Source organism: Medicago truncatula, chromosome 7 (assembly GCF_003473485.1).
Source record: "Medicago truncatula cultivar Jemalong A17 chromosome 7, MtrunA17r5.0-ANR, whole genome shotgun sequence".
NCBI classification, from domain to species: domain Eukaryota; kingdom Viridiplantae; phylum Streptophyta; class Magnoliopsida; order Fabales; family Fabaceae; genus Medicago; species Medicago truncatula.
The window spans coordinates 41965198-42109376 of NC_053048.1; the positions used below are offsets into that span (position 1 = coordinate 41965198).

At 31.5% G+C, this 144179-nt stretch overlaps 13 protein-coding genes and 2 long non-coding RNA genes across 20 annotated transcripts; 4 read left to right on the forward strand and 11 right to left on the reverse strand.

The window, feature by feature from the left end:
* Positions 1 to 526: 526 nt before the first annotated feature.
* On the reverse strand, positions 527 to 7173 carry LOC11414025 (F-box/FBD/LRR-repeat protein At1g13570). 2 transcript variants are annotated; one of them, XM_003624927.4, is made up of 5 exons: positions 7017 to 7172; positions 6396 to 6464; positions 4171 to 5489; positions 3846 to 3995; positions 527 to 987 (listed from the first exon to the last, which is right to left on the reverse strand). In XM_003624927.4, exons 2-5 carry the CDS (start codon positions 6457 to 6459, stop codon positions 628 to 630), a joined length of 1893 nt encoding a protein of 630 aa, XP_003624975.3. In that variant the 5' UTR covers positions 6460 to 6464; positions 7017 to 7172; the 3' UTR covers positions 527 to 627. The 2 variants fall into 2 exon arrangements, with proteins under 2 accessions (XP_003624975.3, XP_024626496.1); XM_024770728.2 differs by having other exon boundaries at positions 657 to 799; positions 7017 to 7173.
* Positions 7174 to 17877: 10704 nt separating this feature from the next.
* On the reverse strand, positions 17878 to 21760 carry LOC11427803 (uncharacterized). The gene is made up of 3 exons (XM_003624928.4): positions 20433 to 21760; positions 19774 to 19923; positions 17878 to 18325 (listed from the first exon to the last, which is right to left on the reverse strand). The coding sequence occupies exons 1-3, from the start codon at positions 21756 to 21758 to the stop codon at positions 17966 to 17968; spliced, it is 1836 nt and encodes a 611-aa protein (XP_003624976.3). The 5' UTR covers positions 21759 to 21760; the 3' UTR covers positions 17878 to 17965.
* A 6407-nt stretch (positions 21761 to 28167) lies between these two features.
* On the reverse strand, positions 28168 to 30888 carry LOC11418107 (F-box protein At2g26850). The gene is made up of 5 exons (XM_003624930.4): positions 29890 to 30888; positions 29667 to 29746; positions 29211 to 29383; positions 28837 to 28911; positions 28168 to 28642 (listed from the first exon to the last, which is right to left on the reverse strand). Exons 1-5 carry the CDS (start codon positions 30556 to 30558, stop codon positions 28455 to 28457), a joined length of 1185 nt encoding a protein of 394 aa, XP_003624978.2. The 5' UTR covers positions 30559 to 30888; the 3' UTR covers positions 28168 to 28454.
* A 12465-nt stretch (positions 30889 to 43353) lies between these two features.
* LOC11413305 (F-box protein At2g32560) lies at positions 43354 to 45221 on the reverse strand. The gene is made up of 5 exons (XM_003624933.4): positions 44687 to 45221; positions 44233 to 44297; positions 43929 to 44098; positions 43712 to 43786; positions 43354 to 43627 (listed from the first exon to the last, which is right to left on the reverse strand). The coding sequence occupies exons 1-5, from the start codon at positions 45134 to 45136 to the stop codon at positions 43431 to 43433; spliced, it is 957 nt and encodes a 318-aa protein (XP_003624981.1). The 5' UTR covers positions 45137 to 45221; the 3' UTR covers positions 43354 to 43430.
* Positions 45222 to 50353: 5132 nt separating this feature from the next.
* Positions 50354 to 53247, reverse strand: LOC120576848 (F-box protein At2g26850). The gene is made up of 5 exons (XM_039827405.1): positions 52768 to 53247; positions 52580 to 52653; positions 52280 to 52455; positions 51847 to 51921; positions 50354 to 51741 (listed from the first exon to the last, which is right to left on the reverse strand). Exons 1-5 carry the CDS (start codon positions 53224 to 53226, stop codon positions 51551 to 51553), a joined length of 975 nt encoding a protein of 324 aa, XP_039683339.1. The 5' UTR covers positions 53227 to 53247; the 3' UTR covers positions 50354 to 51550.
* A 5297-nt stretch (positions 53248 to 58544) lies between these two features.
* Positions 58545 to 60564, reverse strand: LOC120576849 (F-box protein At2g26850). The gene is made up of 5 exons (XM_039827406.1): positions 60076 to 60564; positions 59888 to 59961; positions 59559 to 59734; positions 59255 to 59329; positions 58545 to 58956 (listed from the first exon to the last, which is right to left on the reverse strand). Exons 1-5 carry the CDS (start codon positions 60529 to 60531, stop codon positions 58766 to 58768), a joined length of 972 nt encoding a protein of 323 aa, XP_039683340.1. The 5' UTR covers positions 60532 to 60564; the 3' UTR covers positions 58545 to 58765.
* A 5930-nt stretch (positions 60565 to 66494) lies between these two features.
* On the reverse strand, positions 66495 to 68083 carry LOC11411502 (F-box protein At2g26850). The gene is made up of 5 exons (XM_039828004.1): positions 67527 to 68083; positions 67317 to 67378; positions 66949 to 67154; positions 66786 to 66860; positions 66495 to 66676 (listed from the first exon to the last, which is right to left on the reverse strand). Exons 1-5 carry the CDS (start codon positions 67977 to 67979, stop codon positions 66495 to 66497), a joined length of 978 nt encoding a protein of 325 aa, XP_039683938.1. The 5' UTR covers positions 67980 to 68083.
* Positions 68084 to 76049: 7966 nt separating this feature from the next.
* Positions 76050 to 76882, forward strand: LOC11422197 (calmodulin-like protein 3). Its single transcript, XM_003624941.3, has one exon. It carries the CDS (start codon positions 76268 to 76270, stop codon positions 76724 to 76726), a length of 459 nt encoding a protein of 152 aa, XP_003624989.1. The 5' UTR covers positions 76050 to 76267; the 3' UTR covers positions 76727 to 76882.
* Positions 76883 to 82943: 6061 nt separating this feature from the next.
* LOC11416123 (pentatricopeptide repeat-containing protein At1g80270, mitochondrial) lies at positions 82944 to 86288 on the forward strand. The gene is made up of 3 exons (XM_003624942.4): positions 82944 to 83088; positions 83258 to 83849; positions 84827 to 86288. Exons 1-3 carry the CDS (start codon positions 83054 to 83056, stop codon positions 86069 to 86071), a joined length of 1872 nt encoding a protein of 623 aa, XP_003624990.1. The 5' UTR covers positions 82944 to 83053; the 3' UTR covers positions 86072 to 86288.
* Positions 86289 to 88156: 1868 nt separating this feature from the next.
* LOC11422198 (sulfoquinovosidase) lies at positions 88157 to 93392 on the forward strand. The gene is made up of 8 exons (XM_003624943.3): positions 88157 to 89347; positions 89545 to 89677; positions 90103 to 90318; positions 90447 to 90602; positions 90810 to 91062; positions 91646 to 92046; positions 92345 to 92461; positions 92564 to 93392. Exons 1-8 carry the CDS (start codon positions 88347 to 88349, stop codon positions 92900 to 92902), a joined length of 2616 nt encoding a protein of 871 aa, XP_003624991.1. The 5' UTR covers positions 88157 to 88346; the 3' UTR covers positions 92903 to 93392.
* On the reverse strand, positions 91928 to 94418 carry LOC112416337 (uncharacterized). Its single transcript, XR_003006681.2, has 3 exons — positions 94061 to 94418; positions 92219 to 92334; positions 91928 to 92060 (listed from the first exon to the last, which is right to left on the reverse strand). It is a non-coding gene; the product is annotated as an uncharacterized lncRNA (long non-coding RNA).
* A 320-nt stretch (positions 94419 to 94738) lies between these two features.
* Positions 94739 to 105735, reverse strand: LOC11427804 (DNA gyrase subunit B, chloroplastic/mitochondrial). Its single transcript, XM_003624944.4, has 21 exons — positions 105494 to 105735; positions 105108 to 105252; positions 104516 to 104596; positions 104311 to 104424; positions 103786 to 103842; positions 103574 to 103675; positions 103153 to 103303; positions 102978 to 103054; positions 101227 to 101337; positions 99833 to 99903; positions 99403 to 99544; positions 98570 to 98668; positions 98319 to 98447; positions 98064 to 98178; positions 97891 to 97958; positions 96975 to 97088; positions 96276 to 96392; positions 96102 to 96155; positions 95911 to 96016; positions 95578 to 95708; positions 94739 to 95264 (listed from the first exon to the last, which is right to left on the reverse strand). The coding sequence occupies exons 1-21, from the start codon at positions 105619 to 105621 to the stop codon at positions 95196 to 95198; spliced, it is 2181 nt and encodes a 726-aa protein (XP_003624992.2). The 5' UTR covers positions 105622 to 105735; the 3' UTR covers positions 94739 to 95195.
* Positions 105736 to 107475: 1740 nt separating this feature from the next.
* On the reverse strand, positions 107476 to 112855 carry LOC11417630 (transcription factor TGA2.3). 5 transcript variants are annotated; one of them, XM_003624945.4, is made up of 12 exons: positions 112722 to 112855; positions 112136 to 112275; positions 111232 to 111335; positions 110839 to 110912; positions 110557 to 110745; positions 110385 to 110435; positions 110253 to 110312; positions 110073 to 110150; positions 109902 to 109953; positions 108925 to 109196; positions 108532 to 108780; positions 107476 to 108148 (listed from the first exon to the last, which is right to left on the reverse strand). In XM_003624945.4, the coding sequence occupies exons 2-12, from the start codon at positions 112216 to 112218 to the stop codon at positions 108002 to 108004; spliced, it is 1359 nt and encodes a 452-aa protein (XP_003624993.1). In that variant the 5' UTR covers positions 112219 to 112275; positions 112722 to 112855; the 3' UTR covers positions 107476 to 108001. The 5 variants fall into 5 exon arrangements, with proteins under 5 accessions (XP_003624993.1, XP_003624994.2, XP_024626253.1 ...); XM_003624946.4 differs by having other exon boundaries at positions 107494 to 108148; positions 112180 to 112275; positions 112722 to 112772; XM_024770485.2 differs by having other exon boundaries at positions 107494 to 108148; positions 112609 to 112762.
* An 11935-nt stretch (positions 112856 to 124790) lies between these two features.
* Positions 124791 to 127907, reverse strand: LOC112416500 (uncharacterized). The gene is made up of 2 exons (XR_003007027.2): positions 126898 to 127907; positions 124791 to 125379 (listed from the first exon to the last, which is right to left on the reverse strand). It is a non-coding gene; the product is annotated as an uncharacterized lncRNA (long non-coding RNA).
* Positions 127908 to 140661: 12754 nt separating this feature from the next.
* On the forward strand, positions 140662 to 141418 carry LOC11413308 (sigma factor binding protein 2, chloroplastic). The gene has a single exon (XM_003624952.3). The coding sequence runs from the start codon at positions 140828 to 140830 to the stop codon at positions 141323 to 141325; it is 498 nt and encodes a 165-aa protein (XP_003625000.1). The 5' UTR covers positions 140662 to 140827; the 3' UTR covers positions 141326 to 141418.
* Positions 141419 to 144179: the final 2761 nt, after the last annotated feature.

Consider the following 144179-nt stretch of genomic DNA (forward strand, 5'->3'; position numbering starts at 1 on the left):
TTCACGCCTCCTCATCATCACCACCGGTTCAATCGGTTCAATCAACACCTTCACTGGTTCAAACACCAACCGTGTCTCTACCAAAACACTTTCCTTTTCTGTCACCGTCACTGGCACCAACGCCAATTTATGTCCGCCACGCGCCAGCGAGATTTGTTAAACCGCAATTACACAGCATGCCACTCGATTTCACGAAGCCAAACGACGTCGTTTTGAGCTCAAACACGAAAAACTCCATGGTTCAGCTTCATCGTTTATGTCATCTGCTATTACCGTTGATGGAAGCTTTAACGGGAAACATGATCGAATAAGAAAACTGGAGCATATATGGACTGGATATCACAAGTACCACCTCTTCCATCGCAAGGAAAACTATAACCGAAACTATTTTATCAAGCATTAGCTTGGAACCGGGCGTAGCTTTCAATGTCTTTCCATAATAAAAAGAGAATGTATAGCCCAACAATAATTACATGTTTAATATTACAACGAATAAAAATAAAAATAACCGACTGGATAGTTAATATTGTAGTTCATAAATAAAGTAAATTTTATAAATAAATAAAGTAAATTTTACAAAGTTTTCATAAATAAATTTATTAACAAAAATAAATAGATAAAATAACACTACAAAATTATAAGCTGGCATTGTTCATTTACTTCATCTTTAAGCATCTCATGAATAACATTCTCTCCAAACCAACGACAACCCCCAACACCACAGAAAATAGTCCTTCTACGACGATCATTAGCGTCTCTGGTCCATCTACCAGCTCCAATATAGGCTTTGTCACGAGAACTGAAAATCATTTTATTAAGTGAAGTTGCACTCCTCAATAAGTCATTAGCTAACTCAATAACATTTATGGAGCCAACACAACCATGAAATTCCACATGTTTCAAATCGTTATGAGAAAACCCCGTATATTCTCTTTTTTGTCTCTTAAATTCAACTATATGTGAATGTTCCCGATGTAGATTTCTAATCTGAAAATTGAAAAATAACAATCATAGTATTACATATATGAAAATATGTTACAATTTTGCTATATTTCAAACGCAACAAACTCAACAAACTATATTTATCTTTTTCAACGACAACAATAATATAACAAATGTAACAAAAATTCTTATCTTTTTTAATTACAACAACAATATAACATTATTATAGAATTATTTGTTTAAGGGTATAACCGGTATAACAAAAAAGTCATTCCAAAATCTCCTATTTTTTTATATATATAGTATAGATTAATAATAAATTCTAAATATTTAAATATTAATTTAACTTTATTATGAATTAAGAATGTCCTTTCATTTTACATTTAACAAAACACTTGAATTAGCTTATCAGTTACAAGTCATGAACCACCGATATTTAGCTATAAGCTATTAGTCGTCAGCCATCATAAGTTAACTGCTAGCTTATCAGCTATCAACAATTTTTACCATTAGTCTTAATTTAGTTTTGGCTTAATTGCACTTTTCCCCCTATCTTTTGCTAATTGTGGGGTTTTGCACCCACTATTTTTTTTTTGCACCCCATCTTTTGACAATTGTGTTTGTTCAAAATCATCATTAAAAGAGGTGAAAAGGGGCAAAAGAATGAGTGCAAAATCGCTCAAAAAAAAAGAAGAGGGGATGCAAAATCGCACAATTAGCTTAAAGATAGGGGGCAAAAGCACAATTGAACACAAAGATGAGGTGCAAAATCAGAAAGGAGGCAAAAAGATGGGGTGCAAAATCGCACAATTAACAAAAGATAAGGGGAAAATAAGTTGTAATATTTTTTTGGCTAAACTACAGTTTTGACCCCCTAAGTTTGCCAATGTTGCGATTTTGGTCCCCTAATAAAAAAAATGAATATTTTGCCCCCTATGTTTTAGCCCCTTTGCAAAAGTGACCTTTTGATCAATTTTGACCGGGTCAACGCGGAGGTGGCACTTCATTAATAGTGCTGGCATGCCACATGTGTATTTAACCAATTTTTTTAAAATCAAAATGCCACCTGTGTATTTACTTGAATTAAAAAAAAAATAAAAAAATAGAGAAAGGATTGGCACGTGAGAATAGCAAGGTAAAAAACACCAATCTTAAAAACCCCCAAATCAAACATTCAACCATTCCTTTTCTTCAATCTTCATCCATTCTTTTCCATAACCAAACCTTTTTTTTAATCATCCTTCTTCATTCCTTTCTGAAATTGATTCTTCCTCCTTTCTTCTTGATCGATTTTTTTTTCTTGTTCCACTTGTGAGTTTCCAGATCGAAAAATGGCAGGTCAGTATTCATCTTCAACTGTTCCAGATCGATTTTTTTTTTTTATTGAAATTGTGTCTGATATTGATATAGCTGAATTGGATTTGTGTTGAATTTGTAAAAACTATGTTTATTTTGAAGTAATATGACGATTAGCTGTTCATGATGTTATGGTAGGTGAGAAGCATGTTCCGAAAGGTACAACTGCTATGGTGAATATGTGGGTTATAACACATGATGAGAAGGTTTGCAATGAGGCAAAAGAGTTTAAAAGCGAGAGAGGTTTATGAATGAGGAAGTGAGTATAATGGGATCTGATTTGACGTTAGCACATTTGGAGCTGGTAGGAGGGTTTGTCCTGGAAAAGCTATGGATTTGGCTTCTGTTCATCTTTGGCTTGCTCAGTTACTTCACAACTTCAAATGGGTTCCATGTGATGATTCACCTATTGATTTGGATTAATGTCTTATGCTTTCGCTTGTGTGCAAGGTTGTTGCTAGGACCTAGGGCTAATGTTAGTGTTTGAATTTGCTTGACTTTCGTAAGAAATTTGGTTATGAATCTTGTGGGGATTTTGTTTGGGATGTGGTTGAAGACTTGAAGTTGATTTTCTCGGTTTTTATTTTATGATTTTTTGAATTTTTTTTTTTTTGTTCTGAATATTAATGAATTATTTTTTTCATTTTTTCCATTTATTTAATTTCATAAATGATTATGTGGCAATTTCATTTAATTCTAATTCAATAAATATACACATGGCATGCCACATAGTGGTTGACCCAGTCAAAATTGACCAAAAGGTCACTTTTGCAAAGGGGCTAAAACATAGGGGGCAAAATATTCATTTTTTTTATTAGGGCGCCAAAATCGCAACATTGACAAACTTAGGGGGTCAAAACTGTAGTTTAGCCTATTTTTTTTCGAAAGAATAATTGTGTTGAAATTAATCATACAGATTTCAATAAGTTGTAATATATTCCCACCTATGTTACACAATACACATTCAAGACTTATTGAATTCACTTTACAACTCAAAAAGTGAAAATACAAATCTATCCTACTTCTTTGCAACTTCTTTGCAATTAACGCTACAGGAGTTACTAATTGAGTTAAATTTTATATTCCTGATTTAGTATAACACACTAAAAAATATATATATATATTGGTCAAGTAGCCTTATGACTAGATTATGCTTACCAAGATGTTACAATACATTGTCTCTTCAAACTGAATTATGCTTACCGAGATATACACGTATAAATTTAACAATTAACAATTAATTTAAGAAAGTAAATAAAAAGATTACAATAATCATTTATTAAGTTATCAATCAAGATCATTATAAATCATCTAATGTGAATCTATCCGCAAAATTGTCTATTTTCTAATATAAAATTGGTTTTGATTTAAAAAATTTCTTGATACATGCAAAATTGCAGAAAATAGAAAATAAGCTTCTAATTTATAAATTTCTTGATACATGCAGACAAACACACTGTAACTATTAAATTAAGAAAATAAACTTCTAGTTCCGTTCATGTTAAAAAAAAGTGAACAGCCAAAAAAATAGAGTTTGAATAACTTACTGTCAGAGAAAGTTTTTGGAGATGCTGAGAAGCCATTGCAATATCTAAAATCCAAAAATAGTCCCTACTAGGATCATATCCTCCCTCAATAAGTAACTCCAATTGTCTAAGATTTTGAAATCGAACCAAGACCTTCGTTAATTCCTCTATCTGTGTACAATAGTAATAATTAAAGTGAATTAAAAGCAAATACTGATCAAATTAATTAAAAGAAACATAGGCAGTGCTGCAATGGACTATTCCGTTGTCTCACATTTGGGACCAAACGCTATCCGAGATTGGCAACCTATATACAAACAATAAACACAGGTTTTGGGTGACTCACCTGTGAAGTGAGTATGATCATAGATAAATTCTCAATATGTGATAATCTTGCAATCGGATCAAGGAGGTGTGGTGTTTTCCTTCCCGGAGATGCATTCCAGAATACCTTCAATAACTTGGGAGCCGTAATAGAAATTATCCTCGGGATGTGAGCACTATATTCGAAGGATGAGAGATTGAATGCATCAATAGCTATCTCAGAAGGAGAGTAATCCGCCCAACCACAGTCAATTATTTTCAAATGACGCAACTTTGGACCGGTAATAATTTCTATTGAACTCATGTGCCGGAAGTTCTTAAAGGTGACGTCTTCAAGTTGGAGACATTCGGAAAACAAATAAGGCAAGATGTCCATGGATAGATTTTCAATTTCTCCATCCAACACAATTGTTGTTACGTTTTTCAATCCAGAAAACCCAACAGGTTTAAAAAATTCAATACCTCTAAAGCTAAACTTGGATAACATATGAGCTTGAATGTTGATTGGGTGTACTTGATAATCATCATTACAAGAATATTCGAAGGATGAGAGATTTGATGCAATGATGGTTAGACAACTTCGAATGTAAACCTTACAGTTAACAATGTTCAAACGAAGCAATGTTGAATGGTTTATTATCAGGTCAGAAGGGTATCGACAAGCATCAAGGGTCAAGTCTACAAGATGGGTCCAAATGGAGCACATACTCTGAACCAGTTTCGGCGTCACAGAAATTAGATCCAACACAAGAGTTGTCAAATTATTGAATCCAGTGCAGTAGTCAAGAGGTTCTGCAACGAGGCAGTCTTGCAGGTGCAGATATGTGAGAGAATGATTGCCAGATAAGAGAGTAAGGGGTAATATGTATGACGTAACAGAATAAGATGACAAGAGAAGTTCAATTCGTTTGACACCCTTAGCAATTCCTTTGGAGATCAATCTATTAATGGCATTACTAATGGCATCTCCGTGTAGAGGATTTACTAATGGAAATTTTACTCGGATTGAATGGATGATGGCACCTTTATAATGGAGCATAAATTGATCCAATCTTGTGGCAAATTCAGATTGAAAGTGTAATCTTTGATATAGTGGAAATGTGTTTGGTACTTGGATTGTGTTAGAGTCAAACATGGTATGAAGATCAAAGTTGAGGTCCGTCCTTAATCCCCATTCGTGAACCCATCGTTTGGACAATGCACTAGTTTTCACCAAATCCTTCAAAGCTAACTTGGAAAAGATATAAGATATAACACTATCAGGCAACTCACTCTCGAGCTTCGTACACCTCTTCATTGCAGGCAACTCACTCTTAAGCTTTTTACGCCTCTTCATTGCCACTGCAAGCAATAACGAACACAGTTGTTAAAATATACTCCCTCCGTCCCAATTTATAAGCAAAAAAACACAAATTCACACTTAATAAGAAAACTAAAACACAGTAATTTGAGTTATAGTTTTTTGTGTTCTTCTTGAAATAAGTTTCATAAAAAGATGTAAAAACAATTCTTATTGGATAATGATTATGGAGAAAATGAAAAGGAGAACAAATTCAATGCAATTTGCATTTAATTTTACTTTGGAAAGGATGATTTTTATGAAGAAACATAATAATTGACAACCATCAAGGGTCAAGTCTACAAGACGGGTGCAATTGGAGCACAGACTCTGAAGCAGTTTCGGCGTCACATTAATTAGATGCAACACAGGAGTTCTCAAATTATTGAATCCAGAGTAGTCCAGATGTTCTGCACTGAGGCAGTTTTGTAGGTGCAGATAAGTGAGAGAATCATTGCCAGATAAGAGAGTAGGGGGGAATATGTATGGGGGAAATATGTATGGCAAAACAAAATCAGATGACAAGAGAAGTTCAATTCGTTTGACACCCTTAGCAATTCCTTTGGAGATCAATCTATTAATGGCAACATTAATGGCATCCCCGTGTTCAGAATTTACTAATGGAAAATTGACTCGGATTGAACTGATGATGGGACCTTTATAATGGAGCATAAATTGATCCAATCTTGTGGTAAATTCAGATTGAAAGTGAAATATTTGAAAGAGTGGAAGGATGTTTGGTAAGTCTTGAATTGTGTTATAGTCAAACATGGTATGAAGATCAAAGTTGAGGTCCGCCCTTAATCCCCATTCGTGAACCCATCGTTTAGACAATGCACTAGTTTTCACCAAATCCTTCAAAGCTAACTTGGAAAAGATATAAGATATAATAGAATCAGGCAACTCACTCTTAAGCTTCGTACACCTCTTCATTGAAGGCAACTCACTCTTAAGCTTTTTACACCTCTTCATTGCCGCTGCAAGCAATAATGAACACAGTTAGTATAATATATAGTAAATACTCCATCCGGTTCTTATTATAAAATGGACTAGATACATCACTTACACACAATGAACTTAAAAACTCAATTGTTTCTTACAATAATAGAAGGAGAGTACAAGAGTGACAACATCTTTTTCAGAAGGAAAAAAAAAAAAGACAACCTCAAAAAGCACTAAAATCAACTCAACCCTCAAAACCAACTCCCCAGCAAGAGACCAAAGAGAGGGACGACATCATATGGGCGGCCGAGGGCTACTGGTACCAGAGTTTATACCCAGAACCACTTCCGATTCAAACTCAAAAAAATCCAAACCAGACGACACTTATAAACCCGCACTGAATTACCCCCATCTACATCATAAATCCCTAATTACAAATCGAAACCAAAACACTAAATTTTAAAAATAAAAAAAAAAAAAAAAAAAAAAACTAAAACTAAAACGATGAAAATCGCATGAATTTTACAATAATGCTACAACATGATTAAAGAGAGATAGAGATACTTGAGAAAAGCAGCTTATCGTACCTGTTTCTGTTTGTGATGATGAACGACAGCTTCGCTAGGTTTGGTTTGGATGAAAACAATACCGTGACTGTGATGATGGGGAGATATAGATTTATTTATAGTCTCCAGAATTTCTTGTTTATTCTAACTGGGCCTCCTTTTGTGTTTGCTTTTCACCACGCCTTTTGTGATATATATAGCTCTCCTATCCTATGTTTATCTTCATATTTTGCAATTGGAGTACTTTCTATTTAGGCTAAATTGCATTTTTGGTCCCTTAACTATTTAGGTAGTATCGCTTTGGTCCTTTAATTAAAATTCGATTTATTTTGGTCCCTTAACTTCTCTTTGTTACACATTTTGATCCTTTCAGTTAGTTTTAATTCAAAAATGTTAGGTTTTCTTCATCTTCTTCTCCTCTTTTTCATCTTCATATCATCTTCATATCACCTTCAACAACAAGAATCCCAAAAAAATTCTAGAAGAAAATGAAGAAAACTTAACGTTTTTGAATTAAAACTAACGGAAAGGTCCAAAATATGTAACAAAGAGAAGTTAAGGGACCACAATAAATCAAATTTTAGTTAAGGGACCAAAGCGATACTACCTAAATAGTTAAAGGACCAAAAATGCAATTTAGCCTTCTATTTATGACTAAACAATAATTATTCATCATAAACTATTCATTCCAATAACTAATATAAACTCAATAAGTTATTCGAGGCAAATACATCCATGTATTAGAGCAATTAATCCATCTACCAAACCTATATAGAAAATAATTTGTCATTAGTGTTGAATGTAATTTTCTTAAACAAATTCACATTAATATATGACTAGCCCAACTCTGAAGCAAACACAACTACTATTACCTGTAGGGGTGGGCATGGTTTGGTTAACCTAAAAAACCGAATTGAAATTTTGAAATGGTTCGGGAAAACTGAACCGAACCATTTCAGGTATGGAGTTAACCGAACTGAACCAAAGTTATGGTTCGGTTAACCGTTTTCTTACCTATGAACCGAACTGAACCAAAATCAATATTTTGAACCGAAATGTATTTTTTTTATCCTTTTGTGAATTTAATTGTGTTTTTTTATCCAAAAGGCAAAATAATTTTTTAATTACTTTTTTTTAAGAATATAATTTTTTTTATTAATATTATTATTACACAAACACAGTAAAATAATAAGTTTAATGCAAAATATCTTAAGAAATAAAAATTATAGTATGAAAATTATTATCGATTATTTTTTGAAAGATATGAAGTAATAATAATATAGATTAAATTAATGTAATACATAAGATTAAACACGGTAAAAAACTATGTATTAATATTTACTTTCGCGGTTAGTTTGCTTCGGATTTGAAACAATTTACTACGATCTCTTTTTAAAAATAGCTTACTCAAAACCACTTATTTTATGCAAAACACCTTATTTTAAAAAATAGCTTATTCAAAACAGCTTATTTTATGAAAATACCTTATTTAAAAAAAAAACAACTTATTTGATAAACAACTTATTTTCTGAAAAAACAACTTATTTTAAAAACAACTTATTCAAAACAGCTTATTTTATGCAAAACACCTTATTTTAAAAAATAACTTATTCAAACAGCTTATTTTATGTAAACAACTTATTTTAAAACAGCTTATTCAAAACAACTTATTTTATTTAAAACACCTTATTTTATTCAAAACATGTTTTGAATAAGTTGTTTTTTGATAATAAGCTGTTTTGAATAAGATGTTTTTAAAATAAGGTGTTTTTCAAAAATAAGTTGTTTTTTAAAATAAGTTGTTTTTCAAATAAACTATTTTGCATAAAAAAGCTTTTTAAAATAAGCTATTTTAAATAAGTTGTTTTTTTTTTTAAAGATCCAACAAAGAGTTCAAGTGGTTTCCTTAAAAAAAAGAAGGGACCACTTAGGTGAACGAAGGTAAATTTATGGGACCAAATTGAGACGGTTTAAAGTTAAAGGATCAAAATGAAATTCAAAAATAAGTTGAGGACCAAAGCATGTATTAAGCCTAATAAAACTAATTTTAATATCTATACCTATAATTTTAATCTAAATCAAAATGATTTCAATTAAAAACAAAATTTAACATTAATAATAATAATAACAATAATAATAATAATGAAATTAACATATAGAAAAGAAATATATTCCAAAATCTATATAACAAGAATCTAAATTTAATTATTGAGTAGAATAATTATTGATCAGACTTTCCTACCTATTAATCGAACTTCAAATTACCACCACTTCTTTCTCCCAAAATCGGATGGTATATTATACTATAACACTTTTTTTTTTTATAATGAGTCAAATGTAAAAAAAAATAAAAATTATTGGAAGGTATATTAACTTATTTTTGAATCTCATTTTGGTCCCTTAACTTTAAACCGTCTCAATTTGGTCCCATAATTTTACCTCCGTTTACCTAAGTGGTCTCTTCTGTTAGTTTTTTTAACAGAAGGGACCACTTAGGTAAACGGAGGTAAAGTTTTGGGACAAAATTGAGACAGTTTAAAGTTAAAAGACCAAAATAAAATTCAAAAATAAGTTAAGGGACCAAAACATGTATTAAGCCATCACTTTAATACAATTGCTTAGTTATTGACAAATGTTATCTATTATGACATGCATTGGTTATAAGAAATTAAAATTCAGGATTTCACTGAAAATAAATTTTGAAAACCAAGCAAACAAAGTAATGGATAGGGGCCAAACTCCTGCTCTCTCTATTCTCTTTGTGCTGATGTTATTATGATTTTCTGTCAAGATACTAAAAAGAATTTAGAAAATGTTATGTCTTTGTTCTAGCTCTATGGTGACACAGCTGGCCAACATGTTGATCCTCAAAAATGTATATTTTACTTGGCTTAAATATGATTTTCGTCATTATAATTTGGATCAGTTTTGATTTTCGTCCCTGTAAAAAAAAAAGTTTGAAAAACATCCTTGTAAAATTTTTTTTGTTTGAAACGGTCTCTGACCCCACTAAAACGTTGAAGTAACATAATTTTTGCCACGTGGCAGTTGCTGACTGTGCAACTTGTGCCACGTGGCATGCCGCATAATATTAAATTTTTAAAAATAATTTTAAAATTCTAAAAAATATATATATATATATATATAAAAAACATTTTAAAAAATCTGAAAAAAATTTAAAAATATTAAAATTATTTTTATCATATAAAATTATAAAATCTGAAAATAAATTTTCAAAAATAAATGAAATGATTTTTTTAATTTTTTTTAAAATATGAAGAAAAAAATATAATTTTCAAATTAAAAAAAATTAATAGTCGAAAATTTAATTTTAACAGTTTTTTTCGAATTTTTTTAATGATTTTTGAATTTATTTTCATATTTTTTTAATTTAAAAAAATAATTTTCAAAACTTTAAAAATAATTTTAATTTTTTAATTACGTGGACTGCCACGTGGCAAAACTCATGCCATATCATAAACAATGTGGGGCCAGAGACCTTTTTCAAACAAAAAAAAATTTAGAGGGATGAAAATTATATTTAAGTCATTTTACTTTGATACTTTTTCAGCAATTAAAAACAAGAAATCTCTGTCATTTTTCCTATCATCAAGGCAAGTCTGTTTTGAGATTTTAAAAGACTGTTTTGATAGAAAAAATCTTGAAGATTTTAAAAGACTTTGTTGGATTGTATTGATTTTGTGAGATTTTAAAAGACTTTTTTTGAAAGACTTTTTACAATCAAGATTCTTTGCAAGATTTTAATAGATTCATGATATAGATTTTAAAGGATTTTAATGAATTTTAAAGATTTTAAAAGGGTCAATAAATTTAAAGATACAGTACAGACCAAAAAATCTCAAAAATAAAAGTACAGTTATAAATCAACCGAAAAAAAAACATTGAATCAATGAGTGTAATTTTTCTTCAAAAAAAAGACTATTAGATAATATACTACTAGCAGATTGATTAATCTTAAAAATTATGGACATATGATATCAAAATAAATAGACCTAAAAATAAGTTATGTTAATTTATTGATTATAATAATTTGATTGAAAAATGCATGTTACAGGTAGAAAAATGCAAGTAGAAAAATTATTATAATACCGATGAACGTAAAGTTGTGATTTTTATAATAATTTGATATATAGGTAGATGGTAAATTAACCACAAGATTATACAATACATTCTTTTTTTTAATGAACGTAAAAGTTATGTTAAGAAAAATGCAAGTTAGAGGCATGATGATTTCGACAATAAGTTTGTCAAACAAAAAATATATAATATGTCGTTGTTACAGTAGAATATAAAAGAATTTGGAAAAAACGTAAAAAAAAAAAAAATGAATTTGGAAGAGTATTACAAAATCTCAAGGCTATGTGTGGGAGATAGAAAAGTCTCAAGGTTAGGTGTGAGATTGTTAGTAGGTACATTTTATACCAAACAATCTCACAAAATTCATTACTCACAACAATCCATTAAAATCCGTAGAGTTTTGAATACCAGTAGACAATTTTTAAGTTATGCAAAATCTCAATTGAATACCACTTGATTTCATTGGACTCATTAAAAAATCATGAAAATCCTAATTGAATACCACAAGAATGTTTTATATTCCTTAAAAATTTTGATTGAATACCACAAGACTTTTATAAAACAAAAAAGTCTTTTAAAATCTATTGAAATCAGGGGCGGTCGCCCGGGCTCGATCAATAATTTTTGCACATTAGACCCAACCCAAAAGCCAATTAACACACTTACAAAAAGAAAAATTTGGGTAATCTGAAAATTCTCACACGCAAATAGGTCTCGGAATTTTATTTAGCACACTATTGACGGATTCATCTCTCTTATTTTAACGGATTAATTGTTCAAATTGACCTTGTAATATAATCCTCTATTCCAACATAAATCTGATAAACATTGTGCCAAATTTTCATAATTATTCTTAATGTTCTTCACCTTAATTAATCTTATTTTTTGAATTAGCTTAAGTTACTTAACTAATTCAACAATTAAGAAGGGGAACAAATTAAAGATGACTTAAACAGTGGATGAATGTAAATCCCCTATGAGTAGGCTTGTGTGTTAGAGACTCTGGTTTAATGTATAAAAATAGAACAACGAAATTAACAAACAGTACATTAATCATTCAATAAAAAAAAAAACAGCCCAAACAAATAAACTATATTCAACTTGTGTGGGGTCTAAATTATTGTGGGTGTTACAAAACCAAAAAGTCTACAAAAGGTAGCAAGTCTTAGATCTCAACCATTCAAAAATTTTAATATTAAATGAATGGTTAAAAGGTCACTTTTCCTATGATGAGAAATGATTAACCTTTCCCATATGAAATGCTACCATTTTTTTCCTTTAACTTATTCGGTTTTTTATACGGTCTACTCCGTTCGGTGAGTTCCGTGGCCTCTTGACATTTTTTTTTTTTAATCTGTTCTTCATGCATTTTTTAGTTTAGTTTTATTATTTTGCATTTTAATTTATTCTTTTGTCGTTTGTTTTTATTGCATGGATTTTATAATGTATATTTAGCATTAATGTAAATTTATCATGCATATTTATTTTTTCGCAGATTTTAGAATGTATCATAGGCTTTAATGTAATAGTTGTAGGTGTGTGTGTATGCTTTACTTTTCATGCTTTGTAATTTAGGTCAAATGTTCTCGTGGTGGTCCAACGCCACCATAAAGTACCTACGCTTTACTATTATGCTCCGTTAGTTTATATTTTACTTCAATCATTTATAAAAAACAACAAAAACATGTAAATAGTTCAATAATCACAAAAATATTTTCATAAACAAACCTTGATCCTAGATCGTCTTTTTATTTTATTTATTTTCTTAAATCAAACATTAATCAATCTAATTTTATCATGAGTCTATTTTCTTTAATATTAAAAAACACAAACAAATACTCATTTGCCACTTTGGCTTCTTTCCTTTTAAAACTTTTTTCAAAACTAATAAAAAACACACAACCAATCAAACGTCAATTTTTAGCACAAAAAGTAAATGAAATCAAGAGGTTCCCGTAGAGTACTACGGACATAAATGGTGCTAATACATTCCCTTTATGTAACCAACCCCCGAACCCTAAATCTTTTCAAAATGGGGTAGCTTTGAACTTTTTTCCCCTTTTTCTTAAAATTAAATGTTCAGTCGTGAAATAATTAGTGAGTCAAAAGTTAATCAAATAGCCTTGATGCAATTTTAAACTTCTAGTTCCATTCATGTTAAATAAAAAAAGTGAACAACCAAAAAAATAGAGTTTGAATAACTTATTGTGAGAGAAAGTTTTTGGAGATGCTGAGAAGCCATTGCAATATCTAAAATTCAAAAATAGTCCTTACTAGAATCACATGTTCCCTCACTAAGTAACTCTAATTGTCTGAGATTTTAAAATGGAACCAATACCATGGTTAATTCCTGTATCTGTGTACAATAGTAATATTTAAAGTGAATTAAAAGCAACTAGTGATCAAATTAATTAAAAGAAACATAGGCAGTGCTGCAATGAATTATTCTGTTGTCTCACATTTGGGACCAAACACTATCCGAGATTGGCAACCTATATACAAACAATAAACACCAACTAGCAAACACGGGGTTTTGGGTGACTCACCTGTGAAGTGAGTATGATCATAGATAAATTCTCACACGTTTCAGGGTTGAATAAGTGCCACTGCATTAAGAGAATAACAATATAGGAAGAAGATTTGTGGGACATGTGGTTGAAGGAACAATGGAATGTTTTTAATTAATAACTGTTGATTTTTGTACATGTGTCACCAATCTAAAGAAAACTGGAGCATATATGGATGGGATCTAGGGATGGCAATTGAATCCAGATCCAATGGATACCTGCAAAAAATATCCACAATGGGTAGGGTAAAACCCCGCTTTTATGGGTCTGGGAAAGGGTACGGGTAATACCCACAAAATTAAATGGATATGGGCACGGGTAAGGGTACTATACTGCCCAGACCCGCAACCGCATATACATATTTATATAATATCATAAATTATTTATTTATTTTCTATATATAAATAATTAATTTATTTAACTATTTAAGCCTAAACCTAAACTTAAACCAAACAACTGCTTATTACAATAACAACTCCATCATGTCGATGTATAATTTTTTAGGGATATTTTGGATGTTTTTTATTTGACTAAATACCACGATTCATATTATTTTATGAGTTAATTTTAAAAAATTGGGATCGTAGTTTTATTTCATTTGTGATTTTTGTTTTTGTTTTTTCATAGTTAAAGTGCGGGTATGGACACTTAGGTACCCATATGATATGGGGAAGGGGACTAAAGTTGTTGTCTCTGAGAGTACGAGTATTTTTTATAAATGCGGGTATGGGGACGGGCACTGTAGTACCCTACCCATTAAGCACCCATTGCCATCCTTGTCGGGATCCAATAATATTTAACATTAACCAAAATCTATTCTATCAAGCATTAGCTTGGAACCGCGTGTAGCTTTCAGTGTCTTTCCATAATAAAAGAGAGAATGTATAGCCCAACAATAACTACATATTTAATACTGCAACGAATAAAAATAAAAATACCCAACTGGATAGTTAATATTGTAGTTCAAAAATAAAATAAATTTTATAAATAAATAAAGTAAATTTTACAAAGTTTTCATAACTGGATTTATTAACAAAAATAAATAGATAAAATAACACTACAAAATTATAAGCTGACATTGTTCATTTACTTCATCTATAAGCATCTCATGAATAACATTCTCTCCAAACCAACGACAACCACCACCACCACAGAAAATAGTCCTTCTACGACGATCATTAGGGTCTCTGGTCCATCTACCAGCTCCAATATAGGCTTTGTCACGAGAACTGAAAATCATTTTTTTAAGTGAAGTTGCAGTCATCAATAAGTCACTAGCTAACTCAATAACATTTATGGAGCCAACACAACCATGAAATTCCACATGTTTCAAATAGTTATGAGAAAACCCCTTATATTCTCTTTTTTGTCTCTTAAATCCAACTATATGTGAATGTTCCCAATGTAGATTTCTAATCTGAAAATTGAAAAATAACGATCATAGTATTACATATATGAAAATTTTACAATTTCATTACGCATTGTATAACAATGTTACTATTTTGCTATATATTTATGACTTTCAAATGTAACAAACTCAACAAATCATATTTATCTATTTCAACGACAACAATAATATAACAAATGTAACCAAAATTCTTATCTCATGATAAATATCATATCATTCAAGCATTTCATTCATACAACTTCACTTAGTTATATAAACATAGTCACCACAATTCTTAAGACAATTGGTTCAAGAAACGTTTTTGACCAAAAACCATATCAAGTGGCCACCGGCCAACATTGACAAACTCCAAGACAAAACGACATAGACAAGTTGAAAACCTTCAAACAATCTTAATCGACAATGTATTCGTGAAGTTAAGTCGCCTCCGGATCATTAACATTAACCCAAGCACAACTTAAGTTCATATGAAAATCCCATTTTCACAACCTTTCACATTCCCACCCGAAATATCACTTTTACATGATTAAGATGTTTGGCCACTCTTACAAGTACTACCTAAGTCTATATGAACTGTAGGTTCAACTTGGAAGCTTCATTATTTTAGAAAAGTTGTTTTCGACAAAGTTTGAAATTCCCAAAATTTCCCAAGTTAAGACTCAAATCAAGAATTTCAAGTATAGGAAAGCAATCATTGTTCTAGTAGATTTTAGGGGATTAATAGTAGTTAAACATGCTTAAAGAATCTTTTAAGAAAGCTTGGATTGGTCCCCAAAGACTCGGAACAAAAGATCAAAGTGGCTGAAACTGAACATGTTCGCTTAAGCGACCACCTGGTTCGCTTAAGCGAACGAGTTACAGTAGCAAAACACTTTGTTTGCTTTCTGGTCGCTCACCAGTTCGCTCAAGCGACCACATGTTCGCTTAAGCGAACGAGTTCCAGTAGCTACCAGAAAACTTCGCTTACTAGTTCGCTCAGGCGAACTGAACCCAGAAAAAGTATGAATGTTCGCTTACCAGGTCGCTTAAGCAAACCTCTAAGCGAGCCTTCACAGGTTTGCAGAAAATATTACGGGTTTAGACCCCCTTTCACCCCAAATCCCCAATTTTGATCCCTCATTGCCGAAATGTGTTTCCAAAACATGTTTATAGGTCAATATGACTAAAAAGACTCACAAGACTCAATCAAGCTCGAAAACACTTGACAATTGGACCAATTCATCATTTTCACCAAAACACCAACAACATCTCATTTCTCAACAACAAATCAAGAATTATGCAAACCCAAGCCATGATTTATCATCAACAACATGACTAAACAACAACAGCAACATTGATCATGAAACATTTAACAATTCATCAACAACAGTGCATAATTCACCAATTGAGCATATTTTCACACATACCCATTTTCATATACTTTGAACATGTAATTCAACTAACACAATTCAATCATTCATAACTTCATACATCTAAACATGTTATCACAATTAGAGCATGAATTTCATCACATATGAACAATTAATCAATTCATCCAATTAAGCACTTATCATACAAATAATTGAAAATTACAAAAGTGATTATGATGAATTCTAACCCCCTTACCTTAGTAGGTTAATCTCCTAAGCTTAAGCTTCAATTTTGCTCCTAGCTTAACCCCAATACTTGATTCTTCAAGTCCTCTTCTCTCTAACCCTTTTCTCCTCTTGCTCCCACTTTCTCTCTCTATTCACTTCAAAATATCTTAGTGTAATGATAGTGTGAGGAAATTTCTCATAAGAGTATGTTTATATAGTGTGTCTCACAATTGGGCCTAACCCTCAATTTAATGGACTTAACCCATTTCTATTCAAACCAAAAATGTTTCTAACCGGTAATTCACTAATAACGATCAAGTAACGGTAAAATGTCATTAACGGTCACTAAACGGTAAAATCTTAGTTTTACTCTAGCAACTTAGTAAAATTGCTATTCTCACTAATCACTAAAAGTAATTCCCTCCAAAAATTATAATTTTACCCGTTCACACAAAATGACCAAAATACCCCTAAGTCCAAAATGACTAAAATACCCTCCTAACAAGGAAATCCATGAAAATGCACCCAATGAAGAATAATCACACACAAACACATAAAACACATAATAAAAGTAATTAAAATAAATCTAGCTAAAAATCAGACTGTTACACAAAACATTATTATATTTGGTTAGCTAAAAATCATTTGTTTAATTTTGGATATCTCCACATGTTCCCTCAATTGGACAAGATATGGGCAAGATTTTATAATTTCATCGAGTTCAAACTTAAGACTTGAGAAAGGGGTACACTTCAAAATCTTAAATCAACATCAAAAGAACAATCCAAATAGCTTAGTATCTCTATAAGCATTGATTAAAAATATTTTTCCTTATTGCTTGCACCACCTTCGTGCATTATCATCTCACTACAAGGCGGTATGCAAAACAACTAGTGCATGCTAAATGCAAGCCACATTTTTTTATTTTTTTTTGACAAAAGCAAGCCACACTTTTAAAACATATCTTAGAAAAGGGATATAAAATCACTATTTTGATGTAGTATCTAATAGTATTTAACATCCAAAAGACTGCCAAATAAATTGTGTCCCAAGCCGAAATATCACAAGTACCACCTCATCCAAACTATCTCAAAGAAAACTATAACCAAAATCCATTTTATCAACCATTAGCTTGGAACTGCGTATCTTTCAATAACAAGAGAGAATATATAGCCCAACAATAACTACATGTCTAATACTATATTGAATAAAAATAAAATTACCCAAAATGATAGTTAATATTGTAATTCATAAATAAAGTAAATTATACAAAGATTTTATAAATGGATTTATTATCAAAAATAAATAAATAAAATAACACTACAAAATTATAAGCTGGCATTGTTCATTTACTTCATCTTTAAGCATCTCGTGAATAACATTCTCTTCAAACCAACGACAACCACCATCACCACAGAAACGAGTGTCTTTACGACGATCATTTGCGTCTCTGGTCCATCTACCAGCTCCAATATACGCTTTGTCACGAGAACTGAAAGTCATTTTCCTAAGTGAATTTGCACTCCTCAATAAGTGACTAGCTAACTCAATAACATTTATAGAGCCAACACAACCACGGAATTCAACATATTTCAAATCGTTATGAGAAAACCCCGTATATTCTCTTTTTTGCCTCTTAAATCCATCTATATGTGAATGTTCCGGATGCACATTTCTAATCTGAAAATTGAAAAATAACGATCATAATATTACATATATGAAAATTTTACAATTTCATTACGCATTGTATAACAATGTTACTATTTTGCTATATATTTATGACTTTCAAATGTAACAAACTCAACAAATCATATTTATCTATTTCAACGACAACAATAATATAACAAATGTAACCAAAATTCTTATCTTTTTTAATTACAACAATATAACATCATTATAGAAATATTTGTTTAAGGGTATAACTGGAATAACAAAAAAAGTCAACCCAAAATCCCCTATTTTCTTTATATATATATATATATATATATATATATATATATATATATATATATATATATATATATATAGTATAGATTAATAAATTCTAAATATTTAATTATTAAATTAACTTTATTATGAATTAAGAATGTCCTTTCATTTTACATTTAACAAAACACTTCAATTAGCTTATAAACTATAAGTCATCAACCACCAAATTTTAGCTATAAACTACTAGTCATCATCAGCCATCATAAATTAACCGCTAGCTTATTATCCACTATATTTTTACCATCAGAGTCTTAATTTAATTATTGTTTTGAAATTAATCATACAGATTTCAATAAGTTGTAATATATTCCCACCTATGTTACACAATCCACATTCAAAACTTGTACAATTCAAATACACATTCAAGAATTATACTTCACTTTATAACTCAAAAAGTGAAAGTACAAATCTATTTTACTTCTTTGCAATTAACGATACAGGAGTTACTAATTGAGTTAAATTTAGGTTAATGGTACTTTACCCCCTGTAATATAGGTCATTTTTGGTTTTCCCCCTGTAAAATTTTTTATTTACCCCCTATAAATTTTATTTTTTTTGGAAGCGAAATTTTTTTATGACCTATTAAGGGGGTATTCGAAAAAAAAAATATTTTACAGGGGGTAAATCAAAAAAAAATATTTTACAGGGGGAAACAAAAAATGACCTATATTACAGGGGTAAAACACCATTAACCCTAAATTTTATATTCCTATTTTAGTGTACACAAAAAGAAAAAAATTGGTCAAAGTAATGACTGAATTATGCTTACCAAAAAATTACAATACATTGTCTCTTCAAACTGAATTATGCTTACCACACTATAAATTAAACAATTAATTTAAGAAAGTAAATAAAAAGATTACAATATTCATTTATTAAGTTATCAATCAAGATCATTATAAATCATCTGATGTGAATCTATCTGCAAAATTGTCTATTATTTTCTAATATAATATTAGATTTTAGTTTAAAAATTTATTGATACAGGCAAAATTGCAGAGAAAATAAAATAAGGTTCTAATTTATAAATTTCTTGATACATGCAGACAAACACATTTTAAATTAAGAAAATAAACTTCTAGTTCCATTCATGTTAAAAAAAAGTGAACAAAAAAAAAAATAGAGTTTGAATAACTCACTGTCAGAGAAAGTTTTTGGAGATGCTGAGAAGCTATTGCAATATCTAAAATCCAAAAATAGTCCTTACTAGAATCACATGTTCCCTCAATAAGTAACTCCAATTGTCTGAGATTTTGAAATCGAACCAAGACCTTCGTTAATTCCTTTATCTGTGTACAATAGTAATATTTAAAGTGAATTAAAAGCAACTACCGATCAAATTAATTAAAAGAGCAATGATAATTGAACAACTATTTGGTACAACCTTTTTGACAATCTTCATTTTCTCTCTTCTCATTGGTAAAAAACAATGGAGAGAGAAAGAGAAAGAGAGAATAAGAATATAGAGTTGTGTTATTTGAATATCCATTTATATGACAACTTTTGAAACAACCAAAATTTTATATAGAAAATGAGACATTGACACAAAAATCAAAGCAATAGAAAGAGAAAGTAAAAATAGAATGTGAGTATGAAAGAGAAAGTTGTCACATAGTTGTCAAAAAATGGTTGTTCAAATATCATTTCCCAAGAATGAGAATAACGTGAGTATGAAAGAGAAAGTTGTTTAAAAGTTGTCAACAAATATCATTTCTCTTAGAAGAAACCTAGGGACCAAACGCTATCCGAGATTGGCAACCTATATACAAACAATAAACACTGGTTTTGGGTGACTCACCTGTGAAGTGAGTATGATCATAGATAAATTCTCAATATGTGATAATCTTGCAATCGGATCAAGGAGGTGTGGTGTTTTCCTTCCCTGAGCTGCATCCCAGAAAACCTTCAATAACTTATGAGCCGTAATAGAAATTATCCTCGTGGTGTGAGCACTATATTCAAAGGATGAGAGATTCAATGCATCAATAGCTATCTCAGAAGGAGAGTCATCCGCCCAACCACAGTCAATTATTTTCAAATGACGCAACTTTGGACTGGTAATTTCTATTGAACTCATGCGCCTGCAGTTCTTAAAGGTGACATCTTCAAGTTGGAGACATTCGGAAAACAAATAAGGCAGGATGTACATGGATAGATTTTCAATTAGTCCATCAAACACAATTGTTGTTACGTTTTTCAATCCAGAAAACCCAACACGTTCAAAAAATTCACTACCTCTAAAGCTAAACTTGGATAACATATGAGCTTGAATGTTGACTGGGTGTACTAGAAAACCATCATTACAAGAATATTCGAAGGATGAGAGATTTGATGCAATGATAGTTAGACAAATTGAAAGGTCAACCCTACAGTTAACAATGTTCAAAGAAAGCAATGTTGAACGGTTTATTATCAGGTCAGAAAGGAATCGACAACCATCAAGGGTCAAGTCTACAAGATGGGTGCAATTGGAGCAGAGACTCTGAAGCAGTTTCGGCGTCACATTAATTAGATGCAACACAAGAGTTCTCAAATTATTGAATCCAGAGTGGTCCAGATGTTCTGCACTGAGGCAGTTTTGTAGGTGCAGATAAGTGAGAGAATCATTGCCAGATAAGAGAGTAGGGGGAAATATGTATGGGGGAAATATGTATGGCAAAACAAAATCAGATGACAAGAGAAGTTCAATTCGTTTGACACCCTTAGCAATTCCTTTGGAGATCAATCTATTAATGGCACCATTAATGGCATCCCCGTGTTCAGAATTTACTAATGGAAATTTGACTCGGATTGAACTGATGATGGGACCTTTATAATGGAGCATAAATTGATCCAATCTTGTGGTAAATTCAGATTGAAAGTGAAATATTTGAAAGAGTGGAAGGATGTTTGGTAAGTCTTGAAGTGTGTTATAGTCAAACATGGTATGAAGATCAAAGTTGAGGTCCGTCCTTAATCCCCATTCGTGAACCCATCGTTCAGACAATGCACTAGTTTTCACCAAATCCTTCAAAGCTAACTTGGAAAAGATATAAGATATAATAGAATCAGGCAACTCACTCTTGAGCTTCGTACACCTCTTCATTGGAGGCAACTCACTCTCAAGCTTTTTACACCTCTTCATTGCCGCTGCAAGCAATAATGAACACAGTTAGTATAATATATAGTAAATACTCCATCCGGTCCTTATTATAAAATGGACTAGATCCATCACTTACACACAATGAACTTAAAAACTCAATTGTTTCTTATAATAATAGAAGGAGAGTACAAGAGTGACAACATCTTTATCAGAAGAAGAAGAAAAAAAAAAAAAAAAAAAGACAACCTCAGAAGCACTAAAATCAACTCTCAAAACCAACTCCCCAGCAAGAGACCAAAGAGAGGGACACCATCATATGGGCGGCCGAGGGCTACTGGTACCAGAGTTTATACCCAGAACCACTTCCGATTCAAACTCAAAAAAATCCAAACCAGACGACACTTATAAACCCGCATTGAATTACCCCCATCTACATCATAAATCCCTAATTACAAATCGAAACCAAAACCCTAAATTTTAAAAAAAATCGCATGAATTTTACAATAATGCTACAACATGATGATTAAGTATCGCTTGGAGAGTAGAAGAGAGATAAGAGATACTTGAGAAAAGCAGCTTATCGTACCTGTTTCTGTTTGATGATGAACGACGTCTTGACTTGGTTTGGATGAAAACAATACCGTGACTGTGATGATGGGGAGTTATAGATTTATTTATAGTCGCAACAATTATCTATTATTTTTTAAGTTAACTCGAAAGCAAATTTTTTTTCCCTAATTTAACCTAACAACCCTATTGAATTTATCAAAATGTTAATTGTTATAAAAATCAAAATAAATCAATGGCTCATAATTTTTCTGCTTAATTTTACTAAACAAATCCTCCTATTCTTATCCATAACAAAAAAAACAGCACATCACTCCTAATATTTTCTTTTATTAAAAAACAAAACAAAATCATTTTCAAAATAAATATCAAGAATCGCTCCTATTTTGAAAAAACAGATCGCTCCTATTAATCCAATCGTTGCTTAACAGATTATCCTATTTTCCTACCTCATATGATACGAATTTAAATAATATGAATTTAAATTCCTTTTTTTTCCTTTGATTCTTTACTAGCTACTTGGTTATGCTTTATATATCAACTTGAGCTACTCAATACCGTAAATTATATTCCCTATTCCCTTATATGTTTTCGTCCATCTAACTAATTCATTTCATACTTCTAATTCTATTTTAGAAAACATGGTCAGCAGAAACATTGAAACTCTTTTGTCGTATCACTGCCTAACTGATAAACATTTGAACACATATTCATTTAATGTAATTATTTTTTTGTTGCGGTTTATACATAACAGAAATTTAATTTCACTTTCATTCTTTGATAGGTCCTCTGGTGAAAAACCCAGTTTCAGAATATGACAAGGCAATCAACAACCTAAAAATGAAGTACAGAACATACATCGTCAAGTATGACTTCGAGTGGTTGATTGCTTTGGTGCAAAATCGCATACTCACTCTCTAACATTAATAAAAAAGAATGAACCCTAATTGTTTGTCAAAGGAATTTCAGAGATATCAATTCTATACTATATATTTTTTGCTATATTATATGTCAACAATATAAATGTTTAAAATAGTGTTGTTTTTTGCTTCAATCTATATATCAATTTCAAAATAAATAGTGGTGTTTTTTGTTATCTGCCTATGAAAAATAGTTGTGCAAGGACATTGAAAATACCAACAATTTTGCATATTTCATTGGAATGTATTGCGCTCTCAAGTTTTTTAGTAACCGAGTTTCTGTCATATTGTTTTGCTGGTTATAAAATGAATTTGCATTGTGCATCTGCACTGCATGGGTGTTAATTTAAATAAATATTGTAGATTTTGTTGCATGTTAATAAGTGTAGGGTGTGTGGCTGTTTCTCGCTTTTGTGTGCTGTCTTTAATCTCTATACCTTTTAGTGGTGTCTTGATTTGTTTGAATATAAAAGGCACATCCGTCAACAACATTGTTCATAAGCCACATATTTTCCTAATCATGAATATTGGTTCTAACCTGTTTGTGAGTTTGTCTTAAGTGTTTTTTTTTTTAAATTATGGTAGGTCTTGCCTGAGACAGTGTGATAAATATTTAATGACGGAATTTAAAACAACTATAATAAACAAATAATTTAAAAAGACCATCTGCCTGCTTGCTCATGATTTTGTTGTTTTCATCAGGGTATCGTATGCTTGCCAAGAATGTTTGGCGGTGATTTTGGAGATCGAATTGGACGTTTTGCAACATTGACTGATCCAAAAGGCAATCAATTTGAGGTCTTGGTCAATAGCATTTATGGTGACTTTTTTTTTTAACAAAGGGATGGAAAGCAATTCGCGACTTTTATGGGATTGGTCTAGGAGCGTGGGTTACTCTAATTTTTGTTGGTGTGTGACGATTTGATATGGTGTTAACTGATAGGTTTCACAAGACTATTAACTATCTCGTTTTTGATCCACCCGTGCATTTCCTTATTGACAGAACTAATATGCAGAAAACTTTCAACTAGCATCTCCCGCCGATAACATCTCTTCTCTCTTATCGTCGCAATATAAGTGACATGTTTATAGATTCCCCAAAAAAATTATCTGAATATGATGTTACAAAGGGTTGTTTGGTTTGATACACTTTTCATATAAACATGATTTGCAATGACTATTAACAAGAGTCAAGGTTAGTTTTTGAAAAATGTTGGTGTTTATCTACTTCTCCTGTTTTTTCACATGGACAATTGTACGTCGCAATATCGAGGGTTACTTCAAGGGATGATTTAAAGATATTGATCAATGATGAGGACGGCCAAGATACTGATGTGACATCAAATGTGGTCTACATCAAATATGTAGCACTTTGTTTTGTAGTATTGTTGTTATTGCATATCATTATTTTTATGTCGACAGACGTTGGATTTTCTTTTCTTCAATAAACTATGTCATTAAATTTATATGTTATGTTACCGTAACAGGGTCGATGTCATGGAAATTGTTTAATATGGTACAATAAAAACGTCTGTGCCGATTTATTTTATGAATTGAATTATACTATTATTTCGATTCAAGTAAAGTATTTACTTTCATATTTGCACTATATTTGTTCTTTTGTATGACGCGTGCGTTAGCACGGGTCAATGGTATAGTACAGTAGTGTTATATATAACTCTCCAAGGTTTATCTTCATATTTTGCAATTGGAGTATTAAATATGTATTTTTCTCAACATTTTTAAACATGTATTTTCATTTTTCTATATATGAGTAAACAATAATTATCGTCCGTCCTCGTGAGCTTAGCTCAGTTGGTTGGGACAATGCATAAAATATGCAAGGTCTGGGCGACTACCAAAAAGAAACAATAATTATCGCCCTGATTTTCTTCTCTAGGGATTATTGGTTCGTCTTAATAAACAAATCACTAACAATTCAAGCCTATATTTTCATCTTATGTTAAATCTGTTTTCTAAAGACAAGTTTCTCTCTTATATTTCATGTTTTCTTTCAGAATACATGAATGTATTTCAATAACAACCAAGTCTATTCTCATGGTTGATTGTCATTGAAATCCTTTAAGTGCGAAACTTATGGCCTAGACTTTACAAAACTATTCATTTGGGGGTGTTCGCATTAAGTTTTATTTTGTCTTGTCTAATCACATTTGTTCCAATATCAATCTTCATCTTTCGATCCATTGATTGATATTTGAAATATGAATTAAAAGTGACGAGATTAGATTAGAAAATGAATTTAAATAAAACTAAGTTTTAGGCTTGGTTTGATAGGATTTAGTCATTAGACTCATCCAACAATCCAAAGACTTGGAAGGTCTACTCACTTATGTTCATTGTAGACAAAGGAAGTAAAATAAAGGCTAAAATATAATTTTGGTCCCTGCAAATATGTCTCGTTTTGGTTTTAGTCCCTGACTCCACTTTTGTGATGATTTGCACACGTGGCACATGATGGCTGAACCCATTTATTAGAGAAATAGTCCCTGCAAAATCTTTTGATTTTGAAAATAGTCCATTTTACAGGGACTAAAACCAAAACGAGGCATATTTGCAGGGACCAAAACCATATTTGAGCCTAAAATAAAAGATTTGAAATATAAAGACATGAAAGTAAATTGTTGAATATAAAATGCTAGAATGTAAAGAACAATGAAAATAAAGAACAAGAAAGTAAAAGTGCAAAAAATATAATAAGAACTTCGAACAAAATGCCAAGACTTTGATTGCAAAAGTATATCAAGTACACAATGATTCAAGATGAATTCTATGTCTGATATGAGCCCTATTTATAGCCTATAACCTTAGACAAGACATTAGACTATCATTACATGGCAATAATGGGTAGAAACCAAGAGTTTGTAATAAGAAACTCTGACTGCAACACGCGCACGGTCGTGCTGATGAAGCACACGACCATGCTTGATAACAAAAACGGCTAGAACTGGGAAATGAAGGAGCGCACGGTCGTGTGGTGAGGCGCACGGTCCGTGCGTGTGTCTTGCACTTGTGAGGCACGATTTAGGCATCAGGGGCGCACGGTCAGTGCAATGGGACGCACAACCGTGCACGATAAAAGTAGCTTGAAACTTTATTTTTTTCTTCTTTATTCTTCCCTTCTTCATCCATGCTATTTCTCAAAGACTGGTTTTACATTATTTTTGATCATGAAATTAAAACAAACCATTTGAAGTAAACTAGTCCTAAAATGAGACTTAAACACACAAAATCTTATTGAAATGAACACTTAAAAATCACAACAATTATGACTTATCATGAAGAAAGGATTAAAGAATAGTTGAGAGAGCACTATTACACAAGCAAGAAGATGAATTTTTCTTGACTTACATCTCCACTTGATCGTATTGCTTCACATAACATTCTCATGTCACACCCTCAACTTTTAGGTCATGGTTAGCATAATTGATTTTGCTTGTAGAATTGATTCTACTTGAAGCTATAATTTGTAGTTTTTGGTTTCTACAATTGACTTTAGCCTTAAATTCATCGATAAATCCACTTTTACATAAAAACATCCAAACATAAATCACTTTTCATTCAATCCACTTTCATCCAGAATCAATTTTAAAAAATCAATTCACTCAAAATCAATTCTGATAAAAGCTTACCCAAACATACACAAAATAAGTTTTAGAATTAGCTTATCACATATGTTATTTCATGAAATACTAGATTGAGACATGATATAACATAAACATACAATTATCCAATTAAGTGTCTTATCCGGGGAATTGGATCATCTCCTTCTCTCTCCTTCCTCAAATCTTAACCATAATAAGTTTTAAAATTAGCTTATCATATATGTTATTTCATGAAATACTAGATTGAGACATGATGTGACATAAACATACAATTATCCTATCAAGTGTCTTATCCGGGGAATTGGATCCTCTCCTTTAAAACTGTCTCCTTCTCTCTCCTTCCTCAAATCTTAACCATTAGATCAATCTAACGGTGGACATATTAAAATACAAAATTAACTCAAAAGATACTAATTTTGTTTAGGACCGGGAAGGAGAGAAGAGTGAAGGAGATGATCCATATCCCAAAATATGCCCTAAAACTCTTAATTTTTTTTTCAAGCTTTTTGGTTTAATTTGTGAAGAGGCTAATCTTCATGTCGTGTAGAACCATAATGAGCGATAAAGCTCTCATGAGGAATGTAGGTTGTTACATTCTCAAGGATGAATTTGAATTTAGGATCTCTAGTTAAGTTGGAAGAGACTCGAACCATCTTATATGAGCGCTCTTGAGCAATTTTAAACTTGAAACAGATCAAATTTATCTATTTTCGTGAATCAAGTGGAATCATTTTAAAAGATTGATTATTGCATGTTCAATAAGAGATAAATTTTGAGGCACATTATTGGCACAATGATTAGCGTTCATAGTTAACAAAAACTTGAAACTCAGATTCTCTATAGTCTGTAGGTGGTCTAGTCTAATCTCAACTGTTTAATTATATCTAACAACGACCATGAGTATTATTCTCCCATTCATTGGGATTTATATTCAACAATAGAGATTTGACTAGATCGAGTTCTAGCACTCTAGAGCATTCAAATTGGTCGTCTTAGACCTGCGTGACTTGTGTTTTCATTGTCATATTTCAGTGTTTCTAAGATTTTGACCATCTCATATTATTATACAACATAAGGAATTTATTTTGGTGATCTTAGTATTAAAATCACTTTCATTTGTGTGAGATTCAATAAATTTTAATAGTGAGATCTTTAACATAATCTCTTATGTTAATTAATTCTAATATAAGAGGATACAAATTCATATTTTCAAGCATTGTTTTTTTCTGGTGAAGTTTTCAAAGCATTGTTTTGTTTGTTCAGCCTAACAAGACAGAAGCATCTTGGTCCTATATGATTAAAAGGTGATGATGACTTTAATTTATAAGCACAAGTGTGAACTGAATAGCCAATTTCCCTCACCACTTAGCATTGTCTTGCATAAGAAAAAACTAGCAAAAGCTAGTAGACAAAAAGAAAATAACAGTAACATATACACTATGCTTATGTAGTGGTACACGTTACTTTAAAACTGAAAAATTCATCCAATGTAAATTTTCCAATTTAGACCTATAGTTAGGAATGAGTGACATCATTCTTTGACAAAAACTAATCCTTTATGCCTTTACATTCACATTTTAGGAATGTAAACTAGTTTATTTACAAAGTTCTAAAGTTATTTAATCATGCTATTCAACATTTTTTGTTGGCCAAAGTTTCTTCCACTTTGTAATCTCCTCCTTGCTATGCAACTTTCTGATTCCCCCATAAAAACCTTCTATTTCATTTCCTTGTTCTCTATGATTTTTTCTGTTTATCATTGTTTGTCTCCATCTTGAGCCAGCTGTGTATTGTGTGAACTCCAAAATAACTGTGTCTGTCAGCAACATTTTTTGTTAGTTAATTAATCTAAAACTTTGGTTAGAAATATTAATACAAACCTTAAAATGTATGCTAGTGGATATGAAAAACTTTGTTTAATTTACTTTAGTACAAAGATACAATAAAGGAAAAACATAATTTAAGGGGAAAAGCAGAAGAATTAAAATGTATGCTAGTGGATATTCTTACCTTTATCGTGACATTGGCAATGGTTCCCATCACCTTGACATGTTTCCAAATGACCAATGACACTATACCACCAACCTATAACAAAATATTTTAAAAAATTTAAATTAGTGCATGATGATAATCAAGCATATCATGACAAAAAGTTTAAGAATGAGTCATATAATATATAAATTAGTCCAATCTATCACAAACATTGATAATAGTTAATATTCTAGGTCCCTCTTCAAAAAAAAAAAAAGTTAATATTCTAGGTATGTTAGGACCGACTTTTGTTTATCTACTGACATAAGCATTTATGCGACTATTTAGAAGAGGTTACATGTAGCAAACATGAGTTTTAAGATATTGCACAACAACTATAGGATGAGACATACCATAAGGGAACTCATTGTTTCTTCTCCACTGAATTTCAACATGATCTCCAGGCTTTAAGTCATCTAAGCAGTCAGAGATATGAAGAACATGTGAAGAAGAGTCAATAGGTGGTACTCTTAGCCTTTCCCATTTTATGTTTTCCTCAGTTGTCCATCTCCCATGAGGTGAGTACCTGTCAGAGAAAACATGAACTTCATATTTAGAGTTTAATGACCTTATCTACCTTTAAAAAAAATTGAAAAAAAAAAATCCTTCACTAAAATTTTAAAAGCATTTCAGTGTCTGACACCGGCACATGCCACTAACACAAGGGGTTCATTCAATTATTTTCATTTTCTTAAATTATTATTAGTGTTACATGTCCGGTTCAGAATTAAACCAAAAGGACAGTTAAAAAGACAAGTTGGTTGGCACCTAAACTCAACAATATTGAAGGAGTCAACTGTTGCACATACCTTGCTTGAAAGGTATCTGTTCTAGAGTCATAGCAAAGTTCAGCATCATAACATGAGAGCAGGAATCCAGCATGACCATTCTGAAAATGTAATTAAAATGTCAAAAAATTAAGTAACAAAATCCCTTAATTACAAGACAGAATGTTAATTAGTACTAATTTTTAAATCAGGGATTAATTATGAAAATAATTACTACTAAAATCTGCATGCAACCAATAATTACCTCACGGTTATAAACTTGAGCAGGGAACCAAAATTTTCCATTCTCAAGAGAAAGATAAAGAGCAGCAATTGAGTCATCTGGCCTTGACTTTATGTATTTTTCTGATTTTGATTTAATCCAAAAGAATGGAAGAAAAGCATGAAGGAAAGCAAGTACTGTTTTCTGATTTTTGTGTTGATTTGAATTCTTCTCTATGCTTTTGGAAGCTACATAACATTTCCATTGTCTATAAGCAGAATCACCTAAAATTTTGCCCCATTTCATCTTCATATGTTTCTCCCATAAATAATCACTTCTACATTTTTCCCTAAGAGATTTACACACTTGAGCCACATTGCATAATTCACTAGGTGAAAGTTTTTCAAGAATACAATCCAATGGTAAATCATGCAAATCCAAGAGAGAAGCTTTCTCTTCCTCTTCTTCTCTATACTCAACTTTGGACACCAAACAACTTTTGTTTTGTAATTGCATGCCAAGAGAAAATTGAAAAAAACTAAAAGGTAGAAAAATAGTTCTTGTTTTGAGCCTAGAAGCTAGGAAACTTAAAAGCTTTCCACAAAAACCATTTGACACAAGTTTTTTCACATTTGATGAGAGTGGTTTATTTATAAAGGATTTTGAAAGGATCATAACAAAGGAGACAAAAGATATAAGGATGTAAAACATTGTGATCGGAGAGGATTATATATCAAAAGTGTTATTAGAGAGGAAACAAGATCCACCAATGGAAGATGAGACTAGTGGTTTGGCAAAACCTATGGTTTTTGTCTTGAGAAGGACTTATGTAGACTACACAACCGACAAGCTTACAAAACAAACATCATCAAAGTATGATCCTTAAAAAAATGTTTTAAGCATCATCATATATAGTGATTTAACACAAAACAACCAAGAGAAGAAATGTGTGTATGGTTAGTGGAAGGCAGCTGTTATGTGGTTGATGATGGAAGAATATTGGAATGAGAAGGGAGGAGGATGCAAAGCATTATATATTTGGTTGGATTATTATATTGATTATGACATCTAAAAGAGATATGGTAGATAAAAATTCAAAAACAAATAAAATCATTTGTTTAATTTTGGAGATTGCCACATGTTCCCTCAATTGTACAAGATGGTATGGGCAAAGATTTTGTAATTTCAATCAGAGTTCAAACCTTATTGGAAATAGTTCAAAAGTATTCATTAATGCAATTTTAATAAATAATAATTTCTCCTTTAAAAAAAAAATATATTTACTTTTTCAAAGATAGTCTTGTGGAACTCCAAAGGCTTGGTCTAGTGGTAAAAAGACAGGTCTTGAATCCGAGAGAACCCGGGTTCGAGCCCCACTAGTGCCTTTGGAGGGAGGTAAATGTAATTACCTTTGTAAGTGCTCTTTGAGCCCGAAGGTCTTCCCTGCCTTGGACTGGGGCACCATCCCCTCACCCTAAAATTTTTGTAACCAAAAAAAAAAGATAGTCTTGTGGGGCATTAAGAGGAAGTCAAACTAACTCACCAAAATTATAATCGAGAAGAATCAAATTTAAGATTTTGAGGAGAACATGCTCCAAAATTTCAAACCAACATCATTAGGTCAATCCAAATAGGTTAGTATCTTTATACGCATTAGTTACTAATATTTTTTGATAGATGGATTGCAAATCAATTTGGTGAATACTAGTCCATCTTTTTTTTTTTTTTTGTCAGGAGTTCGAATCACATATCTTACATATATTATGCATTGTTATCGACTGATCTAAACTCACGGGAACACTAGTCCACCCTTTAACGAGAACCATATCATCCAAAAAAAAAAAATAGAACCGTATCATCATCCTTTCCTTTATTTATTTAATAGTAACGTGTTTTTTTATGAGTAAGAAGCTCAAATCTTGCTAGGAGATGCAAGGAAACATAATCCACGTGGATAAAGATAAATAATCCACGTGGGTAAAGATACGCAACAATGTCAATAATAGAACAAATGCATTAAAACACTCATAAAAAAATTGGAAAGGCTTAGGAAAACAATTTTAATTTAATGAGAAAAAAACATTGGTGTGTGAATTAAGGTCTACTTTACCATAACTTCTCTTACGTGTACCTTCATGGTGTGGTTGTGTAAAGAAGAAAAGAAAGGGACTGTTATCTGAAAATGAATGATGTGTTTTGAAGGATTTAATAAAAGAATTATTGAACAGGCTGGTGTGTGACAATGTGATTTGTCACATTAATTAGTTCACCTGTTTACTTTGCCTAACTTACCAAACTCTTGCATTGCTGCTTCCATCTAAATGATGCAGCAGACAAGGGATATTATTATGGGATTCACAATCAGTCCCTACTCAACAACCAAACTTGTGTCTTCAATTTATTGTTTCATAACTTTTTTTTTTAGTTGAGTTGGTCCCCTAGTAGTCAAAATATTGTTTTTTTCTTTTTTAAAATCTCGTTTCGCTTGTGTAAATTGGGTCATGTTAATTAGATTCAAAATATTTACTTAAAAACACCATTTTTTAGACTTTCAAAATTTTGATTACACACAAGTTTTAAAATATTTATATTATACTGAATTTCTTTTCTTAAATAGTGGCTAGAGGCATTAGTTAGTATTTTCTATAAAATTAAGGTTTATTTATATATTTTGTCCTTACAAATATGAATTACTTGAGTTTTATTTCTTAAATTTGATAATTCTTTCAATTTTGTCTTGCAAATAGTAATCACTTCATTTTTTGTTCCCGAGCCTATTTAATTTGTGCCACGTGACTAATTTGCTGACTTCTCACAGCTGATTAGGTAAGTCAGTTGTTGAGTCACAAAAATAAAGGAAAGACTAACGAAAATGCCCCTGAGGTTTCAGGCAAGTGCGCGAAATGACAAAATTGCCAATATCTTCTTAAAAAACCCAATCCTTAATGTTTTTCTTCATACTCTCCTCCCTTCATCTTCATCTTCAATCACCATTCCTATCGACCCTCCACCGTCTCACAATTGACAAACACAAGCAAACGGTCTCACTCTGCTTCACCTCGATCATCAACCTTCTATTTTCGCATCGTCATCGTTCAGTTGATTAAAACCCAAAAATTGATTGAACTCATTAACCCTTTTTTTGTGCCGATCAACCCCAACCCGAAATCCATAATTTGGTTTCTCTTCCATGAAAAGATCAAACCCAAAATTTGAAACGAATCAAACAACCCCAAAATCGAAATCAAACATCAGCCCTTCGACGAACTTGTGTTTTTCAAATTCATAACATGTGTTCATTGAATTAGTACTTCATTGAAATTGTGTTCAACAAAATCGAACAACCACATTTCCAATCCAGAATTCAAATTTGTGTTCTTCGAATTCGCTTGAAATTATGAAAATATTTGGGTCTTGATTTCTGAAAAATCTGAATTTTGGAATTAAAAAGAATTGGATTTGATTTTTTGATTTCTGAAAATAATTATTAAATTCGAATTGAAATAATTGAGATTTGATTTCTGAAAATTCTGGATTTTTGGGTTGATGAAACATGGAAGTGGAAGTATGATGAATATGAAGCTGTTGGATGCAAACTTATCTGAACGAAAGTGGAAGTATGATGAATATGAAGGGATTGGATGGAGACTTCTCTGAATGAAAGTGGATGAAGAATGGTAGGGAAGAAGATGGTATTTTTGTCATTTTTGCAAAGATTGGTTTCATTAAGGGCAAATTTGTCCATTTGTGTCATAAAGTCTGAGACATCATCCTCTTTTTCCAGTCAACATTAGCCAAGTCAGCTAATCACAGCCACATCAACGAGACTATGAGCTCATTAAAGGAAATATGAGAAAAATAAATTAAAGAATTGAAAAAAAAAGAGTAAAATATAGTTAAAAATATAATATAAAAAAATTAATATTTTATTGATATTATAAAACGAATTATAATTTAGGTCAATGTTTCTCTCTTCATAAATCGATTTATAATTTGAGAAAGATGGAGTATCAATATAGCACTCGACTTGAAATCATCCGTAATGTTCTAAAAGGAGGAGGTATATATACTCCCTCCGTTCCTTTTTAAGTGTCACTTTTGGAGAAAAATTTTGTTTCAATTTAACTGTCACTTTCAAAGTTCATTGCAACATTAAATATTGTTTTACCAATATTACCCTTAGTTATTTATTGTGGAGAGAAAAATATATAAAATGAGATATTAAATAAATAAAGTTATTATAGTAAAAATATGAAGTATTGTATCAAAAGTAGTAATATTTATTGATTGTATTTGTTTGTGTAAAATGTCAAAAAGTGACAATTAAAAATGATGGGAAAAGTACAACTAAACCAATGTTTATTGGCATCCGTCCTTGAATTTATCAATATAGATACTCTACTTGAAATCAACTCATATTTATTGCTATGGCCGCGAAAATGACTTGAGGGCCTCTTGTTCCCTTGCTTTGTTTTTTTACATGTGATAATTCCAATGTCACTGAGCTTTGTTTTTCACTTCATTAACAATTCTACGCCTAAATCGCTTTCCATTTGTTTACGAAAAGGTTTTGCTAACAACACTTATGAGTAGAAAATTATTCATTAAAAATTTAAATATTTTAATTTTCAAATTATCATTTAAAATTCTTAAAGAGTTATCACCGAAACGGAGTTATTATATCCTTGTCTTACACATAGACATACGCTATTTTAAATACAATTATTATTAAATCATAATATACTTTTGTTTTTACCATGATATTGAAACGAAGTATTCAATACTGCTTAACAATGATTAATCTCCATTGAAGAGCCTATGAGACATACAAAATAGGTTATTCTCTTTCAATTGAATTTTATTAGACGCATGAAATGGGAATTAAAATTCTGATCACATGATTAAGGGACCCAAACTCTTTACCACTTGAATCATTTCATTGTTGGCATCATGATATACTTATTTAATTTACCAAAATGAATCTAGCTATCATTTTCACTAATCTTTATACTAACAATTTAGAGTTCTTAGAAATAGCCTATTTCAAATTCCTTTCCTCTAAGGATGTCCACCTCATCAAAAGCCTACTTGGCATATGTTCCTAAAATTCCTCCTAATTTTTAATACAAGCTTAATAATTTTAATTATTATTAAAAACCGTTTTTTATTTAACATTAAATTGTACATAAAGTAAATAGTTGGTTACAATCAGATAATGATTAATATAATTACTGTTTCGATTAAAATTTATATTTTACAATAAAAATTTGAACGTTACAAATCAAATAATTATTAATCTAATTAGTATTCAATTAACATTTATATGTAACATTCAAAATTTGGTTGTTACAAAATTATAATAAATAAATTGAATAAATTATATTTTGAATTTTGGGACGTTACACTAAGGCATTAACCTACTAATTAAAAAATTAATTGTATTAATTAGTTTTTAAGGTTATATAATTAATTTGTTTGTTACAAAACTATATTACATAATTATTTATAAGATATTATTAAATATTAAATTAAATTTCAAATGTTATGAAGTTAATTTTTTGTACGTTACATGAAATATAATTTAATTGTTTAATGCACGTTTTATAATATTAAAGATGTTGATAATATTAATTTTAGAACGATCAAATTGATAATTAATTTATATTAACCGTTATGGTACTATTTTTCTATCTAAATAGTAGAGATTTTGGGTATGAGTACACAACAATCACAAAATATAGTTCTTCGTTTTCTGTTCTTTGGTGCTCTGATATCTATATTCTAAACTATTTCTGTAATTTTTCTATTGCAAAGGAAAATGTCAACGAAACACAACTTCATCTCTAATGTTTCGCCAAGAAAACAATCGTGGACATTGGTTGTGAGGGTTGTTCGTGCTTGGTTTGGTCAAAACTACAAAAATAAAAAACTACCATTTTCCATGGAGTTGGTTCTAATTGATCGAAAGGTACCTTTTTCATATCGTTTTTCTTTTTTGTTTTTTTAGTATTTTTTTTTTTAAAGTATAGTGTTCTCATCTTTTTTATCTAGGGTGATCGAATTGGTGCGTCTATACGAAGAACATTGATCTACAAGTTCAAGAATCAACTCCAAGAGGGAATGGTGTTCACGATTTCCTCATTTAATGTTGCTAGCAACATTGGTTCGTATCGACCATCACGCAACGAATACAAACTGAATTTCACAATCAACACAAAAGTCAAACTATCTAAAACTGTTTTGGTCCCAACAAACGTGTATTCGTTTACACCTGCACCTAATGTTTTCAATGAATCTTACGACAACAACTACTTAGTTGGTAAGTGACTATAATTTTCTTCATGTAGATTATTTTAAATATTATTTTTGCTTACAAAAATAACACAATAATTTATATATTGAATTAATAAAATGTTTTGTTTAATATGATTCAATTGTACGTTATATTCTTTTAATAATAAATAGTAATTTGATCGATATTTTAATGTGTGTTATATATGCAGATGTAATTGGAGTCATGATTGGAGTTGGAGTTGAAAAAGAGTACGAAAGAGATGGTGTAAAAACTAAAATGAATGTCATTGAATTGGATTCAAATGGGTAGGTTTGATTTTTTTTTTTTTTTTTGTAATTGTAATTTTTCAAGACGGTGTATTATAATATTTTTATTAATATTTGTATAATCTTTGACAATTTTAAATAGGTACGTACCGTTTTAAATGTACTCTTTTTGGAGAGTATGTTGAAGAGCTGAACTCTTTCCTATCTTCCGGTGAATCTCAAAATGTTGTTGTAGCCATTATGTTGACAAAAGTTAAATTGTTTCAAGGTAATAATTTATGACTAGCAATTGTGATTGTTTGTTTATACGAATATATATACTTGATTCATATACTTTTGAATCTTAATGGTAGGAAAACCAAATTACTATTCTCCTACATCGGGATTGAATATTATAACTAAAGTATACTTGATTCATATACTTTTGTATCAATCAATAATATTATAACATTTTTTTTTCTTAAGTTATAATATTATTGATTGATACTTTTTATTATAGCTTTCTTAGTGCAATACAAATTCTCCTATATCGGGATTGATCCAGTTACCAAATTCATCTCGCATACCTGTAAATGAGTAGTTTCTCTTACTTACTCCTAGGACCACTATTGAGGAGTTGAAGAATGTTAATAAGGTTTTTTTTTATTATTACAGGTCTATTTTGGTAAAGTTTGCACACCTTTTGGTATAATGTTTTTTTGTATGGTGATGCAGGGCACCTCTTTTATTGTCTTAGGAATTTCAATTTTCAATTGAACAAATCGTTTTTGTTGCATGTATTGACACTTCAATAAAAAAAAAATCAGTTTCCATATTTTCAATTTACTTATGTCTTAAACTTTACACAAATTCTAAAGTAAATACAAAAATTAAGTTTCCCTAAGTGTGAATAATTAGCGATAACCTATTATTTTAAAAATATTGTTTTTGTGTTTTAAACTTATTTTTTGTTCACAAATATAAAACCAAACATGATTTGTTAATGCTTTTTTTATATTCAAAATTTAACATAAAAATTCATTTTTTTTAATGAAATACAAAATATACATATATTTATGAGGTAAATTTTATTCAAAAATGTGCTTATTTTGATAAATTAAAAAAATAATGTCAATGAATATTATTTATGAAACCAATAAAAATAATAGATGTAACTAAAATTTTGAATTTAGGTTTTTTTTATTTATAATTGCGATCATAGAGATCATTGTGATTAAGTAAAAAATTAATATTTTTATTAAGAGTGAAAAATTAAAACATAGTAATCATATCCATTTGATATATTGAATGACTGACAAACCAAAACTTATACAAACTCTTACTAATTAGTTAATTTTTTAGAAATATATTAATTATTTATAGTGTTTTTATCTTTTGGATTTAATTGTACTTTTGTTGATTATTTTATCACTCTCACAAAAATAGTCATCTAAAAATTTAACTTTTTGATCTCAATAAATGATTATTTATTGTTCAATTTTAAATACAAAGATAAAATACCACATAACGCCAAAATTATGATTGAAAAGAAACAAAAACAATAATATTTAAAGAATCTGTTAAAATTTAAATCATATTAAAAAAATTTAAATAAAATGTATCCCGTGCTTGACACGGGGCGTTACACTAGTGTTGAACAAAGTGCAGCACAAGAAAAAAAGGCTTTATGCCGTACCACTCTCCTTTTAATATACTACACTAAATCATTAGTTAGAAGTTGATATGAATTTCCAATTGATTCAAATTTACACATGTCTTGTTAAGGATATTGTTAACGAGTATCTCCAGGACATTCTTTAAGGATTTCAAAAGAAAAAATATTGTTATAAAAAATTACAATTTAAAGACCTTAAAAAGTGTCCGGGGACACTCGTTAACATTTCCCTTAAATAAAATACACTAAATTAAGTGAGATTTATAAAAACATGGGAAATGCTAACAAAAACACTTGTTTATGAGTCAAAAGAAGAAACTTTTCTCACAATTTGTGTATTCAATACATTGAAACTTCAAAAAGGAAATTTTTCTACATAAAATTTATAAATTATTTCCTTTTTTGAATCCTTAACAAGGACATTTGTTAGCATGATGTGGCAAGCAATCCTCTAAAAAAAAAATGCTTGTTTGGTGTATAATGAGTAATACTTTTTTTAGATTTTTGAAAAGTTAACTACACAAAATCCAATGTTATTCTCTCAAAAAAAAAAAAAAATCTAATGTTATACTCCCTCCGTTTTAAAATACCTGTTCAATTTTTGCAATATGCACTATTCACTTGACTTACTTTGACCATACTTTTAACTAATGTATAAATATAAATATTAGCATGTAAGATGTTGTTTGATTTGTCTCGACAAATATTTTCAAAATATAAAATTTTTATAATTTTTTACTTTAGATAATTAAAAATATTAACAGTCAAAATTATACATTGACATATGTAAAGTGATTGACTTTGACATATATTTTAAAACTGAGGGAGTATTACTATATCAGCTTCCCTAACCAGTGTCTTGGGAAACTGGTTACCATTTCCCTTGTTTTTTTTGGTTGACAATTAGTAAGTTAAAATTAGTTATTTAATGCACATTTAATATCACTGTTCTAAAAGTTCAAAAATAGTCTTGCATTAATTTCGGGATAGAGTATTGTCTTTTTTCCATTACAACAGTGTCGAGAGAGACTACGACTTGGTGTGGAATAGGAAATCAAAATTTGAAGGTTGTGTGGACTAACAATAGAAGACGTGGACAAGAAGAAATCAACCACAATAGCAGTAAAGTGACGTTCCATTTTCTAAGTAGTGCAACCAATTTAGTTGAGTTAGTTCAACGCATTTACAACACAAAATGATTTGTCAAAGTTGTTGTCATAAAAAAATGAAATGATGTTAACCATAGTCTTTGCACGAGTGTTACATTGATTGAAAGTTTAAGTCGATGGTGGGATGCTAATTAGTTTCTGGATTAACCGTTTTTGTGGCTGCGCCTCCTTCATTTATTTGATGATGATGCTGCGTTATTGATCTTCTATCATGGTTTTCTGTTTTCTTAGTCAGTCTTTAATTTAGGAAGAGTGACCTTTGAATAATTAGAATAAAATAAATTTTGATACAACAATATAAAAACACACACATAAAGTAAATCAGGATCGTTCCTAGAGTTTTTTTAGCTCTAACTTTATCAGGTATTCTTTTTGTTTTTCCTCAGCTTTTTACTACCAAAAAGAACAAAAAAACAAAACAAGAAGAGTGGGCCACATGATCCTAAATTCGTCTCACATAATTTAGCATAATGATATAGTTTAATTTTTTGGAACCTTTGAAAGACAACATTCAGATTAATTTTTTTAGTAGGCTTATTTTCAACTAAAATATAATTTGTTTTGTTATAAAATTCTCAATTTATTGGATAATAAATATGACCAATATATTTAATATTAGTGAGGAAATTATTAGAAACAAAAAGGGCCCAAAAAAATATCACAAATGTATTGGATAATAATTTTTTTGGCACATTATTAAGAAAAACTAAAAATTTTATAGGGAGAGTGTATATAGAAATCTTTGTATATAAGGAAGTACATATAACAAATTGAGACAAAAGGGCCATAAACATTAACAGTCTTCAGCACAGCCTTTCAACAAGTTTGGGCCTTTCAGTAAACTTATCTATACACACCCCCGAAAAACCAAATAATTCTATATACACCCCCATTGTAATTTTTTTTAGGGCCCCTACCAGCAAGGGCTCTAGGCCATCACACTCCCGGCCTATGTCTAGGGCCGTCCATGAAGTAAATGTTAATTTGATTATATTGACAAAAAAATTATTATCAAATTGATAATCATATCAGTATATGGCGTCAGATAACAATTTAGTTGTCAAAATAATTTTTCTCTTACTTTAGAGCTCGTAAATAGGCTAGATTGACCGGCCCAAAAATGTAAATAAAACGTAAGATTTGAGCTCTAAAATTTAAGTCTATGTTATAATTGAGCTTTATAACTTGGCCTGATAAAGTTTGTACTCAGTACTGGTCTACTTTGCTCTCGAGCTACCTGTGTAACATGATAAATTAGTTTGTAGATAAGTGTTAGTGACACTCTAATATTATCTTAAGTGCTCGTCAATTTATTTGTTCGATGGTGCGCACCACCAGCGTTGTCTAGCTACGTAGTGGAGGGTGGGTTTAGATTTGAAGGAGGTGAGTAGGAGTAGTGGTGGTGGACGATGGAGGGGCGGTAGTATGGAGGGGAGGGGGTGATACGATGTTGTTTGTTCAGCCCCTCGAGTTGGATTCTTTTCACAATTCTTTATTTAAAATAACATATAGTAAAATTAAGATAAAAAATAATGAGGTATATTATAAGATTTATTGAAATAGCTTATAAAAAACGCTCATAAAAAACTATAAACTTGCAAGAAAAAGATTATTACCATCCAAATCTATTTTGATCATTTGAACTTATAAGTTACAAACCCATTTGGGTTGGCCTAGTGGTATTGACTTGGGATCTGGGTGTATGCTCATCCTCAAGATTTCAGGTTCGATTCTCTTTAATGCCAATTTGAGAGGATTAGTTTATCTTCTTCAAAAAAACTTATAAGTTACAAACTATCAACTTTAAGCTCAAAAAATATCTTGTCAAATAGAGCAATAAATATTGTCAAAAAAAAAAAATAGAGCAATAAATGTTGAGTATTTTGAAGGGACGAAAAATATATTTAACCATTAGTTTATTAAAGTTGTTGTCTTAAAGTTCTAAATTGTATACTTCTAGAACAATTGAGTTTATAAATGTGTTTGGACACTCATTCTTTGAGTTAGTTTTTGAGATGAAATTCAAACTCATTTAATATGGTATTAGAGCTGCATGAAAGATTGCAAAGTGGAAATTTAATCAAAAATCTATACTAGACTTAAAGGTGCGTAGTAAAATTGTATTTGAGACTCACATTGCTCAAGCTTCGAGTAGTTGAATGCATAAATTTATTTGTGCATCATTGAAGTAGCTTTTTGAATGAGATCTAAAACTATGTAACACTTTGAACTAGTATAAAGAGTAGAGTGAGACAATGTAATAGGGAGCTCACTCTAGTTGATTGATTTTTTTTATTTCTTTCAAAAATTAAACCAAATCGATTCATTACACTTCTGGTAAAAAGCACTTATATTTGTTATCATTGAATATTATTTTGGTAAATTTTTAGTTACTTTGGAGTTTGGTTGAATACTGTTATCATGTAGGTAAAATTTATTTAACATTTAAATTTATTTTAAAATAAATTAATATAAAAATATGATATGACATGGAATGATTGGACGAACAGTATATACCCAACTAAACTATATGGGTACCATTGTGTTCACATATAATTTACCTTTCAAAACAATACCTTGCAATGTTTTTTTAGATAGATAGACAAAATAATAAATAAATATTTCCTTAAAAAAATGATAAATAAATATTGAAACTCACGCACACAAGCATCGTTCCCCGATCACGATGTTCCGTCTAACAATTTTGTTATTTTACCAGTTGAGTTAAGCGAACCCATTTTTAAATCGTTCTATATTCAAATCTTCATGGATATCTGTTTTCTTTTGTCCCTCTTACATTGTAAATGACGTTGTTTTTTTTTTTTTTTGAAAAATGCGTTGTTGACAATAGATTATTTGACACAAAAATAAGACGTTGTTGACAATAGATTATTTGACACAAAAATCTACAATTTAGTTGATATGAGTTTTGATCGTCAAAGTATCTATCATTTGAATGACTCTGTATGTACTGAAGTACTAAACTTTTTACCTTGGAGAAACCTAAAACTAAACATTTATTTGTTGTTTCTAATAGATTTTTATCAAAATTAAAAATCAACATTAATTGAAATTAATCCTTGAGTCGACAGCAGGACATAATTTTTTTCACAATTAGACCGACTTTCAAATGGACAACTATATTTCTTCAAAAAAAAAAAAAAGTGGACAACTATGTATTCTTTGAAAAAAAAAAGGTGGATTGAATAGTGAAAATTCGGATTAAACTCATTTTAAGAATTTCAATACAAAAAATCTCATCTCTAAATTGAGTTAGGATCTCTCCATTTAATAGATACTTTTATTTATAAAGATACTGCCACTTTCTCATCATGTTAGTTTATTTATAATGGAGATAAACTACCTAACTTTTAGAAGAAGAATGAGATGTTAGTTTCTTTAGAAAACCCAAAGTTGGACAACATTTTTATATTGATGGATCATAAATCCTATTTACCAACCCTATTTGACACATAGCGTGTGTTTGGAAACGCGCATGGAAACCTAATACCGCGTCCCGATGCACCTTTCGTCGTGAAAATTCTAAAACTAATATCTCAAGCTTCCGCCTTTGCCGTGATTCTCAACATGATTTTAGGTTAATTGACACCAATATGCTAGGTTGTACTTAATATTTGTTTCTTCTAAGCACTAATGGAAATGACTAACATAACTAATAAAAAGTAGGCTTAATTGCACTTTTGGATCCCTATCTTTTCAAAAGTTGCGGTTATGGACCCCTAACTAATTTAAATACAAAACAGCCCCCTATGTTTTGATTCTTTGGCAGTTTTGAACTCCAGTCCAGTGTTGACTCGGTCAACGCTGACGTGGCACCCTAAGTGAGGTGCCACATGTCAATTTTTTTATTTTTATTTTGCCTTGGGGGGCCAAAACTGCCAAATAATCAAAACATAGGGGGATGTTTTGTATTTAAATTAGTTAGGGGTCCATAACCGCAACTTTTGAAAAGATAGGGGTCCAAAAGTGCAATTAAGCCTAAAAAGTAAAGTTAAGAGATCATAACTACATAAAATAATTATGGAATCAAAGTAAAATCACAAAATAAATTAAGAGACCAAATTTGTAAAGGGAGTGTTACAATCACCCACGTTTTAACACTCTCTCTAAAACCCAATTATTTATTTATAGAATCTATATGAGTCTCACCCCTTTATACCAGATACATTTTCAAACCGTTACATCCAATATTGTGGAGGATCTTGTCTAGATAACAAGATGTTGTTCCACTTTTCAATCTCTTCCTCATTAAGTTTTCTAATTCCACCAAACCAACAAATCCTTGAACCTTGTTCTTCATACAAATTTCTGTGCAACATCGATCTTCTCCATCGACTCCCGAGGGCATATAGGATAAGCTCCACTACTAATGTTTCTGTCAACAATTTGTTTTTTTTTTAAAATTAAACCACAATAATTTGTTGTTAACAAAGTTAAGAATTTATATGGTGAATCTTACCACTATATTGACAATGGCAATGATTCATATCTTCATCACATGACTCCAAATGACCAATTATAGCAAACCACCAATCTATATAGCTCATTCACAATAAAATAAATGATATACAAATATACAATTATAAATAAGAGAATATGAATTTAAAAATTAAAAGGTACACCTTTATATTTGAATTATAAGATAAGATACATTAAGAATTTAATTTGTTAGTTACCATAAGGATATTCTTTGCGCCTTCTCTTCTGAACCTCAACATAATCTCCCGGTTTCAAATTATTGATATAATTAGGTTTATAATAGTCAGATAAAAAAGTCTGAGGTGGTGGTATTCTCAACATATCCCACTCAACATCTCCTCTAATTCTCCAACCATTACTTGGACTCCTGTAAAATAGAGATCACATATATTTATTATATATAATATTGAAGTACAACAATACGTAGTTATTGTATGTGTTATCAAAGCATAATTAGAGAATAAACACATTAGTTATTTATAATGATTGACTAAATTGTACCTTGCTTTGAAGGTGTCATTTCTTGAGTCATAGCTAATTAGGGCATCATAACAACTTAATGCTTTCTGCAAACAACGTTATGCATAAAAATTATTGTCAAATGTTTTTTTCTTCTAGACATCCGAAGTTAATAGTATTGTTAGTAATTGTTAGCATCACGTTAAAAGTGGAAATCAAACGTCCTCGCGAGCGTAACTCAGTTGGTAGAGATAATACATGATATATACAAAATTTGAAGTTCGAACCCTGGTCACCACAAAAAAAAGTGAGAATCAAACGGTCGATTTTCTTAGCATTTCTATTCTTGAATCATCCATGTCATCCACCAGACCAAACCAACCTTATATCCCCTTACAAATTGTTAAACGTATAATGTTAATGCAATATGTATATCATGACTCCTATATACCTTAGCAAAATTAAATAATAGGTATTAAAATTTGATTGATCTTACCTTATAAACTTGAGCAGGAAACCAGAATTGACCAGTCTCAAGGGCGATAAACAAACTCATTTTTGGACAATTTCTAAGCAAACTAATCATGTCTCTAAAATTTTCCAAATAAGAATGAAGGTGTAAAGATGGCCAAACACCAGTAAAAGTACCACATGATCCACTCTGATTTTGATGTAACAATAAAATTTCTTCATTGACCATTTTTGCTGTATGCCATTGCCACTCATGGTAAGCTATATCACCAAGCAACTCACCCCATCTTTGATTGACTTGTTTCTCCCATAAATAATCATTTTTGCTTCTATTCCTCAAACAAGAACACACTTGTGCTACCTTGCATAAATCTAATGGTGAAAGGTACTCAAGAATGCAGTCTAAAGCCCACTCAGGTAAATCTAAGAGAGAAACCTTACGATCCTCTTGTATCAAATTCTTCTCTTGTGTCATTATGGTTAATTGAAACCTTTATGATAAATAGAGTTTGAAATGATCTTGCAGCTTTCACCACACAGCCAAAATTATTATAGGGTAAAAAGGTACCTTTCAAAGCATAAGCATATATATATATATATATGAAATTTGTTGGGATCCTTCATGATTAAGTAATAGACATTTTTTGTGTCTATTAAAATAAATATTCAACAGAAAATGAAATAAACAATTTTCAAAACCGGTGGAAAGGCATGGAAATGGGATCTACCTTGAACATACCGTTACGTTTGTTTGTTTCTTATTGTTTATTTAGTAAATAGTCGCTTAAGTTAAGAACAAGGAATGGTATGCCAACAATAAAGCTAAGGAAACTGAGCAACCATCATATACAGCATTTGGAATGCTTTTTTTAATAGAAAAATAGGAAAAGAGACATTTTTATTTTTTTTTAACAAACAAAAATGATATATATTAACAACGGTGAGTTACCCCGCACAAGGCGTGCAATAGGGAATCACGTAAAGTTATGGACAAAATAAGTGCTAAATATAGCACAACACAACCTAGTGAACAAAAGTGAAGAAAAATAACAATTACAAGTGGACGCCCATACACAGGAGCGGGTTATTCCACCAATCATGATAGCTGTAAATAAATGATGCCTGATTCGACTGCAACCACATAAAAGATGTCAGTTTAACTTTTTCGATGAGAACTGAGGGAATAGATGCCTTATTATTGAATACGCGATCATTCCTTTCCTTCCAAATAATCCACACAGAGGTAAACCAAATGACTTTAAAAAACAGCTCTGTGGATCTAGGCAAACCTGACATGTTAATAAATTGAATAAAGTGTTGATGAAGATCGCCCGGTGTAACCAAGGGGATACCCAACCAAAGACTAACATAAGACCATAAAGACCCAAAAACATCGCAATTCAAGAACAGATGTGTTGTTGATTCACTACGACCACAACCAGCCACACACGCCGCGTCATTGTGAGAAAGCACATTTCGCCGCACCAAATTATCCCTAAGAGACATTTTTATTAATCAATTAATGATCATTTTTAATTAATTCGGACGGTTGGAAATAAAAGTCATCCTTATTTATTAATGTTGTTAGGTTTGCAACAATTTAACTTAATTTTTTGTCGTTCATTTGCTTTATTAGGTTTGCAATTATTTAACCTAACAAATTCCGTCTAAAAAAATGCATCGCACCAATTTCATTCCTATCCTCTTGCCCCCCTTTTTTTTTTCCTGAAGGAAATATTTTCTACACTTATTTGATGATGCACATTTATTCTAGAAACTATGAGCATATACACTTTCTTTTTTAAGGAAATATTTTGTACACTTATTTTAATACTAAACAAATGCGCATCGCTCCAATTTCATTTATATCCTCTTGCCTTTTTTTTTTGACAATATTTTCTACACAATACTAGAAAAATTCATCGCACTAATTTCATGCATTTTTTTTTTGAGAATATTTTGTACACTTTTTTTTTAACCAATTTCATGCCTTTATTTCATTCCTACCCTGTTACCTTTTTTTTTGACAATATTTTCTACACTTATTTAATACGTTTACAAACAGAATACCCTAATTACTATTCCTATTACTTTCGCAGTCGCCAACACTAAGCAGTTTACGTAATACATAACACAAACCCGTGTGAAATACAATATTTATCGTTTTAAAGCCATTACTATTCCTACTTTCACAATATGTGATGAAACTACATGCCCGTGTACTAAAAATTTCATATTTCTTTTACCGAATTATTGATAGGATTACCGAATTTTCTTTTATAATATTTTCAGATTTCATACATTTTATGAAGTGTTTTATTTTGTCTACTATAAATTATCACATGTTATTTTTTACACCGTTACCAATTATATATTGCATTTTATTATCCATATATTAATCCCTTTACAATAAACTCGAGCAGAGCACGAGTCAAAAATCTAATTTCAAAAGTAATCTTACATGTGCCGTTGATCTTTAAGGATATTATTCTCTATGATTAGACACAAATTATATATTCTAGAATCCCAAAAACAAATTATTGATAAATATGCTTTTTTTAGCTAAGCAAAGAGTGAAAGATGCAACTTTATTATACAGATTATGAATTCCAAAGAAAATATATCCCCAAATAATTAAGAGAGCTCACCTCCAAAATATATTGATAAAAAAGTAAAAAGATACTCAGTCAAATACACATATTAGTCCATACATAGTCATACAATTCCATTTCAATTTGGAAATATAAAATTCTACAAATGCATGGTGTAGTTATGATGAATTTTATTCATCTATCAAACAAGATTAAAATAGGCCTTCCACTTTTCAATATCTTCCTTGGTATTGAGTTTCTTATTCCACCGAAAAGGTAAACTTCAGAGCTATATTGTTCCTTATAATTGTTTTTGTTCAGCCTCACTCTTCTCAATATCATCATACTTTGAGGCAAGTTCATGAATTCCACCACCAATGTGTCTATCAAACAATATAAATATCTATAAACATGGTACAATAAAAAAAAAGTGTAAAAATTGTAAAAAACGCATAGAATCAAGGTTGAAAACCTAACCACCGTCCAAAAAATGTGTATTCTTGAGCTCAGACCACTGGCCAATCTACGTGAGTTAACTCGCGCACAGACCAGTTGTGCGTGACTTAAGCCATGCTGAGCTCTATCAGATGCGTGAGTTAAGTCACACTAAGCTCTATTAGGCACAAGTGTTTTATGTTGAATAAAGAGCAAAATTCATTAACCTTAGGTCGGGCCGAATAACCCAACCTACGACATAAGTGTATTTCCCAAACCCAAGGGTTAGGTTAATACAAAACCATATTATACACTATAGTCATTAACCTTATGCAAAACATGGATGGTGGAGCAAGCTTACCTCAAAAGTGAGGTGAACCAATGTTTTATCTTAGTAATAATGTATACTAGAAATTGGAAACGACAAAAAATGCAAAGAAAAAAAAAGAAAAACTTCTACATTTACATCTATATCTACATCATTTATCAACATTTATTTATCTATATACCTACATTTATGAAAATGTTACTAGTAATAACATGAGTGACAGTGATTTTGCACCAACTTTCCAAATCAATGGAACTCAATCATTATCAACATTTTAGGCATTGTAATTAAGCTTTGCATAGAAAAATGGTTTCATAAAGAATCTTTTCAAAATAAATAGGTTTATCAAACTTTGTTTCTTTGTCATGTTATACATCTCTCTCCTTTTCTCTCTTGCTTTTCTTCCATCTTTCTTCACCAAATGTATTTCTTGTGCTCCCTCACTCCATTGCAAATGCTTCATTGGGTTCTACAAGGGAGTTATAATTTCTGAAGGGGGTGAAAAGATTCAAATAATCGGTTAAGTGTGTGGTGGTCATCTTAGCTTCTACATTATCCAACAATAATTGTGTAAGTAGTATGTCTAAGATAGCAGCCCTCACAATCTAATGTCTATTGAATCTTTTCTTCCCATTTCAAAAGTTGTAACTTCCATGGAAAAAAAAAAAACATCTAGTAAAATCAATTTCCTTGGCTAATTATTTACTGCACAAGAAGTTGGTATGTACACTTCAAGAAATAGGAAATCAGGTACAATTTCTTATTTTGTTTAATATATTGCATTATTATTTTTCTCGTTTCGAAGTTATGTATATTTTAAGTTGATTTTCATTCTATCTAATACTTTCAGGTTGCAAGAATTGGATCAAAAACATCATTTTTTACCTAGTTAATAAAACTTCTGATAGTATTTTTTTTTTCTTCCCAAATACCTCTCCGAATCCTCTAAGTTTCATGTTTGTTTCAGATAGATCCTTTAAGTTTCTAAGGTTTCAGATAAATCCTTAAGTTTTGAATTTGTTTCGGATAGGTCTTTAAATTTCTAAGGTTTCAGATAGGTCATTTAAGTTTCGAGTTTGTTTCAGATAGGTCCTTTCTAACAACCTCCGTTAAGCCAAAGTTGATTTGATAGAAATGACCTATCTGAAACAAACTCGAAACTTAAAGAACTTATATGAAACATTAGAAACTTAAAGGACCCATCCTAAACAAACTCGAAACTAAAAGGACCTATCTGATACCTTAGAAATTTAAAGGACATATCTAAAACAAACGTGAAACTTAAAAGACACAGGGAGGTATTTGGTTTTTTTTTTAATACATTTTTTTGGTTTTAAATTTGGTTCTCTAACTATAAAATGTCTCAATTTTGTCCCATAAATCTTATGCCGTTTACTATTTTGGTCATCTTCGTTAATATTTTGCAAAATCTGTTAACTCCTTTCCACGTGTCAGTTAAGATCAGTGATCAACGGTTGAATTTAAAAAGCACACGTTACATATCCTGAACACACAACATATGATAATTATTATTAACATTATTAATAATAATAATAATATTAATAATAATGATCATATGTTGCGCGTCCAGGGTATGTAATGTGTGCTTTTTAAATCCAACCGTTGATCACCAATCTTAAATGACACGTGGAAAGGAGTTAACAGATTTTGCAAAATACTAACGAGAGGACCAAAATAGTAAACGACATAAGATTTATAGGACCAAATTGAAAACCAAAAATAAGTTAAGGGACCAAATGATGTATTAAGTTTTTTTTTTTTATTTTTTTTTATATTTTTTTTTTATATATAACAAATTAGTATCTTTCTTATTTATTCTATCCGTCCCTTAATGTAAGCACCTATTGTCTTTTTCACATTTTAAGAAAAGTTGTCAGTGTAATTAATATGTCTGTTTTGTGTGTTAATATTATGAAATTGTCCTTTGTTTGTATGTGTATTAAATTTGAATTTTCATATTTCAAGACAAGATGATAGTATTAATTAGGGGTATGTTTAAGAAAAAAAATAATAAATGCATCTAGTAATTTGAAAAGAGGTTTACATTTAGGGACAAAAATAAAATCAAATGAGTGCTTAAATATAAGAATGGAGGGAGTAGTAGTATTCAAACTAATTATAACTCAAAAAAATAAAAATACCGGATGACTGCTGCAAATTAAGTCCTTTGGTTTCAAAAGAAATTTGAAGAATTAATTTCTGTCCTAATCATATTATAACTAATTATAACTCAAAAATAATTGAAAAGAAACTTGTCATATAATGTGTTTTAGTGAAAAAAGAAAAATGAAAGTAGGTATTCGAGTAGATAATTTTATAATCAAAGTTTTTGGTCTTGTTCTCTTCTCTATGTAATTTTTTTTTTTTATAACTCGATATCCAAATCGAATAATTTGAGAAGTTCAATTTTACCGTCCATTTGCGAGGGGTCAATTAAAGTTGGATGGACCTATCCATCGAAATTGACAACAAAAGAATCAAACTTAAGACTTTAAAAGAAATACACTCTAAGGTCATAAGTCAAAACCATTAGACCAACTTAAATGAATTGTATGTGTAATGTTTTTAAAAGATTAATCAGTTTATAACAAAATTCTTCCTTTGAATTGGCTTCAATATCACCTTTTCATTGTTATGTTTTGTTGGGCTAAGCCTTTTCCTCCTTTTCTAATGTTGCATTATGTGCTTTACAACATCCAAATGAGGTGAACTTGTTTAAACGATCAAAAACATTTTGTATTGTTAAGTTAGATGTCGGTAGTAAGTTAGTCTTTATGTTTTTTTTTAGCAAGTTAGTCCTTTTAATCTATAAAATTGTAATCATTTACAAGACTAACTTGTTACAAACATTCTTTAAAAAAAACTTGCTATAAACATCTAACTTAAAAGATTGCGTGATGCATTTGATTTAAAATATAAGGGTCTTTCATTGGTCACATATATAACTATTGCTTTGTACCAACAAAACAAAAAAACTATTGCTAATAATGCTTGGTAAACATTTGGATACTGAAGAGAAGAAAATAACACTGTTGGAGGAGATGATGAGCAAGATATTTACCAGGTTATTTGTGCATCGCTATAGGGAAATTAACTCAAATATTAGAATGTCATGCATTGAATCACTCGAGCACCCATCGCTCCTTTTGCAGAATATATACTTGAAAAGGTTGGGGTTTTTCTTCTTGTAAATTTGAGAATGTTGTATGAACTGCAACTGTTTAGATATGTACCTATTGATAACCTATATGAAGACATTGTAATGGTGCTACGTGTGATGACCTATATCGCCACCACAAAGAGTATAACCATCCCATAGTTGGATTGAATAAGATCATGTCAAATAGCATTTGACTCTGCAGCACAACTCCATAATATTGTAAATAAAGAAATAAAATTACAACATTAAACAAGTTACATTTGTCATACATCCATGTTGTGTCTCACATCATCATGCACAACTCTGCTGAATTGTTTGAACATGTTTTTTCCCATAAATAGCATAGTACTCTACTCATTCAATAGGCGCCAACCTATTATTTCTAGTCAAAATGACGTTGTTCCACTTTTCAATCTCCTCCTCGTCAAGTTTTCTGATTCCATTGAGAAAGTTGAATTCTCTATATGCTTCTGCATGTTTCGTTGATTTACTCAATGAATATTCCAAGTGGAAATTGCATCTGGAAAACCCCATGACCAAAATGTCTGACAACAAAAATTGTAAATTTTCAATAGCTTTGCATTTCAAAGAAAACAAGAAAGGAACAAAAAGGACAAAAAATAGTTAGATATCTATTAATGAAACATTACCACTATCTTTGCATGAGCAATGGTTGACATCCTGGTCACATGACTCCAAATGGCAAACTACAGCATGCGCCCAATCTCATTCAAAAATAAATATATTAGCTCCTAAGATATGATTACCATTTTTTATACACCGTAAAGTTTCATACACAACTAAATAAGAATTGCTTATTATTAGAGATATAGTTTAACTTCAAGTAAGTACTAGTCCTAGAGTAGTATATATAGTTGTAACCACCCCATTAGTGGGTTAATTCACTCATTTGTAATATTCACTTTATCATCAATACAAACATTATTTGAGTTTTCTCTCATTCCTTCATTGGATATCATGTTTCCTAACACTTATATTTTAGACCATTAAATATGTTTTTTTTTTTTAATTACAAGGAAATTGGATAAGAGTATATATGATAAAGTGGATCTTATTTTTTACCATAAATAGGGAATAATCTCCTCCCTCTCTTTTGAATCTCGATATGATCTCCTGGTTTCAAATTATTCAGATCGTTATACTCATAATAATCCACTAAATAAGTCTTTGGCGGTGGCATTCTCAACATATCCCAGGAAATATCTCTCTCAATCAATCGCTTTCTGCCATATGGACACCTATAAAATTGATATAATTTGAAATACAATTAGTCAATTACAACAAAAGTATATCGTGTCATGTTGATCAAATTTATGTTTCATATTAAATCTACAACAAGAAAAATTAAGGAGTGAATTTTACCTTGTTTGAAAGGTGTCTGTTCTAGAATCATAACTAACAATGGCATCATAACAGTGTAATGTTAACAATGTCGCCTGCATGAAAAGTTCTATATGATTAAACTGATTTTAAATCAAGGGATACAAAAAATACTTAGACTATTGTATATAACAATAAAATTACATAATAGTAGTTATTGTTAATCATACCTTATAAACTTGAGCAGGAAACCAGAAACGGCCAGTCTCAAGAAAAATATATAGAGCCATTTTTGAATGATTTTTAATCAAATCAGTCATGGATCTATTGATTCTCAAATAAGAATGAATTCGTTGAAATGAAGAATTACCACTAGTAGTTCCTAATGAGTCGCTCAGATTCCGATCCACTAATAGTTCCTTATATTTTGTTGTATGATACTCCCATTCATGGTAAGCATCATTACCTAGCAACCTGCTCCATTTTTGTTCCACATGTTTCTCCCACAAATGATCCCTTCTACTAATATTCCTCAAATGGGTACACACTTGTGCTACCCTAAACAAATCTTGTGGTGAAAGACACTTGAGGATGCAATCCACAAGTTCATCAGGTAAATCTAAAAGAGAAACCTTGCAATCCCCTTGATTCTTCAATCTTGGTACTGAGTGGTTTTCCAATGACATCATGATTTGTGAAAAAACCTAACACACAACAAAGTGTTTTGTATCAATATAAATAATTTTTATCAATAAAGAACAAAAATCAATAGTTTGAAATAAAATCAAAATTTACATTACATAATATCCCAAAACTTACATGGGAAAAAGAAACCAGCAAAAAGTTCTCTAAGTAATGGAGAATGTTAAAAAAATCCATAGGCTAGCACACAAAGACATATATGAACGTTTCTCTTTAAGTCCCATAATATCTCTAAGGCCCCCTAAATTCACATCCGGTAGTTATCTATCGGATGATTTTTTGCTTTGGATTAGATGTAGTTGTGGTGTGGGTACGAAACCTTATTTTGTGCCGGTTGATGTCATGGCATAACAATTTTATTTTGAAAGGTTTTAATCTTATTGTCCAATGACGGAGGCATAATTTAAAGTCAACAAAATTTTATATGAACTAGCCCACCAAAATTGGCAATGAAAATTCAAACTTAAAATCTTGAGAGGACCACACTCTAAGATCATAAACCAAAACCACCAAACCAATCGAAGAGGGTTATCGTAGAATAATCGAGTAACATGAAGTTCTAAGCAATTAGTCATAAGGAATATTCATTTGAAAAAGAACAAATTATTGACAAAAATTAAAGACAAACTATTTATTTTTAACTTCACTACCGAGTGTTAAAAACTTCAAAACTAGAGAGATCAAGATTTTTTTTTTTTCCGTTCTTTAAAAAAAAAAAATCGTTTTAATATATGTATTAGCAAATTAAGTTTTTTAGTTAATACAAACCAAATCACCATCAACTTTCACAATTTTATTAACAACAAATTTTGAATTTAAACATATATTTATTTACAAATTCCTATTAAAAAATTGTAGAAGAGTTTCCTTACCATTTTTTTTGGGAGAAAATTTATCTGTCTACGCTTATCTCAATGTCCAGACAATATACAACATGGATGAAACCAGACAAAAAATCAAAAATATTTAGTGTCAATAAGCGGTAAAAGGCACAATATAGTCATGCATGCGAAACTCTGTCTTCTCTCTAAGTTTTCTTCCTCTTTCACTCATCGAGGAGGGGTGATTTTAGGTCAATTTTTGACCTAGAATCACCCCTCTACATCTTTTTTCCCCTTTCTTTTAATCTAAATAAGTGATTTTCACATACATCAAGTTTTTCTTTCGTGATTTCGTCGTCTTAGTGCGACGTTGTGTTGTTCGTCGTCTTGTTCGGCGTTGTTTGATTTCACATCCTTTATTGTGTGGTGTTCGTTTGGTTCGTATTGAAAGATCAACTTCAGACAATCACAAATTCAATCAATGATTTGGGCGTCAACGTTGCAGATCCAAAAGCATGAGTATTCTAGTGATTTAGATTTCATCATATTATTTCTAGGCATTTTGCCGTTGTATGCTATTAACTTGGGTGATGTGAGTTTGTTCGCAGATTCACCCTATACGTTTTTAACGATATTGATCATGTTATTGTCTCTGATGTATTCTATCAATTTGAATGAATGAATATCCTTTATTTTTGTAAAAAAAAGTCATGCATGTGAAAAATCATACTTACTTATCCCTTTTGCGCACTTGAGAAGGTTGAGATGCAATTTTAAATTACTCTAAGGTCTTAATTGGAACAAAATGAAACAAAATAGAAAGATGATTCAAGTAGTTGTATGCAACCATACTAAGAGAAATGAAAAAATTGGGTAAGAGATAGAGAAGCGGAGAAATTAAAAAATTATAGAAGAGTGTCCTTACCTTTTTCTTTTTTGAGAAAATTTATCTTAGTCTACACTTATCTCAATGTCCAGATAATATACAACAGGGATGAAACCTGACAAAAAAAAAATCAAAATTATTTAGTGTCAATAAGCGGTAAAAGACACAATATATTCATGCATGCGGAAAAATCATACTTACTTATCCCTTTTGTGCACTTGAGAAGGTTGAGATGCAATTCCAAATGACTTTGAGGTCTTGATTGGGTCAAAATGAAACAAAATAGAGAGATGAATAGAATAGTTATATACAACCAGACTAGGAGAAATGAAAAAATTGGGTAAGAGAAAGAGAGGCGGAGAAATTAAAAAATTGCAGAAGAGTCTACTTACCGTTTTTTTTTTTTTGGAGAAAATTTATCTTAGTCAACGCTTATCTCAATGTCCAGATAACAGTAACGATGAAAGCTGACAAAAAATCAGAAATATTCGGTGTCAATAAGCGGTAAAAGGCACAATATAGTCATGCTCATGCATGTGGAAAAATTATACCTGCTTATCCTTTTTGCACAATTGAGAAGGTTGTGATGCAATTCCAAATTACTCTAAGGTCTTGATTGGAATAAAATAAAACAAAATACAGAGATGATTCAAATGGTTATATGCAATAGGACTAAGAGAAATGAAAAAATTGGGTTAGAGAATACAGGCGGAGAAGTTAAAAAATTGCAGAAGTGTCTCCTTACCTTTTTAATTGGGAGAAAATTTATTTTAGTCTACGCTTATCTCAACGTCCAGATAATATACAACAGAGATGAAACCTGACAAAAAAATTAAAAATATGTAGTGTCAATAAGTAGTAAAAGACGCAATTTATTCACGCATGCGAGAAAATCATACTTATCCCTTTTGCGCACTTGAGAAGGTTGAGATGCAATTCCAAATGACTCCAAGGTCTTGATTGGAACAAAATGAACAAAATAGAGTGATGATTCAAACAGTTGAATGCTACAAGATTAAGAGAAATGAAAAAACTGGGTAAGAGAAAGAGAAGCGGAGAAAGGTCGGAAAAAGAGAAAGGGTGGAGAAAGAATTGGAAAAAAAATGTTGAGATCTGTGATATCTTGACAATCTTTGAATTTTTTCGATGAATTTTGCAAGATAAACGAGGATGGGATGGAGGAAGAAAGAGCCAATGGTAGATTTTAGAGATCTAGGGTTTTGAAGGTAAAGTGCTCAATGACTCATCGAAGATGAGAAATACGATAAATGAGTAGATTTGTTTTCTCGCCCTATTTTTATTTATAACCGTAACTAAATACATGTATTAGCTTTATTTTTTTGTGAGCGAATGTTTAGGTGAGTTAAGTCAACGAAGCTCTTTAGTGTCAGAGCAAACATGAAAGCTAAACTATAGTTTTTTTGACAAAAATAAATGATATTCATTCATTCAAATCAATATAGTACATCGATACAATGCAAATTCACTAAAAATAAAATGATGAATCTGCGAACAAACTCACAACATCCATACTAATAACATAAAACGACAAAGTACAAAAGTTTACACATATGACTATATTCAAGTCCCCGGATCTGCAATGTGGATGACACGAAAGTCATTGATTGGATCTGCACTTGATCGAAGCCGATCTGATAATTTGAACTGAATAATTTCCTGAATGAAATAGGAAAGACAGACAACGCCACACAAAGACGAGAACAAACCAACGTCACACTAATCCGATAAAATCACAATATAAAAAACGAAATAGATGTGAAAATCACGTATTTCAATAAAAAGGAAAGATAAAAACGAGCTAGAAGAGCGATTTTAGGTCAAAAATTGACTCTAAATCACTCCTCTTAGATGGATGAAGGAGAATAATCTAGGGTTTTGGTGACAACTTACAAGAGAGAAAGGAAAAAGAGAGCGGATAAACTTCTAGCAAATAGTCGTTGACAACGAGAGTTAAACTGACACAATAGTGGCATGAGTCAACTTCTTACCAACTTAACCAAACTTCATTGGCAAATAGAAGTATTAGCACTTTTTCTAATTAAATCTTACTAATATAACAGTTTTAATATGTTTTCATATATTAAAAAATTGTCTTTTTTGTTGTTGTTGATAAGTAGTTGAGTGATTAGAATTCACCTTTTTGAAGCGAATAAATGGAGGTGTCTGGGGTTCGAACCCCGACCCTACATATTAAGGTATGTCCCTACCAACCTATGCTCACAAGGACTATTAAAAATGTCTTTAACCATTATTTTGGTATAAGTATATTCTTGCAAATCAGCCTATTAATTATAAAATTATCCACATCATTCAATTTCACATTGTTGTCAACCCATGTGGTCTCACAGAAAATGACATGTCATGGGGTAATTGCTTTAATTTTTTTTCATCTTTTTAAAAAAGAATTCTTGTTTTTTTAATGGTAACATTGCACATATGAATAAATACCCCTCTCAAATTTCACATTTATGTGCAAAATACTCTATAAAATTGACAATAATCAAGCAAATTGATCATTTATAAAGTCCTTTGTGACAAACCGTTGTTTGACAAGTGCATGTGTGTGGACTACATCATTGCACTTTCATCTATGAAGCTCGGATACTTCAAAATGGGTGACGTACCGTATTTCCTGGGTATCTTGCACCGATATCTGCCCGATACGTATTGGAAGAGTATCATATCATTAAATTTTATTTTAATTTTTAAATAATTATCTTATACTTCCCGATACGTATCGGAAGAATATCTGATAATATAAATTTGATTTTTTTTATATTATTTTGATTTCTATTTTTTTCTTTAAAATGTAAGAAAAAAACATTATATTACTATAGCACTAATAATGTTCATTTTGAATATATTATAGCATTAATGATGCTCTTTTTGAGATATATTGTATATGTAATTGACTAATCATCATTCTCTTAATTGCCAATATTACTTATATTTATGTTGATATGCTACGAGTCTATGACTGGTTTATTGTGTTTGTTAATATATTTGCATATTAAAAAAATTGTTATAATTATATTGTACATTTAATTATATAATTTTTTTTATTAACGTATTCAAGCCGTATCGCATCTTAATTTTTGAAAATTTTCCTTATCAGCGTATCGGTGCCGTATCGTATCTTGCATCCGGGCTTGATAGACTTTCATGCACCCCTAAAGGTTGTCGTCAAGTTGCTTCATTCATGGGACTTTCATTGGTCACGTCATATATAACTATCGCTAATATGCTTGGTAAACATTTGGATGCTGACAAGAAATAAACAGTGTTGGAGGAGATGACGAGCAAGATATTTGTGCATCGCTATTTCATTTGGGACATTGACGCAAATATATTAGATCACGGCATGCATTGAATCACTGGTGTAAATCATTTTTTTTTTTTTAAGGATATATATATACTTGAAATATCTTGGGTGGACATTGAATGATAAGAAATGCTGGAGTACGAAAAACTTCAATAAGAGCACTAAAAAATCTCTATGAGGTGGATGATGACGTACCAACCCTCGCCACCACAAAGAGTATAACCATCCAATTTCAAACTCACCTACCTTGGTTAATTTATCCACAACCATCCCATAGTTGGATTGAATAAGATCATGCCAAATAGAATTTAACTCTGTAACACACCTCCATAATATTTTAAATCAAGAAATAAAATTACAACATTAAACAAGTTACTTTTTGTACTCATACATCCATGTTGTGTCTCACATCATGCACTATCCTGCTCAATTGTTTGAACATGTTTTTTCCCATTCAAATAAATAGCATAGTCTACTCATTCAATAGGTGCGAACCTATTATTTCTAGTCAAAATGACGTTGTTCCACTTTTCAATCTCCTGCTCGTTGAGTTTTCTGATTCCATTGAGAAAGTTGAATTCTACATATGCTTGGGCATGTTTCATTGATTTACTCAATGAATACTCCTTGTAGAAGTTGCATCTGGAAAACCCCATAACCAAAATGTCTGACAACAAAAATTGTAAATTTTCAATAGCCTTGCATTTCAAAGAAAACAAGAAAGGAACAAAAAGGAAATAAAAAATGAGTAATGATAAATAGACACCCTTAGGTGGCAATACACCCTTTGACACCCACACAAAAATCTAACACGTAGTCACGTGGACCCCGCACAAACACACTTTCTCTTTTCTCTCCTCTTCTCTCTTCCTAATGCATGGGATGTACAAGGGTGTATGAGAACAAATGGTATCTATGGATCATTACTCTAAAAAATAGTTAGATATCTATTTATGAAACATTACCATTATCTTTGCATGAGCAATGATTAACATCCTGGTCACATGACTCCAAATGGCAAACTACAGCATGCGCCCAATCTATATATAACTCATTCAAAATAAAATAAAAATGTATTCTATGAGTATAAACGAGTTATTGAAAAATAAAATCTATATTAATAGAATATTATTTTAGAAATTACTTCATCAATAACATTTAGTTTATTAAGAATTGCTTATATTTTAGACCATTATTAAATATGTTTTTTTTTTTTAATTACAATGAAATTGGATAAGAGTATATATGATAAAAGTGGATCTTTGTTACCATAAAGAGGGAATGCTTTCCTTCCTCTAGTTTGAATCTCGATATAATCTCCTGGTTTCAAATTATTCAGATCGTTATACTCATAATAATCCACTAAGTAAGTCTTTGGTGGTGGCATCCTCAACATATTCCAGGGAATATCTCTCTCAATCACTCGCCTTCTGCCATGTGGAGTCCTATAAAATTGATAGCATTTGAAATACAATTACAACAAAAGTATATATATTGTGGCATGTTGATTAAATTTATGTTTCATATTAAATCCACAACAAGAAAAATTAAGAGCAATAGGAGCTTGTTAATTATTAGTATAAGGGAGTGAATTGTACCTCGTTTGAAAGGTGTTTGTTTTAGAATCATAAGTAACAATGGCATCATAACAGTATAATGTTAACAGTGTAGCCTGCATGAAAAGTTCTATATGATTAAACTGATTTTAAATTAAGGGATACAAAAAATACTTAGACTATTGTATATAACAATAAAATTACATAATAGTAGTTATTTTTAATCATACCTTATAAACTTGAGCAGGAAACCAGAAACGGCCAGTCTCAAGAAAAATATATAGAGCCATTTTTGAATGATTTTTAATCAAATCAGTCATGGATCTATTGATTCTCAAATAAGAATGAATTCGTTGAAATGAAGAATTACCACTAGTAGTTCCTAATGAGTCACTCAGATTCTGATCCACTAATAGTTCCTTATATTTTGTTGTATGATACTCCCATTCATGGTAAGCATCATTACCTAGCAACCTGCTCCATTTTTGTTCCACATGTTTCTCCCACAAATGATCCCTTCTACTAATATTCCTCAAATGGGTACACACTTGTGCTACCCTAAACAAATCTTGTGGTGAAAGAAACTTGAGGATGCAATCCACAAGTTCATCAGGTAAATCTAAAAGAGAAACCTTGCAATCCCCTTGATTCACCAATCTTGGTACTGAGTGGTTTGCCAATGACATTATGAGTTGTGAAAAAACCTAACACACAACAAAGTGTTTTGTATCAATATAAATATTTTGTATCAATAAAGAACAGCAATCAATAGTTTGAAATAAAAGCAAAATTTACATTACATAAGATCCCAAAACTTATATGGGAAAAATAAACCAGCAAAAAGTTCTCTAAGTAATGGAGAATGTTAAAAAATCAAAAAGCTAGCACACGGAGACAGATATGAACGTTTCTCTTTAAGCCCCCTAATATCTCTGAGGCCCCCTAAATTCATATTCGGCAGTTATCTATCAGATGTATATTTGACAAAAAAAACTTACATCTGTGGGTACGTAACTTCAGCTTAATTTTGTGCCGGGTGATGTCAGGGCATAACAATTTTATTTTGAAAACTCAATATCTTACCCAATAAACATATAGTTTAAAGGGTTTAATCCTATCGTCCAATTACGGATGCCTGGTTTAAAGTTAGCAAAATTTTACATGAACTAACCCACTAAAATTGGCAATGGAGAATCGAACCTGAAATCTTGTGAGTACCACACTCTAAGATCCCAAACCAGCATCACCAAATCAACCGAAGAAGGTTATCGCAACACAACAAATAACATGAAGTTCTAAAAATTTAATCACAAGGAATACTCATTTGAAAAAGAACAAATTATTGACAAAAACTATTTATTTTTAACTTCATTACAAGTGTTAAAAACTTTAAAACTGGAGAGATCAAGTTTTTTTTGTCGTTCTTTTAAAAAAAAACAGATTTTTTTCCGTCTTTAATATATGTATTAGTAATTTAAGTTTTTTAGTTAATACAAACCAAATCACCAACAACTTTCACAATTTTTTTAACAACAAATTTCACAAATTTTGAATATAAACATATATTTGTTTACAAATTCCAATTAAAAAATTGTAGAAGAATTTCTATACCATTTTTTTTTTTGGAGAAAATTTGCCTTTGTCTACGGTTATCTCAATGTCCAGACAATATACAGCATGGATGAAAGCTGACAAAAAATTAGAAATATTTAGTGTCAATAAGCGGTAAAATACACAATATAGTCATGCATGCGGGAAAATAATACTTACTTACCCCTTTTGCGCACTTGAGAAGGTTGAGTTGCAATTACATATTACTCTAAGGTCTTGATTGGAACAAAATGAAACAAAATACAAATGGTTGTATGCAACCAGACTAAGAAAATGAAAAAATTGGGCAAGAGAAAGAGAGGCGGAGAAATTAAAAAATTGCAGAAGGGGTCCTTACCTTTTTTTTTTGGGAGAAAAATTATCTTAGTCTACGCTTATCTCAATGTCCAGATAATATACAGTAGGGATGAAACCTGACAAAAAAGATAAAAAATATTTAGTGTCAATAAGTGGTAAAAGACACAATATAGTCATTCATGCGAAAAAATCATATTTACTTATCCCTTTTGCGCACTTGAGAAGGTTGAGATGCAATTTCAAATTACCTTTAGGTCTTTATTAAAACAAAATGAAACAAAATACATAGATGATTCAAATGGTTGTATACAACCAGACTAAGAGAAATGAAAAAATTGGGTACGAGAAATAGAGGCGGAGAAATTAAAAAATTGCAGAAGAGTCTCCTTACCTTTTTTGTTTTGGAGAAAATTTACCTTAGTCTACGATCATCTTAATTTCCAGATAATATACAACAAGGATGAAACTTGACAAAAAATCAGAAATATTTAGTTTCAATAAGCGGTTAAAAAACACAATATAGACATGCATGCAAAAAAATCATACTTACTTATCCCTTTTGCGCACTTGAGATGGTTGCGATGCAATTCCAAATTACTCTTAGTTCTTGATTAGAACAAAATAGAGTGATGATTCATATGGTTGAATGCTACTCGACAAAGAGAAATGAAAAAATTGGGTAAGAGAAAGAGAAGCGGAGAAAGGTCGGGAAAAGAGAAAGGGTGGAGAAAGAATTGGAAAAAATGTTGAGATCTCTGATATCTTGACAATCTTTGAGTTTTTTCGATTAATTTCGCAAGATAAACGAGGGTAGGATGGAGGAAGAAAGAGCCAATGGTAGATTTTAGAGATCTAGGGTTTTGAAGGTAAAGTGGCCAACGATGACTCGTCGAAGATGAGAAATAAGATAAATAAGTAGATTCGATTTCTCGCCCTCTTTTTATTTATAACCGTAATTAAATACATGTATTAGCTTTTTTTTGTGAACAAAAGTTTAGGTGAGTGAAGTTAACGAAGCTCTTTAGGGTCAGAGCGAACATTAAAGCTATACGAGAGAGTTTTTTTTTTTTTTTTTTTACAAATATAAATGATATTCATTCATTTAAACTGATAGAGTACATCGATACAATGCAAATTCGCTTAAAATAAAAAGGATGAATCTGCGAACAAACTCACAACATCCATGTTAATAATATAAAACAACAAAATACAAAAGCATACATATATGACTATATTCAAGTCTTCGGATCTGCAATGTGGACGACACTAAAGTCATTGATTAGATATGCACTGGATCGAAGTCGATCTGATAATTTGAAGTGACCAATATTATTTGAATAAGTAGTGTTCTGCTGCATTGATTTCGTGTTATATGACTTGGTTTAGTGTCCTGGTCAGTATGAATATGTTTGGACTGTTGTGTCAGTTTTGTTTACCTGAACGAAACAGGAAAGACAAACAACGCCACATAAAGATTACAAAAAAACTAACGTCGCACTAAGACGACGGAATCACAAAATAAAAAATGAAATAGATGTGAAAATCACTTATTTCAATAAAAGGTTAAAAGACAAAAATGAGTTAGAAGGGTGATTTTTGGTCAAAAATTGACCCTAAATCACCCTTCTTTGGTGAATGAAGGAGAATAAACTATGATTTTGGTGACGGCTCACAAGAGAAAAAGGGAAAAAAGAGCGGATAAACCTCTAGCAAATAGTCGCTGACAATGAGAGTTACATCGACAAACTCCATTGGCAAATAAAAGTATTAGCAATTATTCTAATTAAATCTTACTAATATAAAAGTTTAAATATGTTTTCCTATAATTTTTGTAGGGAAATATGTTTTCCTATATTAAAAAATGTCTTTATCCATTATTTTTTTTGGGTGGTGGTCGGGGTTCGAACCTCAAACTTTGCATATATTATGCATTGTCCATATCAACTGAGCTAAGCTCACGAGGACACTTTAACCATTATTTTAATATACGTATATTCTTGCAACAAAAAAAAAATGCTTACAAATGTGACAAAATGAAAGTGATTGGATTACTCCTGCTTCAAGATATGTTATGTTGAAGATGCCAAAATCATTACCTGCATTTGTAATGGACACCAAATAAAGAAAATCCTTCAATATGAACCAAAAGAACAAAACAAAACGGGAAATCAAATGTAACACCAAGACAACAACCTCACACTTAGACGAAGAAACCATAAACAACACACAAACGAAAAACTAAATCACTGTGAACAACCACTTATTAAATTAGAAGGGCGATTCCGGACCAAAAAATGGCCCTCGATCACTCCTCCCTTTGAACATGAAGGAGGAGAAGTGTGTTAGACGACTAGGTCTACAGAACAAACACCACTAGAGAGAAAGAATATTTTATTTACACAACCATTGTTTATTTGCTAAAGAAGTATTGGAAAAGTAATCCTCAAAAGACCTGAAAAGACTTCAAAACCAAATTTTGGATTTGAGAGTTAGATATGATAGAAAAGATATTATAACTCGACAACATTAGCTTTTTTGCAGATAGACGAAATGACAAATAATCATCAAAATTCACACACACACACACATAAATGGAGGGGTCGAGGTTCGAACCTCTGTCACGAGATTCAGCCTAGAGACGGGTTCGAGTCTGTCTCCAATAGAAACATAATCATCAATCGAAAAATATTAGTTTGAGACATAAATGAAATGTTTTATGTTTGTGACGAAAATTGGAGACAGGGTTATCCGTCCCAAAATATTTTCATCTCTAACTTCGTCTGCATATCCTTCTCCAACATGTCAAACTCATTCGAAAAATTAAGAATTTATACGGTGACAAACGTCAAAGGCGGATTTATGTGTCTTTAAAATCTTTCTCATTAATGTTGAAAATAATCATGAGTTTTCAAAATTTTATCACATCGCCTTTCTCAAATTGGTACATAAAATTTGTTTCCGTATTTATATAAGTACATAAAATATGCATCGAATGTGGTGCTAATATTTAAAAGAAATGCTAGGATCACATCCATTAAGAGTCTCTTTAAACACACACCAATGATATGAAGACGTCTCATCTCTCATTTTTATTTTTTTACCGGATAATCGGTCAAACAAGGGTAAAGAAAACAATTTCTTTTGGTTTTTTATTTTAATTAATTTTCCAGGACATCGTTGCCATCTCCAACCTCCAAAAACTACATGGATTCTTATCTCTATCCTAATCTCTTGCAGTTGTCTTTGGTTTCCTTCCCTCTGCAAAACTGTTTTTATAATTTGCTGTCAGCAAACCCTTTTGTTTTTGTTCACCTTCTTCTTCCTAATTAAGATCTAAATCCCCAAAATTTCCTAAACGTTTACTTTCAAACATAAGATCTAAATTCATGAACTCTTCATTTTTATTTGATTAGTTTCTTTCTTCTTTTTTTTTGATTGAGTTTACAAAGTTTTGAAGTTCTTGAATGGTATAATTTTTGGTGGGTTTGTTTTTCAATGGAGAACATAAATGCAATCACACAAACCTGATAGAGAAAATTGTTGTTAAATGAGTGGAAAAAAAATAGTATTTAAGATTTTAATGGATGAACAAAAATGGAGATTTCCGTTGGACCTTTGAAAGAAGAATAAAAGAAAGTTTAAGGACTTGCTGATACGAGAAGAAAAACTTCTGGGTAAATCTAGAAGATGAAAAGTTAAAACCAAAATAATAATATAAAATAAAAATAAAATAAGTGGCTAAATTGAAACCGGTAAAAAGAGGGATGAGAGAGGTGGCTTAATATTATTGAGTATTAGAGGGTGTGTGACCCTTACGATCCTCAATATTTAATACTCCCTCTGTCCCAAATTGTATTACGTTTTGAACATTTCACACATATTAAGAAATGTAATTAATATTGTGTGGGAAAAAGATATTATTAGTTGTTTTACAAAATTGTCCTCAATAAATGATATGGGAAAAATAAATGAAGGAATTTAAAGAAGAGAGAGTAATAAATAGTTAAGGATATAATAGGAAAAGTAACATTAATTTTTCATTGGTATTGTAAAGCGACATATAATTTGGGACAAATATTTTTTCTAAAGTGACATACAATTTGGGACGGAGAGAGTATTGTTTTGCATATAAACAAATTTAACAGAAACAGGACATGAATGTTGATATTTTAAAAATAATCATGAATTTTTAAAATTTTATCATATGAATTTTCTCATATCGATGTATAAAAGATTCTTCCACAGATATTAGCACATAACAACTGCAATGATCGTGGTGCAAATATTTATGTTGTTTTGAATATAACATAAAAATATATATTTAATATAAACGCTATATTAATGTTGTTGATATTTTAAAAATTGTCATGAGTTTTCAAAATTTTCTCATATTGGTACATTAAAATTTGCTTTCGCGTATATAAGCAAATAAATCGGCAACAGACGTGGTACAAATATTTAACGCATTTTTGCATATAAAAGATTTTTCTTTTTAAATATAAACAATACATTAATACCGATAATTTTCAGTTAATATTTTTAAACATTTCATAATATTACCAATATAATTGTTTTCTATAATCATGGCAATGTTACACGATCCGTACGAATGCTCGAGTTTTTTACTAGTTAACAAGTTAAAGCCAATAGTGCATACAAGGACATTCGGATTTCATTTCATCTTTATATATGTATTTTTTTTTTCTTTACGCATTTTTATCTTTACGTTGAACACTTATACTTATAGTCGATGATCTAAGAGCTCCTTCCATTTTTCAATCTCTTCTTCATCGCGAAGCTTTCTAATTCCCCCATAGTTTCCGATCGAATTTTCTGCTTGTTCCCCATTGTTATGTCTGCGTAGCATTGTTTTTCTCATGCTTGACCCACGAGGGTATTGCTTGAACTCTACCACCAAAGTCTCTAAAATATAATAATATTGAAAGCAAATTATACACATATTAAACTATATATTATACAGTGCATCTGATGCATATACAAAAATTGAATCTAGGTGATCAAAAATTCTCACCAGAGTTTTGACAGAAGCAATAATTCTCATTTTCATTACAAGAATCTAGGTGACCAATAACAGCATACCACCAGTCTGCAATTAAAACCATGAATTAATCAATACACATATTACATTGTGATAGTTTTTTTTTTTTCTTTACAAAAGTTTAGGTGAGTTGAACTCTCAGAATCATTGTGATCGTATTTGATCTCACCATAAGGAGTTTGAGTGTTTCCTCTCCATTGAATTTCAATATGATCCCCAAGTTTTAAATCTTGATAACAATCAGACACGTGGCGAACACATGAAGAGGTTTCAACTAGGGATGGTCTAAGCTTATCCCAGTGGATTTTATTCCCCACAATCCTCCAATTCCCACTGCGTGTCCTAAATGAAACACATTTTAATCACCTCCATATAATCAAATTATTAAACTCATATAAAACCGTTAATGTCATCACAAAATTTAACTTGTTGAAAGAGAAAAAATATTATGACAATACTAGAGTAGTATTTTGTTTAAGAGTGTGATTCCACCCGTATGTATACCTTGCTTGAAAGGTATCAGTTTTGGAGTCATAGCTAAGCAAGGCCTCGTGAACATATAGTCCCTGAAAGAAAGAAAAAGAAAACTCGTTTTAAGAATTTTGATATGACTCCGGAGAATAATTTAATCGACTTGTAAAGACTAATGTGATAATTGATACGAAGAGAACAAACAATTAATTCACTCGAATAAGATAAACTTGAAGTCTTTACCCTAAATAATTGAGCTGGAAACCAGAACTTGCCACTCTCTAGTGACAAATACAAAGCCATCTTAAAGTTATTTGACAATAATAAACTCTTAAGATGTGTGCATTCTTCAAAATATGATCCAAGGCATAGCATAGGCCAAGCACCACTAAAAGAACCAAGTGATCCATTCTGAATATTATTGATTTGTTGATTCAAAACACTCCCTTCCTCTGCTGTTATTGATGTTACATGCCATTGCCACTCCTTTAGGGCAACATGACCAATGACTCTTCCCCACTTTTGCTTCATGTGAATTTCCCAAAAATGATCACTTCTACATTTATTTCTTAGACAAATGCATACTTCAGACATTTTGATGAGTTCTATTGGTGAAAGACGTTCGAGAATTCCATCTAAAATGGATTCGGGAAAATTCAAAAGAGAGATGCTAACACTATTTGCAATTTTCTTCATTCTAGTTTCCTTTGATTTGCTTAATGAATATATTTTATACAGCTACTAGGGATCTCCCACCACACCTCAATACTAGGAGTTGGATTTATACAATGAAAATTTTGTTATTATTATTATATTATAACATAGTATTTATCGACTTCGTAGTCGTAGTAGGAACTAATCTCCATCATAAAATACAATTTGGTAATTTGCTAGTTATTTTTCTACCTAGTTTTCTTGGCTTAATTACCTTTTTGGTCCTCTAACTATTTAGTTAGTATCGGATTGGTCCTCTAACTAAAAATTGATTTATTTCGGTCCTCTAAGTTTCTCACTGTTACTACATTTAGTCATTTCTGTTAGTTTTATTCAAATAAACGTTAGGGTTTGTGTTATGTGGGTATCTGACCTCTGTTTCACACTTACATATGAACCATAACAGTTACCAATAATATCAGTCACTATTTAATCATAATACCTTAACAAGGAATATGACCAAAATGATATTGATAAATAAAGTTAGAGAACACAAACCATAACATTTATTTGAATAAAACTAACAGAAAGGACTAAATGTAGTAACGGTAAGAAACTTAGAGGACCGAAATAAATCAAATTTTAGTTAGAGGACTAATCCAATACCAATTAAATAGTTAGAGGACCAAAAAGATAATTTAATCCGTTTTCTTTCATAAGACTTGTTGAGATTTTGTTTAATGGATCTAAATTTTGTTCTATTCTGAGTAACGTAAGTATTTGTTTTATAACTTCAATTATTTTAATGAAACAATTTTTTTTACAACTATAAAGAATTATTTATTATAGTAATTAATAATATCAATGTGTGAAGAAATGATAAAATCACAATTGTGTAAAAGAAAATGAAGAAATCATATTGTTATTTCCGTCCCCACCAAAGACGTTTGCCATCTGCCAGTCCCATTTGCTCTGTCTTATGTTTGCTTCTTGCCGACCTAGCTAGGCGGATTTCACTAGTACACAATTCATTTTAGAACCTTTCATTTTAGAAAACTTCGAATTTAAGTACCTTTTTAAGGTGGCAAAAGGTGTTAGAATTCAACTAAACAACCTGTTTAATCCATTATTTTATGCGGAGTTAAATGAGGTTTCCGATCTTATCATTTAAGGTAATTTGTTTTTTTATTGGAAAAAATTATCTCATTTCAAATTTTAAAAGAAATACCGCAACAATTCAAGTATTTCACATGCAATAAACCAAGTATCATGACTCATGAATATATGCAATAATCCAGATGCCAAGAGGAATGCATGCAACAAGTTAAGTGTTACCCATACAATAAACCAAGTGTCATGATTCATTAGGAATACGCAACAAGCCAAGTGGTATCTATGCAATAAACCAAGTGTCATGAGTAATACATGCAACAAGTCAAGTGTCATGACTCATGAGTAATACATGCCGCAAGCCAAGTGTTAACCATGCAATAAACTAAGTTGCATAACTCATAAATACATACATCTAGCCAAGTGTCAAGAGTAATACATGTTGGAAATTTTATGTCTTAATAAAAACAGATTTCATAAAACATGTTCAACAATTATAAATCGATAGCGGAAGCAAACAAAACATTGAACATGATTATGATCGGATCTACGACACGTTTGATTTATCAAGGATATTAAGAATTAGGGGTATTAGGAATACCTGGATAAAGCTTTCATGGTAGCCCTCGTAACAACAACAACAAATATGAGAAGGTGGGATGATCTGAAACACACAAAATATGGTCAGCAGCGGCTGATTTGGTTCTTCCTCAACCGGTACCTTTATGCCTCAAATTCTCTTCAGATGGGGAGAAGAGAGAGTTTGCCATGTACGGTGTATTGGGGATCATAGCCTCTTTTATATTGGATGGCCATTAGAGTTTCCCATTATTCTGTTAATGAGCCATCCGGACATCCACTCATTGAGTCCATATCAACTAATTAAATATTTAATTAATTATCCAATTAGAAATCCAATAGCCTTATTACTTAATTTGATCACTAATCAACTAAGGCTCATAATTGATAAATAGCTAATATAATTATTGTTACGATATTTGCCCCACATAATGATATTAGAATATAATAAATAATAAAATATTCCAACAATCTCCCACTTGGGCTACATATCTTAATAATTATATAAGAATTCTTTAGGCGCGCAACTGAATGTTATTTATCTTTAGATTTCAACTTTACAATTTGGTCCACCTCATACATTAATAATGGGACCACCGCGGCTGTCGTCACTGACGTATAATGTGACGGAACCTCGACGACCACCATATCAATGCATTTGATGACATAGATCGATATGGATGAGTGGCATGGAAATTTCATGCAATGTGATATCTAAATCATGTCTATTTCCAACTGATCCAACTGAAATTTGCAAATTCAATATTTGCACAAAATGATACAGAAATGGTTATAAGAAAAAATAACCTCATAAACTTTATTTATGCAGAAAATCATAACATAAAGTCTGTATCAATACCAAAAACAAAAGTATAGAACATAAACTAAGAGACTCCCACTAATCCAAGACATCCTTAATGACAAACCCATATGAAAGACCTTATGTGTCATGTCTTTGATTAGTGGATCAACTAACATAAAGTTTGTCTCTACTTGTTCTATCATTCAACAACAATAATCTATAAGGCAATAAATTTTATAACTGTTGTTGAATACCTATATAACTAAATTATGTCACTATATATCTTAAGTGGTCTTTCATTACCTTTTACTATATGCAACCAAGTGACATAAATACTTATAGTCATTTATTGAGTTAGGATGTGTATTATCTACTTACATCCAAAAAATCAGAGTTGACACATAAATGATCTCCAAATTGTCAGATCTCTTGCGTGAGCATAAGCTCTCTTGTTCTCTTTAATAATCCTTATGGTTGCTTTTTCAACAATTCAAACTTTGAATTGCTCAAATATCTGCCAAACAATCTTATTATATGCATTATTTCCAAATGTGTATAGTAAAATCATGCATAAAAATCCTATAGGCAAAGTGTAGGAAAATACTTAAATTTCTGAATTCATAAATTTTCTAATGGGCACTATTTGAGATTGAAAAGTCTCTCTCGGTGATTGAGGTCACCTATAATTTATAAACTTTAATGTCAATTTATTTTCAACTTTATTGATATAACTCTTTGTGATATCTAAATAATACCTTGAGAAGAATCTCTAAGTATTGAAATGCCTAATACAAAAGAGGTGTCCCCAAGATCATTCATCACTAACATTTATTAGAGATTTCTTGGTTTCACATGACAAACATATATCATCGTTGACTAAATAAAATATAATTGACACATAAAATATCAAAATATAAATTTACTCCCACTGAGCTTACTAAATCCACAATTCTCCATAATATTATCTTAAAACCAAATGAGACAATTACTTTATGAGAATTTGTGGTAACAATAAAGAGACAAATTTTTTAACTTATAAGTGGATTTCATGATGTTGCAAACCATCTAATTTGTATCAATTGACACAAAAGTTTTATTCAGTTGCACCATATTGTATCATTAATGTCATCATTAAGAAACACTATATTGAAATTCATCTTATGCAGCTTCAAAATTATAATAAGCAAACTAGTATCATGACTATCCTAATAGAGTCTTTCAAATAAACTAAATAGAATTTCTCTTTTCAGTCAATTCTTAATGACACTAGAAGCCCTAGTTCTTGAGGGTGTTAAGTTTGAACTATATGAATTAATTTCTTAACTTGGTTGAGAGGAAAAGCAATAATGTTCTCACGAGGATCCAAAAATACTATAATAGTAACTATATGAATTAGTTTATAACTAAATTCTACCTCATTCAATTTTGTTCTATTATCATATCTCTCCCCCAAACTCAATATCCTCAAGAAAACTTAACAATTTATGTCTCAGAATTTCCTTAATTTGTGGGACGAAAAACTTATAGTTTTCAAATCCTTAAACAATATAGAATGTCACAAGTCATAACTGAATTGACTCTAATAATTGAACTTAAAAGGCACATTGAATCATCATTTGTAAATAAAACTCAAAACATCTTGATTTATTCAAAGAGAAATTAAAACAAAAATTCATTCAAATAATGATTCACCAAATTGTCTTTTAAATACAAAAATAAGCTAGTAACGACAATCTAAAATTGGTTTAAAAAATTAATAAAACAATCTTTTTTCGACTTTGTCCATTCTAACTTGAGGCATAAAGTTGTGATGATCTGAAACACACAAAATATGGTTAGCGGCGGCTGATTTGGTTATTCTTCAACCGGTACCTTTATGCCTCAAGTTCTCTTCAGATGGGGAGAAGAGAGAGTTTGCCATGTACGGTGTATTGGGGACTGTAACACCCCGTTTTCCCAATATGAAAATTTCTTAACATTTATCAGAGTAAATAGCATAAACAAACGGGATATCACATTTATCATAATTCAATAACAGTTAAATAACAATTTAACCAAATATCTTAAACATTGCAGTGGAAATTATTTCATAAATCCATAAAACGTTTTGGCACGCAGGCCCCATCAAAATATTTCAAATCATAATTCATAATATTATAAAAATAACATAGTAGTCACGTAAAAGAATGAAGCATGCATAACATATAACCTCATCCCGTTACGTATCAGAACGACCTAGACGACACAGTGAGGCAAGGTCACTCACAACAGCAAACTGCACACTTAAGCACGATCACCTGCAAGTTACTCATACGAAGAGCAACATTTTCAAGCAGAAGGGGTGAGATTTCATAATACAATAACATCAATCATTATAATTCAAAAATCATAACTAACATCATAATCAGTCTTAAACAACATAACATAGTTGATAAACACTTATCACATAATCACAACTTCAATCTTCATCAATAACATAAACACCTTTAAACCTTGACAATGCGACAATGCAACTTAGACACTTATATGCATGTGGTACCAATCATCATCATAAGTATTAATATACTTTAATCGTGCGGAGGACAAAGCTCGTAATCATGGTGAGGACAAAACTCAATGAATGCTAATGCATGGACTCTAACAATAAAACACCTTAATCGACTTATCACTTAATTTGGAGTTCATCATCAACTTATTCATAATCATGCAACTTAGTTAAATAACAATTGCAGCATAATCAAATCACATCAGGTTAAATAACAAATCATACTCAATAGCTTCTTCATCATTCAACAATAATTCAAGCAAGTATAATTCAATCCATAATTCACTTCATAATCATTTAACAATTCATAAAGCTTCACAGTTCATGATCAGTATCTTTAATAGGTCACACTAAGTACCTAAAGCTCCTTTCTAACCAATCCAAACAACTCAGGTCTCACAATGCACTAAAACTCCCAATTTTGGAAGTGCTCGCGAGGCGAGAGCATCTGCTCACCATGGCGAGTACAAGCCAACTTTCCAACTAAGATTGTTCCAGGTTCAATCTCATTCCCATTCGTTCCCTAATCATTAGTAGGTACCTAAAGGTACTCAAAGGCATCTAAGGTTCAACTCAAAAGTCAAAAACTCGAAAATCAACATGCTCTCTGGTCATACTCGCTATGGCGAGTAGGGTTGTTCGCCGTGGCGAGCTGTACCAAAAAGACTCGCGAGGCGAAGGGGAAAGGCTCGCGTGGCGAGCGATGAATTTTGCCTCGGGCAGAATGCACTTTCTACACGAAAATCATCATCTAACAAGGTTCTAAGCCTAATTTCAATCTCAGAATTCATCCTAAACATATTCTAAGGTTATAGGGCGGTCTCTACATCAATCTAACACAGTTTTACCGTTTGATCATCAATTTTTAGGGTTTTGACCTAATTCCAATACTTCTCTAAATCAATCCTAACTTTGTCAATTAATCATCAGAATTACAACAACTAACATTACTGAATTATTAGTCTCACCCTTACCTTGTATGAAGAAAATCGCAGCCCTTCTCTTGGTTCTCTCTTCTCTTAGCTTTTTCTCCCTTTTCTCCAAAAACGTACGTACATCAATATTTTTTCTAAACTAGGTCTATCTCTTTTATATCTCCTCTTAATTACTTATCTTATCTCACTTTCTCCCCCAAAACTATCTAAAATATCAAAACAGCCCTTAACTAAATATTTTTCATATTTTTATTTTCTTATCAAATCTTATTTTATTTAATAATAAAATAAGTCTCATAATCTTATCAAATCACCAAAACACATCAAATTATCCAAATCAACTTAAATCATCTTAATTCAAAACTCACACATATATTATAAAAATATAATATAATCGCTTAAACTCGATTAAATAAATAATTAAACGAAAGTGGGCGTTACAGGGACCATAGCCTCTTTTATATTGGATGACCATTAGGGTTTCCCATTATTCCGTTAATGGGTCATCCGGACATCCACTCATTGAGTCCATATCAACTAATTAAATATTTAATTAATTATCCAATTAGAAATCGAATAGCCTTATTACTTAATTTGATCACTAATCAACTAAGGCTCACAATTGATAAATATCTAATATAATTATTGTTACGATATTTGCCCACATAATGACATTGGAATATAATAAATAATAAAATATTCCAACAATACATGCGTCAAGCCAACTGTTACTCATGCAACAAGCCTCCAAATGCCAAGTGGAATATAAGAAGTAAGCCAAGTGTCACTCATGCAATAAACCATGTATATATCATGACTCATGAAGAATACATGCAACAAGACAAGTGTCAAGAGGAATACATACAACAGATCAAGTGTCACTCATGCAATAAACCAAATGTCATGACTTATGAATACTTGCAACAAGTCAAGTGTAAAGAGAAATACATGCAGCAAGCAAAGTGTTACACATGCAATAAACCAAGTGTCAAATGTCAAGAGGAATACATGCAGCAAGTCAAGTGTTACCCATATTATAAACCAACTGTCATGACTCATTAAACATGCAACAATCCAAGTGTCAACCCATGCAATAAACCAAGTGTCGACTCATGAGCAATACATGCAACAAACCAAGTGTCAAGAGGAATACATCCAGGAAGCCAAGTATTACCCATGCAATAAACCAAGTGTCATGATTCATAAGGAATACATGCAACCAGTCAAGTGTCAAGAGAAATATATGCAGCAAGTCAAGTGTTACCCGTGCAATAAATCAAGTGTCTTGACTCATGAATACGTGTAACAAGTCAAGTGTCAAGAATAATACGTGTAACAAGTCAAGTGTCAAGAATAATACATGCATCGATCCAAGTGTTACCCATACAATAAATCAACTGTCACAACTTATGGAGAATACATGCAACATGTCAAGTATCAAGAGAAATATAAGCAACAAGCCTATTGTCACCCATACAATAAATCAAGTATCACGACTCTAAAGGAATACAAGTGGGATCCCCATTTAAGATCAAATTAATTATAAAAATTTAGGTTCAATCTTTCATTTAAATAATCATTATTCAAATTTTAAGTTTCTTTTTAGTTGAACTCTAGATTATTATGGTTCATTTCTTCTAATTTTTTTTGTGAAGGTTAATTAAGACAAACAAAATTTCTTAAAAATAAATTAAAATACAAAATAATATAGATATATGAATTTTTAGTATGACAAATTAAAAAAAAAAGGATATAGATCGATAGACATTATGATATAATTTATCAATATCATACTATATGTACTGTTTTTTTTTAATGAATATTATATGTACTGTTGACCCTTTCAAAAAAAAGTTATGTACTGTTGATTGTATTTTATTTTTTACGCAAATTATATGTACTGCTGATTGAAACAAAAATAAGTGGTTGAATAAAAATTTAGAGAGTAAATTTTTCACTTAATTTGAGTATTAGACTTGTTATCTTTATTTTCGTGGTTCAGCTTATTATAGAATTGAAATCGTTTGTGGACAACCTTATAAAAGGACAAACCAAAAATAACCCTTAACTTACGCAATTAATTAAGGACGTGTCATCAACTTCCAACATCATTTTTGGCTCAAGATTTTGGTTAATTTGTTCATTCTGAAAGACCATTGCCAACCTTGTAGTTAAGGTTCTGGTTTTTTCTCCCCACAATCTCATATCCTTAGCTACCATCTCTCAATGTCATCACGTTAGTTTATTTGCATATTCTTTTCTGATCCTAATAAATTTTCCATTTTAAAAAAATCCATATATTTGCTCTAGTTATTGTCCTCCTTGATTTTTGTTTGATTACTTTTTCTACAAGCGATCAATGGATCAAGGAGAACTTGCACGAATTTTTCAAATGTTCGACAAAAATGGGGATGGTCGTATTACAAAGAAAGAGCTTAGCGACTCATTACAAAATCTTGGAATTTGCATCTCTGAAGAAGATTTGGTTCAAATGATTGAAAAAATCGACGTAAATGGAGATGGATATGTTGACATTGACGAATTTGGTGAGTTATACCAAACAATAATGGATGAAAAAGATGAGGAGGAGGATATGAAAGAGGCATTCAATGTGTTTGATCAAAATGGAGATGGGTTCATATCGGGGGAGGAATTAAGCGCGGTGTTATCTTCTTTGGGCTTAAAGCATGGAAAAACTTTAGAAGATTGCAAAAATATGATCAAGAAAGTTGATGTGGATGGTGATGGAATGGTTAACTTCAAAGAATTTCAGCAAATGATGAAGGCTGGAGCTTTTGCTGCTGATTCATTGAGTTGATGCATGGTAGAGGGTGTGTAAGTGGTTTTCTCTTTTATGGTTAGATTATTTTTGTTGCACATAAAAGAAGAAAAACAAAATGCCCTTTGTAGAATATTATGTATCATGTTCAAACGGAAAGGGGGAAAATTATATATCGATTGGTGATTATATTTGATGGGAATTTCTCAACTTTTTGTACGGTTGATTCATTGATTCCTCAATATTTTTCCAATCTAAATATGTTGTTAGTGAGATGGAAACTTTATATGGAGAAGAAGCATACATGACTTCATTTTTTATGATTTTCTTCATTGAATAACGTATTTTTTTAAAATTTAGTTTCGAAGGAGAAATCTTATAAATTACGGAAAATTGTTGTCCTTTATAAATGTGAAAATCAAAGCTGCGTAAACCAAAATTTTGCAACACAGAGTCTAAAACACTACATAAAAAATAACATAACAACTATTATAATATCTTATTCCTTAAAGTTAACCCGAACGCAAAATTTTGCCCAAGATTTAACCTAACTTCTTTGGTTAATTTTACTGTATTAACCCTATTTAATTTAATCAAAATGTTAACGTTAATTGTTAGGGAAATCAAAATAAACAAATCGCTTCTAATTTTTCTCCTTAATTTTACTAAACAAATTATATTAACCCTAGATTTAATTTATGCAAAATGTCATCTCTTATTTATAAACGTTAACCCGTGACGCAATATTAACCCTAGATTTAACCTAATTTTTTGGTGTGACTTTACTATATTAACCCTAGATTTAATTTAAGCAAAATGTCATCTCTTATTTCTAAATGTTAACCCGTGATGCAATATTAACCCTAGATTTAACCTATTTTTCCGCGTGAATTTACTATATTAACCCTAGATTTAATTTATGCAAAATGTCATCTCTAATTTTAACCTAATTTTTCCCTTCACACTTTTGCATTTAATGTTTATCTAAAGTAAAAGAAAAGTATTTTCCCAATTATATATTGTTTTTTTGGAAAGGAATAACCGTTAACCCGTCTCGCTATACTTAACTTAATCTCTTATTTATAAATGTTAACCCGTCTTGCTATACTTAACCTATTTTATTTTATTTTTTAATGTTAACTCATAGGCAAAATTTTGCCCTAGAATTAACCTAACTTCTTTGCTTAATTTTACTGTATTAACCCTATTTAATTAACCCTGTTTAATTTGATCAAAATGTTAACGTTAATTGTTAGGGAAATCAAAATAAACAAATCGATCCTAATTTTTCTCTTTAATTTTACTAAACAAATTATATTAACCCTAGATTTAATTTATGCAAAATGACATCTCTTATTTCTAAATGTTAGCCCGTGACGCAATATTAGCCCTAGATTTAACCTAATTTTTTCGTGTGACTTTACTATATTAACCCTAGATTTAATTTATGCAAAATGTCATCTCTTATTTTTAAATGTTAACCGGTGATGCAATATTAACCCTAGATTTAACCTATTTGTTCTAAAAGTACTTTTTTTAGTAAGTACTTAATTGATATTGTGTTTGACCTAACTTCTCCTTAAAAATGTAGAGAAGTTTGAAAAATGTCGGGTCAAACGATACCTTAATCTTCCACAACGGCAATGTAGAAGCAACTGAATTTGGGAGAAAAAATTGAAAAAGTTAAAAATATAAAAATTGGAAAATAATTAAAAGTTATTAAAAATATAAAAATTAGAAAATAATTAAAAAAAATTGGGTAGGGGCAAAAATGAAAATTCATAGATCATTGTTAAAAAAAAAAAAAACTCAACCGATAAGTAGATTACCAAATTGCCCCTTATAGGGGCAAAATGGTAAATTCAAGTGACATTTCTTTTTTTTTTCTTTTTTTTTGGTAGATAGACGAAATGGCAAAGCCATTATAAACTCACACACATAAGTGGAGGTACCGGGGTTCGAACCCCGGTCATGACATCCGGCCTAACAATTTCGGCATTTTGCCAGTTGAGCTAGGACTTCTGGATATAGATATAGATATAGATTGATGTCATACTTCACAACTATGGTATTTGAATTGTTTTTCTTCCATTCATACGCTTACACATTAATTAACAGAAGGGTTCGTATTTGATTTTATAATTTAGACTTATTACTAAAATTTTAATGTGAATCATCTTGTTTTGATATGACATTCAAAAAAACGCGATTTTTTAGTTACAGACAATCTAGATCGACTCGTGCTTGTTGAGCATGAAATTCCCATGTTTTAGGATTTATTTTCATCATATTGTCCCTAAACTTTTATTAAAAAAAATATAAATTAGCTCCATTAATAAGCAATAAGAACCTTTTGATTGCAAACTGCAATTTATAACAATTTTTATTTAAAATGGATGGAGAGGAAGCGAATAGTTTCTGCAATTCTTTTGTTTTGTGCATTACTTCCAGCTCCAAACATATAAAAAAAATAAAAAATTAACAAATTCTGAAAATAAGTAATTAAATGACAATATAATTGTACCAAAAAAAAAATGACAATACAATTCATGAAAATTTAACACTTTGGCTATCTAAATGAAATCCATACTATATTAAACACTTAGGAATTTTAAACTTTTTTCACAAATATATCAAATTCATAATTTACGTTCATTGAGTCAGACTCACATGTCTGTATTCATAAACTCTTTAATCTAATCAAACCACTTCGAATTTGATAGAGTTGGTTCAAAAATTTGACTTATGTACCAATGCATATAACAAATTTACTACAAAAAATGAATAATGGATATATATGAAAAGGAATTGTACTAGTAGGTTAAAAAAAAGTCTGGTATGAGGTGCTTCCCCCAAAGTTCCACTTTTCTTAGCAAGAAAAAAGTACATATATTTATACAGGAAAAGTCTCATATAAATTCATATTTCTAGATAAAATTTAAATTTTATAATTTACGATAACCGTAAAATCTCATAAAAAATTTGTATACAATCTTGGGTTAATAGTGTTTTATCCCCTGTAATATAGGTCATTTTCGGTTTTACCCCCTGTAAAAAATATTTTTTGGATTTCGTCCTTGTAATTTGAAGATTTTTGATTTTGGACCTTCATGAATTTTGACTATACAAAATCGAAGATATGGCGGGGGTAAACCGAAATTTGCTCAAATTAACATGGGGGTTAAACCGAAATTTTCTCAAATTACAAGGGGGTAAACCTAAATTTGCTCAAATTACAGGGGGTAAAATTTTCCATGAAGGTCCAAAACCAAAAAATCTTCAAATTACAAAGATGAAATTCAAAAAAACTATTCTACAGGGGGGAAAACCGAAAATGACTTATATTACAGGGGGTAAAAGACTATTAACCCTACAATCTTTTATCACCAAGTCGCTTATAAGAATCTTTTTCAAGATGATGGTACAATATGAATTTGTATACAATCTTTTAACATTAAGTAGCTTATAAGAATCTTTTTCAAGATGATGGTACAATATTTGAGTTTATTTTCAAAGTAGTTAAAAAGTTATTTTCAAAGTCTTTCGAAAGATAAAATCAACCGAGACTGAGATTTACATAACAAATGAGAAAATACGGGGGTTTTTACTTTTTAGAGCTCAAGGAATTCATGGTTTTGCGAATATTCTTGTATCAAACTCAATGGGTGGTAATCTATAAGCACATACATCTTTAGAATTAGTCGTGTCGCAATGTATGACACTCAATATGACAATCATGTGACGACCGAAGGAAAACTCAAACAAAGTCTCCCATTTTTCTTCTTCTTAACTTTAACACTCTTTGAATCGGTGTCCAACACTTCCATGATACTTCTACCATATGCAGTGGTAGAGGTAGGCTAGAGTCACAACACCTAGGACCACTGATTAATTATAGTGAATTCTCAAAAATAGTTTAGGTACATCACATCGACATATTGTTGACCTTGTCGGTAAAGATAGTGCATCCAAATAGGTAAAGTAGGTAAGTTTTGATACACCTAGTCATGTGTCCATTTCTGACGGCCTTCGACCCTGGTTCACTTTCGAACTGCAAGGTTTTGGTATGATGATCGAGGAAGACTGGATGTAGCCAGCTAAAGGTTATGTGAACATCTTTCAACCTTTCCCACTCATTATGAAATCTTCTAAGTCCCGACCAAGTAACTCACCTAACAACTCAACGTCGTGTTCTTTGGACAATGGCGAAGAATGTTTCATCAACCTACTGTGGATAGGCAAGTGCAACAAACATGACATGTCATCTACTGTGATGGTTATCTCATCAATGGAAAAATGAAAATTACTACTCTCTTTGTGTGTGAATGATGTACATAGGCTTGAATATGACCGTAGGAGTATTATCAAGTTGAGAAAAACTCGAAGCATGTACTACATCCCAAAACAATATATGTTATTTTGATGGTTTATTGAGTTTGATGGTTGATGCATTTGAGACATGGTTTCTCACGTGCTTGAAAAAATAGAAACGAAAACATAAATACAAATGTACAAACATTAATAGTAAAGAAACAAATATACAAATAAACTTACTTATGCAATCAATATCAAATTCAGCGGCAGTGGTTTATCAGAAGAACCACCACCACCAAATCTCATATCAACTTTGTCCCGTGGTGGTGATGTGTCTTATGGCGGAACATGTGACAATCTATGAAGCTCCGATACTTCAAAATGGATGATGTATCGTATCCCCTGCATATTCTGCACCGATACTTGTCTAATACTTCCCGATACGTATCAGGAGAGTATCCGAAGATTAAATTTTATTTTAAAAAAAAATAATTATCTGATAGTTCCCGATACATATCAGAAGAGTATCCGATAATATCTTTCACTGATATCTGCCCCGATACTTCTCAATTAATGTTAATTAAAATAATTTAACTCTTGAGTACTGATGTGTTCTTTTTTAGATAGTGCTTCTTTTTTGGATCGATATAGTATAGCACTAATTAACAATGTTCCTTTTGGATATAGTATAGCACTAATGGTGCTTTTTTTGGGATATATTGTGTATGTAATTGACTAATCATCACTCTCTTAATTATTAATGTTATTTATATTTATGTTGATGTGCTACGAGTCTATAACTGATTTCTTTTGTTTGTTAATATATTTGCATATTAAAAAAATGGTTATATTATATTGTGCATTTAATTGTATAATTTTTTTATTAAAGCATCAGCCGTATCGTATCTTGATTTTTAAAATTTTTCCGTATCGACGTATCGATGCAGTATCATATCTCGTATCCGGGCTTCACAGGTGACAACTCATCATCTGGTTGTTTGCCTATGAGGACTCTGAAGAAGCCTGTGAACTAAGACTTCAATTGCGTCTCTACTTCTCATATGAAACATAAATGGAACTCACATTCTTTTATTTATTTTTGATATGGATGAGATCGTAACTAACATGGATATTTCAGATTAATATTTTTAGGGTTTATTTACACTTTTGGTCCTACCATTTTGACCAACTCACGAAAATGGTCATATTTTTTTTTTAAATCGAACTAAATCGTTCTTAAATTATACTCCATCCGTTTCTAAATATAAGCAAAATTGACTTTTTAGGTTCATTCAATTAATGATGTATGTGGTTCATATTATAGACCAAATACATCATTCATTGAATGAACCTAAAAAGTCAATTTTGCTTATATTTAAAAACGGAGGGAGTATGTTTTTTGTAATTTTAGTCCTATCTCCCTATTTTCAACTCCAGAGCGCACAGAAATGATAGTTTTAGTCCAACCACCTATGCCCAACCATGAAATAAACAAAGAATAAAACATGTGGGTACAATGAATCTACTTTATTCAGCACACCAACCTAATTTCCGAGACATGTTACATACCTGAAACATGTCTTAGAAATTAGGGTTTTTCTTAGTTTGTGTGCTGAACAAAGTAGATTCCTTGTACCCATATGATTTATTCCTTGTTTATTTCATGGTTGAGCATAGGTGGTTGGACTAAAACTATCATTTATGTGCGTTTATGGAGTTGGAAATAGGGAGATATGACTAAAACTGCAAAAAAACATATAGTTTAGGGACGATTTTGTTCGATTTAAAAGAGGTAGGACCAATTCCGTGAGTTGGTCAAAATGCAAGGACCAAAAGTGTAATAATATTATTTGGCAATAATATTAGGGGTATGGGAGAAAGGACTAAATAGCAATTTAAAAAAGAAGTAATAATATTATTATGTCATAAATCTCTGAAAATGTGAGGGACTCAAGACAAAAGCATATTAGAAGCGAAATCATTTGAGGGTTTTAACTAGGGTTCAAGCACTTCCATTTCATTTCTTCCTCAACCTTCTTTTTCGCAAACACCATGTGGGCACTTCGTCGAGCTTCATTATCTCTCAGGTAACAAACCCTAAACTCTTCTTCCTTTTTTTTATTTGTTTATTATTTCGATCGCTAATTTCTATTATTCCTTTCATTTTCCATTGTAACTAATTATCCACTTCAAATTTCATATTAGGTTTGTATTTCTTCATATTAGAATCTGAATTGTCTTTTTTATTTTGTACAGGAATAAAAGTTTTAATGTTAGGGTTTCTTCTGTGAAATTATTGCCAAATACTTCTGTTGAAGATGAGTCTGGAGTTTTTGATTCTCCAAAAATGGTTTGTGCTAAGTGTGGATTTTCGTCGATGAATCTATGTTATTGTTCGGGTTCAAATTCAGGACATGGTTTTTTAAAATTTAGTTTGGGTAGATTAGGGTTTTCTTCGGAAGCTGGTGCGAAAACTACGAAAGAGGAGGATGATGATTTGGAGGATGGGTTTTCGGAGCTGGAGACGCCGCTGGGTGAGGAAAGTGAAAAAGGGGTAGTTTCTGATAGTGAAGATTCTGATGAGAGTGATGAATCGGAAATTACGGGGCCACATAATGAGCTGGAGTTACCGTTATCGCATGATGTGGATGAGGTTTCAACGGGGAAGAGGTCGAGTAGAAAGAGGGCTGATTCGGAACTTTTTAAAGCTATTATGAATGGTACCGGGCCTACTATTTATACGGCTTTGGAAAAGTGGGTTGAAGATGGGAAAGAATTGAGCAGAGAGGAGATTTCACTGACTATGATTAATCTCCGGAGGCGGAAGATTTATTTGAAAGCTTTGCAGGTAACTTGATTGAGTTTATGTTTGTTTCTGTTTTGCACATTTCAACATTTTAAGTTTTATATGCTAAATTGCTAATTAATAATTCTAATTTTTGGTGCTTGTTTTTGTGGATGATTGGTATTTCGTGTTTGTTTCTTATTATAACTTTTGTTAATATCATTTTTCGTGAACTCTCAATTATATTTGTAGTAAACTAATGTTATTGTTTGATGTCATGCTGTACTTGTTTAACATATGCATCCTTTGTGCTTAAATTGTATTTTTACTTCCATGTATTCCGCATATGTTAGAAAAGCAAAAGAGGAGAACGTATTTAACTAATAGTTTTTGAGGGGTTGTAGTTGTGTTTATATATAAGAACAAACTAATATTAGTTAAGTGCTTCCTAGTTTTTTTTTTCATCTGGAAGTTTGTTGCAATTAAGCACTGCCTAATATAACAATGAACAATAAACCTTACTTGAACACAAGGATGGTGGCACCATGGCGTTTTATGGGAATATGACGCCTTAAAATTGTAGATTTTTGGCTTTCTGCCAGGGTCCATCATCCGCAATCTCGGTGACACTGGACACAAGTCACTATTGACGGTGTTGCTTTGATACTGTATTGAAATTATAGCATAGGATGGAAAAGAGCCAACAGAGAATGTATATCACTAATAAGAGCCTGAGTAGTTCTGGTGTTGTGTAACTTGTGTTGATGTGAAAAACTAACATGATAAGTTTCATGTTCGCAGACCACATAAGGCACTTTTATTTATCTCATGTGTGTAATACGTGTTTGTTCATAATGTTGCTAACATGACCCAGTTTGTTGGTTGGAGTGATCTTAAAAACCATATTAATTCTGGCCACAATTTTACTTGTGGACCGCAATTGAAGATCACTGCTGTTAGCTTTTTTTTTTTCCTTCCAGCTTTACTATATGATGTTTTCTAGTGAAATCTTATCTATAATTATTTTGTTGGTTTTGTAGCTCTCAGAGTGGCTCGAGTCAAAGAAGCATCTTGAATTCGTTGAAAGGGATTATGCTTCCCAACTTGATTTAATTGCCAAATTGCATGGCCTACATAAGGCAGAAGTTTACATTGAGAAAATTCCAGAATCCTTTAGAGGGGAGATAATATACCGAACTTTATTGGCTAACTGTGTTACTCAGAACAATTTGAAGAAAGCAGAAGAAATTTTTAATAAAATGAAGGATTTAGAGTTTCCTCTTACACCATTTGCGTGTAATCAGTTGCTCCTTCTGTATAAGAGGACTGACAAAAAGAAAATAGCTGATGTGTTATTGCTGATGGAACAAGAGAATGTCAAACCTTCTCCTCTGACTTTTAAGATCTTAATAGATGTAAAAGGCCAGTCCAATGATATTGATGGAATGGATCAAATTGTTGATCAAATGAGGGCTGAGGGTATTGAACCGGACAACTATACAAAGGCAGTTTTGGTTGGGCATTACATCTCAGGCGGGCATGATGATAAAGCTAAAATGTTGTTGAAGGAGATGGAAGGTGAAAACTTGAAGGAGAATCGGTGGGTCTGTCGACTTTTGCTTGCTCTCTATGCAAAGTTGGGAATGGCCGATGAAGTGGGAAGAGTTTGGAAGGTCTGTGAGACACGCCCTTCAGTTGAGGATTGTGTAGCTGCAATTGAAGCCTGGGGAAAGTTGAAGAAAATTGATGAAGCAGAGGCAGTTTTTGAGGTGATGGCAAGAAAATGGAAGCTTACGTCCAAGAACTGCTCAGTACTACTGAATGTTTATGCAAACAACAAGATGCTAACGAAGGGCAAGGATCTTATTAAGCGAATGGCACATAAAGGATGTCGAATAGGCCCGCTGACCTGGAATGCATTAGTGAAACTTTATGTCCAAGCAGGGGAAGTGGAAAAGGCTGACAGTGTTCTGCAGAAGGCAATCCAGCAGAGTCCGGTGAGGCCAATATTTTCTTCCTATAATACTCTTCTTGAGGAGTATTCTAAGAGGGGTGACATCCATAATTCGGAAAAGATCTTCTACAGAATGAAACAGGCTGGTTATATATCTCGACTAAAGCAGTACCAAATTCTTATAGAGGCATATAGGAGGGCCAATGTTCCAGCTTATGGGATTAGGGACAGGTTGAAAGCAGATAATGTATTTCCCAACAAAACTTTGGCTAACTTGTTGGTTCAAGTTGATGGATTTAAGAAGACTCAAGCTTCCGATTTGCTTGATTGAGGAGATTGACAGATCCTTGTGCAATAAGGTTGTTTCTACGGATGACTATGCTAATGTTGTTAGTTAAATAGTAGGTTTTGACATATTTTATTTGGAAGTTTCATAATCATGTTTGAAAAACTCAAGAACAAGTATGTGCTTATTACAGCGTAATGTTGCTTTTTATATTAAATCTTGCTGAAGGGTTCTAGAACATAAATGAATCATTTACATTTTACATACTGTACTGAAGTAGGATAACTGTCCTAGCTTAACCATGATCATATGTCGAAGGTGCAAATACTCTTTTATATGTTTTCAAGCATCATTCTAAATTATAATGTAAATTATTTAATGAGTAGATACAATGAATCAAAGCATGATTATGCTCTGCATGAAGACTCGACCATTCTTAGAATAAATGAAAAGAGGCTCAATTATTTTGAAATTCATAAAAATATATGCTTTTTTTAGGGGTTAAAAATATAAGTTTAACTTCTTGTCTTTAACTTGTCAAAAAAATAAAAACTTCTTGTCTTTATCCCCAAAAAATAAACTTCCATAAAATTAAATAGAGGATTGATATTTGAACAACTTTTGGTGACAACTTTTTTCTCTCTTTTTCATTGGTTAAAAACAATGGAGAGAATCCCCGTGAACTTAGCTCATGAAAGAGAAAATTGTCACAAATGATTGGACAAATATCATTTCTCAATTAAATAAGAGTGAGATCACTCTACAACACAATTATCGAACTCACATTGGTGATCAACTTGACCAGAATATCGACTCAACGTGTCATTGGTATTAATATGTCATTATTGAACCACATGAACCGTGTTTTATTTGACAAGACCAAATCATAAACATATAGTTGATAATAATAACATTTTTTAAAAATATTTTTTAAACTCATGAGTTTAAAAAAAAAATTAAACTCACTAATTAATTGTGTTCTTGCATATGTTATTTCAAGTGTCTCCGTGAGTTTAACTCAGTTGATAACGACAATACATAATATATGTAAGGTCTGAGGTTCGAACCTCGAATACCACAAAAGAAAAATGTTATTTCAAGTGGTGTTTCAACCATTAAATTTAGAAACCGTGCAAATTTAATCTTATTTTTATCAAATACTTAGATTAAGAAAACTGAAAATATGTTAACATTTTTAATTTTCTTAATATGATAAAAAAAAAAAAAAAGTAGTTGCTTTTTATATAAGATAAATTTAGGGTGGGGATGATGTTTTAGGCCAAAGCAACGAAGTCATTCGCGCTTAAAAAACGTTTGCAAAGATATTTACATTTAGCTTTCAAAGATACTAGGGATTTGAATTGGCGACTTTCGAGTCCAAGACATGCCGTTTTAACACTGGACCAAACTTTCAGAGTTACAGAATGCATTTAATTAATTGCCTTTATTAAATATTTTAGTCTAATAAATATGACAATTTTTGTATAAATATGAGTCTATAGTAGTACAATGTCAATTTGTCCAATATATATCTCTATTAAAAAACTAAAATAAAAAGAAATAATTTGGACTTGTTTGAGGGTAACGTTCAAAGCAAATTACGTCACATTGAATCTACTCTATAAAGAGTCCAGATGCAGTTTGAATGACCAAAGAAAGTACCAAACAATAGTCCCTACTCCCTACTCAAACCAAAAACAGAAAATATGGGAATGATCACATCATTATTCACATGCCTTTTGAGATAAGAAAACTATGAACTTTTTCCAACAATAAGGGAAGATTCATAGTTAGAATAGTTCCAAGATGAAGGCAAGATTCAATTGCATGTATTGAGTGTTATTCCCGTATTCTTTTGCTCAAGAATCGGGTTACATACATACATACATGAAAATAACATCAAACTTGAAATCAAAAAGTTTATCAATATTTTGATTCGATTGATTGATTCAATTTAATTTTGGTTTCATTAAAAAGTATGCACTTTTTATTTTTTAAGAAGCACATATCAATATCAAATGAGAATCTAAATGACCAACACAGAATCTAAATGCATAAATGGGAACAGAAAACAATGGTCTTAGACTTAAATCTCAACTGTCATACCAATCAATATTGGTGGCTCGGTCCATTTTGTCCATTACATGACTCAGATTCATAAAAATACTCTTCCTACCTCTTTCATATGCAACATGCAAAGAAACACTATATAGAAGAGGGGGAAAAAACATCATAGGAATCTCAAAAACACATAAACTAGTTCAAACCAAACATTCCCCTATATTTATTTATTTGATTTGATTATTATTATTTATGTAAAATGGCAATCCTTAAAATAACCAAAAAACATCACAAACGTTTCAACAATCCTTTCCCTTCTGCACCAACCACCATTCCTAATGTCCAAGGCTCTCTATTCATCAATTCCAAAGCTTTATCTTCACAAGATCAAACTTTTTCAATTGGCAATGATTTTCAGCTTTCTTGGTCCACACTCAACGGAGGGCAGTTTTCAATCTCACACCTTTCTCAGAAAACTAGACCAATTTGGTCTACAATCTCAGGAAAGGCTTTTGTTTCAGCTGCAGTGGTTGATGCAGAGATTGAAGAAAGTAGAGGATCTTTTCTTGTTAAAGATAAAGATGTTCATTTGACATGTAATCATCAAACCATTGATGACATTAGGATTATCAATGAATTTGGTGATCATTTGGAATATGAAGTTGAAGATTTGGATCAGAAATGTTCTGCAGAAGAGACAAAGTTTCCTCCTACTTTGTTGATCACAGGAAGGCTTTTCAATATGAGTAAGAAGAAGAAAAGGTTTCAAAAATATGGAATTCAAGGAAATATACAGTTTGAACCAAAAGGGCCATTTGTGTATGCAAGGTATTGGGTTTTGTTCAATCAGAAAAACAAGCATGAGATTGGTTTTCAAGTGAAGATTGAGAAACTCAATTTTAGTTTAAGTAATAAGGTGGTGTCTCCAGAAGCTTCTGAAATTTACAAGGGTTTCAAGAAGAGGTTGAGTAGTAGAAAAAAGAAGATAGGTTGGTGTTGGTACCTATCGAGGCCTAGAGGGTTTGTTTTGGTTTCTTCAGTGGAGGATGAAAGTGGAGTGATGGAAATACCAAAACCAAAAGAGTTCAATAGGGTTTGGTTGACATATGCAAGTGATGAGAATGAGAGGTTTTATGGTTTTGGGGAACAGTTTTCTCATATGAATTTCAAGGGGAAAAGGGTGCCTATTTTAGTTCAAGAACAAGGTATCGGAAGAGGTGATCAACCTATCACTTTAGCTGCTAACTTGGTTAGTTACAGGTAGAACAATGCAACTGCTTCATATGCGTAGTTCAATATTATTTTTTTTATCAGTAGGAATCATATTCAGTACCCTGAGGTTTATAACACTAACATACATTGCGGACCAAGCACTTGCGCTAGACTTCGGTTGTAAGTCATAAGCTATTATATATTTTGTTTACAGCACAATGATAGCATTTCATTGTTATTGACAGGGCAGGAGGTGATTGGAGTACAACATATGCTCCTTCCCCATTCTACATGACATCAAAAATGAGGTCTCTTTACCTGGAAGGATATGATTATACCATCTTCGATCTTACAAAACTTGACAGAGTACAGATACAGGTATGGTTACATAAATTATGACATACAAATGGTTCAAGTTTCTCTTGTTTACCTGGATGATCTATATATGAACTACTCAGAGTTTAATTTTGATACACCGTCATTGCAAGACCTTTTACGTTTTCAAACAATCGCAACCAATCGTATATGTGATTTTTAATATAGTTTTAATTAACAAGAGACTTTTTTAATGATCTGATGATTATAATTGATTGATAGTGTATTAATTTTGGTGTTGATGGATGATAGAATTAATCATATACATCGAGAAAATTGAGCTGTATATAACTCTGCATAACAGAATAATATGCTGAACTATTATAATGTGTTATTTATATCAGAAATCATATGACTTAAATCCTTATATATAAGTATATGAAATGAAATTTTGTAGTTTCCAATTTTCTGTACACTGGAGCTTGCAGATATATGGAAACTCAATTGAAGGGCGTATATTGCATGGGAACAATCCTTGTGACCTAATTAAACATTTCACAAAAACCATTGGAAGGCTACCTGAGCTTCCAGAGTGGATAATATCTGGTGCTATAGTTGGAATGCAGGGTGGCACCGATGCTGTACGCCGTGTTTGGGATGAATTAAGAACTTATGACGTTCCTGTCTCAGGATTTTGGTTACAGGTAATCCCTCACTAAAACACTCAATGAAATGGCCAAAAATTATTTCTCCGAAGTTTCAATAAAAACTTCTAATCCATATTTCTCAGAAGTTTGCGAAATTCCGTTGTTTACTTATTGAAACTGCACAGGATTGGGTAGGGCAGAGAGAAACCATGATTGGCTCACAACTTTGGTGGAATTGGGAAGTGGATGAACAAAGATATTGGGGTTGGAAGGAACTTATCAAAGATCTCAGCACTCAAAACATAAAAGTTATGACGTATTGCAATCCCTGTCTAGCTCCTGTAATGCTTCTCTTTAATCACTTCAAATATGAATAAATATTATAATCACTGTCACATATTAGTCCAAGTACTTCGTAACAGTTCTCTTGCATTTTTCTCAAAGCTTCATTTCTTTCTTGTCAAACAAAATGATAGTCCAAGTGCCATATTAGGGAGATCACGATTGCGGTAATGTCACTAACATGATTGTTTCCTCTGACACTGTAGGTTGATGAGAAGAATAACAAAAAGAGAAACCTTTTTGAGGAGGCAAAACAGTTGGACATATTGGTGAAAGACAATAATGGGAATGCATACATGGTTCCAAATACTGCCTTCGATGTAGGAATGCTCGATCTAACTCACCCAAAAACTGCAACTTGGTTCAAACAGATTCTACTTGAAATGGTGGATGATGGAGTTAGAGGATGGATGGCTGATTTTGGAGAAGGCCTCCCCGTTGACGCGGTTCTATATTCAGGTTTTGATTCTCATATATATCTTTCTTTGGCTCAAAATGTTATTCTAAGTGTAACCTTCCGACCTGCTTCAAAAGGGTTTTCTAATGCCAGTTGATAGGAATATACAGAAAAATAAAAAATAAAAAGAGAGATGAAAATGTAAGAAATTAGTTCATGATATTGGCTGCAAAGTACAAATTTTCAGTTTAATGTGTGCATCATATTAAATAGACAATTAAGGTTATTTTTCAATAGGATCCTGAATTTGTTTATCATTGTCATGTGCTACTTTTACCTACATAGTTATTTGCTGTAGAAAACTCACCCCTAATGGATAAAAAAATAAAGAGAACAAAACAATATTGCAAGGGTTTAATTCATATATACTGTAACTGTTAAGATATTTTACACTGTCAATCAATTGTAATCGTTAGATTATTAAAGATGTTTGACTTTAATCATAACTACTTCTAAAGTCACACATGATTGGTTATGATTTGTTGACAGTGTAAAAGTATTTGCATTGACGGTGTATCAAAGTTAAACACGTCCAAGTATGAGCTAGTGATGGTTTTGATATGATTTTGTACTTCACATATCCAGGTGAAGATCCTATTTCAGCTCATAACAGATATCCAGAACTATGGGCCAAAATCAATAGAGAGATTGTGGAAGAATGGAAAAGTAAATCCTTGGACAATTTGAAGGAAGAACAAGAAGATGGCTTGGTTTTCTTCATGAGGGCTGGTTTTAGAGATAGTCCCAAGTGGGGAATGCTATTTTGGGAAGGAGATCAAATGGTTAGTTGGCAAGCAAATGATGGAATAAAGAGTTCTGTTGTTGGTTTACTTAGCAGCGGAATTTCTGGCTATGCCTTTAATCACAGTGACATTGGAGGATATTGTACAGTTAACTTACCTATAGTTAAATACAGAAGAAGTCAAGAATTGCTTTTGCGTTGGATGGAGCTTAATTCTTTTACCACCGTCTTCCGCACCCATGAAGTAAGTAAAGATACCTGTAATATGACATATTTTCTTCTGTATCTTTATCATCATTTTAGAAGTACTTAGCACAAATATACTCATCATAGAAATAGTCTATTAGTCTTGTCCGTGAATGAAAATTTTCATTTTTTGACATTATACTACATTACTCTGGATATGAGCAACTCACTTTAGAGTATAGAGTCTACAATATGTACTGTTGATGAATAGATCAATGGTTGATGTTACATTCTCATGCGCATAAATCATGAGTGTTGAAATAGCAATGAGTAACTGATGCTTTTCCTGCAAGCAGGGAAACAAACCATCATGCAACAGCCAGTTTTACTCAAACCAACAAACTCTGTCACACTTTGCGCGCACTGCAAAAATATACACAGCATGGAAATTTTACAGAATTCAACTGGTGAAGGTGATCCTAAATTCTATCATCTTTACACAAATATTTTAACCATGTACAAAGCAAACTCAGCAGGCTTATAAAATGGTATTCTCTATATTCTTATATAAACAGGAAGCAGCACAGAAAGGATTGCCTGTATGCCGCCACCTATTTCTCCATTACCCTAATGATGAACATGTTCATAACTTGAGCTATCAACAATTCTTGGTTGGTTCTGAGTTTCTAGTGGTGCCTGTCCTCGACAAAGGAATGAAGAAAGTTAAAGCTTATTTTCCATTGGGAGAGAGTAGTAGTTGGCTACATATTTGGACAGGGAACGTATTTTCAAAACAAGGAAGTGAATCATGGATAGAAGCTCCAATAGGTTATCCTGCTGTATTTATCAAGTTTGGTTCCATTATTGGAGAAACCTTTTTGAATAACCTAAAAAATTTAGGCATTCTTCAATGAAGCATTCATTGAAGAAGGATGAATACCAACCAACGGGGGCTGGGTCTAGCGGAAGGGGGCTAGTCTCTTGCAACATGGCAAACCAAGGTTTGAATCCTGCTGAGAGAGATGCCAACATTTAGTGTCCGACGGTGCCTCGAATAGGGTTGCTTCCAGTGGAGGAAACTTATGAGAAACCAAAAAAGAAGGATGTATCTCAGATATTTAACATAGTTTGTAAGTAAGTTTTCAATTCATGCATGTGAATAACTTGTATCATTGTAATTGAAGCTAGTGTACAGAAATAGGTGAAAGAATCTGAGTATTAAATCATTTGGCACCAGAAAGGGATCATGAACAAGAAAACAATGTATATAGGATGATAAAAGTAGCTTAATTGGATTTCAATGCATTAATCAAGTTTGAGATTACACTGTCTGGTCAGCTTTGATATTTTGTATGACATTGGAAATGCACTCTGCTCATGTTGAATTTCATACCAAAACGTGAATTATATCCAAGATACAATTTTACAATGCTATGTGACCTTTAAAGTGAAGTCAAAATCTAGAAGGTTACAGTGATTCTGGGAAAGACAAACTAAATGGAAAATCCCCTTGTTAGTGATTTTTTTACTAGGTTCTACTAAACATCAAAACAAGCAATTAATCAAACTACATACAATACAATAACCAACTCTTATCTCACTAAGTAGGGTCGGCTACATGAATCAAACGACATCATAATTTTCTATCTACCAACGTATTCAATCCAAATAATTAGTGTTATGTTTCGAATCACGATGGGTAACCTACCTAACACAGGCCACTCGAAGCATGAATATGTTAACAAGACATTGGGATGGAAGAATTGAATGTCCAATGCATAACCAAACAAATACTGAAACTTTGTTTTCCCCTTCAGAAAAAAAAAAAAAAAAACTTTGTTTATGTGTTGAATGGACTTTATGCCATCAAATGAACATGTTTAAGCACAACAAGCACTTTAATTAAGTTACAAAGAGATTATTTAGATATTCAGTAATTAAACTACACTTAACAAACATCTTAAAAGTGACCTTGTTATGAAAAAACTCCCAAACAAAGTGACAATCCTGAGTTGAAGACTCAAAAAAGAATACATGGGCACAGAAAGATAGTGCAATGAGACTGAACTTACAGAAAACCTTCAACTTTCAAACATGATTGAGGAGAACTAGCAAATGCATTTTCCTCTTCCATGTCAAAACAAAAGACATGTTCAATCAATTCACTTCAATTCGAATGAAAAGAAAATGTAGTTATTGTTGTTCTTTTTTCATGTTTAGAATGGCATGGCATATTCTGTCTCTGTCTTGATATAACTTTGGTTGCGGTTTTATAGCATATTCTTTTCTGATACCCATTTTTGTCTAAACTTGACAAAACAACAACAAAATTCTTCCACAAGAAAATTTCTACCACAGAAAACATGCCAACGTGAGTATAAAAACACAATTAAAATTGGCAATTGTTGTAATTTTTTTAGTACATAATTTCTCTTGGTATTTCGTTTAACGAATACTCTTTGTTAATGTGTATCTTACAGCTAATTTTAATTAATTAAAAATATAAAATACATAAATGCAGTTACTTTAGAAAAAATATTTTATATATTTTATTCAACGATTATTATATAGTTTTTAACATGTACCGAAAAGACACGTGTTAACAAAACTTTTTTAAAATACTATATAGAAGTTTGTAGTCCACTTAGCCCACCGAAATTGACATCAGAGGAAATCAAACCTGAGACCTTTGGAGGAGCAAGCTATGTACGAGTGCATTGTTTGATAACAATATGTTAAAAAAACAATAATACAATAAATAAAAGACAACTATCCCCTTAATAAAGTTATTGAAAGTTATTCAGGTTATTTTGATTTATTACACTATAACTTACTTTCTAAAATGGCATAATCAAACACATTTCAGGAGCTGGTAACTTTTGAAGGGTAACATCTGAAAGCGTATGATAAAATTACACAAAATTGAATCAGAAAAATGTGCACTTGTCAGATTTGAAGAAATCAAATTAGATTTCAACAAGACTTCAAAAAAAATTCCCAGTAACTGCAAATGACTAATCCATCTGGCCAGTGAATAATGCTTTCAAATCACAAAAATGCCACCGAGGAACACAACAGGAGCGCCTGGCTTCAATTAAGAGAAACATTTGATCTTCCACTAGCATATCGAAAAATCTGTGCTTGACTACGATGTAATGTATGGTTAATAAGAAAAATATCCTATTTCTTCCACACCCTGATGCATCATCAAATATCCAGCTGATCAAGATCAATCATGTTTGCAGCATTTTGTATCAACTCCTTCCGAACATCCACCTGATATAAATTAAATTAAAAATTCAGATTATGGCACTGCCTTAACGACTAATAAGTTGATTTGTGATTGTTTGTGTTCTTGCGACATTATCTAAGAATCTACGCGGTCAACCAAGGAAAGCATTTTTAAGCTCATAGCACAAAATAGTACAAACTGATCATCACAACTTTTGTAACACCACCTAGGTTTTTCCAGGACAAGACTAAGTATGTGTTCAAATAAGTGTAAAACATTATTTTGAATTAAATTGATTTTGTAAAATTTCTTGCAAGAAAAAAATTCACACAATATGACGGCAATTGTGCACATTACCCGAGCACCCATAAGGGAGGAAAACACAATATTTGCTTCGGCAGCATCTTCGACCGTCAACTTCTTCAATAACCTCTGTTCTGGATCCATGGTTGTCTCCCACAGTTGTAAAGGCATCATCTCTCCCAGCCCTACATTTATAAAACATAAAAGACCATACTGTTATGTACAGAACGATATACACATTTTCAAACAATTAGGTCAGTGAAAAACAATTATTCAGCATTGGGGATACATATGAGTCTTATATAGTATACAGAGAGAAGTGCATGAACTGAAAGAAACATAATTCTACCATAAGAAACAAACAAACAACCTAGCTTTTTATCATACCTTTGAACCTTTGCATGTTGTATGATGCATTAGGGGCGAATGAGCTCTTAAGTTTTTTAAGATCAGCTTCATCGTAACAATAGTGCACTTGTTTTCCCCTTGTAACCTGGCGATTTCAGTAAAAACACCAGGAAGTTAGCTTGATCATATCCAATCTAATAAACACCTTGTAACAGAAGTTCAAGGCAAACCTTGTAAAGTGGTGGAACACCAACGTATATGTAACCTTCATCAAACAAAGCTCTCTGCAAGTAAAAACCACTGAATCAAATTTAATCCTTTTGATTTATTATTCTCAAGGAAACAGCTTGTTTTTCTTCTTCCATGAAGGAGCAGGTATTGCAGGGAATTCCTGTATACTTTACCTGATATCTATAGAAAAATGTCAGTAGCAGAGTTCGAATGTGGGCACCATCTACATCAGCATCAGTCAAAATAATAATCTTGTGATAACGGAGTGCATCCTTTTTAAAATCCTCTCCCTGAACAAAAAGAACACATTTTGAGTTAAATAATAGTAGATGAACTTAAGAGCATAGAGTTCGAGCATGGGGATTTTTACTGCAATTTCAATATATTTGTTTAATTACTATTTAAACTGAGTACTACTAATTACTTAGTTATCATGCTACTAAGAGATGCCTTTTCCAATTCAATTTTGAAATTCATTACGGTTTTTTTTAACTTTTTATCATTTTCATTTCAAACTTTTTATCATCTTCAGATTTCTATTTGTCTCTCATCTTCAGATTTCTATTTTTGTCTCTAAGTGTCCTTCAATGTTTACATCAATTGTTCACTTGGTTTTCTGGAGGCCTCCATTAAGGAGTCTCAAAAATTTAAAGGCTGTATTCACTAGCAATTAGTTTCTTCGGACAAAAGAAAAATCCACCAAGGTAAGAAAATTGCAAGTGCATTATTAAAGAGCCTTCATGTATGCAAGTATGTAACGGTCTATACTTGACAGTGGTTTGCTTTTCAGATATTCAATTCATAAATCTATTCGTTTCTTTTCTTTATCTCCTTCCTTAATAGAAAATTAATTAAACAGGAATGATTTTAACCTTCACTCCGAGACCAAGACCAAGGATTAAATTTTGGATCTCTTCATTTTTGTACATTGCTGCTTCATCCCTCCTTTCAATGTTCAGAATCTTACCCCTCAAAGGCAGAATAGCCTGCAACAAGTATGTTCCGATAAATACATAAACTTAAACAACACACAAATTTGTATTTATGGTTGATGTAAAGAACTACCAATCTGACAAATTAACTGCTCCACAAGTCACTTAACAAATAATACCAGTGATTAAATACAATAATTAGAAAATTGGGTATTAAAATACACAATAACGAAAATGTCTGTAAAAATTAATGCCAAAACCACATGTGAAAACTTCACCCACAATATTTAAATTTCCTGTCATTGTATCGTAACCTTTGTTCAAATTATCTTACAATCTGAGCGAGCCTTTGTTCTGTTAATGGGCTAATAAGAGTTAAGTAGGTCGCTTGGTTATTATCCGAAGAGTTTAAACTTCAGGTGTATTATCCCTTGATATGGTATCAAAGTCTCGTTGACAAGTGGTTACTAGTTAGGAGTTTAGTCCTTACAGACCCCATTTCTTCTAATAAAAAAGTTAATTTCAGCACAAGGTATAGTGAGCATTGTTTACACTAAATGTAAAACAACACTCAGGTGACTTTACCAAACAGTTTAATCTTTTAGAGCAGTTGGCTCATAACTTGGCATCACAGCCTCTATGACCAAGTGGTCTAAACCACCCCTATTCTTCTAATAAAAAATTGAATTTCAAAACATGGTTGTTGGACCTAATCATTGTCACCAATCAAAGCTCACAGCTCTCTTGCGTGAAGGGGGAAAGCAAGTATAAACTCATGAATGTGAATCTGTGTGTGTGCCCATGCATGTCAGGTGGTTACACTCTGTAGGCTTTCATCTGATAATGTGTACTTTACCTGGAAGCGCCTATCACGACCTTGCTTAGCACTTCCCCCAGCTGAATCACCTTCAACTATAAAAATTTCTGCAAAGTGGGGATAAAGAACTAAGTCAGAAAATGTTGCACAACTTTAGTTCAAAGGAATGTCTTTCTATGAAGCAAAATAATTTCCACAAAACAGAGGTATACCACAGTCTTCAGGATTTGATGATGAACAATCCGCGAGTTTGCCAGGAAGAGATGAAGATCTCAATACACTCTTTTGTCTCACCAATTCCCTTGCTCTTTTTGCAGCCAAAGCTGCCTAATGAGACAAATTTCAAAAAAGAAATATTTTGGTTAAATTATAAAAGAAAACAAGAAAATAAAACTAATACTCTTGTCAACATCAATACGATATAAAAGAAATCCTTGTAAATTTGAAATGTGAATCTATATGACTACCTTGAAAGCATTCAGAGCTTTAGAGAGCACTGAATCAAGAACATCTGGATGCAGTTCCAAATACTCGGTAAGATATTCTTGAATAGATTGATCAACCACTTTCCGCACCTCTGGATTTCCCAACCTCGTCTTTATGCAACAAAGAAATTAGGATGATATGAAGTGCAGGAAAAGAAATTGGTTGATGAAAACTGCAATAATACAGCTCAATGTTGCAAAAATATAAGCACTCCAGTAAAATAAAGAAGTACCTTTGTTTGTCCTTCAAACTCTGGATTTGGGACCTTGACTGAGACAACACATGTTAAACCTTCTCTCACATGCTCTCCACTTAGAGTAATATCCTTTTCCTGTAAAGAACAGATGATAGACAATAATGAAACTTTGAATCCATTTCTGACTATTGTGTTTTAATGCAAATAGCATTTGTTTAAGACAGAATAGCAGTACAGTCCTCCAGTATCATTTTGTCCTTTATTAAAACATGCTTGGCATTTATTCTGCGTTAATGGCATAAAGCATGTGTTCCTAAACCTTCCAATAACTTGATATCTATTTAGAAGAACAATCCAAAGACCAAAATTGTGTAATAAGTAATAACTGTTTCTCTTCTCATTCTGCCTTTTGGAATCATGTCCGTAGAAGAACAATTGGAATTGCTAGGGAACTAAAAGGATTGCACTACTACCTGCTTGATGAAAGAATAGAAGAGAAACATGTTTAGGTGCTACTTCCCTATCATCAATCTAGGCACCAAATCTTTTACTTCTCAAATTCGGCTTATCACAAGTGTCTTGGCATCCTTCATTTTACATGTTTCCATATTTTTTTATAAGATTTTGATGAGTCGCTTAATTGTGCATAAATCTCACCCTTGGATACATGCAAGTTGTAGATTGAATTCTATAATGCCTCAAAGCCACATAACGGGAAATTATGTAATTGCAGTGGTAGCACAAATAGAGTGTATGGAATAAAAGTATCAAAGTAAAACATTATAAACCAGGAGTCTTCTATTTTAGTAGGGGGAAAGGCATGGCAACAGAGCAAATAGATGAAAGGAGAAACAACAGTTGAGAAATACCTTGATAACTTTTGATTTCTTTCCGAGACTATTTAGTGTTCTTGTTAAAGAAGCTTTCATACCATCGATATGGGTGCCACCGTCGACAGTTCGTATACTATTAGCGTATCCTAGTATTGTATCGGAGTATGCATCTTCACACCTAGTGGAGAAGAAATGAAAAGAATTACACATTATCGGTAAAAAGGATTTGTGAATAGTCAGCCCTATTACAAACAATTGTACAATCCGATTGTCCATTTGGAACTTTTATATTTACAAAATGTATAAAGCTAACTCTTGATTCACAAGTTAATCCTTAGTCATAATCAATTCATAAGGAGTGAGGATCAAGTGCCAAAAAGAGATACTCAAATCCGATACTTGATGAAAATAATTCAGGTAACAGAGATGTAAGAAGTGCAGGACTGAGTGTGGACAAAGGACTTGCCATTGCAAAGCTATATCAACTGTGATTCCATCTATTTCTTTTCTGAAACTCAATACATCATGAACAGCTTTCTGCAACAGATCATTAATATTATAGATAGTCAAAATTGCTTTAAAGGCTAACAAAATATAAAATCCATAAATAATACATAATTAGCTATTTTTGCAACAACCAATTAACACTGAAGCATTTTTCTAATCAGATAATCAATGATGATAAAATCAGAGAAGTCTCTCTCCATCACAAAGGGTTTCACCTTTCAACATAGGAGCTAGTGCTAAGTTCCCAAATATTAACAAATTACAAACCTGAAACCTCTTTTATCGTTTTCGACTGTTTAAGCTGATTACCTATTCCTAAAAACTTTAACCACACAATCATTTTATTTCTATTATTATTCTAACTAACTACCTGCTCTCCAAGCCCAAGGCCTTATCAGTTATGACCATGCAGGGGTGTTTCAATTGTGATTCAACTTGTTATTTTAGAGTAGCATGCACACGTGTATTATGATACAATTTCACAAGCACTGAAAGCCATCAGAAGACAGCTCAGCCAACAGATCATTTGCCCATTTGATTTAGGTTCCCCTCACTACTTGGCATTTTTTTTATAAAACTACTCCTTTCTTCCTTTGAGCAAACTATGTTTCATAGCCTTTAAAATCTAAAATGAACGCTATATGTTGGCTGTCCTAGAAATGCAATACCACTCTTTTTTTAAACATCATATATTAATAGATCACTCCCCCAGTCGAGAAGAGCAGGGAGAGCATAAACAACAATACAAAACGATGCCGTAAATATGTGGACATCAACACCAAAATCGGAAAACACAACACCAACGTCACAATGCAACCAAAAATACAAAAAAACTCCCTGCCCTTGACAGGAACCAAAACAGACCATGCCAAAGAATTGGAAAAACAGATGAGGGCAGAAACATCAGCCGCGGATTCAGACACCCCAGAGTACCAAAACCGCCCCTCCCACCGACCGTTATCGCTTTCAAACAATCCCTCGGATTCCTAGTCCACTCATAAAATAAACAAGCTGGGATTTTCACTCTTGTCAAGCTCCAATGCCACGACAACACCTTAATAAAACATGTTTATCTAAAACTAGTGCCATGAAAGCCCGGGAGAGGTTTTCAAAGTTGTGAACTTAAGAGTTGCTTAGTTAACATTATATGCGGTATGATGGATATTTTAGAGAAAAAATACAGACATAGATCATAACATGTGAGTTATATACAGGTATAACAGAAATTGACATTTTAATTGAAGAAGTAAAACGAAGAACAAACTATCATCCTAACCAAACCAACAACTGGAATAAGAAAAAGGATATAAAATTTTCATGCACTACAAGCATAAAGGTAAGAAAGTAGAATACCTTATCCGTGTTAAGAAATTGCACATATTCAGCCAATCCCCCAGCATAGAAATACTCATTAGATTGGACCTTTTCTGGATCATTGTCCTCTTTCCTAAGCGCAATTGTAAGCTACATAGGTCAAGAAAAATCTGTGTTAGATGCAAAGTAGATAAAAGTTGCTCTCCTGCACATCAATGTTTATAGGACAAAATGCTATGGACAGCTCAGGCTCACTCGAAAGGTGGTGTGCCAAAAAGATCAAATCAAGCCAATATGCATTATTATGCACCCTATTGTTATTCAATGTCCAAAGTGAACTCCTCTAATCAATTAAAGGCATCTTTCAGTTCAATTTTAAAAAACTCGTCTTTCTCAATTTTATCTCAAAACGTATTTCATCTAATTGACCAGGAAGAGTCCACTATGCTCAATTGCACGGTATAATATCTTATAGCCTGTTTCATCTATTAGAGGGACTCCAAATTTCAAGGCACAGAAAAACAATCAGCAATGGTATTTATAAGAAAGTGCAAACAACATTGCAAAAGATGGTGACTTTGATTTGAGAAAAAACTCTGAAGATGGTAATTAAGAAATCCGGCACTTCTTCTGAAGGTATTCCAAATGATGGCACTGATAGATAAAAATGATAAAACATAGAATATACAGTTCCAACAGAGTAGTCTGTAATATTCCAGTAGTAAACACTCTTTTAGATGCAATGCCATCCCTACTACACTCCAAAAGAACAACATCATCCCTTAATCTCCAAAAAGCTCAAGCTACTAAGTGAAGGCTCATGAACAGTTTAGGGTCGTTTGTTTTGGAAGAAAAAAATAACCATTTTTTTCACCAAAAATCTCTTTTATTATTTTGATGGTGTGTGCTTCAGAATTTAAAAAAAAAAAAAAACATTTTGTTAAAAAAATCAATATTATGGTGCTTTTGTTTAAGATTTTTTCAGGAAAAAAAATTACTTTTGTCATTTTGAAGTATTTGTTTAGAATTATTATAAAAATCATTTTTGTCTCTAAAATGAAAAGCTATTAGAATTAGCTTTTCCCACAATCTTTTTTTTTTTAACAAGGTAACACAAACAAGTTAAAAATCATTTATTTGAAAAAGGTGATTTTTATGGGTAGTAACACAAACAGAATTAGCTTAAGATTTTTTAAAAATCTCTAGAAAAAAAACTCTAGACTTTTTAACACGAAATCTATTTTTTTTAAAGCTGAAACAAACGCACCTTTAATATCTAACATAAAAGAATTGATCCTTCTAGACAACAAAGGAAATTTCTAACTGATGAACATCCACTCAAAGTAACTAAAACCCATGAATGAAATGCCTTGATAAATTATACTCCCTCCGTCCTAAAATATAAGCAAAAAAATCTCATATTCTTTGTCTCAGAATATAAGCAAAAAAGACCAACTTTTATGCTATTATTATGTTTTTTCAAACAAATCATCTTTTTCAATGTAAAATTAAATGCAAATTGCATTCAATTTGTTCTCCTTTTTATTTTCTCCATAATTTTTACCCAATGAGAATTATTTTTACATCTTTCCATGAAACTTATTCCAAGGAGAACACAAAAAATTATACCTCAAATCAGTAAGTGTTAGTTTTCTTAATAAGTGTGAATTAGTGTTTTTTGCTTATAAATTAGGACGGAGGGAGTACACAATGAGGACCATTGCTGATGAGAAAAGTGAATATTATATGACACGTCAAAAATAGACATTATTTAAAATAAACTACTTTACCTTTGGGTTAAGGAAAGCCAACTCCCTTATTCGTCCAGCTATTGTGTTGTACTCAAATTCAATAGCGGTGGTGAATACTGCATGTCAAGTAGAGAAAAAAATGGGAAGCATATGTAAGACGAAAAATTTGCAGTAACAGAAAAACCATAAACTAGGAAAGAATGACCATATGAACCTTCTTTGTCAGGCCAAAACTTGATACGTGTTCCTTGGCGATCTTTATTTTCGAAAGGAAGCATGACACAGTTCAGAGTTGTCACCGGCTTCCCACGAGAATATGTTTGTGTGTATTCCAGCCCTTCACGCCATACTGTTACCTCTAGTGCCTGTGGAGTTGGACAGCGAAGAGGATATTTATAAAACATACATAACTAACCAGAACAAGGAAGAGAACCTCTGACTGAAAACAAAATATAAATGTGATGGTATTATTTGTTATCATCTAAACATATGATGGATAAGAGTATGCCAAGTGCCAAGATATCTTAAATGTGAGCGGTAACATTATTATGCTTGCATCAAATTCTTTATTCAAAGCTCTTCAGATAAGCATTGCAAAGTTCAAGACAAAAAGAGAATTGGTAAGGAAGATGTACCTCAGACAAGGCGTTAACAACAGATAAACCAACACCATGCAAACCTCCTGAAACAGAGTAGCCACTGTTGATGCCACCAAATTTTCCACCAGCGTGCAAGATCTGCAAAGTTCATAAAAGTATACAACCGTGCACCAGTGAGTATTAACCTTCTGAAACCTTCAAAATACAACAATCCTCTAGACTTGGTATTCAAGTATCTGAAAAAATACCGTCAACACTGTCTCTAAAGCAGATTTCTTTGTAGTTGGATGCATGTCGGTAGGAATCTGCATTCATTTGAAGGAAACTAGTTTATAGAGTCGAAATCAACCAAAAGATGGTAAATGTGGCATACAAAATCTTAGTCTGCTAAAATTGTACTCAACAGCCAAATTTCCTTAACAATAGGTTTTGAGCTTGTAAAACTGAGCAATATACATGCATTAATAGCTAAAAAATTAAAGAAGTGTTTCACGATATACTTAATTCCACAAAAAGAACCATTGTTAGGATTGCCAAAAATATGCCAAATGTCATATTTAACTCAATGAAACCAGGTGGGAAATTTGAACTCAGAATTGTCTTTACATAAAGTTCAAATCTAAATTGCAGAGGTTCATACTTCAAATCAAAATGACATTACATCAAGGCTTATGCAAAAAAAAAAAAAAAAAAGCACAATGAGGACATACAAGATATACAGTCACAGACTCAGCAAATTCGATCCATAAGAAACATCAAACAACAAAGCATACCCCGCGACCATTGTCAGCAATGCTGACGGAATCATCTGCATGTAAAACAACATCAATCTTGGAAGCAAATCCAGCTTGAGCTTCATCAACAGCGTTATCCAAAATTTCATAAACCTGATATAGAAAAAATAAACTCACCTTCAATGACTGCAAACAAAAATATCAGAACTTACGCAAAAAATGAAAATCAGAAAAATATAAATACCAAATGATGCAACCCGCGCGGGCCAGTGCTTCCAATATACATCCCAGGCCTTTTTCTTACAGGGTCCAATCCTTCAAGTACCTACAAGTAACAATAATCATTAATGGAAAAAGCCAGCAATCTATTAACTCTAACAAAATACCTATGAATTATATGAAACTCGAACAAAGAAATCAGTGTAGTAACATTTACACCGTGTCAATATCCAATTTACAGTCAAACAAGTTCCACCAAATTGTCTATAATCTATACAATATGATCCAAAACTTACAAGACTAAATAAAAGAATAATTTAGTAACACTATAACGTGTATCTTATCATATTCCACTGCCTTACCATATAAACATATACTCAGGGATATCATAGGATTACTTACAATATGATCTCATAAGACATTGAAGTATGATTACATATAACATGTATCATATAACATAGTATCTAATCGCATATAACTTAGTGATATCATAGTCTACTTTAAATATGATCTCATAAGATAGTGTAATATGATTACATGTATGTGTAAAACCCGGTTTATGTTATCATAAAACTATTCTACAGTATCAACAAAACTAATATTGTAAGGAAAAAGACCTGAATTTGATCAGAACCATAAGCTTTAGAACTGTCGTTCTTATGAATATCTTCAGCTGCTGATAAAGAAGACATATAAGCCCTTGGAGTAACACCATTTGACACCAAACTAGGAACAGAAAATTTCCTAAGAGAAAATCTCTTCCTGAAAAAAAAAACATCAAAAACATCATCAACAAACACAAATAAACAACACCTTTTTCTTTCTATCATCAATTCACTAAAAAAAACAGTATCCCCAACAACCTCGGACAAAACAAAAACCAAAAAAAAATCACATTTTTCAATCAAAAAAATCGACCCATTAACAAAAAACAGAGAATTTATCAAAAGGGTGACATTAAATCATGAATAAAGAAAAAAAAATTGAAAAAAAGAAAAGTTACCTGGGTTTAGAGAGAATGGAAAGTGGAAGAGATGAAGAAGAATGAAGACGGAAGGAAGAGGGAGTGAAGAAAGTGCGAGAAGCCATGAAGCGAAGGAGAGGAAGACGACGTAGTAGGACTGGTGCCATTGTATTCACTTCACAAACACATTAGTATTTTGCGATGTTCTTCTCTTTTCCCTCTCTATCTTCTTCTTTGTTTTTGCTTTTATAAAACCCTATTTTTTTTAGCTTACTTCACTAGTTAATGTTTTCCCTCCACAATAAGCACTTTTTTATTTAAGTTAAAAAATGTTCACCCACAAGTTTTTTTTTTTAACAAAACACTTTTTTTTTTTTGTAACAAAAGAGGAAAATGAGATAATTAAGGTAAAAAAAATAAAATAAAATAAAAAAACCTATATCCGGTGTTTGGTAAAAAGAAATGGTCCGTCTAAGCGAGAGATAAATTGGGGGCCATCAAATTATTTGGATGTCTTGGGCATTAATTTTGACAAGAAAATTAGTGTAGTGGTTGTCTTTTATAAAAAGTGTGGGATAATTGAACGTCTCGGTCGTGTTTAAGTATTTGACTAATTAGTTCAATTTCACTTTTAATCATACATGTGGTGCAAATGTTTCTCTTCGAAAATCGGCTTAACGATAGACAATAAGTTGGAATAGTCTCTTCCCTTCATGTACTCGGGCTTTCTTCTACATAATGACACTCTCAAAAAAGGGCTATAAGTTCGTCATGCATGATGTTGGACCTGCTAATTGAACCCTAAAAGTTGACCAAGAAGGATATGTGTGGTATCTCGCCAAGCCACCAAACTATGACATACTACAATTGACTATTGAGCTATCATTCACATTGACATACACGTTATCAGCCTAAGGTATAGTCCACAAAACCTCTATAAGGCATGGCCTTAGAGCCATTTTGATATCTATCGACAAAGACATCACTTGAGCTATGACCATGAAGCTAGATCTTTAATGTGATTGAAAATTATGTTGACGTGTTAACACCAAACACCAAATTTTCCACATGAGCAAGAAGTGTCATCTAAATCGTGACAGTAGATAACATGAAAATGACACACGACACTGGTGACTTTGACTACATGTCACTATCTTCATAGTGGCAATTATATGTGACATCAGCATCCTATATGACGATTACATTGTGTATTTTGGTTTGTCGCGTCAACTTTTTGAATGAAAAGTTAGCGTCACAAACTAAATAACAAATATATTTGTCGTTTAAACCTAAGGGGTTCAATTTTTTAATTATAGACCCAAAATTCTCACAACATTAATTGTTGTATTTTGAACTCTGAATGTTTTACCTCTTTCCTCACCCTAGGGTTAGAACTATTTAGCATACTTAATTTTTCATCTTAATCAATTTCTCACACTTTTCTCTAACTTTATGACCTGAATTTTATAAATAAACAATTATACGAAGACAATAAAACTACTTAGTATATCAAATCCTTAACATAACACTTTGCATCCTTATTACATAGTCGCTTGGCTTTGTATTTTCTCATTACAAAACTTTGGAAAACTATGAGATTGAAGAATGCTTAGTTAAGTATTGTCACGAACACTTCAAAAAGTCATGTGAATGATGCATATGCAATTCAAATTCAAATTTCAAACATATGGCAAGCTATTATATCATAATGACATAATATACACTAAATACTATATCGTCTTATTTTAATATATTTTGATTTTACAACAAAAGGTATAAAAAAAAAATAAATAAATAAATAATAGTAAACCTTTTCTTCATTCACACGTAGCATAAAAAATCTGAGATATGACCCTCAAGGGTCAAGCCGCATAAGAAGCAAACAAATTTTCCAAATAGTCACACACAGTAATCTTAAATATAACTATATTTCTATCATATTCAATGATGTCATTTCTAAAACAAATTATGGGAACATGCATGTAAGTTTTCACACAACAGTATTCTCCCATATATCTGCATTGCTTTCAAAATGCATCTTCAAAAGAGCCTACAACTTTTATCTCAAGAACAAGTAGATAAATTATATACAAATATTTGTCAAGAGACATATCAACTGACTGGTCAGTGATGTCTTTTCAATACAGCACAAGAAAAAACGAATATATACATACAACAGTGTGCAACCACAAACCATTAAGCAGGAAAAGAAACCAAGAGAGAGGAAACCACCCTCAAATAAGCTTGATTTCTGAAATACAATGAACAACTGTAACCTAAAATACAAATACTATTTCTACATTTTCCCCCTTCAACTCTATCTATCATACACCTATATAATCAAATTATTGAGACTATTTTTCAAAGCATATAAAAGCTTAATGAAAAATGTTGTACCACACCAGCAGTATGTGGAGGAGAATAGAAAAATCACAGTATCTAATGTTTACAAGCACCACAACTAGGCTTCTTCTTCACAACAGAAATTCATTTCCCAAAAGATACCAGCTTCATGCAGAAAGAACATATATATAGCTTTGAAACAGTTTACTCCCTTGGTCGTGCAAGCCATAGAGAACTCAGAGCTCGCAGCCGGGAGAAATAATCGCTTATTGCGAGAAGAGCTCGAGCTGATTGTCTGGTTGTTAATATACGAAGCATTTGTTGCAACGTTTGCTGCCTCAGGTTATCAGCCTATAAACATGAAGGAAAAGGAAAACAAAAGTGAATTGGTAAGTGATATAAGTTGTAACTACTTTTATTTATTCTGATGAATCAATATGTCATACACGTGTATAATTAATTTAATCTATGCTCAATTGTAATGCATCTCACCCTCTAAGGTACACAATTAATTATTTTATATTCTTTATCACTTTATTGGTTTATATTTTCAAGTTTAGCAAATGAAGTACTGACACAAACATGACAACGGAACACATACACGGTATGCAACAACGGAAAGCATGTTATCGAATGAAACTGTATGTGTTGGGGTCTGACACTCACACATGTTGAACACCAGACACGCCTCCAAAAAGATGAAAGTTGCGATAAAGAAATAGACAGTTAATTACCTGGCGAAGAAATCCCTCAAGAGTACCGAGCTTTCCCATGGCCATAGCCATTTGTCCCATGTAATTCGCCACATTTCCAGAAGCACCCGATGGGTTGGGTGAACCATTAGCCAATGTCTCGGAAAGTGATTGCTGCAATGCGTCCATTCCTTGGGAAAGAGCGTCTTCAGCTTGTTGAGATGACTGTTGCAAGTTGTAGATGCCCATCAACTGTTGTTCAGTTAAAGGCTCCAAATGACTTACAAGAAGCTGCAACAGAGTCAATCCAGTTTTAGATGTACGAATAACGTGACTAAAAAGAAATATACCTTAAAAATCCGACACTTAATCAATCGTTATCAAGATATATGAATATGCAAACCATAGAGAATAAGCAAATGAGGAATTTCTCACCTTAAGAAGTTCAGATGAGCGAAAGCCTCCAATCCACATGAAACACCTCTCAGCTGGAGTCTTCCACATTCCTGATAGAATGTGGAAAACATCGGCTTTTGCTGCAACACCTTTCAGCCTGTAGATATCTTCAAATTGAGTCATGAAATTGTCAACAATGGTACGGAGTTCAATATCCCCAGCATGAGAATTAATTGCAGCCCTTAGTTCATTGGTTTGCCTATTATGCTCTTCTAACCATCGTGCATATTCTGCATCAAATGCCATTGCACCTGCATACCAAAAACGTCAACACAATTTAGGTTCTGAAAGACAGCACAAACTACAGTAAAAATTTGCCCGTGACAGCCCATGCTACAAACTACTATTTTGTCATAGTTGAAAATGATTTAACTCATATGCACCGTCAGCGTAAAAAATGTAACACAGTCCATCAACCATAACTATCACATCATAAAAAAAAATGTTTGTCTTTAATCATACATGCTTCTAAAATCACAAATATGATGGCTGTGATTTGTTGACAGTGAATTAAACTATAGTTCAAAATTATAGCAAGTGCTTGACTTACCAACAATATACTTATGATGCTGTCCCATCAGAGCAACTAAAACTACGTTCCAACAAGCATATTGAACAGGGCGGTATTGAAGTAAAAGAGACAAGTTGAAAACAAATAATCACATCTAGGCAATAAAAAATTGAATATCTGTATATGTCATCAAAACAAGAGGTTTGATATTTTTACAGGAAATATTGGATTCTTTCATGAAAAACAAAACATATCACAACAAATGTCATGGAACATTTGTCAAGCCAAGAGTTGATGGACTTTGCATTGTTTAGAACCACAGCTTTAAATTCAATGTTATCAACTCAAAAGTCACCGAAAATTGCTCCAAGTAGAAGGGACTTTGATGCAGTTAAAAAATTCCAAGGTTACGGCAAACAATTGGAGGTAAAAGAAGATTAAATACCATTTCCACTCATTGAATGGGTCTGCTCTCCAGTACTTGAAATAAATATTCCCTAGAAAAGATAAATAACCAAATTATCAAATAATATAGTAACAAAACTAGAATAAAAATAGCAACAAAGATAGTATCAGAATTTGAATCATGGATAGTGAATAAAATAGCAAAACAAACCTGCTGGCGTGCTCGCTGTAGCTCTTGCTCTAGTTGGGTCAGTTTCAGCCTGCTGCTCTCTAATTGTTGCACATATGCCTGAATGAATGGAAAGAAGAATTTACAAAAATACTAACCAGATTGCATGCAGAAGAAACAATTTACAAGTTCATTTACAATCTAACAGAAAAAAGGATGTACCTTTTTCCTCAGTCGGCTTTTCCTGGCAGCTTCACGATTTTGAGCCAGCCGTCTTAACGTCTGAATGAAAGCAAAATTTAACATATAGTAACAAATGCTTATGTTTATGTGAATATAATTACATTATATAACCTTTTGATCCGATTTATCTTTTGATCTTTCACTGGATTCCCCCCTTTCAGGCTGCAAAACAAAAATGAAGACAAATATTTTATTGGAGTATGAAAAAGACATGCTTTTGACTGTTTGAATAAATTAAATTCCAGATTCAGAATAAACCGTATGATTAAAGTAAAGCAATCACCATTTGATTCTTGTCTTCTGTATCATCTGTTGAAGTATCAGCGCTTCCCTCAGCCATGTTGGACTCTCCCCAATTCTCACGATGGCCACCAGATGTTGAAGCCAGATTTGGCATCGCGTCTTTTTGTAATTGCAATGTCTGAGACCCAGCAATTGCAGCAGAGAGGTTTATATCCGAGTTTGCAATGGACTGTACCATACATACATGCAAGTGAAGAGTGTAAGGTGCAGAAATTCATTTACATTTTTGCAATTTATTGATTTTATTGCAATACAATTTTACCTTACTTAAAGCACCAAATTGAATATCAGCACCTAAAGCTTGGCTATTTGCTTTCATTTGATTAAACACTGGATCTGAAAGATGATATACAAATAAATAGGTTAATCGAGGTTTCATAAGGCTCCATCGAGAGGGGAACAACTATTCTAATAGTATGTATTTCTATCATTATTTCCTTTTTTAAGGACTTCTCTGTCAGCAAATTACAAACAAATGCAACAAGTTGGATCTATTCTGTTTTTAATACACAACGATATGCAAGTGTGACAGTATAAGCACTAAGAACACAGGACAACATATTAAATCAATATAACAGAAATTCACAGCAAAGCAAAAAAAAAAACAACAAAAAAAGGGGTAAAACTGCTAGAGATCCAAACATGAGCAACATACTTCTGCTAAGATTCATGGCATCCTCAACACGAAATCCTAGAGATTGTTCAAGGGCTCCAAAATCAGAAATTCGAGAAGGATGAATATTAGTTCCCTCCATGCCCCTGAAATCCAAAATCATGAGAACATGTTAAAATATATGCTGGGTGCATATCCAAGAAAAAATCATAACTACATGCAGCCAATATGAAATCCATGTTTCAAAGCTAAAAAGGGTCCAACATGAATGCAAGATCTAACAACAAATCGGCAAGAAGCATATGAACACGAAAAGCAATAGCAATCTTCTATGAAAAGGTAAAGCCACAAAAAGAAAAGAGCATATAAGGTTTGTATCGTCTCAACTTTCAAGAATTAGAAGAATCTGAAAAAAACTGACGTTCCGCATCAGCGAGGAACGACGAGTTAGCCGCGTTATGTTCTATGAAGTAAACGGAAGGTATTTTGACAGGGTTTTAAAGTTAGATCTGCGACCATGATTTGTGCCACCACGGCATCAATTTTTCATGTTTTGCTATAAAAGCATCAACAGCATTTGACCGAAATTCTCTCCAATATCAAGGTAAGTATCCGCAATTTAAAACTTTGTTCATCTCCTCTAAATTTAAGAATTCCCAATAATTAATAAACAATAAAATCAACATATAACACTTTTTATCATTTCCACCACACACTTTCCTCTGCAACCAATAGACCCTAACTTCAACTCAACATCATATCTCTCCAATAACATGCATACATGCATAATTTCTACTAGTTACATAACACATATACTATATTGACTATATAAACCATCTAAAGACACCTACAATAAATTTAAACAAAATTTTACCCCTAAAATTAATAGCAAGACCAATCAAGAGTAAGATTAACATTAAACAAAAGGGTCCTCAGACAAATTTACATGGAATTAGATGGAGGTGCGTAGCTTGGCATCCCGTTAACAACCTTATTAGTGTCCTCAGCAGTTCTACCTCTACTGCCCATCAATAACCATTTTCTTATCTTATCTTTCTTCCACAAACCTTAAATCCACAACTAGGCCTTGAAACACAGAACACAACTTTAGTCAAACCCACATGAGAAAATTCAAATTCAAATTAAAAAAAAGGAATTTATTAAGACAAAAGTTGATTAATTATAAACTAACTACAAGTTCATGAAACAGGATTTAAGACAAAACATCCTTAAATAACATTGGTAACAAAATAAGAAAAAACATTGGCAACAAAATAGGTGTCGGAAAAACAGAGAAAAAACTAGAAATTCCGTACAACTGCCTAGAAACAAAGTACAAAACTGAAACTAAATATCAAAAAGACCAAAACAGAAAGAAAAAAAATAAATAAAAATTGAAAATAAAAATAAAAGGCCCACCTTGTAAAAACAAAGCTGAACACTAAAAAACTTCTAAGAAAAAAGGTTAAAAATAAAAAAAGTGATTTTTATGAGAATTTAATGGAAATTGAAGAGGTTTAAGCAATATGTACCCAGAAAGAAGAAACAACAGATGGGAAAATGGAACTGCAAACAAACCCTAAGCAAGTGACAAAGTTGAAGATAAATACCAACAACAATAACAAGACTTATTGACTTTTTTGATCGAAAAGGAATAAAATACAACTTTATTATTTTATTGTTTTGTTAATGATGTTACACAGTGCAATTTTGTCTCTAACACATGAAATATTCAATTGAAAAATGGGTCGGTCTAGTTCAATTTATAATGTCGATATTACTAAATGAATCATTGCTTTCAAAAAAAATAAAAATTATTAAATGAATCATATCGGCATTGAAGTCAAGTATAGATGTAAGTATCAGTTTCGCATATTATTTATCACTTAAACAATCAAATTGAAATGGTTTTTTCATTTGATATGTGATTGAGAATTTCATTGAGAATTTTAATAAATTAAAGATTTTATACTGAACAAGGTTCAAGTAAGTTGAGCTTCAAGACTTAGGATACGCGTCAAAGCTCAAAGTTTGTTTAGATAAAATTTTATAAATTATCCATCAAAAAGTTATCACATTAAATTTATAATATTGATGGTGATTGAAATTTCACGAACTCAGTCAATTTTTATTCTGTAAGATAAATAAGTGAAGAATTTAAAATTCAATCTATAATTTTTTTATAATATCACATTTTTATCAACTGAAATTATGTTTACGATAATCTCATTAGTATTATTAGCAAACCGCATATTCAAAGAGGAGCATCAAGTTGATCTTTTTGGTGTAATAATTACGTAATATTTTATGAGGGAGGGAGAGAGAGTCAGTGGAGGAAGCGTGACGTTCAGACCATTCCATTCCAATTTCTTGCACACGTCCTTTTCTTCTCAAACCTTTTTTCATTTCTCTTAACTTTTTGAAAATAATAAAAAAACTTGTCTTTTTTCATTTTTCATATTTATGGTAAGAGGAGTGTTATTTGAACAATTATTTTATAGGACAACTTATGGAACAACTAAAATATATAAAGAAATGTGAGTCTAGGCACAAAAACCAAAGCAATGAAGAGAGAAAATGAAAATATGATGTGAGTATGAGAGAAAAAATTATCATAAAAGTTGTCACAAAATGGATGTTCAAATATTATTTCTCTTATGGTAATTTACCCGTTTACTTTTTTTCTTATCCTCTTTCCTGTTAAGACCATGTACAATAAGGGTGTTGAATCTGACTTTCAACAAATGGAGCATGTCCAATGGTCTATTGAATGGTGTTGAGCGATGAGCGGGAGGAGAGAGATGTTGAATTCATTAAACATTGTTGAAGCCTGCACACAATGTCATGCGTCGCATATCGGTTGGTGGAAAATGGCGCGTGTAACATACGCGCCGACACAAGCGCGTGAAGCTGCATAGCGCGGAGAGAGAAAGTTGTTTGTGGGTAAGTGGCTGATTCTGATTGGCTGCCTGAATTTTTCTCATTTTAATAATTTGAACTCAATTAATTCATTGTAAATTAATTTTTTTTTAAAAATATTTTTTTACCAAAACTCTTTTTTTTTTATCTATAAATAGAGACTTGGTTTATTTGATTTGGACTCAGAAAAAAAACCAAGTTTTTCACTATCTTAATCTTATTATTATCTTTCTAGTAACCTTTCTTTTGAAGTTTTAAACTTCTTTTTAGTGAAATGGATCCCAATAATAATAATCATTTATTGTATTGCATTTTAAGTTAAGAAAATATAAATTAATTAATTAAATAAATTTTGTTTTTACAAAAAACTAAAAAATAAATTGTTAAGTGTTTTTTATTTTAATTTAATTATAATTTTATGTAATTATAAAAATAAAAATATAAAATTAAATAAGAATAAGAAATAAAAAGTGGATGGATAGAGTGTTGAATGAAAAACCATTGGAGATGGTAAAAGTTGAATGAGTGTTGAATAATAGAAAGAAAATTATGTGGAGTGTTGGGAATTGAAAAAGTGAGTGTTGAATAATGTTGAAAGAAAAAACCATTGTAAATGGCCTTACACTAAATTTGTTTGACACCAAAAGAGAAACATTCAAGTCTGACCCTGTATGTTTAAAGGTCTATAAATACATATAGAAAAAAATTGGTTTAAATGTGTCATTGATCCCTGCACTTTCATCGGATTTTGGCATTGGTCCCTGCACTTTTTTTTGTTTGGCATTGGTTCCTGCACTTTGTAAAAATATTAGTATTGGTCCCTCTGTTAATTTTCTGTATAAAAATAAAACATAAAACCAACGGAGTGCCACGTGGCCTAATCATTTCACGCCACGTGGTACCAATATCAATATTTTTACAAAGTGCAGAGACTAATACCAATATTTTTACAAAGTGCAGGGACCAATGCCAATAGTTTTGTGTTTTTTTTTAATAGAAAGTTAATAGAGGGACCAATACCAATATTTTTACAAAGTACAAGGACCAATTCCAAACAAAAAAAAGTGTAGGGACCAATGTCAAAATCTGATGAAAGTGCAAGGACTAAAGGCATATTTAAACCAAAAAAATTAGTTTAGAGTTTCAATAATGACAGTTATGAAAGTTAAGCGGTTCTTATGTTGAGTTATGCTAAGTTGAGTAAATAGTTACCTATAAAAAATTTATAAAAGATTAAAAAATAGGTATTTTTCCACCTAAAATTTCGAGACTAAAGTTCTTGCTTTAACCGACTTTAAAATTTTCCCTCTCAGACAAGATTTTTTCACATGCAAGAGTTAAGAATTAAACTCTTCACAACTTATTTTAGTTGTTGAGTTGAGTCGTTTACCACTCAAATCAATCAGACACTGTTAACTACTATTTCATCTAACCTAATACTCTTCAATGAAAATATCTATGTTAAATTTCTTTTAAAAAAAATATATTTATGTTAAATGAAGTATAACAAAATATATTATATTCCCTCTAATATTTCTTCTTTTGACAAACTCTAATATTTGTTATAAATGCAAATATCATTTAGTTTATATTTATATTATTAAGTCTAGTATTCCTTCCTTTTTTTTTATCTTTTCTTTTTATTCTTCTTCCTCATTTATTTGGATCGTGACATTTGTTGCTCCACGAGTGACCTCCGACGATCCACCACCGCACACCGTATATTCACAGACGTGTTGAGCACCATCACACCGGTTGCATGACTTTCTTCCTCGTCATGAATAATGTGACGACAAACAAAGACTAAAGTAGTTTGGTGTTAAAGACATTCAATCATATGAGACAAATTTATCCAACGATGAATAGATATTGTGCACTTTATTCAACCTAAGTTCCTCTTGCACATTAAAATCTCCCTTAAACATGTATTCTAATTAGTATTTTATTTTCTCTAAGTAGTTTATATTTCCAGAGAAAAATATATCACAAAACTGTATTTCTCAAGCTTTGGTTTGAACAATATTTTTTTATGACACCATCTAACTAGAAGGCTAAAATGAATTAGTTGAGATATGACTATCTATAGATTAAAAAATTAACTTCTCTCAACAAATGTTTTTTTACGCATGCACCGTACGAGTTTTATAGCAGATTCCATAGCTTTACGAGCACTTCTTATCTATTTATTTTTCCCTTGAAATTGGAACAAACACAAAAGACAAGTTGGGTTTAAAAAATGGATCCAAATCGTTTAGCAAGTTTAAAAAATGAATTTGTTGTGAGCTTGTTGTATAATGAGGCTTGGTAGTGGATTGAACATTGAATGTAAATAAAAAAATCATAAAGTTGTTTCAAAGTTGAACTATTATATTTATCAACAAAAAAAAGAGCATTATAAGGCAAAATGCTAATGAATTGCGTACGATGTGCCAATGTATGGGTCATTTGTTAGTGGTTAATGGCTAGGCAACCTAAATGAGTTCTTTAAAATTGTGTCGATGCATAAGGCTGTTACAACACATGTGATACCTTTTCTTCAAAAGTGGACCTTTAACGGTCTTCAATTGAAGAGTTGGAAATGAAGAGTAAAATGGTGATGAGAGGCAGGTGTGGTTCTCGACAATTTAGAGACTTTGTTGTAATCTTGATAATTTTTATTCAAAAGGTATTGAAAAAAATCAGACATCACTTACAGTAACAACATCTAAGTTGTAGTTAAATATACCACTTAGTTTTAGAGAGTGCATAATTGACATCATAATTGTTGTATTTTAGACATTTACCTACAGAAAAAAGATATTTAATGACGGATAGTACAAGGTTTTTTTTGTTCAAATTTTGAGACCCCTCTAAATTAATTTAGACCCTCTGCCAAAGGCCTTGCTGCTGCACTTACAGAGGGCTGGCTCTGATGAGAGATGGTGGTTAGTGTTCTCAAAACTAGGTTAAAATTTTGTTCAAGACTCTTCTTGGTAAATAAGAGTGTCCTATATACATGTAATTTTGTAACTTTCTCTTTCTTTACCTTTTTGTGTTATCTTTATTGGGAAAATTATTAAAATATCATCGACTTTTAAATAAAATTATTTTGTGCCTCATCCTCTTTTCCATAAGACACTAAAAGAGATGACTAAAGTGACTAATAAAAGACCAAAATATGAAATGTACAAAACTTTATTGATCAAAATTGAACGTATTTTTTTTTAAAGGAATAAAGTGTATGACGTGTCCCCGTAAGCATAGCTCAGTTGGCAGGGACATGCATTATTATATGCAGGGGCCGGGGTTCGAACCCCGAACACCCCATTTATTCACCTTGAAAAAGGTGACTTCTAGTCACTAAATTACTTGATCAAAAAAAAGTGTATGACGTTTGTAAATTAAGGGATCCAAATAAAATGAAATAAAAAAAGGACCAAATAAAACTTAAAAACCAAAAGTATAATTTCTTCAAAACAATATATTGAGACCTAACCCATGGGTTGAAGTGTTTCATATTTGGGAAACATAAGTGGAATATTATAATTTTAGTTCCTATAAGCATTTTCCCATAAGAAATCGTGTGGGAAGTTTAAACTAAAAGTAAATAAAATAAAAAATCATGTGACAAGTGGTGTTGATTCAACATTGTAGACTCTTTTTTTTTTTTCTTTTTCCGAAAGATCAACATCGTAGACTTATGTGTGGTGAATAGCACTAACCTTGTCAAAAAAATAAAAAAGCAGTGGTGCGTTCATAGTACAACTGCAGTTCAAGATGTATTCGTTAGAACTGCATTCCTAACATATAATACTATTACTCATAGAAAGAAGACAGCGGGAAAGATCAAAGTGTTTTCGAGTAAATATGAATTGTAAACGTCAAAAGTTTAAGATAAAAATTCAACCTTAAAATTAAATTTTGAACTAATTTTTTATGGAGCAAATTCTAAACATATTTGTAAAGTATTATTCTAAATATATGTCGAATGTCGATTTAACATCAAGAGTAAAAGTGTGTGTGGGGTAAAATTTTGTAGGGAGCAACTAAATGGATTCATTCAGCCTATTCATCTGGCTTATTTGCTTACTGGCCTCAGGGCTCAGGGAGTCAGGGTCACACAACAACAGTTAAGAGCAATGATTTTGCTTTAGTAAATGAATAGTAAAAAAAGAACTACTAGTGCTGAGGGTTTCATTATGCTTTTGAATACATGAATTATAACCATGATTTGGATTGTGCCATAATATTCAATCATATCATATTTAAATATAATAATAATTATTCAAAAGTCCTAGCTCAACAAGGCAAAATGCCGAAATCGTTAGGCTGGATGCCATGACTAAGGTTCGAACTATGGTACCTCCACTTATGTGTGAGTTTATAATGACTTTGTCATTTCGTATATCTACCAAAAAAATATATAATAATAATTAATGTGATTCACTTTTTATTAATATCATATAAGACTTTCAATTTGTCTATGTATAATATCATATTTTATACTGATCCATATTTTCTATGTATAATATCATACTTTCAATTTATTCAACATTTTTTATATGTCAATTTGTTTATATGATAATATCATATAAGACTTTCAAAATGTTAGACTTGAGTAAAAAAAAATGGTTATGAACATTTAGAGACCATACTTAGTCTTACATTTTTTGACAAATCATAATTAGAGTCTTAAATCTTGCAAAATCCAACTCATGGGTCAGAGAGAGCATTGACATATGTATTTGTAAATTGGAAAATGCTAATAAGTGTTATTTATGACACTTCTTATGGAATCATATATAGTAATAATGTCTTGAAAATCATATTGTTAATTCTTTAAAAGTTTAAGAGAAATGTTAACCAGTCCCTCATGGACACCAATTAAGTATTATCTTTAAAATTGTACATTTTACTTTTTAAAAGCTAAAATAATGTTTTTTTTTTGAAGAAAAAGTTAAAATAATGTTATTTTCAATATAATATTTGTCTTTTATTTTTATTTTTAAACCCAAAGTTTAAACAATGCTCTTTACAATAAAAAAAAAATCTTCATTTTTTAACAAGTGTTATTAAAGTACTTGTAGCATAATTCTTGTAAATTATTCGCAATTGAGATCATCCTATTAATTGACCGAGGAATTCGAACTATGTATTTGTAGAATTTGAGCTCAATCATTACCAATTAGATCAACTTACATTAACACACTACTTATAAGCGTTGATGTACATATTTTTTCAGTAATTTTTAGTTTGTTTTGATATACACTCTCTCCGTCTTTAATTATAATTAGACAATTTATAATAAAAATGTTTGTCAATAAATATAAGACCAATTATATCTTCTTCTTTTTTTGTTTCCCCTCGTTGCAAGTGAATCCCGACACAGATGGGGAGGGTGAGCAATGATTCGTTGCGTCGTGCGAAGGTCCCCAATAATAATAATATAGTATGGTCCCTCCGTCGCAATGAGATACCCTTCCATGCACGTTAAACCACAACATGGGCCATTCAACACTCATTGCAAGATAGCACTTAGTAGCATAGAGTGGCATTTCCTTAGTTTTTCATCGATAAGAAGGTCTTTAATAATTTGATTAAAGAAAAAGCTGTCAAAAAAATTGATTAAAAAAAACTTCCTACTTATGTTCGGTTTGACAGGTTGAAAATGTAATTCGCAATTTTATAATTTAGGGTAAGACACTTGTTAGTTATTAAGGACTTAAAACAGAAGATAATTTATGAGTTTTATGTAAAAAAAAGTTGTTTTTCAAATTTTTAATATCCTCTCTAATCTTATTTATAAGAAACAAATGATTTTTTAGATTTTAGACCGAATACATCAATTATCCAATAACTTTTTAGTATTTCGTAGATATAATTTTAGACCGAATACACCATTCATAAAATAAAACTTTTTCTTTAAACTTGTTTATAAGTGTTCTAACAAAACTAGACAAATAAGTGTGAAGGGCCTCACCTTTTTCCCTTTGTTATAAATTTTAAAATTTTAATTACTTCGTTTTGTCTGTTAGAACTTTTTTTTTTATTGAGTAGTGCTAACAACACTCTCTTCTCAACACTTTCTCAAACATCACTTCATTATTGGCTTAAATTAAGGTGAGTTTGACATATTGGAAATGGGTTCCATTAAAAGTGGTTGATCATACATTAGTTTCTTCAAATAAGAGAGTGAGTGTTAGAGAGAATGTTGAAAAAAGAATGTCCCTAGCATTACTCTTTTTTATTAGAACCTCATTAACTGCATAATTGTCCCCAGCACAAGGGTGAATAAAAATGAGAAATGAAATATGTCTCTGATCAGACCAATGCTCGATCTGGGTTGGGATCCAACCCATCTTGAATCCTATGCATAGCGGATTCATTTCATAGACGTAATCCTACTGAATCGCAGTCCAAACTATTAATCTGGACCGCCTAGTCCGTATTCAATGTTGTGGTTATCCACATATCATTAGAAATGTTCCTTGAGAACACCTACCCAATTGTAGGCCTGACAACCAAAAACTATATTTATCTCCTATAAATACTAATGCACAACATTTCGTCATGTATCTCACTCTTTACCCTAATAATTACATCACTATAGGCATCTCTCATTGGCTTGAGTGTTAGAGTACGCTCATGTAACCCCCCCCCTGGTGGTGAAGGACTCACGTCGAATCACGACATATTCTTTCCTCACCATAGTCTCAACCAGATTTCAAACCATCTTTCTCAGATGTGAAAGGATGATTGACGACTTCAATGAGGAACACTCTCATGCCTTCTTTCTTCATATCAATTATTGATCATAATTTCTTTATTTATGCACAACCCAAATTTCCTTAGTTTTAAGATCACTAGCCACATGTTAAAATTTGCCTCAAACAATTTTGTTATGCCAAATATATTTTCTTATATGCTATTTCAAATCATTATAATTCAAATTAGCCATTAATTTTTCTTTTTGGTATGAATCTCAAGTCTCAACCCTTTTACATGCAAATTGATCTATGTTCACGCCTTAGTACCCGTAAAAAAGAGCACTTTTTTTATTTTTATTTTTAAAAAAGAAAAAAGAGAATTCATGCGCCGCCTGCTTGTGTTTAGAAAACCCAACAAGGAAGTTTCGTTTTATGTTTAGAATGACGATAGTATCCCTTACCAAAGTCAAAGAGATAGATAACTTGGACTCAAAGAAACCGGAATCAAGGTTCACCCACCTGCTAATTCTGCTCTGTACGTAGTGAAATTTATATTTGCTTCTTTATCTATACTTTACTCAACTATTTGTCTCCATTAATGAGTCAGAGAGTATTTATTAGGGGAGTTAAGAAGATAGCCACTCATTAGCAAATCTTTAAAAAGAAAATATAATATTCTTTTTGTTGCACTTGAGGATAATCACAGCAGATCACATGCTTAGGAGAAGATAACCACTCATTAGGAATAAGTTTAGAACTTTTATTTCATAATTATGTATTAGATTATGTTTTGCAATTATATCTTCATTTGTAGAGAATGACAAAGATAATGATTGTGAATATATATATAGGATAACAAGAGGGCCTACACCCAAAAAAAAGTTATCCCATAACAAGTCGAGAGTTGCTGTTTACACATATGATAGGGCTGAAAAACACATGTAAAAGACGAAAATGCCTCTGCGGTAGTTAACTACCGAAGTTCCGAAGTTCCTTCGGCAGTTAACTGCCGACGAAAAAAAAAAAAAAAAACCTCGGCACTTAAGTGCCGAAGAACTCATTCATCAATTTTTTTTAAACCAAACAGCATGTTAAAATAACTGTATTGAACTATGGACAATATGATTGATTAGCCAAGAAATGACAGGTTAAAATTACTTCGTTACTGCGTTGCCTTCAAATTTATTGCTCAGCTAATAAATAGTATGGGTTGTATGGAATTGGTTTGGCAGATATAAAAATGCTGAAACAATTGATATTTTAATTAGGACAAAGGGTGTAATTTTCTATGTGCATTTTGTATTATTCACATTCACAGCTAATCACATAGACTGTGTATTTAATAGCGTAAAGTAACAATATCAAGTTTAAGTATAATCAGAAAATTATTCACCAAAAAAAAATTGATGAGTTAGTTCCTCGGCACTTAAGTGCCGAGGTTTTTTTTTTTTTTTTTTCCTTTTTCCGTCGGCAGTTAACTGTCGAAGAAACTTCGGTAGTTAACTGCAGCCGGTTTCAAAACTTCGGTAGCTAACTGCCGCAGGGGCATTTTCATCTTTTACATGTGTTTTTCAGCCCTATCATATGTGTAAACAACAATTCTCTAACAAGTCGCTAGATTTGCTATATATCGTGGTCATATTAGGGGTGGCGGTTATAAGGCATCTGAGTGGTGGAAGGATGTATGCTGTGTATTTGAGAGAGTTGATGTGAACGAGGATGGTTGATTTGAGGTTGTTTTGGGGCGTAGAGTGGGTGATGGTGAAAGCTCCTCTTTATGGTACAATTTGTGGCTTGAAAGAAGATTTTTACATGTTAGATTCAATCGCCTTTTTTTTTTTTTTTTAATCATGAAGGAGGCGTATTTTTGTCTGGGAAGAGGAACATGTTGTGGAGTGTTGTTCCTTGTTGGATAATACTTTTTCTGTTTTTATTTAATCGTTGTTTTTTTTTTTTTAATCAATGAGAGCTTAAAAGCTCAAGACTGTCGTTTTTTAATAGTAATATGAAATTAAGGAAATGAATTTTTTTGCCCTTATTTTCATCTATCAATAAATTTCTATTTTTTTGAAACACACATTTTCTTTCCAAATTTTTTGTTTGATTCCATATCTTTTTTCGATAACAAACAATTGATATACTCTTTCTCTTTCTCTCCAACAAACTCCTTTCTTTTTGAACACTTTATCTCTCCCAAAATAAGAAAAAAGTTCCAACAAAATTATTCTTTTTTTAACAATGGTACAATCTTATCTGTAAAATTTCTACTTTTCATGGATCCATTGTTATAGGTAACAAAAGTTTGTTTAAAAAGAAACTTGAATTTTGTAAATAGATAGGATGGATCCATGAATACATAATATTTGTAATTGAGAAAACTTATAATCGACAAATTGTACCTGAAAAGATCAAAACAACAGTTAAATAGAAACACAAAATCAAACATCAAACGACAATTAAAAAAACTCAAGGGATACTTTTTTGCAGGACTGATTTGTGGATTTGGAAAAATGATCCAGAACATATTTATTCGGTAAAAAGGGTCTATAATCTATTGACTAGTCATGATCAACAAGCTCAAAAGCCTTTCACGAACATCATTTGGAATAAAGTGGTGCCTCTCAAGTTTTTCTCTTTTTGTGTGGAGATTGTTGAATAAAAGAATTCCCACAAAGGATTACTTGGCTCGTCGTGGAGCTCTTAATTCATAGACAATGTTATGCTCGGGTGGTTGCATGAAGGAGAAATCGGTAAATCGTGTGTTTTTGGATTGTGATTTTCTTGGGAGCATTTGATCGTCCGTTTTTCAATGGTTAGGGATATTTACCGTGTTACTATATGGTATTGGTATGCATGCCTTTGATGCTCACCTTTTCATAAGGGATATTCGCTTCTGTTTTCAAATAATTTGATTAGCTTGTTTTTGAATCATATGGAATGAGCGTAACCTTCAAATATTTCAAAATAAGGAGTCATCTATTGTTCAACTGCTGAATAGGGTGAAAGTCCAATTATGGCGGTGGCTTAAGGCTTCTAGGCCTAATTTTATTTTCGATTTTCATGTTTGGTGGAATGCTTCATATGTTTGTTTAGGATATTCCACCTTCTAAAGCCACTTTTTGGCTTTTCATTATTTCCTTTTTTAAACTTCTGTACTCTTGTGACTTTGTTTTGATTCCATCTTAATTACTTCTTAAAGAACACCTTGTGTTTAATTGGGGATCTTATTTCTTTTAGTTAATATATCTTTTGACTTCTTAAATTTTAAAAAGTAAATAACTAATCTGAGAAGGACATTTCTCAAATACAAATCTCGGAGAAACCGGCTTCAGAAGCCAAATTCCCTATATAAGCATGACACTTTAATTTCAAAGTATTATAACAACAAGAAAATAATTTGAAAAACTTCATTCTCATAATTGTCATTCTTGTTATTTTAAGAGATGGTACCAACGGAAACATAATTGAAAATAATCTAAAGAAAGTAATTCCGTTAAAATTAACATTGTCATTCTAAATTGGAATGAAGTATTCCTTGTATTCTTGAAAAATAATTCTTCCTTTCATTTTTAAGGGGAAAAAAAGATCTTTATCAACTTCCTCTTTCCAAACATCCCTTAAAATTCTGACCTCTTGCACATTCCTACCACCCAATATGCACGAGTCATCTCCCCAAAAATAAAAGAAAAAAAAATACCCAGCAATTTTTTTTGAAGACTACAAGGTTGTCCAACAAAAAAGTTCGCACATAAAAAATCGCAATAGTTAATTATTAGAAATTAAATGTTGTGGATTATAATAACCAAGAAAAATATTGAATACAACCTTAGACGTGCCTGCATATCAAACACGTAACCAAGAACTTTAAAGCTACCTATGATTATCTAGGCACATGCAAGCATACATGGTACAAACCAAAGACAATATCTCCTCACTATAATGCCAACTGATGGTATGCAGTGCTTGAAGAGCAAAAGTTCATTGAAAACAGAAATATTTTATGAACAAGATTAAGCTCATCTAGGATTTGTAATCTACTAGTAAAAGAAAACAACATAACCATGCAATAATAGTAGTTTCAAAAAACTAACCACCAAATATAGTTTAATGCCTACAACCAGAACCTCAATCATACATGATTGAAAGGTCACGGGTTCAAGTCCTGGAAACATTCTCTTGTGTAAAAAACAGGATAAGACTGCGTACAATATACCAAAAATGGTGGGATCCCTTCCTGAACTCTACGTATGCGGGAGCTTTAACGATAACTACAATAGTAATGGTGCTCAAATTTCTAAATTTGGCATATGGTAATTTCAAATCTCAATTTGTTTCTAGATACTATATGGTGGAGCTTCCTCTGCTCCATCTGCTCAACATCAATTTCTGCAGCTTCCTAGACACCAACAACCAGATACATTGCTTGCTGGTAAAGATCAATTTTCTTTCCATAGTCAGAGCCAATATCTTACCTCGGGTGCAATACACCATGTAACACCTGATTTCATAGTCTAAAGCCTCATATCATAACAATCTCATACTTGTTTCCTCAATCACCAAAAATCTTGTTTACTCATCACTTCATCTGCATTTAAGAATCAAAATCCACAATATCATTAACCTTACCTTAACCTCATAAAATTAGTTCCCAGACCAGAATGTTCTCACAGCATGAAATAAATTAGTCTAACTTCAAGCCATTACACCAAACTTTAATTCTCTTAAGCTTCCAATTTGAGTATTACATTTGATATTGCTACACCAAATATGACAAGTGTAAATTATGGACAAGTAAATGTGCGTCATTGAGGTTTAAGACAACAACCGTCAACACTGTAAAGCTTATTTAGCTAGTATCACCTTCACTACGATAGGAAACTTGAATGCAATAGTACACCAAGTCCTACAAATCAATTACTCCATCGATTATGATTATGCATTTTTAACTTACTATAAAACACACTTAGAACTAGTTTTCACAAGAACTCATTGAAACACATCATGTTAGATATCAACATCATCATTAACAGCAACATCCAGACAAACTCCGGGACGGTCACAATTAAGATACACTGTAGAAAGCAACAATATTTACAAAATGGGAGTACACAAAAACATATTGAGTATAATACTAATATTCAGTTAAAAGAGTAGGGGTCTAAATAGAAGGGAAACAAACAAGAAACAAAAACATTTACAAAGTTGTGTTTGTCTCAATAAACTCATCCAGAATGAGAAATAAATCCTTATGAAAGATGACGAATATAATTGTAAAGTGCAAACCAAAGACAAAGATACCATGTTTCATTGCAAAGATATGCGAAATATAGAAGGTTATAAGTTTATAAAAACACTAATAACCAGTTTTAGTGTAGATAAAACCACTATAGTGAGTATAGTTAATTAGCTTAGGATTAACTACTACAATTATTTGCGGCTAAAGTTAGTAGCAAGAGGTAACATTTAAATGTTCATAAAGGATGGTTTTAAGATAGATATTGGTAACATTTTGAAAAGAAAAAAAAGTAGAGTTAAGTGTTGCCAAAAGGTCTAAATATACTAGTGAACCATATATTACTGTCATATATATCTTTCTAGTGAACCATATATTACAGTCGTATATATCATTCAATGCATTTTGTGCAACTACAAAAATATTCACATAATACTCAAATGGTCTTGCAAAAAGTGTACTTAAATTACTTATGAAGGGTGTGAGCTTTTCACTTGCCTTTTAAAAAAACAGGAGTAGAATTGCAAAACAACAGTTACTAAGCAATGATAAGTTGCCACTAATGTTTCCAAAAAAAAAATCTAAGTAGACCTCAAGAGCGCCGTTAATTAATGTCTTAACTAGAATAAATACTACAATCAAAGAGAATTTAGCTCCAATAAGCCTCTTTCAACATACCATCTTGACATGTATTATCAATAATATTAATTGGATTTACTCAGAGTTTCGGTTGTGGGTCTATAACTCTATAAAGGACTTATGTTGGACAAGAGAGTGAAACAACAAAACACGTGACACAGGGGGTGTGTTATAAGAAATTAAATGCAATAGCAGTAAATCATTATCAGGTATAGAAATAAAATAACTCACATAATCGCCATGGGTGCACTTGAATTGGTTTGATCAGACCAAGAAGAATATTCAATATATGTTGAATTGCAGAAGCATTATAGTCTTAAAAATACATAAGAGAACTGAGTTCTAAACATGGTATTTGGATGGGCCGGTTGATTTAGCATATCTATGACAAAGTTTTGAAGTAAAGCCAGGAAATGACCACACAATCGAAACCAAGCTGAAAACAAACAAATACATGAATTAACATAAATTCAAACAAGTATTACACTAGAGAACAACTTACATTCAACTAGTTGAAACCAGGCTTTCGACATAATCCTTGATAGTGAACCAACATATCTTATTGTTAATTGAAGATTTCAGTACTCTATTGGTTCTCCAGTTATAGAGAATATAATTACTTGGTGTTTTAGGTTGTTTGCTGCGAATACGAGTGTATCACCATCCTCAGAAAGATGCAATGGCATTAATATCAAACGCATACGACCAAATCTAAAATGATAATTCAATTGATAATAAGTCAGTCTAAGATTGTGATAGCTAAATTTAAGGAATTGAGTCCAAGACTTGTCATTTCCAAATTCTGTCATCTTCCATATAACAAAATCAGTTCCATTGAAATCATGATAAAAACAAAAGGAGTTCCTCAGCACACAAATACTTGGTGTTACATATGCCACCTACTTCGAATTCAAAGGGGGCATCAACTGTGTGTGCGTCTCCGTACCTAGATCAAGCGAAATAATCCCGAATTGATAAACAAGATCATCATTCCCAGGGTCAATCAGATTAGTTGCCAGCCAGTTAACGCTACAACCGAAATATACACCACCGTACGTACATTCTAGCATTGGAAGATTGCAAATGAAGCGGCACAACGGGAAAGCTTTCAATATGTGGTCGGAATGGATTGTGTTAGCTTTCAATTCATGAGAGTCGTGCTGACCGGTTGCTAAAAAATGATTTCAAAATGGATTGTGTGGTCGGAATTTTTGTTACTCATACATGCTACCCATTCACGTCTAATCTTCACTTTTTCATATTTTACACAAACTTATATAGTCAATAAACTTATATACCTTTTTTTTTAATGGAAAAATATATTATATATAAATAGCGGATTAAATCCCAAGTATTACACCAGAAAGAAAATAAAAATACAGCGAAACACCCAGCGAAAAATCAACAAACAATCAATTTTTCACTACCATCAACGGAGATCAAAATAAAAGCGACGAAGGTATGTTGCATCAAAGGATCAGATTCACCCACCACTAAACTACTGATAAGTCGAAGGAGCCACCAAAAGCCGAAAAGAACTTGCATTAAAAAACTAGCTCCCGATCTCGGATCAAAAGTGATCGGCCCACCAGACTCCCAACACAAATAAAAAAGGGACCCCTCAACTCATGACCCACCAGAGCAGACACCTTAACTTGTCCAAATTCGGCCCACCAATATCCCAATGCCAAACTCAAAGACAGAGAAAAGATGGAACAACAGTGCAAACCGATCCAGCTCGAACAAAAACAAACCAAGAAGCAAGAACTCCAGCGGAGGCACCACACCGAAGCAAGGCGACGGTGGTGCTGCCTACCTCAACAAGAACTTCGGCGGGAGCCACCACTCCGGAAGCAAGGCGACGGTGGTACTACTTTCTTTCTTATACTTATTACGTTTTTATTGGACTAAATCCTCTCCATTTATAATTTTCTCTCTTTATTCCATTTATAGAGATAAGGACACAAACAAGGTAAAAAGTAATTAATGACGGTGGGACCTAATTAGTGGAGTTCGGGTATATTCCATTTAGGCTAAGCTCCATTTACTCCATTTAGGGTTTGGATGCAAGACATGTGGCAAAAAAATATCTAACGGTTGAGATTTTAAATTAAAAAACAATAAAAGGTTGTTGCGATATGAGAGAAGAAGGGAACATGATTAGTTTGTTATTATTATGTATTTTTATTAAACAAATATTTGTTTTTTAATTTAAAATCTCGACCGTTATTTTTTTTGCCACATGTCTTGCATCCAAACCCTAAATGGAGTAAATGGAGTTTAGCCTAAATGGAGCATATCCGAACTCTAATTAGTGGTATGACCCACAACATATTTTTTGTGTTTATCTTTCTCTAAATTGCATATTCGATTTATTTTTATAAACGGAGATGATCTTAACCCATTTTTATTTTCTCTCTATTGCTTTGATATTTGTGTCAATACTTCATTTTATTTGTAAAATTTTGGTTGTCTCAAATTATCCTATAAATGGATGTTCAAATAACACAAATTTTTTAATAAGAGAGCTTGATTCATTTAATATCTTAAAATGACTTCTCTCTTTTTAATAAAAAAACTAAGGGTAATATTAGTGAAAGAACATTTAATATTGCATTAATTTTTATTTTTTTTTGTTGAAAAAATATTATATTAAATTTTAAAAGTGACAGTTAAATAGAAGCAAATTTATTCTACAAAAGAGACATTTAGAAAGGAATAGAGTGAGAACTTTTTGTAAGGGTAAAATATAATTTAAGTTTGTTTTATTGGTATTTACTAGACAAAATTGGTTTAATATTTAAATTTATTCTTAATTTATTTAATATTTTTATATTTGTGCTCCATTATATTCTTAATTACAGTGCTTCATTTGAAGAAAAAAACAAAAAAAAAATCATGGTTAACCTCACACACAACCTCACAACAATAAATCAAATCTAAAATCTGCGAGAATAGTATGTTTATTATGCTAATAGGAAAAATTTGTAAATGGAGAAAGATAGAGGGAAAATAAATGAAGCTATTCAAGAATGAAGGATTTGAGTAGGCAAAAAAATGGAGGGCTGCCTAAAGATTCAATACATTGTCAATGCATACTCTTTATTCTCTTTCTATTTTCTAACAACATTTGTAGTTCATAAATTAATATATTCTGTACTATATAATTTGAAATGAATCAACCTAGAGATCTTAAATATTTGTGACAAAGAGCACACTATTTGGCAACGAACAAGTATCCTGGTGGTTATTTCCCTGACGGGGCCAAACTGTTGGCTCATGTCTAATTGTTGAATGTTCCCCTCCTCTTTAGCAATAATCTCACGGAGGAACTTATACTCAGGTGGTTTATTAGCATCTCTCGCATGTTTGGGCAGCAAATACATATGTGAAATCATGAAATATCATATCATGTATTCATATGTTGTATCAATATTGTGCAACACATTAGCTCTCAAGTCCTCAACGGATAGCACACGATATATCAAGAAAGTTGGTATAGGCCAAATACACCTGTTGTTGGGAAGTTACAATTGAGCATATTGAGTTGGATGTTTGAGAATGGTCTGGACAAAATCTAAACTGACGCAGCATGTGCTCCGCTAGATAACTGACCACGTGAAATGGGCTTCCGCATAGCAGACAAAATTTGTAGGTTGTAGCCATAATCCGATCCAGGTGCGATATGCAAGGGTCTGTGACAGGGAGACCCTTTACCAGTACAAACATCATATATATAGAAAATGGGTGTTGATCTTCCGTGTAAGACTTCAAATAATCCTTGGGCCCAACTCCCTCGAAGTGCTAAAACAGGCATGCATGCATCAACATATACTAATCAGTAAAGAACACGTAATATAACATATTTAACATTTACGTAAATAACAAATCTTTATTTATAAATGAAGTAGTGTCATATAGCTAGCTAATTGTCCGATCTTATGAATGCATTGTTAAGCTCCATGTACAAGTGTATCAGGGAAGTTATTCCCCATGAAAAGTGCCTAACCATCTCGAGGTCCTAAAAGTGGCATACATGCTGAGAACTGACGTATCTGATGGGCCACCAAGATATGAATCCAGAACAGATAATGTCTCATGTGGCATCTCATCGTCCTCAACATCATGAACATCCTCATGCTCCTCGGTCTCCTCCTCATGTTAGGGATCTGCATGGTCAGTCTCAAGCTTTGGCACCTGAGATGGTTCGAATCCATCACCTCTTTCCCCCGTCCTTTATATAAATCGAAATATATTGTTTAATACTCATGGTAGTTTTGTTGCCTCTTAACATGATTGGGGATGTGGATCCATATCTGAAAGCATTCAAAATCACATGTACAAATCAACAAAATTCAGAGACAAATCAACATTTAGAACACTTTGCCCTCTTTTGGATTATAGAACTATTAAACAATCTATTTCGATTTATATAATCTGAAACATACAAACGTAAAAAAAATAAAAAAAATAAAAAATAAAAAAAAACGAACAAGTGATTGAAGAAAAGCGGACTAACCTTTTGTTTAGTGGTTGAAACGTGGTGAAATTTACCAACTTCACTTTAATAATGACATAATGTGTAGTGGTTCGAATTTTCGATGATTTGGGTGAAAGTATGGCTAAAATTCGAGACAATTTAAATGAGGGGGAGGGTTTATTAGCCTTGTTTATATATATGTGTGTTTTTTTTTTTCTTTTCAGATTTTATAATTTGAACCATATTTTTTGGGTTCAAACTATATAATTCAAACAGAGGTAAAACTAGAATTTCGAAATACGCATGAGAAGTCTGGAGAGTGAAAAAAATAATATTCTTTAAGGACGACCCCAATGAGGGCTTATGTGTGCCATGAACCTCACTTTGTTATGGAAAATAAATTAATTAATACATGATATGAAATTAAAATACAAGGCGAGGATAATGTTTGATCAAGTCCCACACTATAAAAATAAATATACTAATATTCGATACACTTAAAGACTATCTTTTGCATTTGCGTCTTTTTTTAGGCTAAAATATGATTTTGATCCCGGCAAATATGACTCGTTTTGGTTTTAGTCCCTGTTAAAAAAAAAAATTTGATAGTTCCTCTAGGGACTATTTTCAAAAACAAAAAAATTTGCAGAGACCTTTTTTAAAAACAAAATATTTTGCAGGGACCAAAAACTACAAAATTGATTCAGTTATAATGTGCCACGTATGCACATCATCACAAAAGTGGGGTTAAGGACTATTTTCAAAAACAAAAAATTTTGCAAGGACCAGAAACAATTTTATTTTTTTTTACAGGGACTAAAACCAAAACGAGACATATTTGCAGGGACTAAAACCATATTTTAGCCCTTTTTTATTAAAAAAATTCGGCCCCCAGTCAATAGATTTCTGCATTCGTCATTGCCTGGCTGAGATTAATCTATTTTCTTCGAAATTGTGGTGTGGACACTTTGAACGGACATAAACAAGTTCATATTTTCTTTTCTATCAAATATGAGAGAGAAACTCTAGAATTTAGTAAACAATCACGTTGATGACATTATGACTGAATTGCAAGGAATCAACTTGAACAACAGAAGCATAACTGGGTTCATCTTCCTATTGGACGTCTCAAACTAAATGTTGATGTATCACATTTTAACGACAATAGAAGCTCAATTTATGGTAGTTTGATTCATGATCAACATGGAAAATTTGTGACCGATTTATATGTAAAAGCATCTCTTTAAAACCGGTCATCATAGTTAGGACAATCACCATAGTATATTCCAAGTGCTGCTGATGCTGCAAAGTTGTACCATCCCATACCAAAATAATTAGAATATTCATTCTCATTCTTTAATAAAATAACAATATTTACACAAAATGAATGGGGGGTGAACATAAAGTTATCAATTTAGGCACCAGGTTACCTAAACAATCTCAATACTAATACTATCCTCATCAAATACGTTGTGTCCTTTCTTAAAACACAAGAGGTAAATAAACCAATTTATTGATTTCAGACGGCAATTTTAGTATACCATTTTTATAATTTTTTAGTTTAGTATTATTGTAACTGTGTTCCATGCTATTTTCCTACGCCTAAGAATCAAAGAAAAGTTTTTAAACTCATGCATCTCATAAGAATTAAATTTCACACTATATTTTTTTTAATTAAATACAAATAAATGTTTGGTACTTATATAAAGTGGGGTATTGTATTTAAAATACTCTTTTTTTTTTTAGAAAAACTAAAAAGATAAGGGCCATGCTACCATAGGTCCTAAATACATATCTTATTAGGAATTCAACAAATAGTAAGGTATTGATTTTTATTTTTTTAATTTTCAACTTTTAAAAAAATAAATTGACACAATTTATGCTAACATTTGCCCAAAAGATAATATTTTAAAACTAACAATATAACACAAGGAGTGCTAGTACACACCCAACGTTTATTTTTGAATGTCTAATGAAAACTTTTATTTTAGGGAATGAAAACCATTTATTAACCATTAAGAGTCTTGTCAAAAGAACGAACATGAAGAATAATTTAGGCATATGAATTTTAATTGAGATTCCATATATCAAATGTGATTAATTAACTACTTAATAAATGTGAATGAGTTCACTTTTACTGATAACTCGTTATGAAATGAAGGAAGTATAGCTTCTTAAAAAAAATGAAATGAAGGAAGTAGTTGGGTTTGAATTTCGATTGAGGATGTTGATATATGGGAGACTTGAGGTGAGGTTTAGTATGGGAAAGCTACTTTTTTTTTTTTCTACTATGGAAAAGTTAGTTTTTGACCATTAAATCAAATCAAGAACACATTCTTATCATACTTCATCATCATTAGATTTTCTTCTTTTGTCTTCAACCTCACACCCATCAACCAAGACGGTTATTACTCCCAAGGCTAAAATATGTTTTTGGTCCCTGCAAATATGACGAGTTTGGGTTTTGGTCCCTGGTAAAAAAAAAATTGAATTTCATCCCTGCAATTTTTTTTTTTTATTTAAAATAGTCCGTGAATGAAATTTGCAGGGACTATTTTAAAAAACAAAAAAAAAATTGCTGCGGTGAAATTCAATTTTTATTTTAAATAATATTTTTCATTCCCCCACCTCTAAAAAAAATATTCCATATGACATAACTTAATCGAAAATATCAATATTGTTAAACTAAACATCTTCATTTAAATTTAAAATCAAAACCTAATAATTATGTGTGAGTTTTAAATGATATTTCTCACTCCATGTGCAAACAAAAATAGGTAAATAAAAATATTAATATTTTCTAATCCGTATTAAACAAACTTAACCTATCCAAAAAAAAATGAGAAAAAGAACTTACAGATACGGATGACAGAGAGACTAGAGAGGCAAGCAAGTAGCAACTTGAGGTTGATGACATCATGTAGGGTCCCACTGTTGGCGTCATCATATCTAACTGGCTCCTTCAATATTTGCCACGCGTCGTCATCATTGATCCGTTTCTTACATTATTCCACCTCCACCCTACTCGCGCGTGGATTACACCTCAAAAGTGTTTCCACTTTAGATTATTTTTCCACTCATTTGTTTTTGGATTGGATTGGATTTTTTTTTGTTTCGATTGGATTAATACCCGGCAAAATTGACTTCGGAAGAAATTTCATGTATCAAAGTGTACAACTCTCCAAACTACTTCTCTGAAAGAAAAAAAAATAGTGTTATTTTGACAATTATTTTAGTACAACTTTGTTGTTCTCTCTTCTCATTGGTTAAAAATAATAGAGAGAGAAAAAGGAAGAGAGAATAAAAACATAATGTGAATATGAGAGAGAAAGTTGTACAAAAATTGTAGCAAAATAATTGTACAAATATCATTTCTAAAAAAAACTATGAAGACTACGATGAACATATACTTCCGTAAAATGAAAAATTGTAAAAGTAACATTTTTTTTTTTAAGACATAAAAATGGGATATATTAACAACGGCAGTGAAACACCTAAGTACAAGATGTACTAAAAGTGCCACCCCTAGAAATAGTCAAACATACAATAAAGAGTCAATGTGATGGTCGGTTGATACCCGAACATAATAAAGCGTCCGACCACCATCTTTGTGTACCGTACATAAAATTGGCCTTATTAGCCTTTAACCACCACAAAGAGTGATATTTAACTTTTTCTACTAGCTGTTCCATGGTTGTTTGGATATTAGTATAAAGTATATTATTACGTTCATTCCAAACCAACCAAACACAGAGTAACCAAATAAGTTGTAGGAAGGATTGACGAGCCCGTGAGTGACCTGTAGAATGAGTGAACTGAATGAAATGGTCATCAATATTAAGGGGATCAACACCTGACATTCCAATCCAACACCTGACAAAATGCCACAAAGTAACGAAAGTAGCACAATGTATAAATAAATGGGAAACAGACTCTGCCATGCCGCACCCAGTAACACACAATGCTGCCTCGCCAACAATGATGCCATGCCGGAGAAGGTGATTCTTAGTCGGCAACCTATCCCGTAACAATCTTCAAGCAAAAATGGAAACCTTAAGCGGCACTTGATTATGCCAGATAAGTAACATTATTAACCACTAGCAAAAAGACGGGCACTCATATGTCCGTCTTTCCTCTCTTTTAATTGCGCTAACATTTGAATATTATAAATGGTATTTTTTCTATGAAATTTTGATTAAAATTAAAAATATAAATGTTTGTTGCTTTCAAATTATAACAAACTAAATTAACCATGATTATCTATTTTAATGACACCAAAAGTTGTTTAAGCGTATAATTGGGATAGAGAGATTTTAACTAATTATTTTAACTAATTCAGCTGCACATTCTATAAGCAGCTTTTTAGAATTATTTTAACTAATTCAAAATTCTTTCCATTAATGGATCCATGTAGAACTTCGGCTAGTGAATTCAAAGGTGAATTATAAGAAAAGGGGGTTTTGTTAATCGAAGGATTGAAACCTTGTGAAAATCGATTTATAATTTTTCAATTTTAGGTGTATAATATCACATGTTTTTCAGATTTTTTTAATGATTCTGTTTCTTTCCCTATAAATTGCAGAATTGGAACCTTGGGAAAAATTAGTATACAAAGATTCAATTTGTTAGGGTTTTCAAGAAAATGGTCATTTTGTTAATTAAATTGAGATATAATATATTCGAGGGTTTTAATTTTTGGGTTTAGAAGAAGATTTGAAGTGAATATAAATTCATGATATTTGAAGATATATTTGTGATTTTTTTTTTATTCAAGGAAGATGATGAAGATTTAAATGAAGAAGATGAAGATTGAAAGGAAGAAGATGAAGATGATGAACATATTCATCTTATTTCTGGATTTTTTATTTTTAATGAAAATATATTTTAAAAAATAAAATTATGTATTTTTAAAATAAAAAATGAGAATAAGGATTTATTTGTGCTTTTATAAATGATAAATGACCTAAATGGAAAAAATAAAAAGATAAAGGACCAAAATGTTACAAATAAATAAGATAAAGGACTACTAATGTAATTTTGCTTAAAATATAATATGACAATTTTGCTATACATGTGTCTCTAGCTCGGTTAGTTATGACTAGGACATCATATCCTCCTTGACATTTGTTTAACTCTTGAACTCGTCAAGATTTAATTTTGATCCTTTTAGTTTGACAGAATTTCTAAGTTAGTTCTTTTAAGTTTCAAAAGTTTCAATTAGGTCCTTTTAGTTTGACAGAATTCTCAAGTTAGTCTTTTAAGTTTCAAAAATTTCAAATAGGTCTTTTTAGTTGATAAACTATTTCACCGTTACCCCTGTTGTCAGTCTCCGTTTAACTGATGTTGATGTAGCCGTTTAGTTGTTGACTTGGATCAAAATGCTGCTTTTAAAAGCTCGAGGGTGTCAAAATCCTACGTTTATTGGTCACAAATGATCATTTATAGTGCTAGAATGACATCTATTTACAACCATAAATGTCTTTCTAGCACTATTAAATGACACTTGTAGTGTTAGAATTATCATTTGTGACGATTAAACGTAACATTTTGACACCTTGAAGCTTTTAAAAGGCAACGCTTTGATCCATGTTAACAACTTAACGGCTACATCAACATGAGTTAATTATTAACTAACAACAAGGGTAACAATGAAATAGTTTATCAACTAAAATGAGTTATTTGAAACTTTTAAAACTTAAAAGACTAATTTGGAAATTCTGTCAAATTAAAATGACTTAATTGAAATTTTCGAAATTTAAAGGACTAACTTGAAAATTTTGTCAAACTAAAAGGATCAAACGTGATATTTCGCCTTTAATTTTACTAAACCTTATTTTATTTTTTTAAAAAAAATTATTTTAGACTTTCAAACATGTTTGACCGGTCGTCTTAGTAAATCAAATACAAGAGCACCAGTGAATTTTTATGGATGTCTATGATAATACACACTATCCTAATTTGTATAAAGTTTAATAATGGTGGGTTGACGGTCCAAAACATTTTTGCACACATAACCAATCAAAATATTCTGAATTGTCATAAACATGACAATTTAGAATGTATTGATTGATTGTGTGTGCAAAACAGTTTTGGATTGAATAAGAGATTATGATGCAACAATTGAATACAATTTAATTAGATGTACGTATTTTGTACATCAACAACAACAACTTTTTCTGAAAATAACCGCACTCTGATTTTCTTCATTGCATGTTTCAAAACAATTCTTAATATTTTTCTACAAATACAAAATTATTTGGATAGATACTGTAATGAAATTAGAACCATGTTCCACAACCAAATTTGCTAAGGTCTCAAAAATGTCACTCGACTTCTTCAAAATACACTTCACATTCATCATCGATATATCATTTTCAATCCTGCCTACTTCATCCTGGGCCTTAGACAGGGCTTACTGAGCCACTTCTACCTGCTGATCATATTCTTGGATAGAATGATCACCAATACCAGCTTGCCTTGCTGCCCTTGCAGCATCCTTGACGCAATTGAAGACCTACAAAGCATGACCAACTTCACCTTTAGCACGCTTAGAATCAAAAACAAGTTTCACTTTAACAAGTTTCATTGATTTTATCTCGATATGATGAACAGTGAAACATAACTGATGCTACAATGGCCTTCTTTAACCATTTTGATTTGTTGTATTACTATTGTTAATAGATTCTATTATTTGGTCTTACACTTATTATTTTATTAAGATTCTTTGATCTCAAAATTAATAAGACGAGTGTAAGCAAAATTTATTAGTTGGTTTAATGTTTGTTATTTTAAATGATTGTTTGTTCATGCATATAGAAAGTACTTCCTCCAATCATAAATATAAACAAAAATTTATATTTTAGATTCATTCAATAAATGATATATGTTGTTTACAGTAAAGACCACATACATCATTTACTAAATGAATTTAAAACATGAATTACTTCAAAACGGGGAATGCTGATTTTTACGAACCCTCAATCCACGAAACACAAGAATTACACTAACTATCATCGTGAATTTAAGTTTTTTTGTTATGTTAAAAAAATCACGATAGCCACTTTTATACTATATTTTCGACTATATTTTTTGGTTTGAAGAGGTTAAAGGGTTCTAATTAATGAATAAAAAAATTCAATGATAAAGACTCAAAGTTAAAGCATTTTGTAATAGCTAATGTCGTACTAACGTTCAATAAGATGGCATTGAGAATCAACTTTTAACAAAAAAAAAAATATCAAAGAAGAAAGTGGACGATAATAATGGCAATTTTTTTTTTTTTTTTTTTTATAAAGTAATGGTGAGATTTTTATGGATTATAACTATAAAGAAAAAATAAAAAATGGAAGCAAAATGAGAGAGAAGGATAACAAAAAAGGTCCACTACAATTGCCAACTCATCGCGTATTTTGTGAAAAGTTAATGTCGTACTACTAAACATTTTTTAAAAATAATTAAATCTATGTTTAATTGCAATTTTGCTTCATTTCTTTTGTTAATTTATATATTTTGGGTTTCCACATTTCTAAATAATTAGAGGAATACAATTTTTTATAATAGTTTGTGTTAACAGATAGAAGAATACAATTTTTGATACTCATGCGTTTAGAAAAGTGTTGTTGTTTTACACATTTGTGCAAAAAGAATAATGAAAAAAAAGAAAATACAAAATAATAGATGAAAATAAATGAGAGACTAAATAATTAACTAAGGTTGTCAGTGTTCCTCATCTAATTTTAAAGTGGCATATATGATGTGATTATAATTTACTAATAAAGTAAAGAAATATTACACGTTTTATACGATTATTTATAAAAAATTTAAAATTAATTATTTGATAGAATGTAGATATATAACACATAAATAAAACAAAGTTAAAATTTACGATCAATTTGTATCTTTAACATATATAATATTTATTATCACGTAACATGCATTATTCAAAGAGTCATATTTAATGTATGAAGAATGAGTGATATGTGTATTATATTGGTAGTTTGTGCATGTAGTTGATGATGTTATTTGCGATTGAAATACACGACTTCAAGATTTGTATTTAATACATGAAGAATGAGTGAAATTTGTATTCTTTGCGAAACATATTGATGGTTTGTGAAAATAAGTTGTGTTTTTTTTTTTTTTTTACAAAAGAAAATAAGTTGTGTTATTTAATGTTTAGTTAATGAGAATTGGACAAAATCAACTGTATATGATCTATCTAATATTCAGATTGAATTTATAATTTAAAATGAACTTACAACCCAAAAAGATATGAATTTTTAATTTTATCTTTAATTAATAAAAAATGCATGACCCATGCAGTAAATTTGTAAAATGCTTATTTGTGTTAATTGATTCAAGCAAACTGTGAATCGATTCACAACGATATTAATTATCGTGATTACTACTTTGTTGTCAATGTTTTCAATTTTTATAAATAAAGAAGTCTATTCTATTTTTCCAACAGAGAAGAAGACTATTTTCGTAACACAAATCCTGAGTTGCATCATTAACCGATTTTACTGCTTCATCAACTATAAAAATATATGCTCTTAACCACTTTAAAACCACATATCTTATTAAACAATTTGAGTACTTCATTAACCTAAAAAATCTAGGTACTTCTGTCATTTTGTCAAATAACTGGTTAATGACTTGCAGTTTTATGGTTAATGAAGTAGCAAAAATCATCAACAAAATAAATGTTTAAAAAGTAGTTGATATTATACATTTTTGTTGCTAGTGAAGTATAAAATAGGTCGATAACAAAATCATGTGCTTGTGATACAATTCTTTTTAAATTTTTAAAAAAGTTCATCCTAGCCCTAAAGATTCAACAAATATTAAGTAATTATTGAAAAAAAAATTATTTTTCAACTTGTTGACAAATAAATTAGCACAATTTTATATTTAGTATATGTAATAGCATTTCCCTTTAAAAAAATATTTGAAAATAAAAAAAAAAACTTGACAAAAAAATATTGTTCGACTTATAAATACGAGAACCAATATGAGGTGTTCCATTCTGTGCCAAAATGTGTGTTTTTTTTGTGTGAATATTATATCCTCGCACTCAATTGTAAATATTTTTTTTTCCAAAGAAATTAAACTAGTCATATAAATTGGCATCGAAAACAATCGAACTTGAGACCTTAAAGGAAAACACATTTAAAGTCAAATGTCACATGTCAATGCCACCAGATCAACTCAAATGGGTTCACAACTATAAACACTAATCTCTTGGGTTGGGCAAGACTAATGTTTGTCAAAATTCCTTTATTGAATTCGAATTCAGATCTCTAGTAAAATTAAAGAGATCTTTTACCATCTTATCCAAAGGTTCTTACATGTTTATTTCAAATAACTAGTACTAATGAATAAAAATAATATTTGTTAGAAAAAGACAAATTCATGAGAAAAGAAAAAGGCAAACAACACGCGCCTAGTGTCGGCTGGGACTATCATTAGACAATAGACAGTAGCCCTCGCTTATCTTCCCTTCTTATTAACTTCTTTCCCTTTGCCCCATCACAATTATTTTCCTTTCATTTTCTTGGACACATACATACCCACGTCCAATAAAATCAAACACCCTTCATTACATTTACACGTTCAGTTGTTATCTTTAAACCAAACCCGAAAACAACAGTACCAAGTTTTTGTCATTCTTTGCTAGAAACTATGGACTCTATCAGCACAAGTAGCACCAGTTCATCAGTGATTAGTACTGTACAACAAAAAACACCAACAAAGCTGACCAAACCCAAGAAGAAAAAGAACAACAACAACACCTACAACAAACCTATCAAGGTAGTGTACATATCAAACCCTATGAAGGTTAAGACTAGTGCCTCTGAATTTAGGGCACTGGTCCAAGAACTCACCGGTCAGTACGCTGAATCGCCGCCAAACCCTTCTAGGTTTCAAGAGTTTGACGTCAATGATAGCGGTACTGACCAGGGTGGTTGTGAGAATATGATGGATTGTGATAAAAGTGATCAAACAGTTGTGGGGGTGCCTTCTCTTGTGGATCCCGATGATAAAGGGAAACCTAGTGAAGCTGGCTCATCAAATGAGAGTTTTGATGAAGATGTACTTTTGATGCCTGAGATGATGGACAACATTTGGGATCTGCTTCCAACAAGTGCATTCTATGAATCTTTCCAACTTGATAGCTAGTGATTTATCTCTTGCAGTGTAATTATATTATTAATCGGTAAGATCAAGCTAGATATTTAATTATTCTCTCAAAATAAGTTATCTTTTTTTTGTTTTTTTTTGTCAAGAAGCTAATATTATTATATTAATATTAATTAATTATCTATTTAATAAATCTCTCTCTCCCTATATATTTCAGTGTCAATATTTGTCAATTGTCATACTGCTTTATGTGACTGAACCTGACGAATGAATGATATGCTTAGTTAATTACTTTACAATTAATTTTTTTGAAGGATTCAGATACTCTCCCAAGATGCAATGGTGTTTTTTTTTTTTTTTTTTTTTTTTTTATATATAATTATCAACAAAAAAAATCTATATAAAATTTTGCTGCACCTCCGTGGGATAGTATCCCTAATGCTAATTCACATTTGAATTTTTCTTATATATAAGACAATAATTAACTACTGAAACTAGCTTGTGATACAAATAGAAATTATTATTTTTTTAAGCCAAAAGATACAAGTAGAAATTTTAATGTAGCTTCATGTGCAGGCTGGTTTGATTTGATTGTTTTTTCTGGAAAGAGTTGTAGCAGCAGCAACCATAGCAGTTGCTTTTTTAACAGCAAAATAATTAATTATATGCAGAGCAGTTATGTCTTGCTATGGAGATATATATAGCTAGGTGCAAGAATTTATTAATAATTTGGATGGGTGGACATTAAATTGATGCCAAAAAATATTCAAGTATGGAAAATGGGGCACATCAACTCATGAAAAACTTCAACTATAGACCACTTACATTCAATATATGTAGTTTAAAGTAGATTAATTCTTTTATTTAGTAAAAAACAGCAGATCAATTCTTAATTAATTAATTAATTAATTAATTACTGCAGTGGCAGTTTGTTTCGAGTTTTATCAAGTTAAAAATTAATCTAATTTCCCTATATATTTACAACATGAATATGCAACTAGCTGCAGCTACTTCCTCTATTTTTGGGGGTTATGATTGAAAATGACTAGCTAAATATTGATGTATTCACTGTACTGTGCCATTTGCAGAAGGCACATTCAGGTTCACTAATATTTTGTAATGTTATGTTATGAAAAGTTATGATGCATGTTATTTATTCTAAATCCGAAGGGAAGATTCCAATTGTTTGTTGCAACTTGCATTTCATACATATGCTTAATGATCCTATATTTCCCTCTCAAGTTGCCACGTACTGTTCATCTCCATAACTATCTCTCAACTTGCAGGGTGGGGTTTTGATGATCATTTTTGTATTGGTTTATATGTTTGTGTCTTTATCACTCAACTTGCTACCTTAGGTCACCTAATTTGATTTCATTTCACCATCACTTTATATCTTTATCAATCAAGTGAAATAATCTATATATGTTGCTAATTTTTCAAATATTCCTAGCTTAAACGTTACAACACCATTGCATCTTAGATACTTTTAATTTTTCAACATTCATTTAACGTCTCATTTTTTCTATCCATTCTCTTGTCATATTACCGACATGTTACATCTATCACATGATACTTTCTACTTCTTTCTCTTTTAGGGTGTGTAGTGGGTTTCAAATAGTTATACGTTAATACATGGTTTGGATAATAGACATAATGAAGATATATTGTGTGTATTCACGAATTAAAATTAACTTGCTCATAGAGAGGGAAAATCGCCATGAGTTCATCTCTATCCCTCTCCTATACTGTTTTATCTCATCTTAAATATTTCCTTCCATATATATATATATATATATATATATATATATATATATATATATATATATATATATCATAAAGGGTTTTGCTAGAAGCCACCAATGAAGGTGTCTTTTAGCAACCCACACCTCAAGGTGAAATTTCTACTTTTTAGTTATAACTTAGCTAAAAGACACCTTCATAAAAATTAGTTGGTGTCTTTTAACAAATGCTCATAGAATAGAATAACTTGCTAAAAGACACCTTCATAAAAAGTATCTTCTAGCAAAACTCTATCATAAAACACTCTAAAATACACATTACTATGATTTTTCCTCCACAAAATTAGTTACTTCTTTCTCTTTTCATTTCAAATTTGTGGAACAAATATTGGAATTTGAGTGTATATATGTTTGGTTTCATTCTTAAAAGGGTTAAAATTGATTATTGAGGTGTAGAATTAATCCTGACATGTTTTTGTTGCTCTATGGTAGAATTGGTTTTAACACTTGATGTGTTGTTCAATAGACTTTATATAATAATGTATACAAACATAAATCACTTTACCTTCAACTAATTTTTTCAATGTTACACATGAGTTGACTTAAAAGTAGGAACTAAAAGTGCTTATGTGAAACTTTATGAGGACCAAAAGTCGAAGACAAATTTTAGAGAGACTAAAATAAAAAGTTGGAATATATCTAGTGTGACAAAAAGCATATTTAATCTTGGTTTTTATATTTAACGAAAATAACATCATTTTTTATATAAAACATAACATTCTTGCAAAAACTAGTTCAAAATTTTGAATATTATACATGAGTTGATTTAAAAACAGAGACCAAAAGTACTTACGTAAAACTTTTGAGGGACCAAAAGTAAAAAAAATTACAGGGCTAAAATGAGAAACTGAAGTACAAAAAATACATTTAATCCTAGTTTTTATATTTAAACGAAAATAACATGTTATTTTATTAACATGGAAAAATAACATGTCTTTTGCAAGGAGACGGTTGTTGCTAAATGTAATTTACTTTTTTTTTTATTTACAAAATAATTGTAATTTACTTTTTTGACAAAATAAATGTAATTTTCTATAATGAATAAAAAGAGTACTCTTTAATTTTTTTTTTATTAAATACTAATATCATAT

Excerpts from the sequence above, each read along its gene's own strand:
- LOC11414025 (XM_003624927.4), bottom strand. The coding sequence starts at position 6,459 with ATGAAGAGGTGTAAAAAGCTTAAGAGTGAGTTGCCTTCAATGAAGAGG. Across the intron at positions 3,996-4,170 it reads TGATCATACTCACTTCACAG|ATAGAGGAATTAACGAAGGT; the intron begins GTGAGTCACCCA and ends TATTGTACACAG. Across the intron at positions 988-3,845 it reads TCCAAAAACTTTCTCTGACA|ATTAGAAATCTACATCGGGA; the intron begins GTAAGTTATTCA and ends TTCAATTTTCAG.
- LOC11417630 (XM_003624945.4), bottom strand. The coding sequence starts at position 112,218 with ATGGGCAGTAGAGGTAGAACTGCTGAGGACACTAATAAGGTTGTTAAC. Across the intron at positions 110,913-111,231 it reads TGCCATGAATCTTAGCAGAA|ATCCAGTGTTTAATCAAATG; the intron begins GTATGTTGCTCA and ends ATCATCTTTCAG. Across the intron at positions 109,954-110,072 it reads TACAGCGAGCACGCCAGCAG|GGAATATTTATTTCAAGTAC; the intron begins GTTTGTTTTGCT and ends TATCTTTTCTAG.
- LOC11422197 (XM_003624941.3), top strand. The coding sequence starts at position 76,268 with ATGGATCAAGGAGAACTTGCACGAATTTTTCAAATGTTCGACAAAAAT.
- LOC11411502 (XM_039828004.1), bottom strand. The coding sequence starts at position 67,979 with ATGAAGAAAATTGCAAATAGTGTTAGCATCTCTCTTTTGAATTTTCCC. Across the intron at positions 67,379-67,526 it reads TTCCAGCTCAATTATTTAGG|GGACTATATGTTCACGAGGC; the intron begins GTAAAGACTTCA and ends TCTTTCTTTCAG. Across the intron at positions 66,677-66,785 it reads TTGCTTCTGTCAAAACTCTG|AGACTTTGGTGGTAGAGTTC; the intron begins GTGAGAATTTTT and ends ATTATATTTTAG.
- LOC11427804 (XM_003624944.4), bottom strand. The coding sequence starts at position 105,621 with ATGGCACCAGTCCTACTACGTCGTCTTCCTCTCCTTCGCTTCATGGCT. Across the intron at positions 98,179-98,318 it reads AAGCTCTGAATGCTTTCAAG|GCAGCTTTGGCTGCAAAAAG; the intron begins GTAGTCATATAG and ends TTGTCTCATTAG. Across the intron at positions 97,959-98,063 it reads ATCAAATCCTGAAGACTGTG|AAATTTTTATAGTTGAAGGT; the intron begins GTATACCTCTGT and ends CCCACTTTGCAG.
- LOC120576848 (XM_039827405.1), bottom strand. The coding sequence starts at position 53,226 with ATGATGTCATTGGAAAACCACTCAGTACCAAGATTGAAGAATCAAGGG. Across the intron at positions 52,456-52,579 it reads ACAGACACCTTTCAAACAAG|GTGTCCATATGGCAGAAAGC; the intron begins GTAAAATTCACT and ends TCAATTTTATAG. Across the intron at positions 51,742-51,846 it reads TTGCTCATGCAAAGATAGTG|ACATTTTGGTCATGGGGTTT; the intron begins GTAATGTTTCAT and ends TTTTGTTGTCAG.
- LOC11413305 (XM_003624933.4), bottom strand. The coding sequence starts at position 45,136 with ATGACACAAGAGAAGAATTTGATACAAGAGGATCGTAAGGTTTCTCTC. Across the intron at positions 43,787-43,928 it reads GCGCAAAGAATATCCTTATG|ATTGGTGGTTTGCTATAATT; the intron begins GTAACTAACAAA and ends TGAGCTATATAG. Across the intron at positions 43,628-43,711 it reads TTGCCATTGTCAATATAGTG|AAACATTAGTAGTGGAGCTT; the intron begins GTAAGATTCACC and ends AATTGTTGACAG.
- LOC11422198 (XM_003624943.3), top strand. The coding sequence starts at position 88,347 with ATGGCAATCCTTAAAATAACCAAAAAACATCACAAACGTTTCAACAAT. Across the intron at positions 89,348-89,544 it reads GCTAACTTGGTTAGTTACAG|GGCAGGAGGTGATTGGAGTA; the intron begins GTAGAACAATGC and ends TGTTATTGACAG. Across the intron at positions 90,603-90,809 it reads GCAATCCCTGTCTAGCTCCT|GTTGATGAGAAGAATAACAA; the intron begins GTAATGCTTCTC and ends CTGACACTGTAG.
- LOC11427803 (XM_003624928.4), bottom strand. The coding sequence starts at position 21,758 with ATGAAGAGGTGTAAAAAGCTTGAGAGTGAGTTGCCTCCAATGAAGAGG. Across the intron at positions 19,924-20,432 it reads TGATCATACTCACTTCACAG|ATAAAGGAATTAACGAAGGT; the intron begins GTGAGTCACCCA and ends TATTGTACACAG. Across the intron at positions 18,326-19,773 it reads TCCAAAAACTTTCTCTGACA|ATTAGAAATGTGCATCCGGA; the intron begins GTGAGTTATTCA and ends TTCAATTTTCAG.
- LOC120576849 (XM_039827406.1), bottom strand. The coding sequence starts at position 60,531 with ATGTCATTGGCAAACCACTCAGTACCAAGATTGGTGAATCAAGGGGAT. Across the intron at positions 59,962-60,075 it reads TTCCTGCTCAAGTTTATAAG|GCTACACTGTTAACATTATA; the intron begins GTATGATTAAAA and ends CTTTTCATGCAG. Across the intron at positions 59,735-59,887 it reads ACAAACACCTTTCAAACGAG|GACTCCACATGGCAGAAGGC; the intron begins GTACAATTCACT and ends TCAATTTTATAG.
- LOC11418107 (XM_003624930.4), bottom strand. The coding sequence starts at position 30,558 with ATGTTTTACATCCTTATATCTTTTGTCTCCTTTGTTATGATCCTTTCA. Across the intron at positions 28,912-29,210 it reads AAACAATGAGTTCCCTTATG|GTTGGTGGTATAGTGTCATT; the intron begins GTATGTCTCATC and ends ATTTTGTTATAG. Across the intron at positions 28,643-28,836 it reads TTGCCAATGTCACGATAAAG|ACACAGTTATTTTGGAGTTC; the intron begins GTAAGAATATCC and ends TGTTGCTGACAG.
- LOC11413308 (XM_003624952.3), top strand. The coding sequence starts at position 140,828 with ATGGACTCTATCAGCACAAGTAGCACCAGTTCATCAGTGATTAGTACT.
- LOC11416123 (XM_003624942.4), top strand. The coding sequence starts at position 83,054 with ATGTGGGCACTTCGTCGAGCTTCATTATCTCTCAG. Across the intron at positions 83,089-83,257 it reads CGAGCTTCATTATCTCTCAG|GAATAAAAGTTTTAATGTTA; the intron begins GTAACAAACCCT and ends TATTTTGTACAG. Across the intron at positions 83,850-84,826 it reads TTTATTTGAAAGCTTTGCAG|CTCTCAGAGTGGCTCGAGTC; the intron begins GTAACTTGATTG and ends TTGGTTTTGTAG.